This window comes from Drosophila suzukii, chromosome 2L (assembly GCF_043229965.1).
Source record: "Drosophila suzukii chromosome 2L, CBGP_Dsuzu_IsoJpt1.0, whole genome shotgun sequence".
Classification (NCBI taxonomy): domain Eukaryota; kingdom Metazoa; phylum Arthropoda; class Insecta; order Diptera; family Drosophilidae; genus Drosophila; species Drosophila suzukii.
Window position 1 is genome coordinate 15,439,043 of NC_092080.1, and position 129,769 is coordinate 15,568,811.

Genomic DNA, 129,769 nt, shown 5'->3' on the forward strand with positions numbered 1-129,769 from the left:
TTAAAATGATTGCAGTTCGCTTTTAAATTCTCCCATCTCTTCCATTTTCCCCCTTCTTTTTCTCTTTACATGTGGAATGCATTATTTTTGCAATGTTTGTTATAAATATTATCTAACCACGACAAACGTCTGGCGACCTCGATGGCAAACCGATGGGTGAATGGTGCTGCTGCTGCTGTTCCTGGCTGCAGTACCGCCGGATATCCTAGATTATCCTACGAGCACGGACATGGTCGTTCGCGAGGGCAGTAACGTGACGCTCAAATGCGCCGCTACCGGTTCGCCAGAGCCGACAATTACATGGCGACGTGAAAGTGGAGTGCCCATCGAGCTGGCCAGCGGAGAAGAGGGTAAGTCGAGGCCCATATTGTGCTGTAAGAGTGCAGCACACTGCCAACAATTTATGTGTACTCTTTAGAAGGAAACTTTAAATTCTGTTTTATGTTTTCTCTGTAGAAAAATATTTATTTATTCGGTGATTTTTGACTTATTGTCGGATACTCTTCAGAATATCATTTTTTTTATACTTCAGAATTTCATATTTAATTTAATTTAATGAGAAACTAATGGGAATAAAATGTTAGCTTCTTTATTTTATTTCGTTTTTTTCAGTATTCTGGGATAACATTTTTTTTTAATATTTCAGAATTTTTAATTTAACAGGAAGTATCAAAAATTAATGTCAAAATAATACGAAAATAATCGAAAATAAAAATCAAAATACAAAATGTGTTTATTATTAGTGAAGCTAGCAACAATCTTTAAAAATGTAATGTGGTATTACTAAAATTTCCTAGTTCTTACAAATGCAAGGGTATATAAGCTTCGGCTTACCAAAGTTAATTTTCTTTCTTGTTACATATTTATTAACGTATTTAAATAATAAACACAGCCTCGTCATAAAATTAAATGTCATGTAAAATAGAATACTTGAAAGTTGTTTTGCCCCTTTCCTTTTATTAACACAGAAAATGTTGGTAATTGTCTAGATTGGCGGCCTATGCCTCGAAAAACAAATTAGCGTTGAAGTGATGTGCATCTCCTGCATATTACATAGTGTCAATACTGACGTATACTTGCTTTATGTAGAATACTTTGATCAATAGATCATATCTGACGAACATCTGTTTTCCACTGGAAACAAATGTTTGACCGAAATTCTGGACAACAAATCTATTAACTTGTAAGGCTTCAAAAACTTTGTTGAAGCTTAAATATCTTTAGTCCTTATAGCAATCTGATTTTTAATGGCTTTTTGTTTCCTTACATCAACAAATTTAAGTCGGATATTTTTTGAAAATATTTGTTTGTGTAGCCTTTTGTTTCTGATACAGATTTTAATATTTTTGTTTGTTTACCTAGTAGTAGTATACTACTATATAACGTACTGAATGTACATATGCTTGAAATTGCCAAAAATGGTTGAAATCATCGAACGAAGGATTTGCAAAAAAATATTTTATGCTTTTGAAGTTCTGACTCTAAACCTACTTTTAGGTCATATTAGCTCGACCTTTTCAGATAGTTTTTCTGATGGTAAAAATTGCCCTTAGCTTTTTTTCAGTTTCTCCCAGTACAGCAAGGCCACCCCTATTTGCACCCACCCCTCTGATTTGTAAGTACCTTTGCTGTTGCTGTTGTTGCCGACTCCACCGCCTGCATAGGGTTTGCCATCCAACATTTTGGAGTACTTTTACACAAAAAGGCAGCGGCAACCGAGTTGCCCATCAGCAGTTATAGCTGCAGCCTGTCCCTAGGCCGAGTCCTGCCCAAGGCTATCGAGTGGTGGGTGGAAATGGGTTGCAATGGGTGTAGGGTGGACCCAATTCGTGGCCATGGCACATGCACCTGCACCTGCCGACTGCAGTAAGGCCAGCATGCGAGAGCTTGGCCCCCTTCTGTTGCCCAGTTCGCCAGTTTGCCAGTTTGGCTGTTGATGATGATGACGTCTGACTGACAGAATTAGCAAATGGTTTGGGGGCGATCGTTGGTGGTGGCGAGCTGGCGGTCGGAGCAGACCAGATTTACTAATTGGCCTTGAAGTGTTCCCCCAGTCGAGAGGAGTTGCCAATTGGAAGTTCTTAGTTTGGAAAGTTAGCAGGCCCCAAAAACAGGATTCAATATAATTAAAAAGTGGTTTGTTAGTGAAAAAAATAATATTTTTACTAGAAACACAATTGGCTTGGTATATTAAACACAATTTATAATAAAAGTTATTAATTAAGTTAAATCAAAGTTCTTCATTTGGAAAGTTAACAGGTCCCAAAAATTAAAAAGGGGCTTGCTTGTGAACAGCAGAATATATTTACTAGTATTACATATGGTTTAATATCTTAAACAACATTTATAATAAAACCTATTAGTTATGTTAAATTATTAACTATTAATTATGTTAAGTCGAAGTTCTTAAATTGGAAAGTAAGCAGGCCCCAAAAACAGGATTCATTATAACTAAAAAGTGGGTTGTTTAAGAACAGCATTATATTTTTACAAGTAATACATTTGGATTAACATCTTAAGCACAGTTTATAGTAATAACAATTAATTATGTTAAGTCTAAGGTCTTAATTAGGAAAACCAGCAGACCTCATTATCAAGTTGCCCTATAATTAAAAGACGATTTCCCTATAACAAGTATAATCTTTTTTCCGTAATACATTTTAAGCAAAATTTCATATAATAATTATAAACTACATTAATTAACCCAAAGCTGCACAAAACATTAAATCTGTATTCCATTTTTTTGTATAATTTGAAATACAAGGTATTGGGGTAGCAATTTTAAACTTATTTTCCCATGTTATTTATAAAAACCTTTCCAGTAAGCATACATTGACATTATAAAGGAAATAACAAAAATGTACCATGGGCCACAAAAAAGAAGCGAAAGCAAAACATTAACTGGACTCAAATCAAAGGTGCTGCAGAAAAGATCCCCTGAAAACGTAAAAAGCCCCAAAACAGCAAACGTAAAACCGAAAAAAAACTCATACGGCTAAATGAGTGGATGCAAAAAAATCAGCATAAAGAGAACAAAAAGCTGGCAAAATGACCTTTTCGCCGGAGCTTAAATGGCTGCCACCCGATTCAGCCCTTTCTCGGCCAAACGAGTCTGCTTCCTGTCCGGCTAACTGCACTGCCCCTTTCCCATTTCCCCTTTCTCCGGCTCCATTCGTGTGTGTTTGTGTTTGGCAAGTCAGAGGGCTAGACAAGATTGGAAGTCAGGGGGTGCTATAAAGTTTGTCGGTGTTGGAGAGTGTATAATTCGAATACATCCTAGCTTTAAATATTCGTTTGCATTTCATGCGAGCAATTTGGATTAAGATAAGCCTAATACAAACTATTTATCTTGCAATTGTAGTATTTTTTTCATCAACAGTTGTTAAATAACTAACAATAATTTGTTGGAAATATGTAAAATCATCACGGATAAATACTACATAATTTAAATTATATAATTATTTATTTTTTCATTTTAAAAGGATTAAAATTAAATCACAATTATTCGTTGAAATCCTTTCCATGACTGAACAATTTTCAAAAAAAGCCATGTATATATATAAGTTATAATACCATTTAATTTGGTATTCTTAAGTTCCTTCTTAAGTTTTGTTTAAATTTTAAAAATGCTTAGTCTTGTTCTTAATAAAAACAATTTTTAGAATTTTTAAGCCAAAGAGTATTTCCCATTCCTTTTGCACTTTACCCTATTGTTTTCAGCCCCTTTTGGCTTTCCTGACCAAAGTTTGTTTCATTTGAAATTTGATTATTTCGTTCCGTGTTCGTCGCTGCTGTGAAATAAAATGAAATCGGGTGAACAGAAGTAAAGTTTTATGCCATGGCGGGGCTCAAACAAAATTACACGTATTTCGTGGCTATTACGTTTAATGACCGCACTGTGAACCGTCGGAACCGCAGAGGAAAAAAAAAACTCCGTTTGGGGGTTCGGCTAATAAGCGACTGGGTTGGACTAAAAATGGACCCTGGCTTAAAGGACCAAATCAATAAACGAAAAATCAGCATATTATTATGTGCCACAATTTTACCTAACCATATCAAGCGCAAACTAGCCAGAACTTCCGGTTCCGGTGCACCCAAACAGCAGTCTGTGTCGTCTGTGGTGTTGCCGGCTTAAACCAGCCTCAATGTCGTTTATATAATGCAAACATCGGTTCGACTATGATAACAGGATGTTTTTGTTGGGAACACAAAAATGTCGAGCAGTGCCATAAAAAGTCACCAGCGTTTAGTACATATATATTTGGTTGTGTTGCACTCAACTTTTGTTGAATGCGCAGCACCAGAGCTCCAGAGCTTAGAAAAATGTTATTACTACTGTAATAATGGAAAAGTTTGGCTCATACTTTTGTTGTTAGGAGGTAATTACAACAGAGTATTTCCGTTTATCCAACAAATAACTTTTTAAGAGGGTATAACTGCCAATGAACAAAATGCAACACGAATCTTTTTTATATATCCTGCATTTAGCGAAAACCTTATAACTGAAAATATTAAGTTTTTGTAGGGACTTAACAGGATGAGAAGCTTACTTAGGGCAAAGTTTATATATAATTAAATTTCTATAAATTATTTCACTTGTTTATTTATAAACCGATAATAAAATATTACCCTCTGTGAGTTCGATTGAGTTATAAAACGAATGTGTACTGTACTTTCATATAACACTTAAAACAAGTTATTGCTAAAATTTAAAGTATATAATTTATTTTTGCTTTTATAAGCACATAGTACAGCTTAAAAATACCCTTCATTTATATTTTCAGTCATGAGCATCGAAGGCACTGATCTAATAATACCGAACGTAAGACGTCACCATATGGGGGCCTACCTCTGTATAGCTTCTAATGGAGTTCCGCCCTCGGTGAGCAAAAGGATAACGCTTATTGTGCACTGTAAGTTTTAGCAATTCTTGTAAATAAATATATTTTTTATATATAAACATACATACATACATTTCTTTGTATCCCATTAAAGTCCCACCGATGATCACTGTACAAAACCAACTGATTGGAGCTGTAGAGGGAAAGGGCGTTACTTTGGACTGCGAATCTGAGGCCTTTCCCAAGTCGATTAATTACTGGACCAGGGAACGCGGAGAAATTGTGCCACCAGGTGAGAAGTTTGCCAGCTACTAATAAGTATTCAGAAAGTAAGCAATAAGAAAAGATCTTAACTTTTAGATAGTTAGGTGGTTAAGTAGGTGAAAAATCCTGATCAAAAGTTTCTTGACAATGGTCTTATCCCAACTATTTTTTTTGCGTATTTTATCAATCGGTCAGAAAAAATTATACATCTTGAATTCATATGCAATGTGACCTTAAAATAAATTTTAATTTTAATTATATTTTACAATTGTAGCATTTGGGATAATTTTGTTTTAATTAAAACGATTGTTAAATGTTGGAATCCAAACGTAAAATGCTTTTTTTATACGATTTAAAATGACCTCGCTACAGTGTATTCAAAAAGATACTTAAAAGTCTTTATCTTTTTACTTCAAAAATTATACCTCTACATAAACGTATCTAAAGATATGCATTGAGCATTTTAAGTATTTAATATCACTTTGTTTCAATAAAAGGAGATTAAAATGGTGAAATCTAAGCGTAAAGTTTTCTTTATATAGCTTCAGTTAGACATGCTACAGCATACTAGAAAAGATACTCAACTGTCTATTTAGTTGTAAAGTTAAAATGATCTCTTAGCATAAACTAAACTACATGTTTGTATTGAGTAGCGTCATTTTATTACCCGACACTCAGTGAGTGCTGGGGGACATTTAAAAGGTCGTAAACCGTGACGAGCACATTAGCACATTAGCACTAAGCCCGAAGCCAAATCAGACTTGCGAGCCATCCCTTGGAGGAAAAGTTCGCAGCTTTCCCAGCGGAGCATGCGACTCTAGCTAACAAACTGATGACCGCCGAGTGCCAGACACACCGAAAAAAGTTGTTAATTAGCTGATTTAGTCGCGCTGGCACTAACTAACACGGAGATCCTTGCCTGGCAGGACCACAGTCCTGCGGTTTCCCGAATGTCGGCAGGAGAGGTTATGGCAACGGCGATGGCAATGGCAATGCAATGGCTTGAAGTTGGGGATGTGCTGTATGCGCAGCCGTTGTCATAACGTGGAAATTAAATTAATTTACAATTTTGTTTCTGGCAGATTTTAATTGACACCAGAAAAACCGAATCAGCCAACCCACTCGGGCCTCCGGTGTGACATGAGTTCGTGCATAAATTTATGCCTGTCAGCAACATTGTTGAAACTTTTGCCCGCCCGTACTTACGGTCGATGTGCGCGTGACATGCATTTAATTATTAAATAACGCAAAATTTCAATTAAATATTAATTAGTTTATTATTTTAATGAAATATTAACTCAGAAATCAAACCCACCCCTCCCATTCCCTTGCTGCGGGCACATTTCAGGTGGCAAATACTCTGCAAATGTCACGGAAATTGGTGGATATCGCAATTCAATGCGGCTTCACATAAATCCCCTTACACAGGCCGAATTCGGGGCTTATCGGTGCGTGGCAAAGAATTCCCTTGGCGATACGGATGGCACAATTAAGCTGTATAGTAAGTATTTCTAAGAACCCCTTATAGTTGAGTTGCGAATTCAGTTGGGTTTCATCGCCAACAGGAATACCCCCAAATGCGGTCAACTATGTGGAGAACTTTGAGGCCAGGCACAAAGGTGAGTTAAAGAACTGTAATAACATTTGGGCATTACTTAGCTTTTAGAAAAATAACTAGGGTTGCCAAAATAAACGATAGCACTATCGATTTTTTCGATTGTTTTAAAATTTATCAAATATCTATGGCTTGGTTCATCTGTCGGTCAGAAAATAATAAAGGTGTGGTATTTTTTTTAAAAACATATATTAATATTTGAGTATTAAGCTTAAATTATACAAATATTTTAGGTTTCTTACTTTTTATCATATGTCATTTATATTCTTAGATGTTAAACAATTTTCGATAGCACCGATAACATCAATGGTGCCCATTATCGAAGTTTTCCCAACTCTAGTAAAATATTTTCTTAAGATGTTAGAAATTTCACACTTCAAATACCCTTCTTTCGAACCTGTTTTTAAAAATGGGGTTACCCAACACCAAAACGTAGGATAAGCGAGACAGAGCGCGAGAAAAGCAAAATTTAATAGCCACTTGGCATAAATTTAAGATGAGCTGGAAATACTCAACTTGGCGGGGCAGGATTCATGGGAAATATAAAGCTGGGCGAAAAAGTAGAAGGCGAGAAAAAAACGCATAAATAATTCATATGCCATGCAAATCCGTTTCAAATCGTCAACGCCACGGATCAGGATTCACCTGGCAGGCAGACGAGTGGAATGGGAAGTGGAAGCTGCTGTGGTTGAGGTCAAAGCTAAAAGTTTGGATGGGGGTACGGAACTGAAAGGCAGCAAACAGCGACAGGTCTATTATGAATATGCATCACGGCGATGCGAATCCTTTTTGGGCAGTAATTTAAAGATACTCAAATACTCAGCTTCTGTGGTGGCGAGGCCCTAATAAACTTAACCACAATTCAATAATTTCTCGTTGCACAGGCAAGAAGCGAACGAAAGGCTCGGAGTCCCATCATCCGGCGAGGGCCCAGGAGCACAGTGGCGAGGATACGGAAAATCCGGGAAAAAGAAAAGGTAAGAGACCGGTAGCAAAAGGAAAGCCGAGAAAGAGAGAAAGTGCGGCGAGTGCGGCGTGCCGATTAGGGTTATGGGCCATATTTCAAGCATTTGCCCTGCGGTTTGGGTCCAGCTTAACAGGCCACTTGAGACGGGACGAATGCCATAAAAAAGGGGACCCAGCTACCCCACTGTTTAACAGATTTTCACACTAATTTGCAAAAGGGAGAAAGGAAAGACCCCCGAAAAAGTGAGGAGTGACGGCCCACTGAGCAAAGAGGGAAATCGTAGCATACTTTTTGGGGCCAGATAGCAGGTAAAAGTTTTCTTTATTCTCCCTGAGTCTCAGGCAATAATTGTATATCAATAAACACGCTCGGCTTGGCTTTATGGCAATTTAATGATTTGTAAATACTTGGCCACAATCAAATAAATGTTTTCCTGGTCGTTGGTGGCCGAAAGTTGAAATCCCCGTGCTTTGCTTTTTTATCGATTAAATAAGTGGCGGGAGAAGAACTTTATTTTGAAGCTCAATAAATTAGGACCAACAAGGATCGTTGCAATGCTCCATTAAATCTTTAAGGCACTATTTTGATATAACTTTAAATACGATTATGGGGAATTAAATAGTTTTGAAAGTAAAGAAATTTAGTGTATTATTTTAACTTAAGATTTAAATATGGATTAAAATGTAATATTTCAAAACTCAATAGTTAGGAAAAGTTGGGAATTAAGTGTAAAATTATTTCAAATAAATTCAATATTTTTTTTTTAAATCATAGTAAAAATAATTGCCTTAACATTTTAATGATTTTTTTATGAATCATAGAAAAAAAAAATTGCCTTTAACGTTGATTAAATATATTATTTATATGGCACTAAGACCATATGACACCTCTTTAAGTTTTGACTGACTGGAATTATACTAAAAAGTCATGGCAACACTTTATAAATTAATTTACAGATAATAGTAGGTTTATAAATAATTATTTAGAAAACAATCTAGTCAGTTAGTCAAAATTTAAGGACTTTCACTTCGATTAGGTCCCAACTGTCCATTTTATTAAACCGACTGCTATCGCGAGTATAAGAATTCTTTATATCGTCTATTGTTATCAATAACTCAAAACGGAGTCATGGGTCTTAAGGTATTAAAAAAATGTTTACGAACCTAACATTGAAAATTGGAAAGTGCCTGTAGTTCTGGACTCATACCCACCGCAGGGCGGGCTCTTTCCCCCACCGACTAAACCATAGCCCCGACCTGGCCAGCTAATCAGTTCACTCAAAAGCCTTATCCAATTTCCGCTGGTGCCCCAACCATCCCATTAACATACGAGTGTCTCCGTCTCCATCTCCTCCTCTACCCACAGCCGATTTGAGTCTGAGTGCGGAGAGTATCGACAGCATTTACGGATCCTCCGCAGCAGGGACTCGGCGGCAGGACCTCGGCGGTCTGCTCGTCCTGCTCCTGCCAATGGCAGTGGCCCTAACCATGGTACTTGCGACGGGAGGAGTGATGAGGAAAACTCAGATGACACTGCCGCCACAAACACTGACGCATGTTTGACACAGACGCCGAGTTGACATGGACATGGAGTCGACGCTAAATCTGAACTTGCAGCCGGATCTGGAGCTCCAGTTGGAGCAGAATCTGCAGTCTGTGGCAGCACAATGATGATTGAGTTTGTCAATGCCAAACGCTGCTTGGCGCTGATTTATGGCTCGTTGCGGCTGCTTTTAGTTAAAGTTTGTCAACGCGGCATTACATATATCAATGCCATGGTTCAGTGCGCATCTGTAGCCAGTAAGCTAACTAGGCTTCCTAATTCCCAATCGCTGTTGGATTCTAGTTAAGGTTCTAGTTTCGGGCTTCAGTGCAAACCTTGTAAAATATCGCAGATTGCAAATGTACATAGACGTATTGCAAGGTTTTTGTATAACTCTAGGATGTAAAGAAATGGCAGTTGGCATGGGGTTATGTATTATATAGAGTTTGTAAAAACCAGCTGTGCGCATAAGGAGTTATATTATAATACCTTTTCATTTATGTTTATTTAGTTCTCAAAGTCTTCGAAAAAGAAATAAAATATACTTTAAAAAATATTAAGGTAAAAACTACCTTATACGGTATACGTAGCTATATCGCAAAACTGCAAACCGAAATAAATATCCGCCAAAAGCTTAACAGCTTTAATGTATAAACACAATGTATGTATTAATTAGCTCAGCAAATGGCTGTGTTTCTCGAAAACTTTAACCTTTAAAAATGCTAAATTTAATGTTCTTTACCTCGCTTCATTGCTCCTGAAATTTAAAATGTTTAACAATGTTTAACTCTTTTTACCAATTTAATCACCGTTCTAAAATTAAAATAAATTTAATGCGATTTCTTTTTGGTTTCATTTCAACAAACAATCAATATTAATAAACAACAACAAAAAAAACAACAACGGAAATCCATTTCAGTTATTTAAAGGTAATATAAAAAGTACTATACAGGCAGTAAATTTAATGCGAAAATTAATCTCACGATTAAGTGCGAATAAAGCTCTATTTAATATAGCTAAATGTATATTTCCAGACAAAATTGAATTGTTACAAAAGCAAATTATATCAGTTATGTTTACATTGCTATTATAAACACATACATACATTTGTCAAATATCAATATTAATGAATATTTGTAAGCATCACATGTACATGACAGTGTAAGCGAATTGCCGAATCGACAGGAATATTTATAAAATAAATAAAAGTTTAACATTAAAGTGTTAAGTAAAAAAATGTCTTTAAATTTTTGGATCTTGGGTAACAATATGGTAAGGCAATAAATTTTAATATTAAAAAAATATATTTTTTTAATTTCAATCAAGATGAACCAATATAAAACGATATACACAAGTAGTATGCTTAAAATTTAGTTCTACGGCTTTTATACACCTTATTCGTAGAGTAAAAGGTTGTACTAGATTACGCAAAAAGTATGTAACAGGTAGAAGAAAGCGTTTCCGACTCTATAAAGTATATAAATTCTTGATCAGGATGACTCGCCGACTGAGTCGAACTAGTATGAACGCGAAGATCTCGGAAACTATATAAGCTAGAAAGTTTATTTCAGCAGGGTGCTACGCCCACTCTAACGCCCATAACGCTATAATATTTTTAATATTTTGTAAAGGTGTAAATCGGAATTTGTTCTGATTATCCTTAGCTATATACATCCCAAAAATTGCTGAAATTGGAACATTCAATTAAAAGTTCTTAACAAATAAAGTGTGTCATCTCGGAAACAGCCGATTTGTTGCATGCATATCTCCATCTCCCTCGCACTACCTTTAGCTGAGTAACGGATATTTTACAGTCGAGGCCGTCAACTATAGCATTCCTTCATGTTCTAATGCTTGAGTTGTGTAGCAACCATACCTATGTGATTTTAAAGTTATTTTGAAACATCAAAAAGTCTTAGGGAGAGCATAAATTACAAATACAGCTAACTGGGCACTAAAAAACCAAATTAAAAGCAGCTACAAATTTCAAATAAAACAAAAAATTGCTTTCATTAAGAAATCTTTAAGTGCTGGCTAGCACGCAAAACCGAACCATCAAAGCAAAGCCAAAATTAGAAAATACTACTCGGAAAACTCTTCAAAAAGCCCAGGCTAATAAAAGCCCTTTCCAGTCGGTGTGAGTGTAAGTCTGAGTGTGTGTGTGTGAGTGTAAGGACTCGCCGGCTTGTGTGTGTGTGTGCGTGTGTATTACGGCTAGTTTTTATTACATTTGTTTCCAGGAATTTTCAGACATGCCAAAACAGGTGCAACCGCAGCACCATTCGGCTTACGTGAGTTGCTATTTGCTCCTTTTTTAGTGCATTTTCATGGATTTTTCTCTCACATGGTGTTTTTCCTGCCCGAGTGGCGGAGTGCCATGACCCATGGGTATATCTGACAGACATTTTTGCATATAATCCATATAAATCTCAAGGTTAAAGTGTTGTAAATATGCATTTACCCGACGGGCGATTGGGTAACGTTAACCGAAGCCATTGCCCAAATGACCTAAATATTTTCGATTTTAATAATGTCAAAATGTTTCTGGGGTATTATGTGGCCGACCGGCCTGGTGCAGTTGAACGTTGGCTGCTTGCTAAAAAAAATGTGATCAAAATTTAATTCTTTTGCATGGCAGGCATTCAACGATATTGGACAGCTCCCAACAGCTCTTTAAATTTAAAGATTGGTTGACGTAAGTATTAAAAGAGAAAAAATTCAGAAGGTTGCTGTTGCCAAAACCAATATATTAAATTGACCCAAATAGCCATCATGATATACATCATCACATACATCGTGATATACTTTTTTTTTCAAAATATTTAGGGCACGTTAACAAGGGAAAACTAAATTTAAATTCTTTTAATGAGCAGAATCTTTAACTGATTGCCCAGTATTTTTTAAGGGAATACTTTAATATGTACAGATAGAGCGGCATCCAATGCGATACTCTTGGGTTTTTTATATTTCTGATAAGTTTTAAAGATAGTAAAACTTTGATTTGATTTCAGATCAACCGCGGCACTTATTTTTTTTATGGGAAGCAACAACTTTATTTGGTAGAGGAGATTCTACGCAAAATACAAAAAAACTTAGTTTAATGTGTAATAAGAAATTTGTCAGCCAATTTTACCGAATTTAAGCAATGAAGATGAAAGTGTCAATTTTTTATTTAAGTGATGCCTAAGACTTTATGCCCTTATGAAAAAAAAAAGTTGCATAATTTTTAACAAATGGCGGATACAAGTATTTTTTTATTTTGATAGTGTCAAAATACAAAAACTCGCATTAAATAAAATATCTATTTCACGAAAATGTTCAAATGTTTTGTTGCAGCGGTCCTTATAATATTATTGTTTTATGACTTGAAGTAAAAAATAATTATTAATTTTTATATTATTTTAATTTTTGGATATAAGTAATTTTTCAAACCGATTTTCGCTCGATTTGGTTCTTAAATTACAAATGTATCAACGCCTCCTCCTAATACCTGGCTTGCTCACCTTCATTCTGTGAAATTCAATTAACAGTAAGCAATTACACAAGTTTAGATACGCTACCCGGAGCAAACTTATATATTAGCATAATTACAAGTATTTTGCGAGGAAGGGCGAGAGAAATTCAAGCGGTGGCGCCAGTTGTCGACAGAAAATGGCATCTGGCAGCTCAGAGTACAATTAACATTACTTAAATACACATTAAGGTTAAAGACGCGCAATTTCTTCATGTTTTGCGGCTATTTTTTCAGCGTTGAGTTGTTTATCAACCGAGGGGGTCCAAAAAATTGCGTGACGCACAAAAGGAAAGCATTTCAACACACAAAGTGTAGAGGGTGGGAAAATGCCGGGAAAGCAGGGACTCAACGTTGAATGCTGAACAGGAAGGGCAATGAAAATAAACACAGTAATTAAGTTAATGAGCATTTTGAGATTTATTATTAATTTTCTTTTGTTCTCCCCGAATCGTGGTGCAAAAAATCATTTCGAAACAATTTCTGTGGTTATTTATTATAATTATCGGCAAGCTTTCGCTTTCGTCCTACTTTTTTTTTTGCCGCCTTTGATTTGCATTTAAAACAAAACCGAATGGACAAAATGCGCTAATCCGCATTCTGTATTTTGTTTTACAATAATTGTTTTATATTATTTGTGGCTACGTGCGTGCTCTTAATTGTTATTTAAATGCTTTGCAAACATTTTTAAATATTTGCAGGCAAGAAACATACTCCGAAAGCTTTTGTCGAAAATGGTTTGTTAATTTATGGGCAGTCGTAAAAATCAGTGCGGCATCAACATTTTGTCATTGTGCCAGCCATGATTACGCCATCCTCATATGAGAAGGTCCCCATTTAGCAATTGTCCCTAAATTTTACGATTTCGTATTAAAGTTTATGGCTTTGTAAGAAAAGTTGCACAGCAGTTGGGGGACAAGGAAGCATTCGTGACCTGGACAAAGTTGCCTACATATGAGTAATCCAACTGAATACAAAGCCACTATGGAAAAAAATATACATAAATAAATACAAGGGGTAATTGAAATAGACAAGCCTCAAAAGATCCCAATTTATTTATCATCATTACCATACAATTAACCAAACAAGTCTCATCAAAGGAACATATCTCAGGACAAGACATTTTGAATTGAGACCATTATCTGAGGCCCACAAAATAATGATAGTGCTAATGACGAGAGGCCTGAAAGCGATTAGAGGAGCTCACAAAACGTGTAAACAAATTGCCAGCTAACTAAAAGGACTAATCACCTGAAAGACCCTACCTTCGCACACACACACACACCATCCCAAAGCCCATAAGCCCCTTTTCTTGGACCCTGCCAGATAGACCACATAATCATGTCCGACTCGCTCCCATCGTGTAAACAAAACTACAATTAATCAAAGATTTTTACCTAACGGGACCATATTACACGAGGCTTTGGTTAATTGCATAAATAAAACTCAGACGACCAGGGTGGATAGGAAAAAAAAAAGCTTAATTAAGCCTGCTCCACCACCTAGCGACTCCCCATGGACCTGGCAAATAAATAATAAAAACACAAATTGACACAAACGCACACAATAATGGGGAGATGGGTAATGAAACAAACACGGCAATGGTCCACAAAACACAAGGACAGCAAAGGCAGCCAGGAAGTGCAGTGTCCTCAGACTCTGGGATTGGGGAGGGTGAGGTTATATCCCTCATAACAGCCCCAGGCCAAAGGTTATCGTTTTAAGTTTCTTCCGTGGGACGCATTGAGCACGGCTTTTATTAACCTTCTCGCAGTGTGTACGTTAAGTGGAGCCACATGGCACCATTCGTGGTTGCCGCTTAAACTATTTTAATTGCCATATTTGGGTCTGTGAGAAATACACTTCAATGCAAAATACACACAAATGCTAAAATGTTATGTTCAAGTATACATATAGAGTTTAAACAGGATCTTTTGGAATGTATAATGCGCTTTTCTTAATCTACACGCCTATCAAAATCAAATCGTTCTTATTTAATACTAAGCAAAATCAAGATTACTTTTTTACAATTTAATCTTCCTTGGAAAAGAGGTTTAAAAGTGATAAATAATGCTAATTATGTATAGGAAGGCAAGCTAATCAAGGGTCGGTAATTCTTTCGTGGATCTGTAATAAACAAATACAACATACTCGTATAATTAAAGGTGCTGATAATGTTTATTGGTCAACTTGCGAAGCTAAAATAATGTGGGATCCACCGCCACGATCCGAAAAACAAATATATAGTAGGTTAATAATTAATTGGTTGGCCCAGCAACCCTAGCGATATCATCCAGACTTACTAAACCAGTTTCATCTTGAATGGGCGATGGTGTAACGAACTTATGAATGTCCCAATCCTCATCCACCCTAACGACTCCGTCCAGAGTCCTGCGGATCAATGTTGGACACCCACTGAACGGGATTGATGTAGATATTGGAGATGGTACCGCGCAGGGTATCGAATCCCTGGTTGAGGGGCACCGGCTTAGCCCGCTTGTCCACCTGCTTCATCCAGTTCTTCCAGGCGCCCTGGGAGCGCTCCCTGCGCTCCTCCTCCAGCTTCTGTTTGTTGTCCTGCAGCCTCTTCTGACGCTCCCTTTCGATCTGCTGTTGCTCTGCCTTGATGCGCCCCCACTCCTTGATCCTCTTCTTGGTGACCTCCGGCGGCACCTTCTTCACAGGACCAGCACTTGACCCCAGACCGGAACTGGATCCGAAGGCATGACCAGATCCGCAACCGGAAATTAAGCTTGAGGCTGAAGAGTTGCCCGAGCTCGACTGGCTGGAGGTCGTAGTCTTCTTGCGGAGAATCTGCATTTGCTGCTGCTGCTGCTTCTGTTGCTTTTGGTGCTGCTCCTCCTTGCGGCGACACCACTCCTGGAAGCGTTCCTGGGACAGTTTCTGGCGGAGAGCCGCCTCCGCCTCCCGCTTCTCCTGCTCCTTCTTGGCGGCCATCAGGGTCTTCTGCTTCTGGGCCGCCTTCCGCGCCTTCCAATCCTCGAAAGCCGCCTGTCCCTGGCGCTCCTTGTTCTCCTCCAGACTCTTGAAGTAGGTCGAAGTGTCAGAGGTGGCACTGGCCAGGCTCAGCGAGGGCACAATGTTGCTCCGCCCATCGGCGGGCTGGAGGGCACCGCCGTACATCTCCGACCAGCTGCAGGTGGACAGGGAGGATCCATCATGGAGGCGATTGCTGCCCCGATTACTGCCCCGATTGCTGCCCCTTGTGCTCCCTCCATTGCTTAGATTGTAGGTGCGACTGGATAGCTGATCCGGTTCGAGGTCCACAGGTGATCGCTGCCTTTTATCCTTTAAGGCAGACTTGTAGGAGGTCTTCCCGCTGAGGCCATCCAGTTTGTCCTGCTTGAAGAAGGTCTTGCTGCTGATGTTGTCCTCCATCACGTCCTGCTTGAAAAAGGTCTTGGCGCTAAGATTATCCAGATCCTCTGGACGCTGTGTCACTGTTGGCGTGCAGCTGTCAAAGGAGCTCAAACTCAGCACATCCTGGTCGAAGTTCATCACGGTCTCCGTGTCCGTGACAGTCGCATCTTCCCCCTTGCCCATGCTCTTCTGATACTCTACATCTTCAGCATCCACATCATCATCAACGGGATCGTCTTCCAGATCCTCGTCTGTATAGTTAATCATACCACTGCGCCTGGCATCGTTGGCCTCCTCCTCCTCCAGTTGATGACAAAAGCTGAGAATCGAATCCGTTTCACTGCCCGAAACGTCGGCTGGATCTTCCAAAGAGTCCTCAAATTGTAGGTCCGCATCTTCGTTATGATCCTCAGTCAATTCTTTGGATTCGGTATCCATTCCGCTTTCCATATAATTATCGTTCTCACCCTGTCCCACGTACCGCACGGTGGGAGCCCCGTAAGTGCGGTTCGTATAGCCCAGCACCGATTCCGAATCCTCGTCACTAATATCCGACAGGGACAAAGGACGCAGGGTGCTCCTTCCAGAGACCTGCTGACGATCCACCACCGAGCCATCGCTGCTCCGACGCGCTACGAAGGCCATTCCGGAGGTCTGCGAATGATCGACAAGAGTAATGGTATGTGGGGATGAATTCAGAACGGATTTCTCTCGATATGTCGAGACGATTTGTTGTGTGGGCCGAGTGTCTGTAGACTGATGATAGATCAATCCTAAGCACAACCGAGATGAGGTTCTAAGCACAGATTACTTGTGCGGGATAAAGAAAACGACATTTGAGAGATATGCGGCGGATACCAAACTATACCTACTTATCGATTATTCAGCTAAATAAAATGATACGAACTATATAAAAAAAGTAAAAACAGTTTAATTCAAAATAGGTTTATAATATTATTCGCCCGCACGATTTAATGAACCTATTTTATGAAATGATAGTTAATAACCACGTAAATATTTAGTTTTTCGAATAACTTAAGAAAATATATAAAACGTATAATTTTATAACTTTAAAGTATTTAAAAATTTTGTGATAGTTGTAGGGGAAAAAATGGGATTAAAGAAAATCTTAGACGCTAACTGATTTGCTCTAAAACTTACTAACTCGTTCACTGATCTCTCTCGGGCTACCACGAAAGCAAAGCTAGAACATGTTGGGAATTATAGTGTCGAAGAATGGTTTTTAAGTAGTAATATCAGGAAAGCTTTTACTGTATCAAAATTAGTATTAATGAAAACCGACATTAACAAAATATTAATTGTGATTACAATTTTTATCCTGAATTTTAACCAATTTCACATTTTTTCTGCCTGTGCCAAATGAACTCGTTTGTCCATACCGAGTCCATCGAGTACGAAGCAAAATGAAAACATTTTAACTAATGACAAACAATTACTTAAACAACGAGTCGAACGACAGCGAGAAGGGTGAAACCGAAGGTAATTAAAACCATACACCACACACATCCAAACTTGTTGTGGGTGGGTTTTTGGGTGTTTGAGCGTAAAGTCGACGGCTCAAAAATCGTTTGTTTTCCCATGTGGGCCGGCGTGTTGGTTTATTCCCGTTTCTGCTCTCGGCCAGGTAATGAGCCTCTCTTTCGTTTTTAATGAGTCTCGGCACACACAGATATATACCTATAGATAGTACGGGGCCCACATGCGGGCACCACTCAGGTGTAATAAAAAAACTTATCGCCCTTGGCTTTTAGGCGCTTTCGGTCGGTCGCAACGTTTGACAAACACAATGAAATGATTTTGTACCTCGTTAATTGTTGTATCGTCGTTTACCATCGTCTTGGCTCTCTAAAATTAAATCCAAAAGGTGGGTGACACAATTAAGTTGGCCTTTTTTCAACGAGCTGCCAAATGACTTGTCAAAATGTGGGCGTGGCTGGGTGTGGGGATTGCGTGTGTGTGCCTTCTATTAAAGGCTCACCGTTCTATTTCGAGAATCAGGCCAAATGATAATGTTTTTAAAAGCCATCAGTGAGAGTAGTGAAAGGGATTTTACTTGGAAACTAACAAGTATGAACTTTGAACCAAATCTGTCGAACCATTATAAAATCAAACCAGCTCAAACTGATTTAAAATTTATTTCTAAAGTCTCTCGAACTATTTTATTTGTTAGGCCACGTATTAATTATTTTTGAAAGATATACAGTGTCAATAAAACCAATTTTAGTTAATTTTAAAAAATTTACTTAATGTAGTTATATTAATATTCTTCAAAAGACTTAAATATAACATTGGCAAAAAATAATTACCCTTTTAAAGTTACGTATATTTTAGCTTGAGCTGTCAATCAATGGAAAAAGAAATATATTTAAGTATGGCACTTAAATACCATGTTTTCTTTAAATAACAAATACAGCAATAAGTTGGTTTATACAAGCTTAAATTTTTAATTAGCAACAGATATACAGGTGGTGGAAAACAATTTTATTAAAATGTTTTTAATTAGCGACGAACTCAATTGTTGCATAGAATGTGGAGATTCCAACAAGTGGTTACACCACAATGATATGTTTCAGTTACACATTTCAGGCACGCACCCAATAAAACTTTTATTTATAATTATAATTATATTTTTACCCATTTTATTGTCACGGAGCAGGTCATTGATTATTGGACGATTGTTTGCTGGTTGTTGGGCTTTGGGCGCCCGTTTAATTAAAAACGTGACAATTTTACCTGTGGCCAAAGCGTCGCATATTTCATACGCCATGTGTGACCACTGACCGACTCGCCGACTGACGTTGTTGCAGCCAGGAGCCTCTACTTCCATTTAAAAACACATATACATATATAAAATATTGTTTACATTCATAACAAACATTTCACGTTTCGCCGGCGAATGTCGTTACATTTCACTTTCGCCAGCCACAAATTTAATTAAGTGTATGAATATGACGACGATGGTCGATGGGGCCACAGGGGGTTATTTTTCAATCAATGGAGCGTCAAATTGAACTGATTAATATTGCCTGGTTTCCAAGTTAACCTGTTTATTTTTCATTTTTTTGTTCGCGAGTTTATGCAAAGGTTTTAAAATAAACGGATTTACGACACTATGGGTTTAAAAAACAAATGAAATTGCGATAGAGCCATAAAGGACTTACCAAAAATCCAGCTGATTTCTATAATGTAGAAGCCACCTCTCTTCTTTTCGAAAAGAAAATATAATTATTTCTTTGTATTTTGGAGAATTGTAAGAGTAAATTTGTGTGTTGAATCTGACAGCTCCAAAAAGCCACGGCCCACTGTGATTTGTGGCGATTTTACCTAATTAAAACGAGTGAAGCTGCCAGACAGAATTAAAAAGTCAATGACAATCTTGCCACCCCATCTGGGTCTCTTCATTGACGTCTTCAATTCTTTGGCAGCTCACGCACAACACAACCGCAAACAAATCAGATAAGTAAGTCCCCAAAACGAAAAGAAAAACCTCTGAGGAGGAGGTATAAAATACGACTACCTTTGGCAGACGAACTTTGTGGGCCAATTTACTTAAGTGACTTGGCCCGGCGAGCCAGGTTCAATAAGTTAAATCTTTTAATGTGCTTCGTCATTTGCGAAGAATCTGCTTAATATCCAATAAATTATTGGAGACAATATTTTGGTTTTATAAAAGATAACTAGAACAAAAACTATTTAAATAAAAAATGTAGTAATAAGACTTTGGATTGCATGGGAAATAACTTTTTATACCTCCGATTTTCAAAGCTCCTTGAATGGTTGCATATTATTTGTATAAAACCAGAATGGGAGAATGGTATTATATAGAATTATATAGATTCTATGAAAAAATGTGTAACCACGAAATTGGAACTTCCACACATATTTAATCCCACTTTTAATAATAAACCTCCTATTCACTGATATTATTCTTAAACATTTTCTGGGACATTTAAAATTAAAGAAACTCATGGACTGTATACAAGAAATGAAATTCAGGTACAATTTTGTTTTATTTTCTGTTTTAAAAAACTTTCGCTAGTTTAGAGGTTTTTTAACTCGATTTAACACCAAGAAAATTGCATTTTTACTGACATTTTGCGCCCTAGATGTCAAAAACAGCAGCGTTGGCAGTTCGCAACTTCAATTAGCAGTGGCCTGGGTGAGCTGATTGGCTGCCAGGTATATCATATTTAATTAAGAAACTTTTGAACAATCGCTGCTACAAGAATGGCCAACGACTTTTCAGCGGTAGTTGAGCCAAAAAATAGAGTTACCCATCACGAAAGCATACTAGTGAAAATTTGAGTGTGGCATAAAATCCCATTTGACATAGTTTTTGGAGGGAATATCGGTCTGGAAGCAGACGTCGAGCAGACACAGTTAACCGCAGAGCACACACCCACATTCACACTCACACTCACACACCCAAAGGATGAAGGATAAAGGACGAGATGGGGCGAGGAAGATGGCGGCGAGACAGCCGTTGCAGTTTCAGTTTCCCCTAAGCCGTAATTGGTTGCGTCACTGCATAAGTCACGAGTTCGCCTCTAGTCAGTCCTACGAGTCCTTCGAGTCCTTGTCGTCGCCATGACGACACCAATACAATCACTAACACAACACACTCACACACACTGAGGCACACGGCATGCAGCAGTCGGAAAGTATGCTATATTTAAATAAGATAAACGCAAGCGCCCACTAATTGAATTGCTGACAAGATTTACCAAGCACCGACCACCCACAACCTGGTAAAACCCATCCAGATTGTTGTCGTCGTCCCATGGAATTTCGGTAATTAATAATTTCAAGTAAGCGGAAATGTGAAACAAGCATGGAGACCGTATCACAAGGATCAGAAGGAGCAGCTGGCATCGGAACAGGAGCAAGTTTGCTCAACGAGCTCCATCTGATTGTTGTCGGGCCAAAATTGAGTCTCGGACTGTGTGCCAGTGGTTTTAAGTTTATAGTGGTTGCAAGTTTGTTCAGCCATCAGCAGTTCATGAGCGGAAAAGTGAGTGGGTGAGTTTCGCTGAAATATGGATATGACAAGTGCAGTGGAAATGGATATGCTATGACAATTTGGGCTCAAAACGAAGAAAACTAAAAAAATATTTCGATATTTTTTTCCTTTGAAATATAATGGTGTAGGAACTTTCAAAGAAATCTATAAGGCACACTTAAGTTTTTTAATTTTTCTAACTAAGCGGTAAAAAGTTTCGTACTTTTCTTCCCTTTTCTGAAGAATTCGCGAGACAATAAACATACCAGCTATAATATTTTCAAGTAGGTTTCTAGGAACTTTCAAAGAAATCTATAAAGCACATTTAAGTTCTTTAACTTTTTTTAATGTAGCGGTAAAAAGTTCATAACTTTCTTCTCCTTTTCTGAAGAATTCGCGAAACATTGTAGATACCAGTTGTAATATTTTTAAGTAGGTCTCAAGAAATCGAGGTTAAATAGGGCCCAAGCTTTACTAAGCATTGTATGACACTAATCTAATAGCTTTCTTTAAATAATTTGTGTATATATAATAACAAATTCTTCCATTTTGATTTATACAGAAAGAACCTAAGTTAAGGGTAACATAAACCCCATATCGTTATAAGTAGTCTATCCACCAACAGTTTAGGACTTTAGGAATATTTAGTATTTTTAATTCTAATATAAACAACCCCAAACAGACAGGCAGTCTGATGATAACCCTAGTGTAGTGGGGAGAGTACCCTATGCCAGACGGCCCCGGAATGGGCTAAAAGCCTTAACCCCTCTGACGAACACTTTTAACTCCACTCCCTCCCTGAATTCTTTATTTGTGGGCCTTGTTCCGCAACTCTGGGCGGGGAATGGTGAAGAAAAAAAGAGGAAATAAGCTAAAATAAAACTGATTTCATTACCTTGATTAGTTGGTCTCTTCAAGTCTTCCCCTGCTATTTGTCCGTTTGTTTGCCTGACTTTTTCTGCACACACATTTTGAAATCCCACGATTCGCTTATGATGGGATGCCAGCCAGCGGAAAGATGGTGGTAAGGATAGGGAGGTCAGGACCTGATGTCGAGGTTGGGCTTTTGCCCAGCATCGCTTTGCATTCGCCGTTTTTTGGGTTCAATGCAAACATTAACCTCATTAGCATTCCGCTCTGAATGGATACGTTTACCCCGGTGGATGGTACCTGCAAATGCCCCTCCCTCAGTTTCATTTACAATGCCCCTTTTTATTTTTAATGGATTAATTTTAATAGTTTAAACCGATTTGTTTGTTTTCAATTGGTCTGTAAGTGGTATTCCAGGGAATCGTGTTAACAGTTTTTTTTTTTCAACTAATTAAATAAAAGCGCTTGACGGAAAATGAGATAATGACAGCTGAGAAAATGCATTAATAATGTAGCCTTCAACCAAAGTAGAATTTATTCAGCGTTTATGACATTATATATATATTATATTATATATTTTAAGTCTTTTTCTATTCAATTATTAAGCTATACTTTTTTGGTAATAATAATGTTTAACATCTTAAAAGAAGTTCCCAAAATCAAACTCATCCTTCTGTGCATTTTCACCACTCAGAAGTCTCATAAACTTCAAGAGCTCCACTTGTAGCTCCACTTACTCCTTTCTTTTCCGCAGTTTAAGCAGAGGCACTCTTTTAATCCTCACCTGGCCAACATTTTTTCCAGCATCGAAGTTGCGAAACGGAGGAGAAAGCAGCTTAATTAAGCATAATATGGCTCTCATTTCGCCTGCAGCATTCCGAAAAGTTGTGCAGTTTTTTATCCAACCTAAGTAGCTGTTGGTAATTTTTCTAAGCCACACTCACAGACCAACACTTCGCCGGGATGCCGTGAACCTTGCACAATTTTAATTGCATTTCCGCTATTTTTGATGCCCCTTGAATTTATAATTCCATCGGACTGGCTGTGCTTTTTGCTTCTACGCCGTTTCCTTCATCCACTGAAGGACACGTCCTGAGAAAAATAATTCAATTAATTACAAAGCGGACAGGTGCAAGGCAGCTACGCTTAATATTAATCATACGCACTGTGAAACATCGCGGGAGAAAAAGGCTATGGGAATCGTGGCCGTAAAAAAGCAAGGACCTCTGACTCGCATTTGTATCTCTAATAAACATGTTTATTTCATTAGAGCTACACATGCGGCTATTTCATCTCACCCCCCTCCCCTGCCACGCCCCCAAGGGATATCATTTGCCCTAGACCCAACGATTCCGACATGAAAAATGCGTTCGCGAAAAGTTGCCACGAGTCCGCTCACTTTATGATTGGGGATTTTTCGTGGCGCCACTAATGTGCCATAGCGGCCTTACGTTTTCCTTTTCCTTCCCCAATTTTTTTTTGCTTTTTTACCCACCTACTTGAACAGCATTTCCCCGCCATCGTTGGCTTTTCCCAGAGAGGCTCTGCTGTCGACATCATTACAAATAAATTGAGCGTGAAAGATACATTTCGCCAACATTGACATGCAGCAATGATAGGCACATTTGCCTCCACTCTCTAGGGGTTTGCCATGGGCACTGAGTCAGAGCTTCTGACTGGTCTTATTTTACTTTAAAATAACCTGAGTTCTTCCAAGAAAGTAGTTCACAAGTGTGCCTACTGCCTAAGAAATTCTTCGTGAGAATATATCAGCATATTATTTAAATGTAAAAAATGGCTGTTTTTCAGTAAAATGGCACACGAGGGATCTACATTGATTGTTTTAATACCATTAAATAATTTTATTTAATGAAAAACGGAAAAAAGTACTTCACAGGGGTAAGAGAAAACAGAATGATCCTACAAAACAGAATGAACTTAAGGTTGTTACAATGTCTGCAGCACTGATTTTTTTATTTTTGGATTGAACAATATTTTTTTCAGCAGCATTTGAAAATTTAATAAAAGCTTACCGCCAATGTTGAAAAATTGTACTTAATAAGATATACATTTTAATTAATTTAATTCCCAATTGAATCGCGTTTCCATTCTAATAATTTATAATTTAAGCTTGCCAGATTGCTCATTTGTTTGCTTTAAAAAACACAATATAAGCCCCAAAGTGAAAGTCCTAATAAGCTTTCTTGTTATGATTAGCCTTAAAGGATTTGAAATGTCGTAAAATGATTTAATTATATAGTGTGTGTAAAGAAATACGAGCACCTCAATATAAATTCAAATTTTACAATGCCTTCCTGCGACGCACTCAAGATGCAAAATATATATATGTATGTATTTATTATGTACGAGTTTATGGGTTTCATGTGCGAAAATTTCAAAATGCGAATACAAAAGTCAATTTGTTGGAAGCTGAAAGCGAGAGGGGAAATGTAAGAGAGAGACAGAGAGAGTGAGATGGCTGCCAGAAATGTAAGCATATAAACATAACCATGAAAGATATTTGTTATAATAACATACGTGACCGCATTTACAAATTTCAAATCAAATCTTAGCAGCTGAAGGATAAGGGGGGACCATTGTCTGTCTATTGCCATGCATGTAAAATGAATTCCAAGCTGAAAGCCAAGAGTGTCCAGAGGGGGGGGGGATGGGTTTTCCCTCCCCCAGTTAAGTGTGCTTGGCATTCTGGGAAATTTGTTAACATTTATGCATTATCATTTGGGCTTACGACATTTAATGATAACTTAGATATGCAGCAACATATTAGGAGGATGTGGAATGTGTGAAGGCTATCCTCCCCATATCACGGTCTATCAAAATCCCTTTAAACAGGGATTCATTCATTAATTTAATGTGATTTTTCCTATCGAAACCAATTTTTTGTCATGCCATATCAAAAAAAACTTTTCCAAATCATCTAAAATACATTCGTTTTCAGGTTTAAATCAACAAAGAGCTGTTTCTTTTAAATTCGCTTTCAATTAGCTTTAATTAAACATCAACTACAGTTTAGCTGAATAGATAAATCTGTCGTTTTCCGTTTCTCGACATCTAAAATTTAACTAAATGAAAAGCAGTAACATAATACGTCTGTTGCAATGAGCTTTGTTCCTTATTTTAGCCTGAATTGTAATTAAATATTTAAATACAAAAAATTAAGGACAAAAACTAAATTTGTAATGATAGTGTACATTAAAGCGCTGTATCTTTACTCTTAATTTGTATTGTGTTTTAGGCGCCCAAAGTCCTTTTCTCTCTGTATAAAAACAAATGGAGGAAAAATAATACTCTCATTATTACCAAAAAAAAAACATTTATTACCCAAACTGGAACACATGAATATTAGTTGCCACACTCCATCCATAATCTGCACACTACGGTGAAAAATTAGTTGGCTCAGTGTCGGCCCGATGCTATAAGCCCAATTAAGTTTGTGGTTTTCGCAATGTCATATTTTTGAATTTACTCGTTTACCTTTTTTTGACAGTTGCCTGGAGAGGAATGGGCCTTTTCGCAGAATATTCGATATGGCGTTGTGAAGCTTGTGAAGGAGTGTGATGGCTGGCAGCGCGGCGTATAATTAACAATAATGAAGTCGTAAAACCGCAATGCAATCAGCGATGCGCAAAACACACAACTGCACCATAACACCGGGAACACCCAAACAAACAGTCAAAAGGCCGAATTGCATACAATGCACACTCTGCCGAGGGGGATTGGCATTCCGGTTTCAGGTATGCAGTATCAGTATGTACTATATGTGTCTGAATTCCTGGGCCCAAACACATACCCCCCAGTACTCAATGTCCCCCCAAAAACCACCCAACTGGAAGTCAGGGTCACGCGGGCATTATAAAATATTTATAAACCATTTGCACGCATAATTAGTCTGTCATTACATTTTGAGATTTTCGGCGTTCGGTGTTCAGAGCTTCGCATGTTGGTTTGCCAATGTGTCAGTTGGCTCAATTGTGCATGCATACGAGTCTGTTTGGCCTTGCACTTAAATTCATGACGGTGCTGCATCTCATCCTTCGAAAAATATGACCTGCTGCACTTACCTACATAAAGTTAAGAATACCTTAATCTTAACCAGATATTAACGTAGATTTGATTAATTTTGGTTAAAACTTAAGGTTACAACATTATTGTATTACATTTGATGCCTTTAATGCAATATTATATATTAGGTATTATTATTATTAATTTGTTACTATCAAAAAGGTTTGATTAAAATAAATAACTTTAAAGACACACTTAAAAATCAAACAAAGTCTTCGATTTGAAGTAATATCATAACTTTGAATACGAAATTTATAAGGTGTTTTTTTTATTATCTTAACAAACTTTAGAAAAGACCCATAAATTTATCCTATTGTTCGTTCCCATGCTAGCCTAAAATTTGACTTAAGCTGAAAACTTAATCTTCATAAAATCGATATTATCAGTAAGGATATGTTTCGATTCTTTTGCTGAGAATAGACTTTTAAGCTTTAGATGCTGGGAAAGTATTAAATAGATTTCATAATATAGGAGACATAAATGGAGGTCTTCTAGACGCTCCATAAGACTATAATAACTATAAACATACGTTAAAATAAATGCAAAATAATGTCGGTCCCCTTTTTTGTCAATAAATATGATATAACTCATTCTTCCTATGTTACGAATTTGTTTTTACAAAAATATTTTTTACCCAACTACAAATGTATTAGTTATGTTGTGTAACATTGTAATAGGTCCCCAAAATGTGTAGTTTGGTCTGATTGAGTGACGGAGAACCCCCGCTCTAAGCCGTTTTGGTACTTTTTAATAACCTTTTTCATACCCCAACACCGGAAATGTTTAGTGAAAGATAGATAAGAATAGATTTTACTCTGCAGAGTGTCCTTCAACGCAGTGTGTGCATGATCCCTGAACTCTTTATAGATTGTGCGAAATGTCAACGCGTCGCTCTCCCCAGACCCGATGAAATGGGCGAGGTAAACAGGACTGATGGAACCATTTATAAGTATTAAATTTTTTTGCAGGTCGAAAGTAATACGAGTATCATTACAAAGTAATTATACCCTTCGCAAAATGAAACCCACGACCTGGGCCCAGACTCGCTTGATGGCCAGAATCCAGAGGCGTGGCAGGGGGCTATATGTATGAGTGTGTGTGTGGGGGGGGGTGGGAGTTGGGCGCCAAAATGTCATGTCATGTTGCGACAGGCGTCGGAGCGTTATGCACTGCACTACGCCCGTGGAAGCGAAGGACCGTGTACATGTGTTCGGCCATAAAGTAATCAGCGGAAATGTCAATGGGCCGCCGCCATTTACTGATGTGTCGGCAACTGAGGTTTACACCACCGTCGACCTCAACGTCATCGCCAAGGCACGTGTATTCTTTATACTCGCTAGTTCCGCGTTGTTATTGTTCTTGTTTCCCGGCCATTGTAATTAAAATTTTCCGCTGCATATGGAAGTGCAATTGGTCGAGCTGCAGGTTTAATTGCGCGGCTCTCTGTTCAGTGTGACAAGCATTTTGACGGGACCTTTATTGGGGGGACGGGATGGAGGAACATATCGGAAAACCTGCTGACAGCTGAACATTTGCGTAGGCATCGCTTTTTAGTTACAAGTTGGAACCTTGACAATCAGGTTGAAAAGTTTAAAAACCAAAAAATTATTTCGTTCAATACTAGCTTCACTGCCTCTTCGTTCAACAGGCTTACACACTTCCGTAAACCCAACGTTTTGAAATGGCATTCTGTGGTCGCATAAACCCTTCTGGAGAATTCATCTTCAGGGACGAGATCTTCAGCAGCAGTACTCGCATTAGACGATCCTCGTCGTCCAACGAGTCGCCCAAATCGATTTCGTCACCGGATTCCCTTCCCCAAAACACCAGCACTCGCACTTACGCTATTACGGATTATCCTTCGCCTAATTCTACTAGTAAATGGTCTACCATCTATGAGGGACTCAAGCGATCCGAGAGCCAGAACAACTTGGTGCCCCCGCTGTGTCTCAATTCCCCGGAGAGCTCCCTCAACTATCTTAGGCACATACAAGGAATTAAGGTAGGATTTACGAAATTTTAAAGCTTCTAAACTTCTCTCTTCTTTAAAATCGATATTAAACAAGTGGGAAAATGCATGAGCGTTCCATAGAAATCACTTTGGTTTTTAAACGCATATTAAGGTGTCTTAAAGTATGCAACAATATTTGATTTATTCAGAAGGATTTATTTAAGAGACAATAAACTGCATACTTTTAGGCAAATATCTAAATGGTTTCAAAACACAGGTGTAGAATCGTTTGCTTAAAGAGAAAATCACCGGTAGATGATAATAATTTTGTACCCTGAATGTTTCATGCTCCGGATTTTATAAAAATCGGACGACAATTAAGAACATTTTGACTTAAGCTATTGACCATGTGTTACATTTTTATCCTTGTGATAATTCCGTATCCAGGTGGATCGCGAGCCAGAGGCGGCCTACGAGAACTGGTACTCGGCCAAGCAGCGGCAGCTCCTCCAAAGGCAGCGGCGGCTCAAGGAGGAGCGAGAGTCCCAGCAGCAGCGATTGGAGGAGCGCAAGAAGCTGGCCAGGATGTGCTACGACCAGTGGCTGAAGGACAAGGCTCGCCAGGCGACAAACCTGCAAGTGGAGACTCATCTCCAGACCGCGGCCATGAAGGCCGGCTTGGCGCTCAGCAAGGATCCCCTGGTGTCCGCATCCAGCACATTGTGCCCAACTGGCTCGTCAAACTCTTCGGCGGTGACGGCCAACAGGACTATTCGTAAGGTGTCCAAGGACGAGATCCGCAAGGTCGTCGAGGATTGGTGGCTGAAGAAGCAGCGGCAACAGCAGGCGCAGCGCGAGGAGAAACGTAGGGCCATGGTGTCCAAGGCGCTGGAGGAGAAGCGGCGCAAGCGACTCGCCCAGGTTGCCTGGGAGAAGTGGATGAGCAACGTGGACGCGAAGCCCAAGCCGGTGCCCCTCAATCAGGGCCTGGACTCCCTGCGAGGCACCGTCTCGCAGCTCTACGTCAATCCCACACCATGGATGGGTCCTCTAAAGCCACCGCAGAAGTAACCCGGTCTATCGGCCGCTCCATTCAGATTCCATTCGTCGAAGCAAACTTTATCAGTGATTCAAATTGTCCACAAATTGTTAAAATATAGATACATTCTCGTTTAGATTTTGGGAAAATCATACAGAATTTGTTAAAAACTCTTTACCTACACAGGACAAAAACCCCTGTAAACTTGATATTGAGAAATAATCTCTCTTGCATTTCCTCTCTTTAAGATTTCTCTCAAATCGAAAAATCATAAAAATTATTATGAATATTTTTCTGTGTTACTAACTATATCAAGCGATTCAAAAGTCAATTTAAGCAATTGCCCCAATACACAGTTTAACCAATTTTGTAAACCAATAAGATGGGAAGGGCAAGGACAATTGCACTGGGGCACTTACGATAGCAAATAACAATTTGCCAGAAAAACACAAAAGAAGAGAGGTAAGCAAAAATCGAAACTGAAACTGCCGAGGACAGGACACTCAATAAGATTTCAATTGTTGTGGGGGACAAGATACATTTTCGTACAGGCCTTAAGCCAAAGAAGTAGATGAAACCGAGGAAATGGTGTAAATCCTCCACCCATTTTCATTAGATTTTCATGGCTGGCCGACTGACTGTTGTGTCTGTCTGTCTGATCCTGTGCGTCGGAAAAGTTACAAAATTATATTGTTCCAAAATAAAATAAAGCATGTTTTAGGTAGCATCAAGTGGGAAACAGAGAGCCCGGGGAGCTGGGTGTGGGAAACCGAAATACAAACAAACAAAGCCAAAGGCCTAAAGTTCATTTGCACAATTTCCCAGCTCGGGAGCTCGGCTTGCTCGGAGCTCCCCTTGCAGCAAAGTCAAAGGCCAGCCGGCCGGTCCAGGCAAACAAAAAGACCAAAAAGACGTTGAAAATCCTTTTGATGAGGTCAACGTTGGTTCGGTTTCCAGTTCACACACGCATGAGTCCGCACACACTGGTCTGCGAAGTGCACTGTGATCAAAGTAATGACAAAAGTATGCGAAATTCCTTGCCAGCTAACCGTGGGTTAGATTCCATTTAGTTTTTAACATAACCATGTGTACATAATTTTTTCAAATTAGCTTTATTTTTTCTATTATTTTCTATTAAGCTTTCTACTTAATATTTTATCGACTTCTTTTGTAGTTCGGAACAAATCTACCAAAAAAAAACAAAAAAAATTTATAATTTTTACTCAAGTACAACATTTAAAATGTTTACCAGAATCATAAGAATAGTAAAAATTACCCCTTTAGTTTATATATTTTTTACTATTATTTTTTATTTATTTTATTTATTAAATTAATGCCTAAAACTATGAAGATGGTAAAAACAACCAAAAATATTCGTTCTTTTTGATTTTAAGGTAAATAATGCTCATTGGTGACACCATATCATCATTACAGAGCTGTCATTAAGCAAGGTGACAACTCTGGCTGTTGAATTGCAGAAATCTCCGAAAACTAATTTATTATGGAACAGCTGATTACCAGCTGACCAAAATTCAACAAGGAATACCCTAAATGTTAAATAATACAAAAAGCTTAAGCTAATATGCACAAAATTATATTTTAATTACCTAAACATTTTCTGACCGTAGTGTTATCATGTGACAGATGACTTTACTTGACGTAATATAATTCAATTCCCAAAATTCGACACTGCTTCAACGCTTTTAGGCCTCGTTTAAGTTGGCTCTTTTGACAGTGTGCACTTGGGCAGGTCGATGCCTACTCATGCAGGTTCGCATGTTTGTTCGAAATTCTGGGATATAATGGGGAAACAGGGTTGCTTCGGAAGGGGGTAAGTCCGAATAGCGAGCATTGGCAGGATTAAATTTGGAAGGTATTGAAGCATGTTATTCGTCATCAATGTTGTTTGCACTAACTAGTTTGTGTTGTCCTGATGCTTTTGTTGTTAATGTTGTTGTTGTTGACGTTGTTGTTGTTCTTGCTAGTGCTGTTTGTTTTCATCATCCCAATGTTGGTGTTGTTGCAGAAGACGCTTTTGTTGCCATTGCATGGCAGGTTGGCCAGGGAGTCAAGGGTAGAGCTTAGAGTCAAGTCGTTTCCAGGTTGTTTGCATTGTGTACGCACTTTCGCTTTGATATTATTGCAGTGTGCATTTCAGCTTGATAGCCACCTGACCGAGGTAATGGCCAGATTGAGCAACCTCCTCCAGGACCACAAGCAACCCCAGGGGGTGCCCGACGCCTTTTTGGCGATTGGAGAAATCGGATTTAAAAGACAATAAGGAGCTCACAAAATAGCCAGTACTTCATAAATCACATAGATTGGTTATAAACAATAGATCAAGCAAAGAATACGAGTATTTATTAAGAATTTGTTACGTTTCACTAGGATTTACTTCTATGTTGTATGGATATTTTTTTTATATTTTCTATGCCATGTAAAAAAACTTGATAGTTGAAATCCTGTTCAAAAACTAATATTTAATATTTTCTTTTTTCTCTTTTAAGCTTAGTCAGTAGCTTACCTTATATTACACGACATATCATTAAGATGCTATAAAACAATCTTTCAACTTAACCCACAATACTTGAATATTTATTAAATAATTTTTTGTTATACTTTCTATCTGTTTTAAAAAAAAAAACTGACTACCGATTTTTGCGCCCAAAATACTTTAAATGTATTTTTCCAATTTCTTTAAACCTTTTTACTTGTTTTAGAGCCTTGTGAAATTACTCATTACCCTTATAAAACACGTATACCTTGTATTTTAATTAAAGTGTCACAGAACATGCAAGCAAATCTACAAAAGGGCACCTAAGCTATTTATTGCCATAGGTCCCAATAAAATGGAGTACCCACTATTGCATCTCAAGGCAAAACATTCATATGCCTGCACCAAAAGCACAGTTTTTTCAGGATTATTTTAAATCAAACTCCCTGAAATATATATTTTCTAGTCTCCTATACAATTGTTTATTTGCTGTCTTCCATATCTTATTTTCTCTTGCTTCGTAGCCCTTGTTTTCAGCCTCAAACATCACTCATAATCGCCTCCTTTGGAGGCTGCCCTTCTATGCCGCCCACATTATTGATCACACGACATCAGTTTGATAAATATCTGGTCCATTGTCTGAGCATAAAACCTCGGCATCGACGGATCCGCTGACCTCCCCCAGTTTTCCTTTATTTTGCACCTGGCTTTGTCGAACACTCAATGGCCGGACGGACTTGACTCCCCTTTTTTCCATTGCATTATTTATGGGCACAGCGAGCAGTCCACCTTTGTGCAGTGGTAAGAAAGGTGGGGGCTTCATTGTTTTAACCACTAAACACGTGGCAATATATCTTTTTTTCTGCCACTGAGACTCGAGTTAATCTATGGACAGGCGCTTTTTTTACACAGCCTTTTCTTGGTGAAAGGCCATGAAAGATTGGGCTTTTCTTATGCAAAATTGGTCATGCTATTCAACGGTAGCTTAGTATGTATATATTTTTTTGTATGGAACGATCACCTCTATTTAATCAACGTTTGCTGGTTCCCAAAAATTTAAAGAAAACACTGTCTGCGTTTGTTTTCAGATCGTCTTAAACATGCCCATAGAATTGATTTCCCATATCTTTGTATATATTAATGAAATAATTTGTTCATTGGTTACTAATTTCGAATAAAATCATGGTTTCTTTCAAATTTAATCCAAATATGGATTTATTAAAAAAAATTGCCAACTACTTTTTAGTAGTAATTGCGAGAGGACAGGTGATTAAAAAATGATTTCACATATAATTCGACGTAAAAGTACCTAATGAGCTAATGATTTTCATAAAGTAAATATTTCATATTCAGAAAAAATAAAGTTTCACATAAATCGTATTTAACAAAAAAATATCTAATTTACTTATGAATGTTAAAGCTTTTATATATCACAAAGCAATTTGTAATTACTGCTTTGAACATGTGCAAAGAAGTGTTGTAATTTCCGTACTCAGGCAGTTATTAAGTCAATAAAAAACTTTAAACAGAACTTTTAAGCTGGCTTACGACTGCGTTGGTTTGTTCTCATTGCACGCAAAGAATTTTAAATCAACAATTAATTAAGAGCCAAATTGAAATTCATGACTGGCGCTAATCAGGCCCACATTTACATGAAACCGATAGTCAGCGAACGGTGAAAAAACTATTAAAGGACAGAAGCAAAAAACCAGGAAAATTATGTCAGCAATTAGGCAAACTATGACACTCCAAAGAGACACACTGCAAAGGGGGGAAAAAATAGGGAAAAAATAGAGGAAAAATCGAGGGCTGTAGAGGATTTGAATGTAGCCGGCAAACGTGGACATCATTAAAAACTCATTTACATGCAGGCTGGGCTGCGTCGCAGGACATTTAGCCGGGAAAACGGGGTTGGGGTGAAGGATACGGCTAACTCACGGCCGTACTTGGTGGCCCGTTGACTCGGTGACTCGCTGACTAACTCGGGCAGTTTGTTAATTTTAGATTTGAGACACGTTTCCAACTCAATTTTATCGCATGTTACGCCCTGCTGCCTTTTCGCTTTACGTTCCAATGTCGACAGTCTGTGGACATTTTCCAGCGATTTTCCCCCATCACCCATCCACCCGCATCGTGAATTTTGATTTCAAGTGTCGCCTTCGCCGTGGTCGTTTGACGTTGTCGTCATTTCCATGCAAAGACTGGTCCAATTAGGGGCCAAGGTATAATTTATGCGCCTCAAGAACCTCTCTACAAATTGGCCATTGTTGCCATTGCTATTGATAGCTCCCCATTTTCCATTTCCCATTCCCCCATATTTAAGGACTGTAAGTGTAGTCCTACGTAGTCCTTCCACACACACACTGGCCTTTCTCACAATATATAAAGTTGTACAATAGCAGCGTACACAAAGTTTTAATATAATTTTTTGCATAATATTTTCTCAGTGAAGGAAAAGTTTTTCGGACTAGGCCGGGCAGCACCTGACTGACCGCACGCATGGGAATTTCGACAGGTGCTTCGCAGCAAACTCATAAAGCTAATTAAGAAATGTGCCAAAGTTGCTCTACAAAGTTGTGTGGCTTACTTCAGGGCCCATCTACTCTCTGGAAATGAGGTAAATTTATTAAAAGCCGGCAAACAAAGTTTAAATGTATGGCCAAGTGGTCCGTTTTAATTCAATCAAGTATTTTGACTTGCATAATAAGTCCAGTGTTGGTGTGAAATTTTGTCAGGAGAGTTACAGATATCCTTGCAGTTCAGTGGTACACTTAGAAAAATCAAGTATAGAAAAGGCAGCGTCGAATGTTCTCAATTTGAGAATACGTCCTCTCACTTTTTTGAGACAAATAGAATCTCAAAATCAAGACAAAAGTTCTTGCAAAAACCAAGAATAGAAAAGCCAACCTCGAATGTTCTCAATTTGAGAACCCGTCACAAATAGGTTCTCAAAATAAAGACGAATTTTGTTTTTCGAAAAGAACCGCTCTTGATAGAGATGATATTAGTCATGATTTTGAATTTTGACAGAAAAGTAATCTCGAAAGCCCAGAACACTTCATCTTATTTGTATAAATTAAGACCTTATCTTGCCTCACTGTTAAGATCGTAAAACGACTTTGAGAACATGTTTTTTCCTGAATGTAATGGAGCTTCTTGTGACATTTATGCACAACATCAAAAGTCGTATCGTATGTAAGTTCACTGTTTCCTCATACATATTTTCTACACTTAGAAAAATTATGCAAGAAGTTTTGTCTACATTAGATAGTGCATTTACAAATACTCATGTCAAACAATTATTCCTTACTGCATTCCAAATTCGCAACTAAAATGCAAGGGTATTAAAACCCAAAAGTTAGACAAGTAGTTCTCGGCGTAAAGTGTTCGAGATGAAAAGTCAAGAACAATTCCCGAGATGGAATAAACACTTCTTAGATAACAATTTTGCATATTTGCTTATACAATATGAATATCTTCCCATGCACAACTAAGCTCAACTTCTTCTCAGGCCTTTATTTAATCAGGCATAGTTTAAAAGTTGTGAGCACAAACTTTTGGCCCTGCAATTGTTTTCCTCAAATGCCTTTGACGTTTTGTTTTTCTCTGTCCTCGTTGGGACACGAGATGCGAATATTTGTCGCAATCAAATAAAAACTTTGCAGGATTATAAAAAATAAAGGGAAAAGAAACACGAGAATCCCCAGAGGAAATCGTAGGCAGAATGTTGGAACGGAAACGCAATAAGCCTGCCTAGCCACTTTGGGTTGAAAAATCTAATAACTGTTAAATCACCTTGCAAAATGTTCATTTCACAGCGCTATAAACACGCATCGAGCCTCGTCCTTGGCCGGCAGGACCCCTCTTGTCGACTTAAACACTTACAAGGACTTAACCACCTTTTGTTATTTTGCCTGCGTAGCCCTGTCTGTCACTTTAATCTGCCTGCCACACGCAGAAAAGCCGGCAAGGAAGCAAAATCACATGAAGGACACTCACATGAGCGAAGTTTGCATGCCTGGCAAGGCTTGCAAAGTTATTAACACGCGGCTCCGACTTAAATAAGTCATATTCTAGCCGCCTTTCGGGCTCACTTTACTGCCTCACTGACTGACTTCTTGTCTCGAGTTGCGAGGTTGGGTTGGAGGATATAAATGGGGTTTTCCCATTAATTGCACGACTGGCCTGAAAGTGAAAGCTATGAGCGGGAAAAGTTGAAGGCTGAGGGATCTGCTCCATAATTTCAGTTTAAGGAAAGCATTTTCAGGATTTATTAGCGTTATCTTATAGTGAAAATAGCAAGAGGACCAGGAAACCACCTTACAAAAGATATAAGGCTACATTTTCTTTAGGAGATATGATATTATTTGAAAAGAATGTAACAGATCTCACTTTCTTTCCGACACTTTAACGTATACACTCTTGGAATCTCAAATCCTAGTTATGTATGATGGACTCGACTCTTCACAGTCAAGTTTTTGAAGCTTTTACCATTTTAAAATCAACCTCAGTTGTATTCTAATATAAGCTTTATTTGAAACTATTTCTTTGATAATATGTTCTTAATTTAAATTACAAAAAAGGGGTCTGCGGAACCTCCCACCTTACGTTTTTGGTTTTATCCGTTCCCCTATGCACTATAAAATTATTGACATTGTTCATTCCTTCCATTAAAATTCAAAAAGAACTCAAACCAAATTATGCGTTGCAAATAATTTTACCTTGGGGGAATAATTTCGATTTCTATCAATGAAAGTTTTGTGAAATACATTCATAGCTAATGGAATTTCGTGTTTCGAGGACTTAGGGGTAGAGGCGACTGCCATCTGTGTCTACCGTCGATAAAGGCCAATCTTGTTGCAGACGTCGCTAAAGCCGTGCGACTTGTTTGTAAATTATAAAATAATGCCGGTTGCATTGCCAACGACGTCTGGTGCTTCTGGTTCTACTGTTGCCCTTTTTCCACTTTTCCGCCTTTTTTGTTTTTGGATGTGGTTGGGGGGCATAAGGGACGTGGAGGTATTGCTCGGCAATTTTTATGCCGCTCGCCTAAGTGGCACATTTTTGGCTTAGCTTTTAAACATCGCGAATAGAAAACATTGAGCTGTACCAGAGACGGAGGCTTGCAAAATTTTGGGAGGGGCTACAGATGGGATATGTACCGTGTGTACTCATCCAAGCAAAACCAAGTACGTATATTGAAAATTTACCCTTCTGAGACTCTATAATTCCCAAACAGTTATATTTGGGCAGAAATGATATTCTGCCCAATCTTGATCTCTTTAAAGTGAAAGCGTTGGAATAAGAAGCCTTCGGCTAAACTTATAAATGTTTGCTTCTGCGACTTTATAATTCCCAACTAGTTCTAGCTGCGCAGTGCTAATTGAGAATCACTTCTTGTTACCGTACTTTTAAAAAAATATATATATATCTCTTTTAAGAGTAAGGAAGCCTGCATTAGAAGCTTTAAACCAAACCTTAAAAGATCAATTGTGATAAAATAAATCATTTTGGATTTCGAAGCCCCTGTCAACCCCCTAGACCCCCGCCACTGGGCTCAACTGCCGATGTGGCGAGACGTTTGCGGCTGTTGCAGCAAGGCAGTATGGCAGTATGGCCCGCATGCATGTCTGCCCCGCCATCGTACTCCACTGTCGGCGCTGTCAAATAACTGACATTACCCCGCCGCCACGACTGCACCACTGCACCACTTTCCCCTGACCTGCTGAACCGCTGCACCACCGCAGACGACGCCGTGCTGTCGTCATCGCTCCAGCGTCGCACTCTTCCGTGACTGTAAACAATAAAAATTTCGATTAGAATGTAAGAGCAACAACCGTTCGCGGCAACTTCAGCTGCATCGGCAACGGCAATCAAGTTGTGCGAGGCCCGATCGGTGTTTTAGTGGACGGGGAGGGCGGTGGCACAGACGTAGAATTATAATGGGAAAAAATAGCTAAATTGTATATTAATAGAAAATAGAAAATGAAATCCAAAAGCCGAAATTTGCGGGTCAGCCATTTTGTGGCATTTTACGGGCTGAGGTAGGAGTTAAAAGGATTTGCCAAAAATTAGTAGGACATGTCCATTCAATCTAGGGTATGTTGCATCCATTTAAAAGTTCATGCTGAAATCGAAATATTTAAAATTGTGTAAATAGATATTAGCTGTTTGCTTAGCCCCCCTCATATTTATCTTGCTTCCTGCTAAACCAAATGTGCAAAATGTGTTGGCTTTCACACAATTTCATTTTGTTCAGAACATTTTAAATCAGATATCGTTGATAAGTGATATGTGATAAATTTTGTTAAGTAAAACAAAATTAGTTTTAATGTTCCATAACCAGAAGTAAACTCCGTATCAATCCGTTCAAATGATATTAGTATTTGTGATTCTGTTCAATATTTCTTTACTATTTTAATAACTTTATATGATCTTGGCGTTATTTGAGACTTATGTCAACGTCTTAAACAAGTTTATTGTTTGGTATTCCCTCACACAAACTTAAACACTTTCCATATACTGCAAAGTTGACTACAAGGTGTTCCATAAATCGTCCCAGACGACGTATTGAAGTTGAATATTGGATACACAAGAAGGTGGGTACATATGACCAATAATCCTATTTAGCCTAGCTCACTTAAGGACCCTTAGAAACTTAAAAGCTCTGCGAAATGGCGTTTCTTGGACGGGTCAACAATCAGGGAACCTTTATCGACTGTGAGGTATTCTGTGGCCATCAGCAGGATTCAACCGGCTCCTTGAGAGAAGACGAGGCGAGTGTACTGCTCCCGAGGACGAAGGGCTCCAGGACCTACATCAAGACCTACGACAAGGAAAGCCTGCTGCGGACCATGGGAAGCCCAAGCACGGTGCGCTATGTGGGCAGCTCCGTGTCGTCCAGTGAAGTCAACTCGTTGGACGAGACGGAGACCTCCACCCTGCGCTGCTGCTCGGATGTGTCCTTGGGGCACCACGATGGTGTACTGGGAGATGGAGAGGATCTCGCCCTGCAGACCGAGTCGGAGACCCTCTGCCTGGATCTGGACAGTCCCAGCAGTAGTCAGAGCAGCGGCAGTAGCAGAACCCCCTCCTCCACATCCTGCTCTTCCTCCGCCTCCTACGACAAGGATTCGACTACCTCCATGTGCAGCTGGGAGGAGGCCATGTCCAGGGGCGAGAGCATGCTGCCCCCGGGAGAGACGCCACAGGACCTCAGCCTGCCTTCGCTCCATCTGGGATCCAATGGGTTCGGCGGATCGCCACCGCTCACCTACACCCGCCGCCTCGATCCTATCCGGGTGCAGCGTTCCGCCGGCGAGGCCTACGAGAACTGGCTGTCCGGGAAGAGACGCCAGTGTCAATACAGGCTCCAAGCGGAGCAGGCCGCGAGGGAGGAGCAGCGGGAGCGAATCGCGCTACGCCAACGGCTGGCCAAGGAGAAGTACGAGCAGTGGTGCCAACAGAAGGCGCAAAAGGCCAACTCAAGTTCGTCCAAGTCCAACCAGATCCCCACCCCCATCCCGGCCAGAAAAAATCCCACTTCAGTTCAACACCACCTGCAGGAGTGGGAGCTCCAGAAGTTGAGACTGGTCGAACAGCGACGTCAGGAACTGCGAAATGCCGAGAGACGGCGTGAGCAGGAGAGGATCATCCGCCGGGAGCAGGCGGAACAGGCATTCAATCGATGGATGAGCAACGTGGCCCAGAGACCCAAGCCGGTGCCCTCCAACCAGGGAATCCAGTCGCTGCGCGGCACCGTTTCCAACATCTTTATAAATCCCAATCAGTGGGTAGATTGAGTAGCCATAGCTGGCTTGTCGGAAAAGTTCTTCGCCCAGACGGGATCCTCAAAAGGTGAGAGATAGCTCGCCCAGTGAAACCAAAGTTTTAAGCAAGTGAATCCATATTTATCCATTTCACACTATTAAATACCCATGAAATCAGAAGCGTTTTATTTAACTTTGCTCAATGACTTACTCAAGGCCGATTTCTCTATGACATGCTAGTGCTCCTGTTATTTATCTGTCAAAAAAAAGTTAATATGAAGTTGAATTGTGTCGATGGACAAATTCGTTTTCTCTATGTGAAGTTAATTTTATAAACGATAAATCTTTACGAGATTTTTTTCTGACAAACATGAATAAGAAGAGTAGGCAATCCTTTTATTTTAAATTTAATTAGTATGTACATCGGATAGTTCAGGAGGAAATATTAAGTACGATACGTTAAATTTACTACAATTGATTATGATAGTTCATTAGGGAATACGGCTTTTAAAATGGATATTTATAATATGGATGATATTTACACTTACATGCTTAATTCTACCGCTCTGTATCCCCTACCTTAAAGCGTTTTGGAAATACCCCTCCAACTGACAATCGCTTTCTCATTAGTGGTAATCAAAGCTCAGCAAGGGTCAAAGGCATTTTGAATTTACACCTAACCGAATGTGCATCGCCAGTCCGGAAGGCTCAGACGTATTCCATTAATGACCTGCACTAAGCTAAAGCCACAAAGGAGTTGTAGCAGTCTACTTGGTATTACATCACATGAACTCATCATCCCACACCGACAAACTCCAGAAATCAAAACACTATAAATTCATACTGGCTTCTCATCGGTATTTCCATTTTGCTGCCAGCCACAGGCTATCGGAATATCCATCCTACACTTTTGAACTTTTAATTTGCTTTGATATAGTACTTTAGCAAACCCTTCCTTTTACTTGATTCCAAGCTGCAGACGTATCTTTATGATTAGCTTACTTTTAAACTACATATGAGCATCAGCAAATGCGCTTTCAGTATATCTTCCACTTATTATATCCTTGCAAAAGGTATATTGATTTCAGTCAGAAGTTTGCAACGCAGTAAACGTCCCTAAAAAGTATATAAAATTTGCATTACTATACGATTCGTTTGTTCGTTTGTCCTCAGTTCTAAGGCTATGAATGATGAAAACTGCCCAAAAATCATCTTTCTATTCCAGATAGTTAAGTTGCCGGATCTGAAAACTATACCATAAAGCTCTCCTACTACTCTATCCCCTTCTATTCTAAGGCACAGACTTACCGAAGCTAACTTTCATTCTTGATTATAAATATGACGCAAAGCATAACATATTTATTATTTTAAAATGTACAAATTTTTGATCAAAAAAATATTTAAATCAAATTACTTATTCCTTAAGTGTACTATTATAGTCAGGTTGGGTAACTCCGTTTAAGGCTTCCCAGTTGTCAAATTGCTTATGATTCTGATTTACATAATAGGTTTAAATTGGTTTGAGCACCAAAGAAAAGTGGTACTATTAAGTAACTAAGAGTTAGAACACACAAATTGTTAAATTTTATAAGTTGGAACTTAAACCTAAAACAGAACGAGGCGAACTTTTATTTATAAATTTTGTTGGCCATTAAAAAAGCTATAACTAATGCTTCCATTTAAATCTTTGATTAAAAATATTCAATATTTTTGATTTTTATTTTAGTATTTATTATTATTTCGAGCTTTAAATGATTACGGTCCGTACCATCTAAAAATTGGCAGTCAGTTATTTAAATGAAACTGCAGTTCGGAAAACATTTTCTTTTCTAATATTATGTTAGAGTTTATCTGACTTGAAATTGGGAAATGCTTTTGTATAATTTTGCAAACTAAGAATTTGTTATGCCGCAATTATTTCGCTTCCCAATCAAATGGACTTTCGAGTGAATTTTCCGACTCCGTGCGAAAATTCAATGAAAAAAGAGTGCACACAAGCAGCAATAAAACGCGAAAAGAAAACAAAATAGGCGGCCGCAAATTATTTTTTCGCCACAAATCACGCGAATAATCGAAAATTAGATAGCACCTGATGAACTGATGAACTGCTGACCTGCAGCTGCTGCTATTCGCGATTGTTTTTAATGCAGCTGCATCGAAAAACAATAGTCAGAGAGATGCCCGGAAAGCTGTTATCCCATGATTGCGGTGAGTTTTGGGGCGGCTTTGCTTAGGCCTCGTCGGTCGTTACGCAGTTGCCGGTCATGAAACAATAATGTCCGCAAATTGACGCCACAAGCTGTTGGTTCGACGAGGGGTCCACTCCTACCGCCCACCGCCCATTTCCACACACATGCCACTGCGTCTGTGGCACTTCCTCTGTGCCGCCATATTGAATTCGAGCCTCCACAGGCTCCATCGGCTCCATCCACATTCCCTCCCATCTTTCCCCATTTCCGCTGACCATGGCTTTCGAGACCCACTCGGGGCTCTTTGGCGCTCCTCCTGCTGTTTGGTACTGTTTTTATTTGCCAGCTTGCTTTCTGCTGGTTAGCTGGTTGAATTTCCCGAATTTTCCACCTCCCAGGCACTCTCTGGCTCAACGTCATCGTCACTCGTGTTTCCATCTAAAATACAAGGCCAATAGGTCTGGCCAATCCCCCCTCATTCTCTGCAATACTCATCGTTCTCGGTGCTCCGGTAACATGTTGTTTTCAAATGCATTGTTAGTTAATTAATGGTTATGAAATCTGAAAAATAAAAATTATGCACATTCCCAATTGTAGGTTCACTAATTGGTTAAAAAAGAGGCGCACACGCAAATTGAGTGAAAAATTCAGCTCGGAATTATTGTTCATAAATATTTTTCAAAGACCATTGAAAATGTATATAAATATGGAATTGAAAAATAATCAAGAGATACGGAAAATGCTTTTGAATAATAAAAATGTGGCGCATACGGTAATTGAATAAAAAATGCAGTTTGAAATTATTATTCATTATAAGACAAAAACGAATAGACTATCAAACAGACCACATTGGCAAATGATCCTGATCATTAACCTGTTAAAAAATTTGTAACGATTTAAAACTAACATATTTTTTTAAGTTAACAGTTAAAAAAAACAAAAAAAAAACTAAATAGATTGTAATGGAATTGAAGAACAAATTGGGCAACTAGTCCAAAGTTTAAAGTATGGTGGCATAACATTCGAGATCTATTCAGTTTTATTTTGTCCTCAATTGAAGGTACCTACCTTAACTGTTAACGAAAACAACCTTAATTCTAGTCTATACGCCACACATTTCGACCAACAAGTAGACTAGATTAGAAATAGATAAATAAGTTTGTGGAAAAAATTCCATTTGTCATTTTTAAGAAATCATTGAGACCAATTTTTAGTTTCCAAATATAATTGTTGCACACAAAAACACCCGATTCTATCTTTTGACCATCCTAATGTACATAATAATGTTTCTTCTGTGCTGATAACAATAATCCTGGTTTACAAGTTCCAAAGCAAAAGACCTTCAGTAATTCAATATTTTTCCCTGTCAATCTAAAAATTCCGACGAGAAGCATTTGCAATGTCTCTAGACTCCATTTGAAATACCCAGAGAATTACATTTTCTAACGAACTTGATTGAATATTGACATTCCCAGGAGATGAGTCTGGTTTAAGGTCAGTATGTTGCTAGCAGATTGATTTGATTTTTAAATCATGTCCAACGAGTGTTTTAACTTGAAAGTTCTAGAAGTATGCAATTTTTGGAGACCACAATATAGACCAAAGTGACAGTTCTGAGAATTGAGCTACGAATGACAACAATCATTCATTTTAAATTAATTTTTCCATTTCGTCCAATACAGTTGTCCTTCCCTTTTTGACATTGCAACTTTGAACTTGGTTTTAGGTTCCACTTTTCCTCACCGCTTGCCAATATTTTCCAATTATTTCCTTACTCAAATAAAATTGCCTTATCCACCTTTGTCATTTGTGGTTTTAAATCAATTAAAATGTTTACCATTTTGATTTTGTATTCACTCTAACGACAAAGATTTTACAAATTACTACTTTTATTAACAACTAGATAGTCTCATATTTACATGAAAGAAAATACCAATTAGTTTTTGCATATCAAATTAAAATGTATGGTTGCCGATTTTCTACACTGTGCATTGAAAATCTGCGGTTACGACTTTGCAGTAAAAACTTTATTTTTAAACCAAAGTGTACAAACAAAAAAGTCTGTTTAAATTATAATTAATTTAATTAATGCGTAATTAATTTGTGAAGTAACTATTAGTCATAGTTTGTCTGTAACAGCACTGGTTCCAGTTTTGTGCTCCAATTTAGGCATTTCATTGAAAGGGATTTTTTCGCTCCTGAAAATATCCTCGTGGGAAACTGAATAGGTGTGGTGAATTAGTCAAAGTTGAAATAGCTGAGCTGGGGCTTTATTAAAACGTAAAGCTATCTGAATCTATAAAGAATATGTAGAATGATAAATAAATTTATCTGTTTAAATGTATATATGTTTTAAATAATACAAATATATACAAAAAAATTTTAATTTTTGTATATTATATTTTATATGTATTTTACAATTTACAATTTGGAAGAAAGTTGTCCAAATTCCGTTGCATATTAATACATTTGTAATATATATTACCAAATAAAAAGCAGTGGGTAACGTTAAGTCTTTTAAAAATGTTAACAAATCAAACTGAAGACAGTTGTCAAGGTTCTCAAACGAAAATATAGGATACACAGACTACACGGAGATAAATGAATTTACAAAAAGAGAAAATAAAGTAAAGAAACTTAGGGATACGTTCCATGAACCCAGTACAAATATATTTTAAAATGGAAATTATACTCACGTGGACATGCAATAGGCTTTTTTAGATGAGTAATAATAAAACAAATAACACTATTTTATAACAAACATCGCAATGTAAAGACGCTGATAAGTAGGCTACATAAACTGTGATTGTGAAAAGTAAATATTTGACATGACCTATAAGAATGCGAAGAGTCACTACTCTCACTGATAAGTAGTATCTATTTTTGAAGGAAAATCTGCACATATCTGTTTAGTTTTTTTTGAAGTGCTACATACAATTTGATACAATGAATTAGGCTTCAATTAACTGAATTCATCTCCCTCTAAGACAGAAAAGAACTTGACACTCATGTGTAGAAAATGTTTAGAGTGAAAATATTCGATTTGCAACCCCACTTACCCGCAATCCATATACCGTCAATATTCCGTCCATATTGCGTTGCAGCTCGCTATTATGCTGCCGTGTATTATTAACTTGGTTGTAATACTCGCAAAGTGCATGCTTTTGACTTTGCTGCATTCGTTTCAAAGTCATTAAGCGGCTCACTCGCAAAACAGATGCTAACCCAATGCATACATGGGTGGCCCTATGGACTCCGGACTACGGATTGTTTACTCCGGATTGTGGACTGCGGACCGAACCGTGGTCATTATGCGGCTGGATATTTTCCACGTTTCGTGGCTCAAGTGCCTATTTGAACACGGCCAGGGGCCTCGACCGAGAGCACCTCTAACTAACAGTTCGAGTTTCAGTTTGCTTTCCGTCTTTCCGCTTTTTTTTTATTTTTGCTACCTCGACCATTTCAAAAGAAGCACTTAAAAATCGACACGGTATGCAGTTATTTGTTATTTACTGTTGGCGAAAATTGCTTACTTGGCGTCTCGGCAACCCCCTCAAGCCCATCATCAGACCCCACAGAACAGCCTTATATCTACGGTTTTCAATCAGCCTAATGACAGAGACGGTCAAAATTTGCTTTTTAATTAAAAGAAAATACCATTCAACATTGTCGAAGAGCAGACACTCGAAAAACTCAACTACTCGCAACACAGAAACTTTGGGCAAAAGAAAAACCTGACTCAGATAAAAAGAGGAGACGAGTCATAATAACAATAATAAACAAGTTTGCCACTTCATTTTGAATGGTCCGGCGACGTTCTGATAGCTACTTAGTGCCCATATTAAAATCCAACCACAAAGCCAATGCAATACCAACTTTCTGTTCAAATAGATACACAGCAGTGGGAAGCCAGCATCAGCAACATAAATAAAAACAACAGTGGAGATGCTGCAAAATGCAAGTTAATCAGCATTTATGGTGGGTTTTTCAAACTATTTCGGCTCTATGCGAAACTAAATAGGTGAACGGGTACCTCCGAAATTCGGATAAGGATATTTACTTCCAAAATATTTAAGAAAGGGTATCTCCAATAAGCGATGTTGGTAATTACATTAAAGTAACGGACATAATCTTAATAAATTTTTGTAAGCTTTTATAAGAATGCTAGTAAAAATATAAAAAATCACTATTTAACCAATTTTTCAATGTCACGTTAAAGTTCTAGTTAGCTATCTGTCAGAAAATTTAACACGAAGATAAATAAATAAAGATACACATTTTAGAAACGATAGTTTTAGACCGACAAATATAACAAGAATGAGAAAAATTAACAAAGCATTGAGTAATCTACCCGTAGAACTGTATTATTTTCTTTAAACAGAAAAAAGGGTCTTCATCTTTCGGTTAAATTTATCACTATTTCTGTTTCGTATTCCAGTCCGTTTTTTAGAAGCTAATAATTTCATATTTTTATGCTGGAGCGCTTATTTGCTCAACTTACAGACGGCTGGTTGTTTGGCTGTTGGGTTGTAATCTGCTAAATGTAACAGCCGAATGTAGGTCCCAAGTCCAAGGCATCCAAGCCCTCGCCACTCGAGCTAATGACACTTTATGTGGCCGAGGCTGAAGAGCCTGGGAACGGAACTGCGGGAAGTCGACCAACCAGTCTGCTACCAGCTCGCCAGTCAACCTGCTGCCTCAGTTTGGTGTCCGGGTAATGTGCTTCATGCCTCTTGTCTGTGGTAAGTTTTCAAACCAAAGGCGTAATCTCCAAAAGCGCTTAGCTTTGAAATGGCCCTCGAGAGTTCCGTTTTTTGTTTCCTTTTTATGGTTGTATAAGTTGGTACTCATCGTTTATATGCCAATATTGATGAACTCAGGAGTGAATTTTGTTTTTGCCTCTATCGTGTAGGGTTGGGAAAACATCGATATTAAGCACCATAGATAGTTTGGCTATCGATAGTGGCCTTTATCGATATTATCGATACTGTCGAAAATCGTATACAATAAATAAAGAAATATAACTGAAATTTGTTTCTAGAAAATATTAACTTACAGAGAAAAATTGTAATCTTAATCTTAACGCAACTAAAATGAATAAATATTTATTTATTTATATGAAATTAAATCGTTTTGCTGAGCGATACTATCGATATTGGCGATATTTTTTACCAATTTTAAAACCATAGTGCTATAGATAGTGCTATCGATCTGTTTACCAACCCTACTACCGATTGTTGCTGCTGCTTAAAGTAATTTCCTAACTATAACCATATTAAAGTTGATTCTTGGTCTACCGCCACACAAGCCCCATTTAGGCCTATCATTTGCATCTAAGTATCTCCATTGAAGTGGGTGAGGCGTGTCCGGGCTTTACAATTTTAAACACTTCCGCCGCACAATGAAAGCAGAGAATAAATAAAAAAAATCTTTATTCCAACCACTGTTGTCCGCACATGAAACTTTCCCATTCGGGTTGTCTGTCTGGGCAATAAACAGAAAAATTTACGCGCTGCTAACATGCAACTTGTGGCTTGATCCTTGAGTCAAGGTTTTCCCCCGGGCGAAACGGCAAGGGGTCAACCCGAGGGGTTAATGCAATTTCCCCACTGAAGCTTGCATATAACTTGCAGCTGGAATTTTCCCCCGAGCAATTTCATATTAGAGTTCCACTCGAGCAACTTTGTAATTGAAATCAAAGTGTGTAAAGTGAGCTCGAAATCAAAACCTAATGCAACACACATGAACACTTTCAATCGCAAGTCGAACCCTTCCATCAGCTTCGCCCTCAATTGAATTGGGAGACAAAGGACATTGGAGAATTCGGAGAACTTGGCCATTTATTTTGATTAAAGTTGCCCAACAATTAAACAATCTGTAAATGGAAACAGTTTCGAGAATTGCCGACAAGTGTTTGCCAATTGTTTGCATTCACCTCGACTTGGCTCAAATTTCACGTGATTGGGTTTCTTATTCGGGAAAAGTTAAACAAAGACGAAGGAATCTTGAATGCGGTTGGAGGCTGCTTTCCAATCGCTACTTTTCTATTGTATCCCGAACTTCCCCACTACATTCAACTTTATAGTCATGCAAATTCTATTTCAACCAGTAACGCATCCCCGCTTTGGTAAGATTTTTAAAAAACATTTTGGGGCTTATCATAAGTAGCCCTTACTTGTTACGAACTGGTGAAAATCTCATCTTTATTATTAATCCGTTTATATCGATTTGGCATACCATTGAGCTTATTACGTAATTAATTCTTAAAATTATAAATTGCATTCACAAAATGTCATGACTTCTTGTCATTGAATTTTGGGCATTAATTAGTTTCGTATTCATTACAAAATCTATAATTTATATGAAAATAATTTGAGCAACAGCATGCAAAATGCATGGAAATCATCTTAATAGTAAATCTCAAATCAATTTGCCAAATCCCCAGCACACCTATACAGATGCAGCTACTCCCACACACATGCACACACACAAATGCACACAAACACGTGCAATCGAGCAACTATAATCACAGGAATTTATCTAAAGTAGGCAGCATGCGAGGAATCAGGACGACGTCATCGAGGTAACGACGACGGCATTTACATAAACTTGGTGGACATTCGGGCCAACAGACTAAATGCACTGAAAAAAAAATGTTTTGGTTGAATAAACCACTTTAAAATTAAGTTTACTCTAAATTTAGGCACTTTTTACAACTTTTACAGTAAAACTTACCACAAAAGCTGTAACTTTTACGTACTACATTATAGTATATATATAGTTTATATAAATTTATATAGTTATATAAATTCTCTTACTGTAACTGACGGTAAAAAAACTCCAAGCATTGTAACTGCAATTTTTCATCCGTCTTATGTACTTATGATTCCCAACTGGTACTATCCCTTTTTCCTGCAAAACCAACAATATACAAACATTTAGATGGAACCTTTTTAGGCTGTAACTTTTAAGTATATTACTATAATAGTATTTTTGACTACTTACTTTAACGTAGTATTTGCTTACTGTAACTGACGGTAAGATAACTGCCAGCATTGTAGCTGCAATTTTTCATCCGGCCGATGTATTTATGATTCCCAACTGGTACTAGCTCTTTTTCCTCCAAAACCAACAATGTACCAAAATTTTACCTTACAGAATTCTTTGATTTTACTACGATTTTTTTTCTGTGTGGATAAATGCAGCTGGAAATGCAACTGCAACTGCAACTGTGTAGGAGATGCAACCCGCAGATAGGCAGGATCTGCAATTGAAGACATTTATCATGCCCATGACGGGCCGAGGACGATGACGGGCGGCCTAGGCAACTTGGTTAATTATAATGGGTGTGGCTTTTGGGGAGTGCAGTGATTAAGGACCGATAGAATCCGGGAGGGGGTGGTGTCCTGTGGAGGACGCTGGCAAATTGCAATTCCAAGAGAGACGACGACCGGAAGGAAGTGTAAAATTCAAATATGACAAATGACATGAACTTAAGCGGCTCCTGCGTTGAGACAAAGACAGAGGTTGGGGCAGATTGACTGGTGGAGGATAGGGGGAAGATGGCTCACTCAAAGACCAAACTCCGTAAGATTTATTGTGTGCCGGTATATGGAAATTATTAATATCGTAATGTCTTGCCATTATTTTGCGCACAACGGCATGCCGTACACACACACAGCCACCAGGAGTCTTAATTAGCAATTTCGTAAATTGTCATTCTGCATGCTGGTCAGGCGCAAAACGCAAATATTTTGATGACCTTACGACCCAAAGGAATTGGTGGTAAATTGAAAATATAGAATGGGGGTTGAGGCAAGGTGGCGACAAAAGAAGATTGCCCTGATTAATATTTGATTTTCAATGACCATGGGGCAATGACGAATCATTGCATAATTTAAGACGTCAGATTGGCTTGTGCAAGATTTTAAGCTGTGTAAGCCACTTGTGGTTAAATCATAATAAGGGAAAGCTAGGAAAAATAATGGATTATTGAATTCCAAACAAAGGTTATGCTGGCCCTAATTAGCAGTAATATTTAACTAAAATGAGTTTGCATGCTAATTGGCCACTACATTCTTGATCTGCAAGTAATTATTAAGCTTTAAGCAATTTCAGAGTCAAATTAGCTTCCTTCTCACTTGTCATTTAATTGTCTTGCTAAAACAAATATGTTTACAAAAAAGAAAGAATATTTTAAAATTAAAAAAGCTTTATATAATAATAGTATTTTATTTTTGTACTAAGAATTAAAGTATGCAGAATTTTTTCAGTTTCTCGAAAACAAGGCACCAAATTAATAAAAAGTAGAATATAATATAAAAAGTTTAGAAAAACTAATACCACACTTTCAAACGGAAAAAATAAAGAAATAATTTAGGGATCCGTACTTTATATTCCAACATAAAGGTTATTTATAGCATTGCAGTTGTATTAATGAGTCTTTAAAAAATGCAAGAACAAAGACATAATTTAATCAATAAAAGGAAGTTTTTGATGAGGTCCGAATCGTTCCCTTTAATTAATTTAAATACATAAGTCAATTATTTTTCACCTGCTTTAATATTTTGTCACTACTGAAACTATCAAACAACCTCTGAGTCAGATTGCTGTAATCGAAGAGCTTTAATTGCCAGCCAAGTCAACAGTTTCCTTTCCTTCAAACCCTTAATCATGCCTCAAGATGCTTCCAATCAGATTCCAATACTCGAACCGACCACAAGCCCTGACAATTGAGATGCCAAATACCAGGAGTGGAGCGTTTGTGCCTTCAGACCCCCAATGACAATCGAGACAGGGGCAGCGCTTCAAGTTGCTTTGAGCATGTTGTGGTTCCACACACGAGCTGTCCTCTCCTGTCCTGTCCTTTTCCACATCCACATCCACATCCACATCGACCTCCAGGAGTAGCGATTGTAATCCCAGGCGCGTCCAGGAGCAGGCAGTGCAGAACCAGGGCAGATTATAGGGCACGGTGCGGAAAAACTGGAAACACGATAACAATAAAAAGTGGCTGGCTGCTGACACAAAAAACTCTGGAACCCGGGACCTCGGGAAGAGCTCTAAAAACAATTTGACATTTGGCCAGCAAATGCAGGGGGGGGCCATCAGCAAAAAGGAACTCCCAACCAGGGGCCGTAAAAAATTAGTGGGTCTGGCTGAAGGACGGGAGCCAGGACTCACGTTATCATCCTACACCATCATCAACCGACCTGACGGACGTTGTCAACACCCAAACACCGACTTGGGCCAGGAGTCAAATGGGCTAGGCCACGGGGTCAAATGCACTCATGCCTATAAGCAGTGAAGTTAAAAAGTGTCTGCGATTTCTCAGCCAAGGTACTTATTTGTACGAATATGTCAGTTCCTCTTGGAATAATCACGATATACTCTGTATAAAGAATTTTTATAATTATACAAACCAATTTATTTAAATCATTTCTGTCGATTCATATACTTTCCAGATCTTAAAGGACTTAAATATAATATATATAACGAAAAATATTAGTCAAATATTATAGAAACTTACCTAAATAAATATTGGTTATATCATTATTGAGCCATTCAAATCCTATGGAATTAAATTAAATAAACGGATATAACTAGATCATTGTTTCATTTAAGATAGTATTTCATGATTATATAAATACTGGTATTGATGTAACAAAATGGTATTAATCATTTGATCATCAAAGGAATTACAACATATGGTAGAAATTGGTAACCTTAAATAAATATATAGAGTGGAACAAATGGGGACCCTAGTTAGTACCTTGCCAGCAAGGTTGTACCTCTACCATCACTGCCTATAACTTGGTAAACGAAATCAAGTTCTGGCAGGGCGACAAAGCTTTGTGGCCATAATAATACGTGACCTGTCTGTTTCTGGCTCGGGTCTCGCCCTGACTGACTGGTTTCGGTTTCTTAAAGTCAGCAATTTGGTTAAACAAAAAACTAGCCAAAAGTAGGGAAAACCCGAATCGCGGGTGTAAGTCCGTGTGGGTTGCTTACAAATTGATGTGAATTTTTTCACATGTTCACGTGAAACTAACACACGCAAACCATTCATCATCATCGGGAGCAGTGGGGGGGAGGTAGGGCTGAAAATATTCTATTTTTCCATGGATTGCCCACCACAAGGCTCTCACATTTCGGTCTAAGAAGCAAATGGGATAAAAGATACATTCATCTATAAGAGTGGGTATGCATGAATATGTGTGGGTTCTTGTGTGAAAATAAGTTTACAAGTTGCAGCCTACGGCTATTTGCCTTGGATAAACTTTTCGGCTGGCGAAAAAGAAATGCAAAGCCAGCACAGTGGGTCGAAAAATATTTTTAATGATATTTATCAGAGAAAACTTTATATACATCCCAAAACTTTATTAAATATCTTTTAGAAATATTTAAACAGAGCTTCAAAAAGCTTTTGCAACCAATGGACCTTGAAGGTTTTCTGACGAAGTCAACAAACCAACTCTTTTATTTAGTTTTATAAATCAAAAATCATTGATGGGTTCACTAATATCTGTTGCTTTTTACTTATACATTGTTTCCACATACATTTGAATTAGATTACTGTTTTAATTAAATAAACATAATATCCAAAAGTGATTGCAATATCGTTGACTTTTTGCTTATCTTATTTCATCAGAACTGCATAAAAATTCATTAAAAAATGTATGAAACCTAATAAAATATCGCTTGTTTTAGTTTTAGCGACATTCAATCCGGTTGTTTTTAATTAAACAAATGTCGGATTTTGACGGAAAATAATATCCTTCCTAAATTTGTATATGATAACAAATTGAACTGTAAAAAGCCCAACAATAAATATGATATTTTAAAACCGCCCTGATATTATAGAACGATATTGAACTAGTGTGCATTTTCGTTTGGTATGGCAAGCTAGCCCAGACTTATGACTATCATAATACGGCATGAATGGCAGCGCACAAATTTGCTTCCTTAAAATATTGTCTAAGTGAAAAAGTTTTCACATATATGATTTATTTACTTGATAACTTCCCCACTTGGGTGCCAGCAAATTATGAAGATGGCTATCGCTTCCCGGCGATTAGTAATTTGATCAGAGTCCAGTGATTGATGGTCAGGTAGGCTGTTCGCGTGAATCTAATATGGAAAATGCCAAGGGAACTCTCTTAAATAATGGATTCCATTATATAATGATCAAATTTGCAACCTGTTGGGACCGGAGAAGAAAACTCCCGAAAGTTTTGCAACATTATGCAGGGTGGTGTGTGTAACTTGATTTAAAGTCATGACACTCCCACAAAGCTGACAAATTTTATTTCCGCTAAAGTCACGCACCAGGGAACTGAACCACACAGACCCACATTCAAAACAAAAACCGGTGGTGGCGGGGTTTTTGGGGCCGACTCGTTTCAGCAACATTTATACGAATTGTCTTTTGCGCGCTTCATTTCGCATAAACAAATCTCGACCGTTATGTATTTATACCGGAAACGTGCAAATATCGCCCCAGGGACTAGGCGAAGTCGAGTTCCCCAACGTTCCATATTGTCAGCATTGTTGTGGCCACCGCCACCACTCACTGCCACCTGCGTCGCTCAGATTTTTGTTCTGCTATGTTTTTCGTCCTTACCGGTTTTTTTCCTAGGCTTTTTCATCAACTAACTACGTGGAGCTGGAAAAAAATTACTTGACGTTTCCGTTGCAGTAAAAACACATGGGCAAAATACAAATAAACAAACAAGAATGGCAATGAAGGGAAATGCGGCTCAACTCGAAGTTTGGATACTGTTAAGTCGCCATATTTAATAAAATATAATTTGATTTTTTTTTTATACATAAAAAAAAAAAAATATTGCTTTTCTTATTTATTGTTAGGTATTTTAAAAATTATTTAGTTTTCGTGCATTCATTTAATTGCTATATAATATCATAGTTAGACTCATAGCAACAATTCACTGTAAATTTTGTTGTATTAGGTAGTCTATTTTTAGGGTTTTAATTTTTCACAAAAAACGATCGGAATAGAAGCATCTTAAAACTTTAAACATACAAAACATTTAATTACATTTTATAATTTATTTTAAAGAAGTTAAGATCACTTTTTACCTCTCGTTACTTAAAAGTGTGCAGACACCATTTTTCCGGCAATAACTCGTCGGTTGTGGGGCGTGTTTTCGGTAATCATCTAACCCCTTCAAAATAACCAAAATTATTCTCAAAAGGAACTGATTAAAGTGAAAGAGTTCATCTAGCTTATCTTTCTTCTAATGTTTTTCAATATTCTTCCTGGGAAAGTGTACAAACCAGTCGAATAGCTGGCATTTTATAGTCCACTTTTCGGCTTTCCGCGCCTTTGTGGGCCCCAGTGTCTCTGTGTGAGTGCGATGGGACTCTGAACGGTGGCTTAGTGCGGTTGGTTGGATGGTTGGCTGGTGGCTTGGGTTGGCTTTTGTGTGCACCTATTGTCAAATTGAATTGTAATAGACACGTTTTCGCAAAAGCCAAGTGTGAGTGCCTGTTTGCATGAGTGTGTGTTTGAGGGAATCGGTGCGATGTTGGTTTCCGTGACACTTTATATTTACAGCTGGGCTCGCCGGGCTCCCGACCAAAACTCGCAGGACGAGTCCATAGGCCGCCGTGACAGTTGTGACTGTAGCCGAGACTTAATTTTATACAAACGAAACGTATGCGTCTTCATTCGAGCGCATAAAAAATATTATTGCATACATTTGGCCAGGAGCTGCCGTCTACGTTCCTTCGCCGTCGTCCTCGTCCTCGCATTTGCATTTTCTTATTTAAATGTCGACTTCTAAATGACGACAAATTGTTTTGACGTTGTGTCGCTTTTTGATTTTAAAAATGCTAAGAGACAACAAGTTGAAAAGCCCCATATGAGTCTGCCTGGGAATGGGGATGAGCATGTGTCGGCATAAGAATGTGTAGCCAGGGAAAAATGCTTTTTCTGTACTCGCTTAAAGGCTTAAAAGCAGTCCTGCAGTCCCTTCTTGGACAGAGAAAATTGTAAGAGAAATACTTGGCAAAAAAAAAAGTTTCACAAAAAATGTTTGGAATTTTCCTAGAAACAAACATTTTAATGTAATTGATTTGAAATAAATGTAGCAAACAAATTCAACAAAGTTATCTCGACGCTCACTGATTCAGATTATCTGAATTGTAAACAATTTTTTTTATCACAAAATAAAAGATAGTGCCTTTTGTGCTGATTGATTTAGCCATACAAATGTTTACTAACGCTTACTTAAAACACCAAAGGAAAAGTAAATATGCTACACACAGAAAAAGAAAATGCTTTTGATTTTAATCCACTGACCTGAGCTTAATTTCATTTGGACTGCAATAACGCCAATTTTAGTCTCTGTTTCTTATAGTCAATTTCTTTTCCTGAGTGTAATTATTAAAAACTTTGCGTCTGACTTATGCACTTAAAACTCACAACTTTCTTTTCTATCGCTGACATATTTTCTATCCTTAATAAAAATATCAAAAAGTTTGGTTACAAGTATGCAAAAGCTGAATGCTGCACTTGGTCATATTTTTAAAGAATTTTCCGGCTTAATCCGGCATAAAGCAAAAACGTTGTTAAAAATTCGAGTTGTTTATCTCCGTCCCAAAAACATAGTGTAACTTAAATTTATTAAGAGGTCAAATCAGATATTTAATGCCTTACTCGAAGAGGCTACAAAGTAATCCGCGTTGAACAAAATTCGGCGCCTATGGCTGATTTATGTTTAATTAAATGGCCAAAAGTTGTCCAGTACCCACAGAGCTTCTCGAGAGTAGGTAGCTCAGGTTCTGAGAACTTTCCCACCTGTCGCTTAGGTGAAACAATAAAAACGGAAGGCAGGCAGAGGTGAAGAGCTGGACGGGCAGGAAATAAATTCAAAGTTGTTTAATATGAAAATGGCGTGCAGGAAGAAATGTTGGTGCTGCTGTTAGCCACAGGGATACTTGGCCCTAAAGCAGTTCTCTTTTTTCCAGCCATATTTCAGACTTGCAAGTTTGATTGGTCTCGAGATGAAAATTGACAGAAGAGGTCGACCACATATATATATATATATGTGTTTCACCGCAAGTGATGATATAATTATTCATTGCTCAAAAGCAACTCGCGGCCAATTTAAATGTTAATCAAATTAAGGTACCCACCCGCTCCAATTAACCTGAAGCCCTGCTACCGGGGCTCCATCCGTGGTATTTCCGTATATCCGTATTTTCGCATCTCGATTTTTCCGTTTGCGTGCCAGGCCATTTTTTAATAATTTAATCCACTGCAATTGAGCGTCATGGCATGTATTTCAAGCCTAGACAGATTTATCGAAAACACAAACAAAGAGTACACATGCACCGGGTATGAAAGCTAAGAGTGTGGAAAAAAGGAGATGCAAATATTTTTGCGCAAACATTGATTGGCAATCGCAGTGAAAGGAGATAGGGCAAAAATGGGGTGGCTGGATGATGGGGTACTTCGCCAAACGGCATGTTAACACACACCCAGATATTTGTAAGCTTCCACACAACCCATCCCGCCCACACTCCACAATGCAGTCATGATTAACTACTGATGCACAATGGGGTCTTACGGTTACTTTTACTATTGCAAATAAGTTTCGATACCTAATTCTTAGTTTATAAGCACTCTATATTTTCATTTATTCCAAGATCATAGAAAAGTACGTAATTTTTATGCACTTGGAACATAATAACGACAAAGATGATTTCTAGAGTTAAAAAATAAATATATTGTATATTTTCATCGGAGCGCCGAGATAGTGAAAGATAAAGATTTTCTTTAAACGGATCCGTATAACAATACATAAAAAGTTCCTAAATTCAAGTTAATATTTCTCAGTTTAGTTAGTTCCTTTAGAACAATGGTTAGTTCACCTGACCTTAAAGATAAGTGAATTTTGTATGATTCCAAAAATTAACGAAATTTGACTAATATAAAAGGGAAGGCTATAGATAAAAGCCTCCATTTAAATTAAGTTTTCCCATGTTAGGTTTTCATGGTAAGGTAATATTTTTAGTGGTTGTAGTGAATCCGTATGATTCCAATCTTACCTTGAAACCCTTTGAAATATTTTGAGTCTATATATAAGTTCCTTACATTTACGCTTCAAGGTAGGCTACATTTTTTCCATGTTCAAATTTTGGTCAAACATATCTATCCCAATGAAGAAAACCATTCCAATACTGATACTTCCATCATGATGGTGAATGAATTCGATAATTTCGTTTCGTCTATAGGTCCCATTGTACAACGCACGCTTTTCGAGTGTGTGTCTTCAGCTCAATGGGAAAAAAAAACAGAAAAGATATACAAAAGAGGTGAAAGGTGAGTGGAGTATGGGGAGTGAAAAGTGGAAGGCAGAGAGACTTGTTTTATAAATGAAAATTCATTGAAAACTGATAGCGTGTGAAAAATAAACGAATCGAAAAGTCGGTATAAAAATGAAGTGTCACTGGTGGAACATATCGAATGACACAGATGCGCTGCCAAAAATTATAGATACCAAGCAGTAAGTCAAAAAGTTCATCATTATACCAAATTCGTAATTATATTTTCAAATGAATTCCTATATTTATTTAGCTGTAATGGTCGAAATAAACATGAATTGTTAAATTGAATATTATTATAAAACGTAATACGATACTTTCAAATGTTGATACAACATGAAAAGGCATTTTACAAATGTAATTACTAAATAAACAGGTCGAAGGGTATTTAAAATCTAACAAAATATTCAATTTATCGTGGAAGCCTCTTTGATGGCACTTTTATCAGCGAATATATGTCAACTAGTGTTTGGCAAACTTTTCATTCCGCCAGGCTTTTTGTGTCACACAATTTGTCCTGGGGCAATTAGCAGCAGAAGCCAAAGCTCGATTTGTTTGCCATCCGTAAACCGGAAAGACACTAATTAAAACAAATTGACGGATTTACAAGCAACGCTGAATAGAAACCATTCATATATTTTTTCATCTTTATACATATGAAAACAAGAAAAAAGGTTTTTTGGCAATAATCTTATGGTTTAGATTTTTTTGCATAGTATCGTATTTTTAAGTAAAGGCTGCTAAAAAATTCAACAGATCTCAAGTTCTCCTTAAAAATTTAAAAGTTTGTATTCCCTGGTGCTTTGTATGGTAACGAAACCGATTTTTTTGAAATTAAATTCCTTTTTTAAGATAGCAATAAACTATAAATTTAATTTTTGGGTGTTTTTGACTTTTGCACGATTACTATACCCCTGCAAAGGATACTATATTTTTAATACTTATTTTCTGATCATGATCAGCATCACTCTAAATGTCTAATTTTACAACACTTCTTTAAAATTAAAAAATTTACATAAGTGAGCATTTATTGGCTGATCGATTTTGTTCACATTTTTTATTTGCAACTAATTGCTAGCCTGGGCTATAAACTGGCCCTTCAACATTTTTAGAGCGCATACGGGCTGATAATTTAAATTTATTTATGCATTATTCCCGCGAACCACCATTTTGCGGAAAATAATAATTTAATTAGCTCGAAAACCGACGCATGGAGGGGTTTCGGGAAAAGAAGGACGAATATCATAGTCCTCTGGCCAACATTTTGTATGCATATCAGAAATACCAATTACTATATGGCAACATTTTACTGTCCCCAATATCCCGCTCAAACCCCCATTTGGATTCCATCTTCATGCGATGGCCGTACCACCAGTCGAGTGTGTGGCTCTGTGGGCTGGCAATTTCAATGGTGCTCAGGCATTAACGTTCAAAAGTCAATTAGTGGTTTTTATAAATGTGATTAAATTAAGTGACAGTGTTGTTTACTGTTTTCCGCTTTTTGGCTATTAGCTTCATTTTAATTGGGCTAACATTGATCTGAAAATTGGCTTACAGGGTACAGGGGTAATATTGAACATTAATTGGGCAAGGTAAATTGGAAAATGTCTCTATCAGAGACTCTTTTTAACCTGCATATAAATCACGGTGCACGGAAATTCACTTAGTGACAAAGAGCAGCGTTTGAAAGGCAACTGAATACTAAATTTGGAATTTCTGCAAAATTAGAAACAACTTTTTGTAAAAAAGGAGTTCCAAAACAATTTTTGGCAGTTCCAAAATACAATGTAGTGAAGAAAGAGAAATGAAATTTATTATTAAGTCAGCCCGTGAGGGCCTTAAAAAATTGCCTTAGTGTAGAAGATCGTAGATCCTCACACTAGGCGAGTTATTGGTTTTAGTTTTCAACTAGCAAAAATCGCAGCTCAGTTGGAGCTTCATAGCTTGCGATATTGCCACTGCACAAGGTTGGTGATAAATTGAATGCAAATTTTAAGAACCCCTAGATGAATATCGCCTGAAGAGCTTGGGAATTATAAGTGCACATCCAACGAAAGGGGGTGTGTCGAAGAAGATTACCTCTGCCCGAAACCAGTTGCCAATCTGTCACCCCTTCAATTAAATGACCAACTTCAATCGCAGCGCTCCTGAGTGTTGGTGAATATTGAAATCTCTGACAATAGCTTAAACTGGTTTCCCCAGCCATTGCATTTTTATGACCTTCGAAAGCATTTTGCCCTATTTCCCAGGCACTTCGATGAAGAGCATTGCCCGCATCGAATCCCCAACTCAAAAACCCCTCGGGACCAACATAAAAACGAATAGAATGGAAATGGTAGCTGCAGTGAAGGGGTCAAGTGTTTGCCTGCGTTCGGGTCAGATACTTGGATTATGTGAGTTAAGCCGCTTGCCCGCAAACTGCCCAAATTGTGAGCTTTAAGGCTGGCATCTACCGAGTTCGCCTTAAAGTTAAGAGCCACTCAACACAACAACGCTTCACCTCCGACAGTCCTGCATCTCTTTCCGATCCTGAATCCTGGATCCAGGACCAAACCGAAAGCCGACGATTTACAAACGACTCCTTTGGCCCGCGAAATGGCCGAGCATTGCGCTTTGTAATTTAAATGGCTCTTTTATGGTGGCGCCCATAAAATGTACAAATAAGGGTTAATTATGCCCCGGTAGTTGACGCCAAGCATGCCAACATAAGATGCCCAAATTTGTGGGGGGCAATTGGGTCACGAGAATTGTTTAAATAAGTGGGAGCTTAAACGAATTGTATGGTTGACTCTGCTTAACATTAAAGAAGGTTCAGGAGGACAGAAATATATTGGTGTTTTTCACGATTTGCAAGAAAAAATACAAAAGATACATGGGCTTTATAATTAGGTATGTATGGTTCTTTCTGAAAAGTTCAGATTTTCAAAATATGTAGATATGAAGTAGGTTTATACCAAAAACATTAGTAAATATTCGCCAATTATTTTAATCTCCGATTTTTGAATCAATAAAAATTTGTAACAATTATTGAAAAATTACATATAAAAAATATCTCAAATTTTTAAAAGGTAGCTTTGGCTTTTAAGTGGCGCTACAATTTTGATCTATTGAAAAGGTATTAAAGTATATTTATATCAAAAACATTTAGTAAATACTCGGCATTTTTTTAATCAACGATTTTTTATAATTACTATTACTTTAGCGGTTGCAGAAAATTATAAATATATAAAAATTACTAAAAAATTACATACAACAAATCCAGAACTTTTAAAAAGGTAACTATGGCTTTTAAGTGGCGAGAAGATATATAAGAATATTTATATCAAAAACATTTTTAATCTCCAACTTTGTATCATTGCTATTACTTAAGCGGATGGAGAAATTTAAAAATATGTAACAATTATTGAAAAATTACATATAAAAAATATACCAAATTTTTGAAAAGGTAGCTATGGCGTTTAAGTGGCTCTACAATTTTGATCTATTGAGATAACAACCAAGAAACAACCTCATTTTGTAGGCCTTGTCTAAAGTGTAGCCCCTCATTATATTGGGTTTACAACAAGAGCTGCCGACAAATCATTTAACACACAACTTTCTCAGCTTCTGTCGAAAGTGACAGGCCCCCCAGCTTATTAACCCTTGTCAGCCAACGCCCCCGGTAACAATTCACTAAACGGATGTTGGCTGTGTATACACGGCCAGGGCAACAACTACAACATGGCGAACAAAAGCTTCCCCCTAAAAAAAAAAGTCCGCCATAAAAAACAGACTCACTCGATTGCCTCATCGACGAACCGGAAACAATTGACTCGATTACCCGGCAAACAAAAACAACTTGCCAACATAAACATGACAGACCAATAAAAGTAACAAAAAAAAGGGCAGCAAAACAAAAAAATGCCACACAAAAACATTGTGGCAAGTGCAAAGAGTGCGTGTGAATGGATGTCGAACGGTCGGGAACATGGGTTAAGTGTGGGACGACCTCTGTTTAGTTTCCGGAGTCCTTAACACTAGATTTCGCCCATTGCTCTAAGGACTTTTTTTTGACAGGATTCTCTGTGTGTTTTGATTTGAATAAATGTTTTTGATGCCCCATCCCTTTTTTAGCCTTTATTGGCCGAATTATTTACGCTGTTGCGAATGCTTTAACCGCATTCTACTATTTGTGTTATTGTTATTTATGCCACAATTCACTTTTTTGCGAGTTTCGAAAAACGTTTCTAAAAAAAACCGCAAATCGTTTTATTGTATGTGTATTTTTTATTGCGAATGAAATATTAATTGGCATTTATGAACTGGCATGCACTCTTTGCACACAAAACATATGGCAATGTCACGTTACCTGAAAATAAATATTACAAATATTTTCAAAAAAATTTTAAACGTAAGAACAGGTAAGAAAATATACATATTTCAAAATTAACTTTTTGGGCCTTTGATTTTAAAATTATTTAATAAACTAAATTTTTTCAAGAAATGTACAATGTCCACAGCGTAGAGAACTTCTAATTTTCATTTAGTACTTTTACTATTGTAGATAATTTATTAATTATTGTAGATACATATGTTCATATTGATCAACAAATTTTCTTTAATGCTTAGAACTAAAAACTTCTTAAACAACAATGAGAAATGGAAAAATGGAGCTGAGCACCGCTGATTTAAAATATTCCTATTCTAGGCTAAATAATATTTCACTGAATGTACGCAAGATTTTCACTCTCTTAGTCCGCAATCCTCTTGGTTTTTTTTTTCTTCTTAGCACTCGATACACTCGAAATTTGCTCCAGAGATGAATAGCCCGTCGACGTTGAATCACGACTCTCTCGATAGGTGTGAAGGGGCTTTTTGGTCAACCAGAATCGAATGAGAAAGTTAAACTCAGCCTTTAGAGCAAGCATGGGTGGTATCTAAAATGCATTTCTTTCTTAATTAAATTGTTTTTCATAAGGGAAAAAGTAAACTTACCCTCTCCTTTACCGCAATACGCTGTACATGCCACAAAAACTCGGCGACGCCAATCACGAATGCAACAATTACGCCTAGGATCAGGACCACAAATAGACCCCCAACCGAATCCATATCAAACTGGTCGCCTTCGATGGTCGAGGCAGCCAGGTCACAGGTGCTTTCATTGTTGTTAAACCATTTGTTGCGCAGTCTATAAAGCACGCCCTTCTCGCTGAGCTTGAGAATTCCCACGCTGAGATTGGAACGGAAGTTGGCATCTGTTGGAAAATTTTGGAAAGTCAAAAAGAGATTAAAGTTTTTATCATTGGTATGTAGAACCAGAATGAACTCTATACTTCAGATTCCGAATATTAGATACCCATTACATTTTAGCTTTTTTTACAATTTTACAATCAAAATTTTTTACACATCTGATCTGTTTCCGAGACTAAAATTAAAAAGTTTAACCAATAGCTGTTAAAAAAAAAATTTGTATAAAAATAAAATTACAATTTACCTATTGTATCCCTAACATAATACCATTATTATTTTGTTCAATACATATTCATAATTATTTATTGAAAAGTCATATCAACCACAACCACAACCTTGATAAATATTGATATTCTTAACTTAAACGTTACTTTCTGTAGATAGCACTTCTTTGGGACTTAAGAGCCCTTATTGACTTACTCAGTGGAACTGCAATCCCGTAGTGCTTCTCTCCAAAACTCGGCCCTGTCTGGGTGAGCTCGCAGTTTCGCTGAACGTAGTACTGAAGATTGGTGGTCTCCATGAGGAATGCGTAGGCTCCTTTGCTCAGCTTCACACGGTCCACGCCCTCTTCGTTGTTCTTCGTGAAGGCATCAGGCTTGAAGGACAACATCTTGTTCCAAGCCATTCTGTTTTCAGTGTCGTTTGATTCCGAGAAATAAACCGAGGTTGCCCCTCCACGAACAGTGCCAAATTGCACCTTGTTCTGATCAACAAGATCGTGCATGGAGGCTATGTCGCCAGCAATTTTCGAAGAGGTAATAAATGAAGCTAACTTGGCTATGTAGGTCTGTGAGATAAGCAGGGCAAAGATCCACCAGAAGGCAGTCAACAAACGCATGGGCAGTCCCCTGTATAAAAGATTAAAATGTTTGTTTATTAGAAAACTACATGCAATGGAAATAAAACTTTTGGGAAGGTTTCATCCCGCTAGCTTTAAAACTGGGAGTCTAGTTTCTGTAGAAACGGACAGACAGATGGACGAACGGACAAACGGGCAATATATATACTTTATGGGGTCGGAAACGTCACCTTCACTGTTTTGAAAGGATTTTTCTGGTATATTACCACTTTCAAACTGAACACTTGCCAAAATGTATCAGTTTTAAAAACATCGCAAACAAGGTATCAAATACCTTTCGAACTTTAATAACTTTCATCAAAACTGATGTCTGCTTGAAGATTTTTTTAATGTTATTATTATAATTTTTACTTGCCTGGGCAAAATATCGCAGCCCTGATTGAGTATAGAGCCCAACACCAGCCACATAGCGTTATGCAGATGCCAGATATTCTCCCGTTCCAGTTCGTGATCCACATTTTCCACTGGCTGCTCCCACTCATATTGATCTAAGCGGCCGGTAAGAATCAAGGCATAAGCCGTGATAAGCATCGCAATCATGACATATAACCAAACTACAACTCCGTACGGATTGAGAAAGGCGTACATATCTGCTTTCGGTGGTGGCTCCTTATATGACAGAATACTTATTCCCAGTTGCATAAAGGGAACAGTAAAATCCACTACAGAGCGACGTGCCTGAGTAATGGTCAAGTCACAGATTCCAATTTGTGCATTCTATCGTAAAATAAAACAGAATCAGGTAATAAATCTTTTAATCAAGACTCATCATAAGGAAATATGAGCATTCCCAGGCTAGATTGACTGATATATTTTTTTCTAACTGGTAAAGATCAATCTAAAAAGTTAAATCTATAATATTTTATATAGCATCTGACTATTTGTTTAGTTTACCCTAACTGTTTTTGAAAGACTTATATTTAAATTTAATATTTAAGTTTTTTCGTTTCTCAATAATGATTAAAAATATTTAATGTTTGAAAATTACTAGTAAAGAATGAAAATTATTTATAATTTAAGATTTCAATAAATCAAACTATTTTTGTAATATAATAATACTTACATTATCAATCAATTGTCGAATAATACCATCCCATTCATCTGTGGCAGCATCGTAACTCCCATACTTATTATCCCTGACTGGTTCGAAGTTGAAATCAAATTTGCATTCCTCTGCCAATTTGTAAATTAAATCCACTGCGTATCCCTCGAAACGTTCATTTCCCTCATAGTGAACTCCTTCAGGTTCCTTACTAGAAGAATTCATTTAATTAGAGATTAACTTTGTAACACCATTTTCGTTGTGAACTAACCGCCAGCTAAAGTACGGTTTGCCAACCCGGGTAGCAACTGTATAACGAACTGGCTTTTGGGAGAAATCCTCTTTGTCCTTAAGTCTTCTCTGCTTCACGGCTTGAGTTGAGTTCTCCCTTAATGTTTCATAGTCCACAAGATGAAATTCCTTGTTCCATACGTGAGTTACACGATCGATGAGTGGGTTGTAAACTTCGAGATTAAAGTCTTCGCGCTGTCCATCAGAATTTATCTGTAGCCGTTGAGTTTTATAGGGAGGCTTCGCATTCTTTGGGGAAATCTGAAAAACAACAGAATATTAGAAAGGGATCAGGTTTTAAATTGCTTGCTTGTTAGGTATCATCTTAAGAACTTTTATAATAACTTACCATTTTCATTTGTTCTACCAGTCGTGGTCCTGGCTGCCAAAAGCCACGCCCACAGCTAAACTGAGGAATGTAAAATGCAGATCGTTGACTTATTTCCAAAAGAGCATTGTAGAAAAGTACGACCGAGTCATAGACAAGCTGTGTTCCAAGTGAATCGAACTATAAAATAGGAACTAGTATGAGTCAATGATTTGATAAGTAAGATTCTGCAATCCTACCCTGGTATCAACGAAGTTGTCGAATACATCAATCTCATCGTGAACTGGCGGGGGAATATAGGATCGTATCCTGGCAGCCGCCACGGAAACTGTAAATTCCCTGGAATAGAATCGTTCAATGCCACTGACATGTGTATCCAAGTTCGTTAGAAATAAGTGCTGCACAAAATAAAAAATAATTATAAACAATATAGTAAGCCTCGAGTAAACAAAAGCATTTTAATACTCACATTAAAAGGCCCAGTCATATTGAATCCAATGGAAGCATTTATTACGTCCACCAAAATATCAGAGGGACAATCAAGAAGAACAAACTTTTCACGAGCATTGTTTATTCGCTTCCAGAGAACTCGGTAGTCGCCTCCTCTTTCGAATTCCTGCATCTTAATCCCTGTTTTATGGAGCTGTTTCCAAGCTAAGATGTGCTGCAGGCGATTGAGGTCTTTTGGGGAAGGGATTTGTTAGGATATCATAGGAAAGGTCAATAGGTATACAACAAACTACTTCAGAATTGAGATTTAGATGATAGGTAGAACATAGAAAATGAAAAATAAATTATTATAACTGTCTGCTTTTACTAAATTATTAAATTTAGGGTATATATTAACTGAATTGAAAAAAGTTTCGAAAAAGGGGTCGCGACTTTTATACTCAGAGTAACTTGAGGTTAAAAATGCAACGCTTTAGGTATAAAATTACAGTTATTAATAAAAAGAAAAAAAATTGTAGGCCAATACTGATTATACAAATTGAATTATTGATGTACATATACATACGAGCACTTTTCTCGTAGGCTATGGTAAAGGACTTCCAGTCGAAGCTCTTGCTAGCCAAGATATCCAAAAAGGCGGAAGACAGGTAAAGTTCCATTGGGGCCACATTCACGGTGAGTTGGCTGTTGATACGCTCCCTTCCCGACTGCTGAGGATGCCAATCGAACTGCAGATGCGGTATACCCGTCATGTTACACAGAACTTCGACGATATCTAAGGGTAAACAAGAGAAAGATTTGGAAAGTGAGCGAGATTGTTTATCCCTAGACTTGTATATTTTTGTTTAGAAAGAACCGGGGAACTACCGAATCTCAGAAACGAAAGTGGTGATCACAACACAAAGAGCACAACAGAAACAAATGTGGTGGGGATTTTTCTTGGCAACCGTTCAAATTGTCCCCAACCACCGGACGCTTTATTTACTGCAAAAATATTTGGATCCAATGCTTTGTAGCCCAATTTTACGGCAACATGTGTGAGAGTGTGTTTTGGATATTTTGAAGAATCATTAACGAGGTTGACGAGCCTTTAGAAGTTCTCTCTAGACTCGCCGCTCTTTCTCTTTTTTCTTTTATGGATTTGTATATGTAGATATATGCAGCTAGACATTATTTTATGACGCCAAACCATATGATTCGTTTTAAAAATAATTTAACTAAGGGGAGAATATACAAAGAAAAACGAAACTTACCGCTGTTTGTCTTTGAACTTGGTCCGAATATAGCAGCCACCCCATTTCCAATCAATTCACAAGCTAATGGAGTAATAACATAATGCATACTTGAGCAGTAATCGTATAATAAGCTGACTTACAAAGATCTTGCAGGACTATGCTGTCGTCAATGGTCAGATAGCGTTTAACGGCTTCCAGTCTCAGAGCGGGGTTTACGGCATTCACTTCCTCTACGGCCACACTGAAAGCCTCGGCCAACTTCATTTCGGTGTCGAAAAAAATGGCACCTATACAAAATCAGTGCATATATTATGAAAATCAGTCCATATATTTTGAAAGCCAGTCCATATATTTTGAAAGTGTTCCTAAAACACTTTGGCTATTAACTAACCAATTTTCACCACTAAAGTTTCTTCATTGGCGCCGCTGGATAAAATTAATGCGGCAAGTACTAAAAACTGTATAGCAGACATGCTGGCATCTATAGGAAGTCTCGTTTTCCTTCCCCCGAAAATCACTTTGAGTACCCCTCAAACAAAAATGAACACAGTTTTTTAATCGCGCCAACACAGTAATTCCGACAAAAGATTTCGGCCAGATCCGGGGGACTGCTCGAAGAGCACTGAGAAGGCTTCTCAAAAAATGGAATTTTCGAACCTCTGCCTTGGTGGATCTATGCGAGACTTACTGCGTCATCGAGAATAAAAAATATTATAAGTTCTCTGGATTTCCTACTCTCAAAAGAAGAGCAACACATCAAATGTCTAGACCATGCAGACACGAGCATAACCATTTGCTGGAAATGGACCAATAAATGAAAACTAAATGTGCTCTAAAATTAGGCAAGCCGGACGCCCCCGCAACTAGCTAAACAGACGGAAAGTGTGCGGGAGATGACAAAATGTTAGTCTAAAGATCCGAGAATTTCATACACAGAAACATAAATATTATAATTTAAGAAGAAATAATATTTTAAGTCTAAGGGGGCAATAAAATATTCGTATTATATTCAAGGTTTTCAGAAAGAGCTACCGAAAGATAACTTTTCTTTTTTTTTTTTCTTTATAAAGTATACTTATGTTAATTAGAAACTTCATTTTACATAGGAAGTATATATTCTGTAATTTTGTAGCCCAAGGAAAAGAAATACAAAGATATTTGTAAAGATAACCATTTATTAAGAACTTTTAAGTCGTTAGAGGCAACAGAAAATATATATTTAAAAGTTGTTCAGAGAATATCACAAAAAGTGTTTCAACAAGGTAATTTAAATAATGCACGATTATTTTATTATCTAAATTTCTTTTGCTCTGACAGACTGGCACTTTATTACCCTTTGAAATTCTCCAGCTCGTCGAACATACCCAAGTGCGCTTTCTGTGTTCTAAAGTAATTTTATAAATATAGCTCAATATATGTGTGCACATATCAAACGGACCATGGATTGCCCCATTTCTTAGACGACTCTTTATTGAAATGCCAAAGTAAAATATGTTTCACAGCTCCTAACTGAGCGTCTTGCTGCGGGTCTTCTCCTTGGAACTTCGCCTGGAACCGGACGATCGTCGGGACGAAGATTTGTCGCTGCTGCCGGAGATTCTCATCGGCTTCTTGCGGACCCAGAACTTGAGGGCAAAGACCAGTTCCGCTTTAAAAGCCTGCCAGGGGGTTACTCGTTCCTCCACCGCCACGTTTTGCACGTTCCATAGAAACTCAAAGATGCCCAGGATCACGCCGGTTAGGACTCCACCGGCCAGTACAAGGAATACGCCGCCCAGCTCAATAATGGACAACTCATCGCCATCCACCTCGTGAAAGGCTTCGCAGGTGACATTGTGTTTCTTCCACCACTTGTTTTTCATCCTATACAGCTCGCCCTTTTCACTCAGCTGGAGAATGGAGACGCTAAGGTTGGTTCGGTAATCAGCTCCTATTAAAAGGATAAAAGAAATATCATATAAATCATGTTTCCATATTCATTACTTACCCAATGGAACAGCCAGTCCGTAGTGCTTCTCACCAATCTGTTCGCCAATCTGGGTAAGATCGCAATTCCTTTCAATGTTGTATGTCAGACTGGTCGTCTCCATAAGGAACGCATAATCGCCCTTCTCCTTGCGCACTCGTGCCACGCCCTCTTTATTGGTGCTAGTAAAGGCGGATGGGTTGAAGTCCTTCATCTGGTTCCAGGCCCGCTGGTAATCAGTGTCATTGGACTCGGAGAAGAACAACGAGGTGCTACCACCTCGCATGCTCCCAAAGGCAACCTCGTCCTGTTCGATGAGGTCCTGCAGACTCTTTATGCTGCTCTGCCACTTGTTGCTGGTTAAGAAGGCAGCCAAGTTTGCCGTGTAGGTACTGAGCATCATCAAAGCGAAGAACCACCACATTCCCGTGAGAATACGCATGTGGGGACCTCTGTAAATGTTATACGTAGAATGAAAATTTAGCAATTTGGAATACTTCTTAAACCGAATATAAATAAAGTTTTAAATAAAACAAAATTAACGTCGATAGAAAAAAAATCCGTTCTCTCGAAATCCCAATCAGAAATTTCAATAATGTAGATGAAATGTTTTTCGGTTGCAAAACTATTTCCATTAAAAAACAAAATACAGACAACTCCCATCTCTATTTCAAGATCGGTTTATCAAATCTACTATCATCAACAAGCTTGGTAATACTTTTATCTTGAATTTAAGAATGTTTCTCCTCAAACAAGAGAAAAGATTTCTCAATTTTGATATGGGTTAAATATGTGAACTCTTTGATAGCCTTGTTTAAATGATTTTACCGAATAAAAATATTAAGAAGACTATTATAATTTCCTTATATCATGGTGATAATATAAGTAGTAAATTTGTTTAACAAAGAATCTCCGACCTAGGTAGAATATCACAACCCTGTTGCATAATAGAGCCCACCATCAGCCATGTCGAGTTGTTGACATTCCATATATTCTCCAATTCATCTGGATCCTGAATAGCGGGATTCGGTGGCAACCATTCGCGATAAGAAAGCCTGCAAAAAATATATTAGGCACCTTCAACACCGAATTAGTTTAGAGAGACCGCAAACCTGGCGATAAAGACAAATGCCAGAGTCATGATCAACTGAGCAAAGATCATATAAATCCAGACCTCCTTAGCAAAGGGTTCCAAAAAGGCAAACTGATTCTTTGGTTCCGGAGGGCTCTTGTAGTGCAGAATACTAATGCCCAACTGCATAAAGGGCACCGTAAAGTCCACTACAGAACGTCGAAGTTGGGTGATTGTCAGGTCGCAGACGCCAATTTGGGCATGCTGAGGGATATTTAAAATAATAATTTAACATTGGAGTAATTTTTCAGAGGGGGAACCTACGTGGTCTATAAGTTTTCGTATAATCCCATCCCACTGTTTTGTCTCTGGGTTATATTTTCCATTGCCATTGACTATCATGAACTCGTAATCGAAATCCAATAGCTCAGACAGTTTTCTTATGAGATCCACCGCATAGCCCTCGTATTTTTCTCTTCCTCTAAAGTTCTCGTGATCCTCTCTAGTGGGAAGGAAGAAGTACTATAATCTGCAGGGTATTGACTATATGATCCAAACTAACTTCATCATAAAGTAGGGCTCCTCGTAGTGCGTTACCACAGTGTAAACCTTGCGCTGCACTGAGAAATCCTGGGTAGTGCCGCCACTATCTAGTTCCAGGCTGAGGCGACGTGTCTTTATCCCATTGTCAGGCGTCCAGATCATCATGGGTTCGTTCACGGTCGGCTTGTAGATCTCGAGATTGAAGTTGGTTCGCTGCCCGTTTTCGTTCAGTCCCATATTCTCGGTCTTAAAGCGCGGTTCCACATCATCCTCGGAAATCGTCTTCATTTCGTTGACGATAAATGGTCCCAGCATCCAGGGTGAAGAACTGCCACAATGCCGATTGGGTGGATGAAAGGGCTGCATGGCAGCAATAACATTTCGGGCTGAGCTGGCAAATAGGACCACAGCATCGAAGATGAGAATGGGCAACATAGTTTGGTTTCCCAAAATTTGCTAAGGAATACACCAAATTAGTTTTAAGTCTTTGAGAATTTGGTATCTTACTTACATCCACCATGGTAATGCGGGTCTTCTTTCTTTCAAATGGGTTCGGGTCAACTGTTTTTATTCTCACTGAGGTTATGTTAGCCTTGAAGTCTTCATTATAAATATCCCTCAGTCCCGAACTGTGCGTGTCCAGATGTGTGAGAAACCAGTTCTGAAAATGGATTTTTTGATAAATTCTTATTGTTCTTAATTCTTTGTTCAAATAACCTACCCTAAATGGTCCTTGCAGCTTGAAATCCATGGAAATCTTTAGTAGCTCCTTTAAAGTTTTCGGCTCACAGTCCAGAATAATGCGCTGCTCATGGAAGGTCTCATCTGCTTCCTTCCACAAAACCCTGTAGTCACCTGCATAGTCTGCCAGATTTCTGAGCTTGACATAGTCACTGTTGAGAGCTTGAATGTTCATCAGATCCTGAAGACGTGCGAGACCTAACAGATATAGAAAATTTTAACCGTAATTTTATACATAATATGACAACTAAAGTTCCAATATTTTCGATACGATTCAGTTATAGCTAATGGATTCTACTTATGACATTTTTTAGCTGACTATTCATAAAAAATATTAATCGTATTTTCTAAATTTACTAAACACGATCTTTTTAAAATAGTATTACCCATCCTTCTTTGACTTTCTTAAATTTCTGTTTTCTTTTAAAAGTACACACATTTTAAATAAAGCATTTCTTCCTCGGATATTTCGGATATCGGATATTTCTAGACTAGAGATCAAACATACATATAGTTCTTATAGATTTTCCCATTTAATTAAGGTATTTCCTTGGACTTCCGATGTAACTGCTCTACACATAAGTATATATCTTATACCATATCTTAGATCTTCTATTACGTACCCTCTGGCGTCTCATAGATCAACGTGAAGGTACGCCATTCGTAGTTGGTTTTGATGATCTCGAAGTAGGCTCTTGATAAGACGGACAGTGAGGGTGCCACATTGACGGACATCTGGTGGTTGAGGTGCTCCTGCCGAGTAGCCTCCAACTTTAAATCGTACTCTATGTGGGGAATGCCGGTCGTGTTTGCGATTTGCGCAACAATATCTGTGATATAAAGGGAAGCATCGTCACATCGCGAACATATGTTCCTAGCCATACCCTCTCTCTTTCATGAGCGTTGCGTACCACTAGCTGCCTTTGAACTTGGTCCGAAAATAGCCGCAACGCCATTGGAAATCAGCTCACACGCTACACACGGAAGATGAATTTCTCAAAACTTTGTTTTTGAAAAAACTGAGGATATTTACTTACTAATCTGCTGCAGAAGAAAACTATCGTTGGTGGGCATAAATCGCTTGATGGTTACGAATCGCAACTCGGCGAACTTTAAATTGTTGACCTCCCGAAAGGCCTGATCGAAGCTGAGTTCGATATCCTTTTCATTTTCATAGAAAATAGCACCTTAGATAGCAAAATATTGAGCATATAGCTATTACTGATTATCAAGTAAAACCTACCCACTGTGATTTCATTGCGACCATCACCGTCAATGGCGCGAATAGCATCGAAAAAGGCAATTATAATTATGAATGCATAAATGCGGACTGGACCGAAATGCATTTTTCTTTCCTTTAAATACTTGTTTACCTCAAAACACTCGAAACTAATTGAATTTTCTAAATGCAGCAGCCATTTCGTATTCACTTCTGAACTGCATATGTACAAATCTATATCTATATCTACAAAAGCCACACACACACAGAAACGGGCACGAAGAAAAATCAAGTTAAATACAAAGTGGTGTGTTCTTGAGAATTTATTTATTCACGCAACGGAAGCACCCAGTCTTGGAGCGCTATGCACGCCTACTGACTGCCGGATAGACTAGTACTGAACCCAGCCGGGGGATCTCTCTCCAGTCTTTGAAGACTGACGGAGAGTGAGTCCATCCCACTCCTCGTATACGCAACGTGCTCTGGCTCTTTTCCACATTTCGTATACGCAACGTTCTCTCGCGGTATTCTTTATGGCGCCTGTCCATGACGTCGACGGCATCAGTCAGTCTGGCCGGCCATTAGGCACTTCCTCAAGATTTTCCTCTCAATTGTTTTTCCTCTTTGCGATTTCGTGCCAACTATTTGATGATCGTGATATTGTTTTGGTTTCTGAAATGTTTTTTTCGTCTTCCTCTTGAAGTGTTTTTGTGTACCATTATATGTGGAACTGTAGGGTATTTGGGTTCTGCCTGAAAATATGATACAATTTACCTTAGCGGTGAGTCCATGGTAAAACCCTTTCATATTTCAAATATAATCTGTTATGACTGGCAATAAAAAATTCACTTTGAATTTGTTATATATCAATCATAAGTCACATCTTCCGACGTATACGATGATCGTATATGACAGCTGATCCATGTTTCGGCGAGTCTATAAATGTGCATAATGAATGCTCTTCGGTTATATACTTTTCTATAGTGAGTATAGAGCCATCGCCCTTGTATAAAAAACTCAAGCCCTTGACAGCATCTGGGATAATTTTGTAGTTATCCGAGTCATTGTAAAAAACCTTGCCATTGTTCCACGAGATGAAGCTCAGATCCTGTTGATCTGGTTCGAGGCGACGGTGACCTGCGAATATTTCTGCCCAGGGGTGACTTTTGACCCCAACGGTCTTAAAACTACGTAAACTCTGCTCCAAGTCGATGTAGCCAGACACGCTAAAACCTTTCGAGTCACGTGTGCTCACGAAGATTATGGTCTAAAATAAAAGGTATAAATGTTAACTAGTAGTCTATATTCGGAAAAGTACTAAATGACCTCAGGGTGATTCTTTTATTTTATTACTAAAAATGTATTACTAAACATTGGTGTCTAAAAAATATGACCTTTTTATAAAATGAACAAAGCACACGTTGTAAATTTAGAAACGGGGACCATAAACTAAAATTGGTCAGAAAACAAGAACCAAATTTAAAAATGATTTACTTTTAATGGTTTCTCCCCCAGCATTTGATATCATATATGTATATTGTATTTCAAAGATACGATCGATATTTGTGCCTCGCTATATTTTCGCTCAATTATTATACAAATAAAGGCACTGTATTATACGTCAAATATATCTTACCGAAAGTGTTTTAAATGCATTTGGCTTTTCGCGCTCGGCAAGAGCTATGGTCAACGGGTCGTTAGCTATATTTTGCTCGCTGAAATAGAAGAACGATCCCAGAGGAGAAAAGTGGGCATCCTTGAACTGGGAGGGTGTCATCACAATAGTTCCCACTGTGGACCTCAAGCGAACTAGTTGCTGAATTGCCCTATCGTTGGGAAGATACCGTCTGTCCTCCATTTTAATGAACGAATTTAGATAGTTATCGTAGGCTCTACAACGTATTACATCCATAGCATTTCTCTTTTTCCCATCCTTCCCAGTTTGAATCATCCTTGTACCTTGGGATTTCATCTGCGAGTCGCCAAGGCGCAGTCCCTTTTCCTCCATTCTTGCTGTAGTTTATTTTCTAGTGTAATGTATGACAGTCAAACAAAATGTAAATAAATATCAAAAACACATACATACACAAAACAATAACACTCTGTAAATAAAACACTCATATTTCGGGTGCATTTTCCCCTTTTCACACAAAGAGCTAGACATCGCTCTTGGCTGAAGTCCATCCACACACCACTCCACATCACATCCACATTAAGATGGCCACACAGGGAAAAAACGTAGACTTCAGCGTTTTGGAGTTCGACAACTACAATGATTACATTACCTCGTTTGCCAACGTTAAGGACTACAGATATCTGAGCAATCAGAACACGATCAAGACCATCGTTCAGCTGGGCTACCGCACCACAAAGATCCCCTATACCTCAGAGGAATATGTGAAGAGGGTGGATATAGCTTTGGAGGCTATAAGGCCAAAGACAGCTCATGTGGGCCTATTCAGCGATCTTATGGCGCCAACAAACCAAGACCCAGTGCTACTGGAGTTCAAATCCCGAGAACTGCTCAACTTGAACAAGATTCTTTCGGTGAGTTCTATAATATATATAATATAACATAATATTATATAATATTATATCAGACCATTGTCTTTACCTCATACATCCATATCGACGGTTCTGAGATCTCCGGCTACATAGATCTGGACATGAGTTGGCGTAACTGCTACCGCGAGGCCATGAAACATACCGATTGGCGGGGAGTATTTACAGGTCGATCCCGTCTAAAGCCCATGCCACACCATCTTAGCTATTCGAACCCTCGCTATAACCTGGTTAAGTACACCAATAGCGATAACTACCAGGTAATGCACGATCACCACTATGGACTGATGTTTATGCATCGGGGCGATCACAAAATGATATCGGTGGGCGGGCAGTTTAACAGGTACTCAAGCAATGCCAAGCGTTCGATGGTCTACTCTCCAAAATTCGGCTATGTTGTGTTCTACGATCACTTTGTGCGCAAGAAGGTGTAGATCTTGAAGTCAAGATACCCTGTATCAAAATTATGTCGGCGGTTTGCAATTTTAAAGTGTCAATAGAATTTAAATAAAGCCAAAAAACCAATCGTTTCAAAGAAATATAATTCTAAAATGTTGGACTAAGGATCCTCAACCATGCCAATCATAACATTGGCCTTTAAAAACAACGAAATCTTAACTAATGTTAGGAATTACTAATTCTTTCTAGTTTCACAATACATCATTTTATTCTGTTTGTTGATATTAAAGAAAACATTTTAATGCTTTCTACTCTTCAAAAAAGGTGTTTGTAGGTTAAGTTAATCTACTAAATTAAAGAAAAGTTTTATAAAACGTAAAAAATATAGTAAAGATCGATAACCAATTTTTTTAATTGAAAAGATGAACGTGTTGGACCATTACAAGATTTTTAAGAGTATATTATGCGCTATAAAACTTATAATAAATCATAATATTAAGGGCACATCATTATATCTGAAAGGTGTAGAATCTTAAGAAGCTCTAAGATTTTAAATACGATGAAATTTAAAATTTGTACTTTGTCATAAATCATAGTGGAAGAACCCACTCTATTGGCACCGTTTCAAGTGAGAGCAAAAAAATGCTGCCTATTGCTCTATGAACAATTAATATTGTTTAGAATATGCTAAGCAAAACAAACTGCATTGGACCCTCTCTCGGGATCTTTTTCGCTCGTGCGTCTTTAAAATTAGCATAGCTCTTCGATTGTGTTCTCATTTCACATGTCGCCATTCCGTAGCTCATTGCATTGTAGACCTCCGAACATCACAGTTGAAACAGTAGAAAGTGGGCGAAAATTGTATTCGGGAGCTTTACATCATCAGAAAAACCAGCCAATTTGGACAGTTTCTTTTAATGGATATATCCTAGTTATAAAATGCAAAATGTATTTGGTATTCGTTGCGCATATCCTAATGATTGTGTCCCCAGCAATCGCTGATAGAAATCAGTTTATGGTGGGTAAGTGCTTTAAAATTAGGTCACTGTCTCGACTGCGGACATTCGGATGCAATTTTCGCACATTTTCTAGGTAGCATCTTTACATCAGACAAAGATGAATCGGAAATTGCATTCCGAACCGCCGTGGACCGTGCAAATATATTGGAGCGGAGCATAGAACTTGTTCCAATTGTTATGTACGCCAACACGGATGATAGTTTCATCATGGAAAAAATGGGTGAGAACAAGAAAAGTACCTTTAAAGATCTTTAAACCATTTATAAAATTCTATTTTAGTTTGCAATTTGATTTCTCAAGGAGTAATTGCCATTTTCGGTCCCAGTACGGGCAGCAGTTCTGGTAAATATTAACTAATGAAAACAAATGTATTAAAATATTATAGTCCCTTTACTTTTAACAGACATAATTGCCTCCATATGTGACACTCTTGATATACCACACATAGTATATGACTGGATACCCAATGAATCCATACCAGATCGAGAGCACTCTTCGATGACCCTTAATGTTCATCCCGATAACCTCTTGTTATCGCAGGGACTTGCGGAGATTGTGCAGAGCTTTGGCTGGCGTAGTTTTACGGTTGTCTATGAGTCTGATAGAGGTAAGTTCTAAAATAAAAATCCCCGATGAAAATTCTAATTTGGTTCACATCTAGAGCTTCAACAACTTCAGGATATTTTGCAAGTCGGTGAGCCGAGCAGCAATCCAACTACAGTAAAACAACTGGGACCAGATGACGATCACAGGCCTTTTCTAAAGGAAATCAAACTATCCACCGATAACTGCCTGATTCTGCACTGTGCTCCAGATAATCTATTGAAAATATTGGAACAAGCTAATGAACTGAAAATGTTGGGCGAGTATCAGGTTTGTATTTAACATAAATGAAAGAAAAAATATAATTTTTCACACCACCTTTTCTAGAGCGTTTTCATACCGCATCTGGATACACATTCAATTGATTTTGGCGATCTTTCTGGTGTCGATGCCAACATCACCGTGGTGCGAATAATGGATCCTACCGATTTCCATGTCAAAAACGTTGTGCACGACTGGGAGGAGCGGGAGAAACGAGAGGGGCGGTACTTTAAAGTCGAGTCAGATCGGGTAAAAACTCAGATGATACTGATCAACGATGCCGTTTGGCTGTTCTCCAAGGGACTTACTGAGCTGGGAATTTTTGAGGAGCTCACAGCCCCTGAACTAGAATGCAGGCGAAAGAAACCCTGGCCATTTGGAAAACGCATTATTGAATTTATGAAAGCGGTAAGTTATTTTACCAATTTCGATTATCTCTATCTATCTTACAGCTATTGATCAATTACATTTTTTAGCGCTCCGAGGAGACTTCCACGGGAAGGATTGACTTCAATGAGAATGGTCAGAGAAGCTTCTTCACGCTGCGATTCATGGAATTAAATGCTGGCGGCTTTTTGGATTTAGCCACTTGGGATCCGGTGAACGGATTAGATGTGCTCGGTGACGAAGAAGAGAGCGAAAAAAGAGTGGGCCAAAAGCTGTCCAATAAAACCTTTATAGTGTCCTCCCGCTTGGGAGCCCCATTTCTAACGCTTCGAGAAGCGGAAGAAGGGGAAATCCTAAGGGGAAACGCCCGATACGAAGGCTACTCCATAGACTTGATCGATGAAATTGCAAAAATGCTGAATTTCAAGTACGAATTTCGAATGTCTCCGGACGGCAAGTACGGAGCTCTCAACAAGGTGACCCAGACTTGGGATGGTATTGTAAGGCAACTTATTGATGGGGTAGGTAAAGTAGCAAGTTTTAAGATTTCTCTTTCTTGAAGCTTAATAAAAGATTACATGTAAATAGATATAGATATTGTGCATGGAACAATACGGTACTCTTAGAAAAAACCAAACTTCTAACTGATATTACTAAAACCTTCTCAAATGATCTTTTCTACTTCTTCCTGTTCTTTAGAATGCTGATCTTGGAATCTGCGACTTGACGATGACATCTTCCCGACGCCAGGCCGTTGACTTTACACCTCCTTTCATGACCCTGGGAATCAGTATATTGTTTTCTAAACCTCCCACACCACCCACCGATCTTTTCTCATTTTTGTCTCCATTTTCCTTGGATGTATGGATCTACATGGGATCTGCTTATCTGTTCATTTCTTCGCTGCTTTTCGCACTGGCTCGAATGGCGCCTGACGATTGGGAAAATCCACATCCCTGCAAGGAGCCCGAAGAGGTGGAGAATATATGGTCTATTATGAACACCACATGGCTTTCGATCGGCTCATTGATGGGACAGGGCTGTGACATCCTGCCAAAGTAAGAGGAGGTTCCCAAACCAGCGAGTTCTTTATTCTAAAAAATCATTATTTTTCAGGGCTGCTTCAACCAGATTGGTCACCGGAATGTGGTGGTTCTTCGCTCTGATGATGCTAAACTCCTACACAGCCAACTTGGCTGCCTTTCTAACCAATTCCCGTCAGGGGAATTCCATCAGCAGTGCCGAGGATCTGGCTGCCCAGAACAAAATAAAATACGGTGCCATGGCCGGTGGTTCCACAATGGGTTTCTTTCGGGACTCGAACTTTAGCACTTACCAAAAGATGTGGACCGCCATGGAAAGCGCTAGTCCCTCGGTTTTCACAAAAACCAACGATGAGGGAGTTGAGAGGGTTCAGAAGGGCAAGAATCTGTACGCCTTCATGATGGAGTCTACCACCTTGGAGTACAATGTGGAGCGCAAGTGCGATCTGGTACAGATCGGTGGATGGCTGGACTACAAGAGCTACGGCATCGCTATGCCCTTTAGTGAGTATTGACTGAAATTTAAGTTCCGCGAAGAATTTCTCAAAAAGGATTGTGTTTCCTTATGTGTTATATAACCGTCGGATTTTAAGGGAGTATAGTTTATATAGTTTATAGTTTTCTTAACATGCAATTTTCAGCAACATTTGATTGGTGAAAAAAGGTTTTCTTAAAATCATAATAAGATATAAGCCTGATATTATTGTGGTTGTTTAATTAGTAATTCGTAGCCAATCTGGGATGACTGAAAATCTCATTTAAAACAAACAATTTCTTAAAAAATTCTAGTAATATTTATAATATAATATGATATTATATTTATATCTTTTTAGATTCCCCATATCGCAAACAGATCAGTGGGGCAGTATTAAAATTGGGTGAACTGGGGCAGCTGGCGGAACTAAAAAGAAAGTGGTGGAAGGAGATGCACGGCGGTGGAAACTGCGAGAAAAGCGACGATGAAGGCGGAGACACGCCCGAACTGGGATTGGAGAACGTGGGTGGTGTCTTCCTGGTGCTGGGACTCGGTTTGTTTGCAGCCATGGTCCTTGGATGTACGGAGTTCCTGTGGAACGTGAAAACTGTAGCTATCGAAGAAAAGGTAGTTTATGCTAAGGCTAAACCGCATCAGGGGCTTACAATTTTATATTCAAACCTTTTTTTTATATTTTTTATATTTTAAACTCGTTTCTTGGATCAAAAATGGTCTTGTATGTTGTTTAATGGTATAAAACTCACAGATTTTAAAGACTATTGTTAAAAACTAAAGCCTTATGACCCTTGCTTGATTTTTGACTTACTAATTTGTTTGAAAAGGTGCTGGCATGATTTAATATATAATTAACTTCTTTACAGATCTCGCTAAAAGATGCTTTTAAATCAGAGGCAATGTTTGCGGCCCAAATTTGGATAACTACAAAGCCAGTATATGCAAGTTCTGGCTCGGGCAGCTCATCTTCGTCCAGTTCAAGTTCAAGTCGCACCAAGCATTCTTCAAAGTCGCACGGCTTGTCTATGAAAAGTCTCAAGAGCTCTGGGGATCATGACGTAGAGGCATCGGTTCACAGTAAATTGAAGAAAATCGGTTCTATGTTCTCACTAAAATCACAGAAGACAACCACTCCGCCGCCACCAGAGATCGGCTGGAAAATCGACAAGTCAACGCAAATGGATGAAGATGAAGTACCAACTCCTGAAGCGGAACCCGAATTGATCCCGGAGGAAGAGCCAGAGCAACCGCAACATCGGCATCATCACCACCATCATCATCATCGCCATCATCACCATCATCAGCAAGCAGATCAGGAGCATGACGATGAAGAATAATAACGTTTGCCCCAAATTAAAACCAACAACCACCTTTGTTAAGCGAAAAAAAATAGAACATTTTTCGTTATATAAGCATGGTTTCGATTTCCACTATACCTAACATAACCTCATTCATTTGAAATTCACAGAGTTCAGCATTTAACGCAAATTGTTTAAAGTATATTATGCTATCCGAAAATTCTTCAACCATATGTATTGCATATTTTAGCGGCTCCCCAGCTCAACCCATTTTCGTAAATTCCTAATAAGTTTCTGAATAATGTAACACTTTTTATCCGACGTTGTTAATAAATTTTAAACATTTAAAATAAAGTTTTATTTTAAAAATCCAAAAACATATATAATGATTATTATAAAACGGATTTAAATGGATTTGTATATTATTAAACCCTTATAGAGATAGAATACTTTTGATCAAAAGTTTGTAAAGCAATGTCGTAACGTTTCCGACCCTATATATGATATGATGTTCTTGTCTCGATGGAATAGCCACAGGACCCAGTAGAGTCGACTACTGAGAAAAATTCTCGATAACGGCGATGGATAAGGTGATTCGTTGAAAACGGGTGATATTTCAATTGGTGTACACAAAGCCGATCTGCAGCCGGATGAGATGATGACCCCCAAGAATAACTTTTTTGTGCCCAAGGTATAGGTGTCATATTTGTGTCGCAGTCAACTTAAATAACAAGTCATAGTTGATGGTCAATAAGTGTTCAATCATATTCTCCATCTGTAAAAATAAAAACAAAAAGTCATTATTGATAGTAAATCACAACAATTTTTAAGGTAAAATTAAAACTATATTCTCAAATTAATCACTTTTAACATATCTCATGAATTAAATGAACTGTATGGGTCCCTATGGGAATCTCAAACCATTTTCAAAATCCGCCCAATAAAGAATTTTTTAACTTTGATTTTGCTTTTAACGTTAGATTTGATTCTTGTTACATTATAATAGCATAATTGTCAAATATTGAAAATGGATGCGGTGTTTAGGGTATAGATGTGACTTTTTCTATGAAATCACCTCTATTAAAAAAACTGACATTAAAATCAAGCGTTGCCAATGTATTAATGGTTTTACTACTGTATTTTCAAACCCTAGCTCCCACTTTTCTTGCGTAAAAAATATACTTTAAAACAAAAACGATTACTTTGAGGGCTTTTTAATTTTTATTTGATTTTATTTTTTATGGTTTTTTGGTTGTTTTTTGTTTTTTTTTTGTTTTTGTTAAATTATTTTTTTTATTATTTTTACGTACATACATAATTTAAACATATTGCTAGGTATTTTCGAAAAGTTTTTGAATTTAAATTCCTCTAGTAATTAAGTTGTCCTATTTAAATCATATTTAAAAATATTTCATAAGAATACTTAAAGTTTCCACTTCTACTTTTTTTTGCTTTAAATATTTATAATATTTACGATATTTTTCCATAATATTATTAATTTTTTTTGCAAAGCTAATTGAATACGTTTGTTATTTCTCTCCACTTTAAGGTACATTATTTGTTGCTTTTCTTCGTTTCCGTTCTTTGTTTGTTTTTTTTTTTTTAGCGTCTTTCGCAATTTTTATACATTTTTTTATTCTTAACTATTATTATATATGTACTTATGCCTAAATTGGTATAATACAAAAATACAGAGTTTGAGTAATTGCATAGGATATAATCCAGTTAGACATTAGGACAAAAATAAATTATCAGGATGAGAAAAATAATTGTTATTGTTTCAGATACTTTCTTTCATATATACAGCTTTGGAAAAAAATTAAAAGTAATTATTCTTATATTATATTAATTGAAATACTTTTTTTTAAAGTATTTTTGCTTCCATTTCGAACTTAGGGTACATATGTCATAATTTTTCTTTAAGGGTATTTTTCTAAGGTAGTGTCCTTGGGGAATTTACTAAAATAGCTAATGTATCTGGTGTTTATCAACTATGACCATATCAATGTGGCTGCGACGGCGTAGTCAATCCTTGGCGGCAATGGCCACGGGCGGAAACTGTCGCTCATCGTAGAGCTTCGTTGGAGTGTCGATGGCATCGCAGAGCTTCCGAAACTTGGCAGAATCTAAAAGTGATAAGTTTTTAAAGGGTTTTCCTTGGACATAACTATCTGTATAAGCTCACCTGACATGGCATCTGCCTGGTCACCTTTCAAAATGCTCGCATAGCTGTTGTCCTGCATCGGATCCGGATTCTCGATGAGCACACTGGCCGCACAGCTCTTCAGCATCGTCAGCGAGGGCTGCGTCATAATCGTGGGATTCGTCGACTTGATCTGTGACCTCAGCACGCTTTCGCTCAACTGCAACTCAATGATGTCCTCCAGGGCACCGCGCAAATCGTGGACAGACAACAGTTTGCAGGCCCCACCTCGATCCGCCAGGAACTCGTGGACATAGAGGAAGCCATCCTCGCAGGCAATCAGCAGACGCAGCTCCTTCTGGACGCGGGTCAGGGCGCAAATGTGCTTCAGGCCACCCTGGGCCAGCTGAACTGTGGCAAAGGATCGATCTTGGGCCAACACTTCGCTGACTTGGGTGGGCAACAGCAGCGAGGACACCGCCTTGGAAAAGATGCCGCCCCAGCTGGCTACAGGCGCAGGCTCCTCCGCAGCTGCTGTGGCAGCCACTGATTCCTTGGCGGAGCCTTCAGACTTGGCTGCCACATCCGCTGCAATGAGAAAGTATCTTTTAGTCTACAAGTACCAGGAATCCTTAAGATGTATCTCACCTATCGCCTTCAGCTCGGCTGCCTCCACTGCCCGCCCATCGATCTTGAAGACATGGACCGTCTCCGTGTTGGAGGAGGCGCACAGGAAGTCCCCGCTGGCCGAGAAGACCAAGGAGGCGATGCGGACGCAGCTGACGCCCCGGCGGAACTCCTGCACCCTTTGGCCATTCTTGACGCAAAAGACCCGGATGACAGTGCCCCGCTCGGAGGCGGTGGCCAGCAGGGAGCCGCTTGGCGAAAAGGCCAGGGCGGAGAGGGGCGTGTCATGGGCCCTGATGGTCATGCCCGTTCGCAGCTTGCTGGCATTGAAGATGCGCAGCTCACCGCTGGTTTGGCAGACGGGAAAGGCCAAGTGGGAGTTAAGGGAGAGGGCACACAGGCCCTGCTCATTTGGCGCAATGTTCTCGATGGAGTGCAGGATCTTCATGTCGCGGATGTCGTGGATGTGTATGCTCTCCGCCAGGCAGACGATCAGCCGTTGCCGGTTCATGCGGACGCACAGGATCTCCGAGGGGTAGAAGCAGTTGCAGATGTCCTGCTTCTTCTTGAAGTGCAGCATCTTGAGGCAGTTGGGCTTCTGGGCGGTGACCAGCACCACCAGCGAGCTGTTGAACAGCCGCTCCACTATCCGGATCTGCTCCGTGTTGTCCTTGGCGAAGATCTCCTCCACCTTGTCCTGGCTGGCAATCGAGTACAGGCGCAGGCCAGTGGGACTCAGAACGGAGAGGGAGCTGTGGGAAAAAATAAATTATAAGCCAGAGTTTAGATTAATTACAGTTCATAACATATGTTGTCAGGCAATGTCCCAAAAACCTCTATAAGTTTGGTAAACCTTTTTAAATTTGTATTCGAATACTAATATATTTTCCACTTTTCTAACCAAACTGTGGTCGTTAAATTCTTCTATAAGTAAAGGTAAGGTTAGGTTACTACATCCTAACCAACTTTTTACCCACTTTACCAACAACTTTTTACCAACTTTTTGCCAATAACCCTTTTTTAAAGATCTATGTATAACAATATTTCTCGCCATATTAATTTAAAAACCAATACATTTCCCACTTTTCTAAATTATCAATGGCTTGTAAATTTTTTTAAAAAAAAGGGACTTTTAAGGTACATTTTAATGACTTTTTAAGTCAATTCCATTTGGTTTGGATTTATTTTATAATTTATCAGACTTTATTTTAAAATGCATTTAAATTTATTTTGTTAGCCATTTTGTTTAAATAAAGGTTTATTACTTTTCCTAAGTCTCTAAGTTTAGTGAATGTGTATACTTCGTGGACAAGAGTCTTATTTCTGACGGTGAAAATATTGATCAGAGTTTTAAAGAAATGATTCAAGAAACTCCTTTTACACTCCTTGCTCTGCCTAATAATATTATTCAAACCAGCAGTTAAGATCTATGGATCCACTATTGGTCGTAGTAGAACTCCTTGATTTCAACCAGTTTTTGGATCTAATACCTTCCCTAATTACTACTAAATCGTCATATTTATTATTGAATTAGCCCTCTCGGGCTTCCAAAAATTGCCGTAGTGGACGGTATTTCACGTCCCCATGGCGGGGTATTGGTTAAAGTTTTCAACTAGCAATAACCGCACCTCAGTAGAACTTCATCGGTTACGGTATTGCCACTGCGCAAAGATAACCGTACACCGACATTCGACCACCGCTCCATGCTGGCGGCGCTAGAAGCAGTTGGGAATTATATGCGCACACGCACGCGAAAATATCTCAAGCAACGAGTTTGCAGCTGGCCAAAAGGTGCAGCATGCTTTTAGGCCCCTATGTTCTTGTAGTTGTGATTTCAGCTGTGTTTGAACTGCTGCCGATGCACAAATTTATTTGGGGATGTTTCTTAAGGGTGGATTTCCTTGCAGGCGAGTTGAAGGTCACCCAAAGGGGCGCAACTGGACATTGCACAATCGTATTAGGAACATTTCGTCAGTATTCCATATTTTGATTTATAAATTCGCTAGGTTACAACTGATTTATTTTGTGTTTAGCCTTTAAAATAAAAATTATTGAAACGGCATTTAAAGGAGATATGCAACCACTTGTTGCAGTAGCAACAATGAATGGTCTTACAAAAAGGGAAAACAACTTTCGTTTCAAGCCCAATGTACCTCTTAAAATAAAATTCTACGCTTTTTAACGAAGAATGGGGGTGCCAACCTTATATGGCCTTAAATAATTTTAATATTAGGACTGTCTTTTGGTTTCTCTTTAAACAATTTTAGTTAATATTTCAATTGAACTATTACAAAAGTTCGCAAATTTCGATTTAAGATAATTGAGAAAAAGTATTTATTGATGCAAACATTAAAACAAACCAGAGAAATTTCTGTACCGTATAGCAAGCTTTTATTTATTTTTCTACAAAAATTAAATTCCTTTAAAATCAAATAAATCTTATATAAATACAAGATTGTATAAGTTCCAGAAATGACTGGTTTCGCAGGAACGAAAATAATTATTGTTAAAATAAATGTGCACATATTTAAGACTAGTCGCCAAAAATTGTAGTGACGTTTCGTTAAAAATAAATATTTCAAAGTTTCAGTTTCAAGCTTAGAAATGCAAATTAATTTACAACTATTTTGCAGTTGAACTTTGCATTTGAAATACCCTATTATTATGATCTCATCATCTCATCTCTACCTCATTTCCTACTAAAAACAATCTTGAGATCAAGCTTTGAACATATTCGAATTGCGCCACTGCACTTTGTACTTGGTGCCAATTGCCAGGTTGTAGTTCATCCCACTTCGATTCCTTTATTATAAGAGGTCGCTAGGCGACAGCTGGGATTCTCCCTCCGCCAGATAGATGTGCATAGCCTTGAGGAGCAGTGCGATGCCCAGTTGCTTCTTCTGTTTCATCGTCCACGACTGGGCGGGCCCGTAGTAATCCCCACGCTTCAGGTTGGTGAGGTGCGTCAGGCCCAAAGCGTCTATAATAGCGGCCTCGCGGGTATACGCATCAATGGGCAAGATGTTGTGGAAGACGTGCAGACATACCACTCCACTGCCGTGCTGCCAAATGTCCAGGATGCGCTCCAGCTTTCGGCTTCCCATTTTGCCATCACTCGGTGGCGGCGAGCGGAAAACATCTGGTTGAAGGGTGCGAAATCCACCGCCACGATCCTTGTTCTTCTTGTCCTTATCCCGCTTCTGGTGGAGTCGAGTGTGCTGGCGCATGGCATCGTAGAGATGAGCATATGGCCGTGAGGACTTGCCCTTGCCCACATAAAAAATGGAGTCAAGGAATCGCTGCCACACACCGAACTTTTCGAGAAAAGCGCTCTCGCCGGGCAGATTCCGGGAGATCCGCGGATCAATCAGCATGTAGATGAAGCTCTGCTTGAGGTGGCCCTCCCTCAGGTTCTTCTTCGGTACGCCGGACTTGGCGAAATGTGCTGCCGAGGCTGCCTCGTGCGGCAAGTATTCGCTGATCCTGGCAAAGTCCTCCGGTGATCGGAGAGTGCGATGCAGCTCCACCGAGTAGCGGATTTGCGCCTCCTGGGCGTGCTTCTGGGCGGCCAGTAGCGCCTCCGTATTCCGCTTGTACTTTATCAGCTGCTTGATGTACAACCGCTTGGTTGTCTTCGTAATGGGGCCAACCGGAGCACCCATTTGGGTCAACTCTCGGCGCAGGGCATCCGTTTCGTAGTCCAGGGGCAGGGTATGATTTGTGCTCACGGTGCTGTCCAAATCAGGCTTCTTCTCCTTGATAGCTTGGTCAGCCGGCTCCCGCTTCTCGGCATTCTGTAGGAACTTGGCCTCGTAGAAGACTAAACCATTTTCGTCGTCGGTGTGAACGTAGGCCTCCTTGATTTGCAGAAAGTACTCATCTTGGCGGGGGGAGTTATCCGAGGCGGCAGCCTCCTCCTCACCATGGGCTGTGAAGAAGCTATGCTCTGGCTCCGGCTCCACGACCGCCTGGGCGACCTGCTCCACCAGCAGCTCAAAGACCTGGCGACCCGAGCAAGGGGCATCCTCACCCTGATCCTTGGGATTATCTTCGCCGCGCAGCTGCTGTTGCAGGTGCTGCTCGTAGCTGAAGTCCTCCTGCCCGAGGGCCTCGTCCACCAGCGCCTCCACATGCTCGTCGTACTGATGGAGCAGGGATTGTCGGGCACGCGACCTTTCCACCTTCTCGCGCCAGCTCTCGATGAGGGTGCGCCGCTTTGGCTGATCGGGATCCTCCGGCTGGTTTTCACGTTGGCTCTGTATGAGCTGCGTGAGATGGGCCTCGGTCAGGGCGAACAGGTTCACCGACTCCTCATCTGGCAGTGGGGGAATCTGTGTGCCTTCGAACTCCTCCTCGGGTTCCGGGAACTTTGGCTGCGGCCGATGCCGCCTGTGGGTGATATTGATGTAGTAGGGGGAAGTGACATCGTGGTTGTACCTCGGCTGATTGGGGGTCAGAGCGTCGACACGCTGTTGCTGCTTTTGCTTCTTCTGGCGCTGCTTCTCGCGGAAGATGTGATCCCGCAGCAGTTGCAGCACCTCGAAGTGGCACTCCTCGATGGCATAGTGCACGGGCAGCTTGTTCTCCTCGTCGGCCAGATCCGCACGAGCCCCACGCTCCAGCAGCATCCTCACCAGCTCCGCCCGTCCATAGATGCTGGCGATGTGCAGCGCCGTCGTCTGGCCATCGCACAGGGCATCCACGTCGAGATCGGGGCACTCGAGGAACCGCTCCAGGATCCTCTGGGCAAGCTCCCCGTTCCGCATGCCGCACACATAGTGCAGCGGGGCCAAACCGCGATCGCAGGGCACTATGCCAGCATTTATGCTATTCCTCTCCAGCATCGACATGATGTCCGACTCATTTTCGTCCTCCAGGGCGTCCAGGAGGGTCAGGGCCAGGAAGTTGGCGCGCTGCTCCATCGCTGCTGCTCCGCGTATTGATTTTTACCCATTCACTCACTCGCTTGCTCCAATTGCAAACTGCAATCAATTACCAATTAAATCTATTCTCGCCTTTTCAATGTCAGCGCATTGGAAAGTGGGGTTTCCAATGTATTTTGTGATGTGAATACCAATGCTTAGCGGAGATTAGCTGGCCTTCTCCTTATTGCACACCCCAAATTGGCTTGAAAACTATTTATATTTGTTTAAATTTTAATTTAATTCAAAAATATAAATAGGTTTCGATAACAAGAGGCGTTCTTCGATAGTTCGATGGTTTCCAGTGCATTTTCCAGCGCTGCCACTTGCAATGACTTTGCAGTGCTGCCAGAAGCTTGGAATTCCACTTGGTATTTTTTGGTGGCCTGTATTTTTTGAGCACCACATTTAAAACCGGTTTTAATGTATGTCTTCCCATTCGTATTTTGGCACATAATTGACTTACGAGCACGCTCTATGCGATAAAGCTTGCGCAGTAGCTTGATCTGTGTGAGCGCAACACGTGTTGTTGCTGTTTTCTGATTTTGCCATTGGTTCTCTTGAAATTGAAACCGAAACAAGTTCCCGCCAAAGGCTGAAATAATGGGGCCCAAGGTCACTAGGCCCCTTGTTTTGTTATGCGATAGCGCGTTGAGGTCTCTAGTTTGTTGTTGTCCATTTTGAGTTATTATTGTTTTCGCGTTGTTAGTAAACAAACGCAGTGACTAACAAAAATAAGCGCTTACAATCGCAATTTTTTTTTTATATTACATCGGGCATCGAGAATGAACCATACCATTTTGCACGGCAGTCAAAAGTGCATTTACGGTCGTTTGCATTAAAAAATTTACGCTGAATGAGCAATTGCAGGTTATCAAATGAAAAACAACAAATACAAAAAACAATGGTGACTCGCAAAAACAACCTTTATCAGATCACTTACAAAAAATAAAGAAAATAAATAACACCTGTTAACAGAGCTGAGAAATTAAAAACAGAACATCATTTGCTTCCAGGATTGAAACCCGTCTGTAGGTTGACTTATTACCCAGTCCAGATATTAGATAGTATGTACGAAAAAGGTGGTAAAATAAGTAAATAGTGGGTAAAGGTTATAAGCAATAATGGCAAGATAGATATAGAGAATATAGACTTTCCATTTTGTTGTAATTTAAAACATCCTTTAAAAATTGATTAATAATTTTTTTCAATTTCTTATAGATGCCTCGTAGTTAATTACTTTTCCGGCACAACAAAAACCAAAGGAAATGCCCTGAATGATTATGATAACATAATATTTTACGTCCATTCACCCATTCTGATTAGAAATTTCTCTGTTTTTTTTCGCCCCAACGCAATTTTAGCTCTCTATTCAAGTTTCTTTGTTCTCTTTTGGTCTATGACGCGCACCGATCAGCTGCCGATTTCATTGGATTGTTTATGTGTTTACTTTTTTCGATTTTCACCATAGGGTGTCATATTGGCTGTTTTTGTTGCTTTCTTTCCTGTTTTTTACACAATGAATAAAACAAAAAACTGGAAAAAAACGGTAGATTTGCACTTTTACCTATACCTTATTTTTAAAATTTAAATGACATCAGCATCAGCTGAGCGAAAATAAACGTAACTGTGCAATAGCAGAACAGGTTAATTAAGCCTGGGATTAAAGATTGTTCTTCTACACAGAAACAAAATGTCACGAGTTGCACGTTTAATTTTTGCCATTTCGGATATGGTTTTTTTCACTTTCTCGCTTTTGAAAATATTCCTAAGTCCAAGAAGTGAAAATAGCATGAGGACGGCTTAAGCTACTGTTAGTAAGAACGAGAAGGTCATGTTGTAACTACTTTATTTCGACCTGATACGAAATTGTATCATTTTGTTTGTATTACTTCTTATCAATATATTTTATCAAAGTAGTTAGTAGAAGCAAACACTATATTAGTAGTTCCCATTCATTACAAAATCTTTTCCTTTGCTTATACGAAATTGTATCAAATATATGTATATTGTTTCTTATCAATATATTTATCAGAGGAGCTACACTGCTCTCTAAAATGAGTAAAGACTTTATACTAAATTAGTGCATTTTGATCAAGCTGTTAAGAAATTGTATCAAAAAAAGTATTTACTAGAGTAGCTACAGTGTTCTCTAAAATGAGTAAAGACTTTATTTTAAATCTTTCCGTTCAATAAATACATTTTTTTGTTAATTTTTTTTTTTTTTTTAATTTTTTTGTAAAGAAAACAAGCTTTTACTCATTTTAGAGAACGCTGTAGCTACTCTTCTTACCAGCTTGATGAATGATTAAAAAAAAATTTTTATTTGTTTATTGATCGTAGTAATTACTGTATGAATTTCCATTTTTTCCAGTGCACTTATTCTGACCGCAGATTTAACATGCATAGAGTATCGCGACATCAGCTGTTGCACATAAAGCCCGCGATTGGTGCCATTTTCGCAAGTGTGGGTTGAGAGGCTCACAAAGTGACCATCAGAATACTGCATTTAATGGGCCAGTGTTGGTAAGCGAGGTTAGGCCGCCTATATTATATTCAACCCCAAGTCTTGTTGGGCAGTGTATTAAAAATTCCCTCCCCCGTGAAATTCTCAACGGGAACGGAATATTTCGTTATAGATGACTGCATGTCATTGTAATTGGGAACTGCTTGTTTGCATGTTCTAATAAACTAACAAACACACAAACAAATAAATGACGCCAATCCACGCTCACCCACAAACGGTTACAGCCCCCTTTCCACCCCCACAGCAGCTGTTTTCGCCTTGTTTATCCGTCTCATTTGTCGATTTTTGTATCTCAATTGTTAGCAGTGGTTTTGCCACTTTTTTTTCGCTATTTTGCTTTGATGACCTTCCTGGCTTGGAACCAAGGATTTTAGCACTATTGTTGCTACTTACGTAAAGTCCTGGTTGAAGTTCATCTGATATGTGGTCATTGTTGCTGGATTTTTTCTTCGTTTTTTTTGCTGATTGTATCTATTTATCTCGTTACACTTTCACTGGCCTTTAGATATTTTTGTATTTTTTTTTCGCTGTATCTAAATGTTGTGTTCCACCGCTGGAGCACACAAAAAATACAAATCTACGCAGGCTGATGAGCAATGCGAATCGATTTGATTGGATTTCGTAAAGTTAAATTCGTTTGGTTTGCGTCGTCTTTGTTGTTTTGCTGCGAATGTTTTTCTCGTTCTATCTCAACAAATTACACACACAGAAATAAACAAATGGCTCATTGGAACTGGTTTCGGGAACTGAACTAGCTTTGGTTTCAAAAATACCAAATAAACCGTTAAGACGTTTGTATAACAGATATAGTTAGAAAAGTTAGTTTTCCACTACCACTAAAAAACCGTTAGAAATTATAATAGATCTTTGTATAATTATATCGATAGGAAGGAAGACGTTTAAAACCGTTAGAAATGTTAGTTCGTGTTTAATTATGTCAATAGGAAGAAACCGTATAGCTTTAACGTAACAGAAAAATTCGTCGAAGCTTGAGAAAAAATATTGTTTTTAATTTTTTTAATTCATTTTTTTAAGCTTAAAGCTCAGGGAAAAGCTGAGATATATAATCATCAATCATTCGATTTTTATTTACATCAAGGTCTGTAACGATTGCATAATAACAGTTTTGTACAATGAAATATTGGCAAAATGGCATCATGGTTTCTTTGCTCCATTGTGAAATTTCAAAATAAAACTTACGAAATTAATTGTTTTCAGATTCTGTGTGATGTTTTGCAAATTTCCTTGGTAGTCAGACAAATAAGTAATTACAAGTTTTATTTTAGAAAATATCTATAATGATCGTAATAGTATTACTCTTTGAAACTTATGAAAACATTTTTAAATGTTCAATCTCCGAAAGCCAGTAAAGATATATAGAAAGGTCAACTCAATCCCATGATATTTAAAAAATCCTTTTCCGAGGAAAAACTGGTATGTCCTTACTTGTCCTTACATTCAAAATGTGAAATTGCAGTGGACATGGACCAGAAAAAAAGTACTGCCAACTAGTTCGCATAGGCCAGAATAGTACCACTAACTGGTTCTTCACTGCAGTATTTTCGGGCAACGCGGACGCGGTCACACTGCAACTCGCAACAAAAAATAAAGGCTTTTCTTTTGCTTTAAAATAGGATATTTGCCTGTAAAAGCGCAGTTTTGCGTCCAGAAATATGAGCTCTCGACGCCTCGAAGTGCCGTGCAACCAGAGTGCTTGAACTTGGGCCAAATGCCTCGCGTTTTCAGTGCCTATTGTGCGGTTTAGCCAGTGTAGTATACAGCCCACGAACATTTTCACCCGTTCTCGGGACGCATGAAAAATGGCGGCGTCCTCAGCTGCTGCTGCTGCTGCTGCGGCTGCGGCGACCACCAATCCGATCCCGATTCCCATTCCGGCGGAGGCGATATCCGAGGAGTGCAAGGACGACGACGTCCTCACCTCCACGCTGCACACGTGCGCCAACGATCCGGATTTCGCCGTCATTTGCGCCTTCCTGCAGAAGTTCGCCAAGGATTTGGGCCTCAATTTGCCGAATTTCAAGCATTTGCAGGAGTGGTTGACAAACAACAACGAAGGTGAGTCGGCATGCGTGTGTGTGTGTTTGGCGAGAGAGTGGAAGAGCCACAGAGAGAGTGGGGAAATTGAGGCAGAGATTTGCCAAATTAAGTTATGCCAGGTTGAATTATTGAAAACCCAGGAATTAGTGTTTTTAAATTGGTCTTCTGCGGAGGGTAACCCATTCTCTTTTAGTTTCACTTGGAGAGAGCGCTCGTTTGGCTTTGTGGTAGTAAAAAGAGAGTAAGAGAGAATGCAATCACAGAGAGAGAGAGAGAGAGAACACCTCAGTTTGTTTTCTTCTCCATCAACAAAAACAAATCGAGAGAGAAGTTAACATATCGTATTAGTATCTCTTGTTTTCAAAGGATCCTCTATAAGTCTGTCAGTAACTTCAAAATATTTTGGAAATTGTTTTTACTTTTTTCTCTTCCTAAGACTAAAGTTTCAAATTAACTTTTCCATCTCATAATAATATAATTAAAAATATAATTTGACAATTTTGTTTAAAAACTGTTAATTCCAAAAGTTCTTGAAATTTCTATGAATAATTTGTTTGTTTTACAGTGAATTCATATGTTTGAAGTTTCGAGTATATTTTTTTGAAAAAGTTTTAAAAAACAATTGGTACCTAAAATTTCTTTGTATCCTATTTCCACCATAAAAAAATCATAGGAATTAAATTTATTGTTTTTTAAAGTTGAATAGATTTTGCAATTATTGTAAGAAAGAAATATTAAAAAAGTAAAAAATTCCATTTAATAATTGTTACCTAAAATTTCATTTAACCCTATTTCCCCCATGAAAAAAATATAATATGATTTCCCAATAATTAATAATAACTTATCATTGCAGTTCCCGAACTGAAGGACTTGCACATTAAGCTGCTGCGGAAAACCCGTAAGACGGTCCACGAGAAGAGTTGGGAATCGGCCCTCAGCAAATTCTGCTTCGGTTATTCAATACAAGATGCCTGGGAAATTGAGCGATTCGGTTACAAGAACTCCAGCTTGAAAGTCAAGCTAAGAATATTTAGGGTAAGATACAAATGTCAGACTATGAACTACCATTAATCAACTAACAACTATCCTTACAGGAACTCCTCGAAAGTCAGTTCGAGCGCAATGTTAAATTCCGAAGCCACGTCCTTACTTTAAATGCGAACACCCTGCGCTCGGAGCCGATTGGGCGGGATCGATTGGGTCACGCCTACTGGCTGACCCAGGATGCGGACTGCAACCTGCGTGTCTATCAGGAGCATCTGGACGAGGAGATCTGGCAGGTGGTGGCCACGAATCGGGAAGAGTTCGTCAACCTCATTGCCAGGCTGCGGGGCAATGAGGTGGTGCTTCCCTCGAAGGACATTGGCGAGGCTGACGAGGACACTAGCAGCAGCAACAGTTGTCCCGCCAAGCCACCGCCCCCAGAGGAAAGGGAAGAGGAGGATGAGGAGGAAGAGGGAGGGGAAGACGAAGAGGAACCCGTGAAAACGGTGCCCAATCTGAAGATTAAACTCCGCTCTCCCGAGCAAGAGGAGCCAAAGTCCAAAAGGGTCAAGGTGTGTATCCACAAATTCAATCAATCAAGCGTTCGATAAAAGTATCAATTTTTGCTCTTTCAGCCACTGCTCATCAGCCAAACCAAGCTTGGGGGCAATGCTTCTCCATCCCCAGCTAAAAAGCGTTCCATCGAGGACGTGGACAGCAGCCCCACAGCTTCCCAGGATGAGCAGCAGAAAAAGCACCGGCCCACACTGCTGGATACCAAGCGCATTAAGAAGCCGAGTCGCTACGAGAGCACCAAGGACGAAAACGAAGGAGAGTCCGGAGAGGAGGAAGGGGAGGAGGAGGAAGAAGAGGAAGATGACGAGGAGGATTCTGAACTGGACGAAGGCGAAGAGGAGGAGGACATCGACAGTGCGGCGGCGGATATTGAGGAAGATGACGACGAGGATGAAGTTGGGGAGCCCATCGAGGATCCAACGATAGAGGTGCGTGGCGAAGGATCAGGACGCGACAATGAGGCCATTCCCCAAAATTTTATGGGCGACTATCTTGGCAGCTTCGACTACGAGGACGACCTGGAGCTCAGTGAAGCCATTGCCGATCCGGTGCTCAGTGTGATGGGCGAAGGTTGTGGATCCGATTGTCTCGTGGGGAATGGAAAAACCGAAGCTACGGTAGAGGAGACTACTGCGAAGTCATCGGAGCCAAAGGCCACCTTTTTCTTTGGCGAGCCGGGATGTCTCAAGCTGAGTCCCATGAAGCAAACACCAAAGCCGGAGACGAAGCGTAGCATTTTCGACAGCTTGAGCGAGGAGAAAACGAATGGAGAGACCGAAAAGTGCAGGGAGAGCACCCCGCCACGAAATGGCAGCGAGCTCAAAGATACGTCACCAGATGCTGATGAAACTACAGCATCTGTAGCTGCAACCGAAGAGACTAACAAAAGCCAAGAAGCTGAAAAAAATACAATCTCACAAGAACAAATCAAAGAGGAAGAACGCGAGCCAGTAGCTAAACAGGAATTTAAAATAAAAGTGATCGCAACGAATGAAAAAATCTCCAAAGGGCAAGATGAAACTGAAGGAGTAGAAGATGAAGTCTCTTTATCAGAAAATCAGAAAGAAGAAGTTTCAGATCCACAAAACCACTCAGATGAAGGTGAACCATCCTCATTTAAGAAGGAGGATCTGGGTAAAGTTGTAGAAAAAGAAGGCGATGCCAAGGAACGTGTGACAGAAGCGATCACCAGGGAAAATGGTCCTGTCAAAATAGAAAATGAAGTGTCCCAAAAGGATCAGAAGAACTCTAATAATGCAGTTGGTGCATGCAATGACAAAGTTTCAAGAGAAACTACACCTGAAGTTACACCTACACCTAATCAAAATGAAACGAGAACAAAAACTGAACCGGACACGATAACAAATACTAAGGAAACAACTTCTAGCCCATCCACAAGTGAAATGGAAATTCAATCTGCCCAAGTCACTAATAAATCTAAATCTTCAATCGATGATGTCAATCTTCTGAAAGAGAATAAGGTTAGGCCTGAGGGGGAAACAAAAAGCTTCGAAAGGGCACCAGAAACGCTTCCGCCTGGCAATAATTCCTCCGATCTACCTAAAAATCGGTTAGGATCTAGTAGCGATGCAATCATAATCTGTAACGAGACCATTAAAGTCAATAGCTCCTCCCCCGCAGAAGACAAATTGAAGGAACAAGTACAAAAGGAAATGCAAGGTACTTCCAAAAACCCAAAACCCGAAGAAATTAAAAAACCGATAGATAGTGCTGAGAAGCACAAGCCAGATGAAGAGCCACTTCTAGCCAGGGAGAAAATTTCAGTACCTAAGCCCTCTACACTTTTAAATCGGAAGAGGCGTCTTAATGACTCTCAGCCCGCTCTCAGAAACTCCACCTCCGAAAGCGAAGTGCAGGAGGAGGAACCGCATGAAGATGATCCTACCGCAGATGATCTAGATGTGGGCGGCAAGCGCATTAAGATGCGACCGAAGACCACCAATGTGGAGGCCAGGCGTAAAGTAGAGGCGCAAAAGACGCAGATCGAGGAAACTACTTCGTCCAGCGGCGAGGAGGATGCGCGTAGCCGGCGCAAGATTATAGTTCCTCAGACTAAGCAAAAACCCACTTTAGAGGAAATTATTGAAAAGAAGCTAAAGAAAACGGCAGAAAGGGACTTGCCCGAGAAGAACGACAAGGAGAAGACGCCTGAAAAGATCGCGGAGAAGACTCTGCCACCACCACAGTCAGTTAGAGAAGCTACACCCCCTACCAGCTCCTTTAGTCCCCCAAAGAAATCGCCGATTACCAAGCCGCTAAAGAAAAATCTCCTAACTCAACTGCGTCAGGAGGAGAGTGAGGAGGAAGCCATCCCCAGAAAACGGACGAACAGTGAGACCATCGTGCCTGCCGTTCCTGCAGTTCCCGTTCCCAATGCTACCCTCAGTCACCCGGAGGAACGTCATCGCAAGCGTCGTAGCAGCGAAGATGCCAAGGAGTCCTTTTCCAAGGAATCCTCGCCCAGCGAACCACCTCCGTCAGCCGAGAAACTAAAGCGCAATAACGAGCAGGACATCGAAGAGGAGTTTGAGGATCCACTTGCATCGCCAGTCAGGGATTCTCCGCCTCCTGTTAAGGAGCAATCTCCTCCACCGGAGGGATCTGCTCGCCGTTCTGGTCGCCGAGGTGGTGCTGCTGTCGTTCACTCCGAGCTACCTCAGCCAAAAAGGACGCGAGGTGGAGCCAGGGATAAAGCCCAGTCAGAGGTAAAAGCGGAGGTCAAGCAGGAGTCCGAAGATGAGGATGAAGAAACTGCTAAAGTGTCAGCTAAATTAAAATCGGAGGTCAAAGAGGATCCGGTCAAGGAAACACCATCAAAAGAGAAGTCTTCAGACAAGGATGACATTAAGGAGGAACCTAAAGAGGAGCCCAAAGAGAAGCCAAAGGTGGGTCGGGGACGTGGGCCGCGAAAGAAGCGAGAGGTGGATACCACCAATATCATCGAGGCCAACGACTCGGAGACTCCAGTCCGTCAATCTCGGCGTATTGCCCAGCAGAAGATCAAAGAGGAGGCGGAGCGACGGAAGCAAGAGGAGGTGGCCCTACGAAGCATGAAGCAGGAGCTTAAGAAAAAAAAGAAGGCCGAGAAGGAGGCAGATCCCACAGTGCTGGAGCCCTCGGGCGAGGAATCCGAGTCGGAGGCCAGCGAGGCGGAAGAGGAGGCGCGCAGTAAAAAGAAAAAGAAGTTCCCCGGCAAGGATGGCGCCTGGTCCTCCGATTCAGAAGAGCAACCGGAGAGTGAGGAGGAAGAGGAGGAGCCACCGCACTACGAAACGGATCCCGGCTCGCCGCTCTTCCGCTCCGACCACGAATTCTCGCCAGAATCTGAGCTTGAAGATGAATCCCAGGCGGTGCCTATGAAGCGGGCGCGCACAGTGCGGAAGGAGAACGCTGAGGATCAGGAAGAGGTAAGGATCTTATTTTGGTTAAAAAAAAACAAATTTAATTAAAATTTTGAACAGGAGGATGCAGAGGAAGCGTGCCAAAAGTGCGGGAAGTCTGACCATCCCGAGTGGATTCTGCTTTGCGACACGCCCGCCTGCAACAAGGGCTACCACTGCTCCTGCCTCTCGCCAGTGCTCTTCTACATTCCCGAGGGCGACTGGCACTGTCCTCCCTGTCAGCAGGAGCAGCTCATAACGGCCTTGGAGCGCCAACTGCTACAGTTCGACACACTGGTGGCCCAGAAGCAACAGGAACGGATCTTGGCCGAAGAACAGGCTGAGCTAGCACGGCAGGCGGCCACACTGGCGGCGGAGGACGAAAACTTAAAGAGGGAGAAGGATGAGGACGACGACGAAGATGAGAAGGATGATGAGGTGGTCAGCAAGGCGGAAAAGGTAAAGAGGCGTCGTGGCGATGGACGCAGTAATAGGCGCGCTGCCAAGCGTGGCACCAGACGACGCCGTGGCAACGATTCCGACTCCAGCAATGGCAAATCCGGAGGCAGTGGCTCTGGATCCGGCTCTGGATCTGGTTCCGGCTCAAGCAGCGACAACACCAGCAGCTTCTCGGACTCGGACGACGAACCCATATACAAGTTGCGCAAGCGTCGGCAGATCAACGTGAGCTATCGGCTCAACGAGTATGACGATCTTATCAACTCGGCCTTGAAGAAGGAGATGGACGAGGTAGCGGGAGCAGGGAATCTGGGTCGCGGCAAGGACATATCCACCATTATTGAGGCGGACAAGGATAAGACACAACGAGATGATGAGCCTGCCGAGGGAGAGGTGGATGAGAAGAAAAATGATGAGAAAGCGGAGGAGAAGGCGAAATCTAGCGGCAGTAGCCAGTCGTCGTCTGAGGACGAGGTACCCCTCAAGCGCAACAACAAGTTCAAGCAACCTCCTGCCAAGAAGAAGCCTCGCAAGCTAACCACTTTAGATGTGAGCAGCGAGGAAGATCATGGCAGCGATGAGGATTTCAAGACCTCCAGTTACTCGGACGAGGATACTTCGCAGTCCGGATCCGGGGACTCCGACTCCAGTTTGGAGGTGTACAGGCGACCGGGTCGAGGAAAAAAGCAGAGGAAGGCTGCCAGGAGAGCGGCGCGTGAGAGGCGCAAGGATAGGAAGTTTGTGGTCGAAGGGAGTGACGAGAGTGAAGAGGAGGATCAAAAGCGACGCACTACAAAGTCCAAGAAAAAGAAGAAGGAGGATTCGGACTACACGGAAACCGAAACCGAAGATGACGACGATAATGAGTTGTCCGAAAACGTAGACAGTGCCGATTTGTGCGACGACACCACTTCCGAGAGTGAGGATGGCGCCTGGAATCCTTCGTCCAAGAAGAAAAAGGCGGCGGCCGCTAAAAAGTCAAGTTCGGCAGTTGGCATCGCCAGGAAGTCACCCAAGTTGAAGAAGCCAGTCACCCAACCTGCAAAGAAAGTGAAGCGACTGGAGTACTCCGACGACGACATCAGCGAGAGCGATCTTGGCGAGGAGGAGGATGAGGACGACGAGGATGGCGAGGGTGCACCCTTGTCGGGCAAGGGATCTGGCAAGCAGCCCCGTTCCCAGCCTCTGAAATCGAGTGCATCCGCATCGCAGGCAGGCAAGGGAAAGGGAAAAGGCAAGGCCAAGAAGAAAAAGCCGGCGTCCTCCGAGGAAGAGGATGGCGCAGCTTCCGATGATCGTACTCGCACCCGTGGACGCCGATACGCCTACATCGAGGATGGTAAGTACTTAATGTGATAACTTTTATCATCTACTTTAATTATATTTTCAATCCAGACGACGACAGCTCTGATGGCGGCATCAAACCCGGCGTCCATCGGCCAGACACGCCACCTGAGGAGCGACAAAAGTTCATCCAGCGACAGGAGGAGATCAAGCGTATGCTGGCAGAGAAGAATGCAGAAGGTGCCAAACTGGCGGCTACACCACGTCTCACACCCATTAAGTCGGGCGCCACGGTGCCGGAGAAACGCACACCGGGCAAGACAGCTGGCGGGGATTCGCTCTCAACGGTACCGCTCTCAGTGATTCGGCAGGCCAAGGTGCTGGACATCGATTACCTGCAACGCAAGGGAGAGACAATTGGCGATCTGGACGACGTAGACGAGTCGGAGCTGGATGACGCTGAGCTGCCCGACGACTTGCCGGAGGACATGGAAGACGCCATTGCCCGAATGGTTGAGGAGGAAGAGCAGTTCAGCGCGGCGGTGGCCGCTCGCGAGTTACCTGGAGCAGAGGAAGTTCTGCGCACTACACCCTCCAAGTCCAAGCAATCCAGCAAGCCAACGCCCGAGGCGACGCCAGCATCGAATCCTACTCCCGTACACAGTGCATCTGGTTTGCAGGAGCCACACCGAAAGCGTCTTCCCATGCCCACCATGCATCCGCCGCTTTTGCGCCATCCGTTCCCCGGCCATGGGCATCCTTCCGCGTCCCTGCTGCCCCCACACCCTCCTCACGGAATGCACCCAATGCTACAGCGCCATCTGTCGCAGACTGTTCCCCCACCACAGGCCATGCATCTGCTGCAGAACGCCCTCTCCGCTCCTCTTGGTCAGCCGCTGGGCTGTGGCAATTATCCTACCGGCCCCGGAGCTGCCCAGCACCTGCCTCTGGTAATGTCCATGCCATCTGCCGCGGCGGCGGCGGCCGCTGCTCATCTTATGCAATCGTCGGCCGCCTCGGCTGCAGTACGTCCACCCGAGACAGCAGCGGGTAACACGGCACCTGATTCCAAGCCAAGAGGCAGACGGAAAAAGGTGACACCACTCAGGGATCAGTTGCAGAAGCAGCAAACGGCGGCGGCTGTTACGGCGGCCACATCCTCATCAACTCCGGGACCAGTTGCTCCGGAAAAGGGCAAGGGACAGCCACTCTTCAAGCCGCACGAGGATGCTGCCGCCAGTCCGCCCAATCCGCAAGCCTCTGTGATCACCCGGATGCCGGCGCACCTCCCTCCGCCACATGGAAGAAGTCACGGACCCCCCGGTGGCATGTATCCCAGCAGCGCAGAACTGGCTCGATTCTACAGCCAAGTGGCTAGCCAGCAACCTAGCCCTGGCTCCCGTTCCCCCTCATCGCCGTCTGGACCGCCTAGACATCTCCTGCGACCACAGATGCCGCCTGGTTTGCCTCCAGCCCACGCATCCCTGCGACCCACCTATGGACCGCCGCCGCCACTGCGGGGATCGGTGCCACCCACATCCACGGCAAGCGGCGGAGCGTCCAATTCAAGGCCGCCTTACCTTCACGGAGCCGAGCTTCACGGTGGACCTCCTGGCCCACCCTTGGGAGGAGTCTTCGGCTCGGGACCGCCACCAGCTAGGCATGCATCGTCTCATCTGAACCCCTACAGGTAAGCTGGATTGTTTTTGTAATTGTCAAATCGATTTAACAACTGATTTTTCCACAGGGCACCCCCCATTTATGGCAATCCCAACTACTCGCCTCGTATCGGCGGACCTCCAGGTCCTGGTGGTATGCGCCCAGGATCTGTTGACTACGCGGCCGGAGCACGTAAGCATCTTAGTGAAATTGTTTTATAGTCGGTAGCGTCCCATTAAGCGGGCATAGGGAATAGTACTGCTTAGCCTCTGCCGTCACAGCACAGCGGTTGGCACACACACGTCGATTAAGAAACAATATCGACCGCTGCTTGTACCGCTGTACACTGTACGCGTGGCGGCATAGAAGGAGGAGAACTATTCCGTATCCTCGCTTAATGGGAGGTAGCCTATTGCTGCGTTTACAAATGTTCAGAAATATGCACTCATTAATTTTATTAAATTTATATGTTACAGGTGGATATTCCCCATATGGCTACTATCCGCCGCCCCCACCGCTGACCACTCCTTCTGCCCATGCGGCGCCAAGTTCGGTGATTGTAAGTGCTCCGCCTGCGGTGACGCCAACGAATCACTCGGTCACCACTCTGACGCACGGAAAGACCCTGCCCCCAGCACCTCCAACACCGACGGCTGGTCCACCACCCGCCGCAGCACCTCCAGCAGCAATACCCAGCGAAGCCGGTAGCCACAAGCCATCAGTGACCTCTGTGATAACCAGCAAAAAGCTGACCACCCTGGAGGCGTACCCCATTAGGAAATCACCGATCGCTGCAGTGGGTGAGGTGACGATTCCGGCGGAATCCACAAGTTCACCGGCTGCCATCGCCGAGGATGACTCGGGATCGGCCCATGACACCAGAGCTCCACCATCCGCAGCGGGAGCACCTGCCGTGGGCGAGTTTAGTGGTTTGGTTAGCTACTTTAGCTCGCAACAGGATGATTATGACACATAACAAACGCCGCCGGGCGCATAAAAGAATTTGTATATATTGATTTTTAGAGTTACAAATTAAATTACATAATAGACGTAGCAACCCTGGCAATAATTTATCCTTAAAAGCTTTGTGTTTAATTCGTACTTCTGCAAAAGAAACCTGATCCAAATTCTCTTAAAAGTTGTCCAAAGATACTTTTTATGCCGCGTTTGGCAATCACTTTATGTTTTACTAAAATGTATTACAAAACTTTAAATTTGTATGTTCGTTTGATTTTACTTTCACTCTCAGCAGCTTTCTTTTTAATTAATTTAGTTCCCTTGTTTGTGCTCTTACTGTTTAGCTGACATCAAGCATCAACTACTTTTAGTATTCTGTACATTTTTTGAACTCTAAAAAAATATGCGTAAGTTATTATGACACATACCATTAATATTATATGAACATAAAAGAAACTAATGATCATAAATAAATATAGTCAATAAATATAAACTTAATACAATGCAAAAGCTTGTCTGCGTAGACCTGTACACAAATTATAGTTTGAGTTAATTAAATAATTAAGCAATTGAAACGATAATGCAGTGCATAATTCAAAAATTAAACATACGTAACCATTATAATATAACGCAAATGGTATACTAAAATCAAAGATGGACAAGAACCTAATGTTCATAATAAAACTATATATCATTAGTTGCAACCATTAAAAAACGTCGTTTTTAATGTAATCATGAGCTATTTCGGCACACGTTTCTGGTGATCATTTCATAATGAAAGAACGAGTTCCGGAATGTATTTATTTCCGACTGGGTAGGAATACATCTATAAGTATATATGAATATTCTGAATCAGCTTTTATCTGCCTGACAGTTTTTAGGCGATTACTCTCATAGTTGCAGAGCTACGATGACGAAATGTTCACCTTTTGAAGTTTAAAAAAGGGAAGTTTTGGTCAGCCTTGTAAATATTTTCATATCTTAAAGCTGCCCAAAGAAGCGTAAAGAATATATAGGGATATATTTGTTTCTGTTTTGATTATAATTTCATTTATATATTTTATAGCGAGCTGCCCAAGAGAACTTGTCGGAATTAAGGAGTTTCTATTTTATTTTATTTTTTTTTATATTTTGGGAACAGCGAATTTTTCAGGAGGTGTTTATGGTTTTTTGTTTTAAAGCTCTCTAACCGGTTCCGCTCCAAGTACACTAATCCATCAAGCAGCGCCAAGAGTGCGCTTTCACACAATCCTCAGTTGAAGACACGCTCCACCGACGCTTAGTCCTGATACATCTAATTAACTATACCCAACCGTTTCTTTCGTGGATTTTTTGATGACGAAACTCGAATTCTGGATATGTTATAGTGGGGAATACAATGTGATGTACTTGAAAACGCCGTCAATTTCGATGTGGCAGCGACTCATGGGGAGCAGAGCAAGAGGAAGTAGAGTATCTGGCCATCTGCGACATCTATTCGGGAATTCGATGGAGAAGTCGACGATGAGGCCGCCACGACTGATGGAGCAGTCCCACGCCCACGTCGGCGACTTGGGGTTCGTTCTTCGGGACAAGCCTCACCCGATCTTCCGCCGGGAGGGGTGCGATCTACGCTACACAGATCTGATTTCGCTGAAGCAGGCGTTGTGCGATACCCTCCTGGAAGTGCCGACGCTCTTGGGGGAGCTGATGCATCTGTCCACCCAGAGTGAGGTGATCAGCGCGGACTCCACGCACCGCTTCCCGGGACAGGGACTGTCCCATCCGATAAACGGCTCGTGCCGCGGCGACCTCATCGTAAACTTTCTGATTGAGATTACGAAAACGATGTCACAGAAGGGCAGTTCCCCACTCTAATTCCTCTTGCCCTGCACCCCATAAGCTTGTAGTCTTATGGGGAGCAGGGCAAGATTAACTAGAGCGAGGATCTGGCCCACTCTGACATCGTTTTCGGAAACTCGATCGGGAAGTCGACGATGAGGTCGCCGCGCACGGGCCTTTTGGGGCATTCCCAGACCCGAGAAGCGGCGCGTCGAGTCCGTACTGATCACCTCATCATGGGTGAAGAGATGCAGCGGCTCGCCCAGGAGCATCGGCACTTGCAGGAAAGTATCACACAGCGCCTGCTTCAGCGAGATCAGGCCCGTGAAGCGGAAATCACACCACTACCGACGGAAAATCGGGTGTGGCTTGGCGCACAGTAGGGCACCACGTCGCCCTCCTTTGGAAAGATGATACTGGTGTCCCCTTCCAGCCCGGAGATATCGCGATGTTCAGTGGCTTCTCCCGTTGAATCACACGGCCGCTTGATGGCGAGATGGTTTTTTCCTCCAGTGTCACAAAAAGGTCATATTCTTTCGCCGGAGTCTTTGGCAGTCAACCGCTGTCGTCGTTGTCGGAGAACTCGGAGCACATGGTTCTGATGGATTTCTAATTAATGGCCTAAGAATTTAAAATAAGATGCACTTTTTAAAATACCTTGAAAATATGTTGTACGATTAGATCCAAAGGCACAATTTGGTTAAACAGAAATGTCTACGGTGACTATGCCTATAGCTTGTCACAAGAAATTTAAAATAAAATAATTTAAAATAAGATGCACTTTTTAAAATACCTTGAAAATATGTTGTACGATTAGATCCAAAGGCACAAATTGGTTAAACAGAAATGTCTAAGGTGTCTATGGCTATAGCTTGTCACAAAAAATTTAAAATAAAAAAATTTAAAATAAAATAATTTAAAATAAGATGCACTTCTTAAAATACCTTGAAAATATGTTGTACGATTAGATCCAAAGGCACAAATTGGTTAAACAGAAATGTCTAAGGTGTCTATGGCTATAGCTTGTCACAAAAAATTTAAAATAAAAAAATTTAAAATAAAATAATTTAAAATAAGATGCACTTCTTAAAATACCTTGAAAATATGTTGTACGATTAGATCCAAAGGCACAAATTGGTTAAACAGAAATGTCTAAGGTGTCTATGACTGTAGCTTGTCAAAGGGACTAACTTCGATTAATTTTCGACTTAAGACAAGTCAAGACTTCATTTTTAGCACATTATACCCTCTGCACACAGCCGCTTAAAATTGCAACAGCAATTCTTGTTAACATAGAAAATCGCTGAAGCGAAGAGCAGATCGGCAAAGGCAAACACAAGGGAGTTTTCGCATCAGCGACCGAATTCCCCTGGGGGGATTTATCCCTCCATAAGAAATATACTTGTAGGAAAGAGACGGAAAAAGGCGCTATAACTCGCTGCAGCGGAAAATGGGACCGCACACACAAGTCGATTTAGTATTCCACTGATTTATTCAGTATTTTTTAAAGAAGGAAATGCATTGGAACTGCAATGGCGCCGTTAGGAGAAAATTGTTGTTGGTGCAGGCCCAAGGAGCCTCAGGAATCCACTTAAAAGTGCAACAGCGATTCTTAAGCGGCTGTGTGCAGAGGGTAATAGATCCTTAAGCCTAGTACTCACATCGACGAAAATCACGAGCTAACCATAGGAGTGAGGTCAGTTTTTCAGCGCGGTACTCAGATGATCTACGGAAATAGCAGAAAAAATACCAGATTTAGCAAGAGAATTTCGATGAACGCCGTTTGCCGCGGCCCAAAGAATGGCGGTGTTTGTGCAAAACCATTGTGGAAACAAAAGATTAAAAACGGAAGAAAAACCCCAAAACCCCTGCAGAATGTCAGTGCAGATAAAAAAGGACGCCTAATCCAAGCTCTTGCTTATTACTGTGGGACTTCATCGACAGGAAGCAATACCACAACAGGGAAAATCCGCAGAATAGTTGAAGTGATGGAGGAGATCCACTAGAGAATCCCAGGGGGAAGAAACACAGGGAGTGGGACTTCGCCCCCTACATGAACATCTTGCCGGGCGTGTCCTCGCAAATCAAGTATCTTTTAAGCAGAACGATCTCCGACAAGCTCTCCATTGGGAAACCACATGACCCTACCTCCACCAGCTTTTTGGCAGCTAAAGCGGATGCGGCGTGTCCTCAGCCGGCTTTTATAGGGAGGAGGGCGTCCGCTAAGGTACAGCTGAAGAAGCCATTGCCAGGATGCTGACCGACTTCCTGCAGCATCAGGAGAAAAAAACCCCGTTCCCAATCCGGCTCTCACTTTCTCAAGGTCCAATATGGGACTCGGAGCTGGACTATAGATGGCGCGGGAAAGATAGCGAAGCATCCGTGGGACGAGAAGGAAGCCCTAAACTTCTAACTTACATACTTTCGTTTAACATTCCGTATATTTTTATTTTAATTTCTTTGTGCACCAACGAACTCTTATTTTTTAAATTGCTCCAGTTGATTTGTTTTCCGTTTAGCAACAAGCCCAGCTGCTTGACAGTAAGATCATGCCACATGCATTGCGGGTGAACTTTAAAAACTTCGGTCACAATACAAAAAATAAGATTTTTCGACTAGTGAATCTCTTAGCCGATCTGAGTAGCTTTAACTAAGCTAAGCAATTTGCATATCCTTGGATAACTTATTAGGGCAATGCCTACTAATACGGGCAAAAAGTATTTTTTTGATATTTTTTTCGGTGTATTTTAAAGTTGACTTAAAACTATTTATTTTAAGCTAAGATTAAATAGAAACTAACTTACAAAACTTAAAAAAAAAAAACATGTTTTTTTAGCTTCAAAGTGTAGGACTGCCGCGTACGGTTGTAGAGAACTAAACATACTTTTGAATACTCGGGAATTATGATTTTTAAAAGTAAAAAAAACGCTCGATCTTATCCACAAAGTATGAAATGTTTTCTACTTTATGGGTGAACTTTGATTTCGGAACAAATACCTAAACAGTATGTTAAACTTCATTTAAAAATGGTTTTCGTTTTTAAAAAAGTTTAAAGTGAGGATTTTAGGGAATTGATAACAAATAATTTTACTTGGAAAACCGTTACTTATAGCTCTGTTATTTGAAACTCTTTTATCCCACAAAATATTACTGAACATTACGGAACATATTTCAAATGGAATACTCTCCTCTGAAAAGTGGCAGGCTCAGTAGCAGCTCTTCGAAGGGTGGCAACGTTGGCCACACATCGATAGCAGATATTCAGGAAAACCGATAGACCCTTGTCGATTTCAGGATTCGTTAACAAGTCAAGCGGGTCTAGCCACAAAGCCCATCTGCTGGAGATGAATGTTATTGGTCATTGCCAGAATAACCGTCTCCCAAGTCTATAACTCTACTACACGGTCAGACTTTGGGCCATTGAGTCTTTTTCGTTAGAAATGGCCAAGTTTATTTTTTTATTCAATAAACTTTAGTAATAACATTAAAAATTTTATCATCATTTTATCTTACAGCGAAATTTGTAATAATCTAATCTAATATTTAGCTTCTATTATAATTAAATTTTTCAATTATTTAAGACCAAAAATATTAAAAAACGCTTACTTCATAATAGTTCCCTGGCCTGGGAAGCTGTGCGTTGAGTCCATGCTGATCACCTCACCCTTGGAGCGTCGGCACTTCCAGGTGGGTACCGCACTGCGCCTGATATCAGGGCCGTGCAGCGTAGATCGCACCCCTCCCGGCACGCGGATTATTAAGGACGTATTAGACGGCACTTTTCAAATATAATTAAATGTTCGGCTGGTGTAACATGCATGCTCGTATTTTGAATATGTTATTGAGGGAAATACAATGGTATTACAAGCTTATGTATTTAAAAACGCCGTCAATTGCGATGTGGCAGCGACTCATGGGGACCAGGGCAAGAGGAAATAGAGCGAGGATCTGGCCTTCTTTTGGGAAGTCGGGGAAAAAAGGTGACGATAAGGTCGCCGAGACTGATGGAGCAGTCCCAGGCAAACGTCACCGACGTGGTGTTCGTCCTTAGGGAGAAGCCACACCCATTCTTCCGCCGGGAGGGGTGCGATCTACGCTGCACGGCCCTGATATCACTGAAGCAGGCGCAGTGCGGTACCCACCTGGAAGTGCCGACGCTCCTGGGCGAGCCGCTAAACCTATGCACCAAGGGTGAGGTGATCAGCATGGACTCAACGCACCGCATCTCATTTTAGGGAACTATTATGAAGTAAGCGTTTTTTAATATTTTTGGTCTTAAATAATTGAAAAATTTAATTATAATAGAAGCTAAATATTAGATTAGATTATTACAAATTTCGCTGTAAGATAAAATGATGATAAAATTTTTAATGTTATTACTAAAGTTTATTGAATAAAAAAATAAACTTGGCCATTTCTAACGAAAAAGACTCAATGGCCCAAAGTCTGACCGTGTAGTAGAGTTATAGACTTGGGAGACGGTTATTCTGGCAATGACCAATAACATTCATCTCCAGCAGATGGGCTTTGTGGCTAGACCCGCTTGACTTGTTAACGAATCCTGAAATCGACAAGGGTCTATCGGTTTTCCTGAATATCTGCTATCGATGTGTGGCCAACGTTGCCACCCTTCGAAGAGCTGCTACTGAGCCTGCCACTTTTCAGAGGGGAGTATTCCATTTGAAATATGTTCTGTAATGTTCAGTAATATTTTGTGGGATAAAAGAGTTTCAAATAACAGAGCTATAAGTAACGGTTTTCCAAGAAAATTATTTGTTATCAGTTCCCTAAAATCCTCACTTAAAACTTTTTCAAAAACGAAAACCATTTTTAAATGAAGTTTAACATACTGTTTAGGTATTTTTTACGAAATCAAATTTCACCCATAAAGTAGAAAACATTTCATACTTTGTGAATAAGATCGAGCGTTTTTTTTACTTTTAAATCCATAATTCCCGAGTAAGTAGTATGTTAAGTTCTCAACAATCGTACGCGGCAGTCCTACACTTTGAAGCTAAAAAAAACATGTTTCTTTTTTTTAAGTTTTGTAAGTTAGTTTCTATTTAATCTTAGCTTAAAATGAATAGTTTTAAGTCAACTTTAAAATACACCGAAAAAAATATCAAAAAAATACTTTTTGCCCGTATTAGTAGGCATTGCCCTAATAAGTTATCCAAGGATATGCAAATTGCTTAGCTTAGTTAAAGCTACTCAGATCGGCTAAGAGATTCACTAGTCGAAAAATCTTATTTTATGTGGCATGATCTTACTGTCAAGCAGCTGGGCTTGTTGCTAAACGGAAAACAAATCAACTGGAGCAATTTAAAAAATAAGAGTTTGTTGCTGCACACAGAAATTAAAATAAAAATATACGGAATCGTATCGTCCCACGGATGCTTCGAAATCTTTCCCGCGCCATCTATAGTCCAGCTCCGAGTCCCATATTGGACCTTGAGTAAGTGAGAGCCGGATTGGGAACGGGGTTTTTTTCTCCTGATGCTGCAAAAAGTCGGTCCTCCTCCCTATAAAAGCCGGCTGAGGACACGCCGCATCCGCTTTAGCTGCCAAAAAGCTGGTGGAGGTAGGGTCATGTGGTTTCCCAATGGAGAGCTTGTCGGAGATCGTTCTGCTTAAAAGATACTTGATTTGCGAGGACACGCCCGGCAAGATGTTCATGTAGGGGGCGAAGTCCCACTCCCTGTGTTTCTTCCCCCTGGGATTCTCTAGTGGATCTCCTCCATCACTTCAACTATTCTGCGGATTTTCCCTGTTGTGGTATTGCTTCCTGTCGATGAAGTCCCACAGTAATAAGCAAGAGCTTGGATTAGGCGTCCTTTTTTATCTGCACTGACATTCTGCAGGGGTTTTGGGGTTTTTCTTCCGTTTTTAATCTTTTGTTTCCACAATGGTTTTGCACAAACACCGCCATTCTTTGGGCCGCGGCTAACGGCGTTCATCGAAATTCTCTTGCTAAATCTGGTATTTTTTCTGGTATTTCCGTAGATAATCTGAGTACCGCGCTGAAAAACTGACCTCACTCCTATGGTTAGCTCGTGACTTTCGTCGATGTGAGTACTAGGCTTAAGGATCTATTACCCTCTGCACACAGCCGCTTAAGAATAGCTGTTGCACTTTTAAGTGGATTCCTGAGGCTCCTTGGGCCTGCACCAACAACAATTTTCTCCTAACGGCGCCATTGCAGTTCCAATGCATTTCCTTCTTTAAAAAATACTGAATAAATCAGTGGAATACTAAATCGACTTGTGTGTGCGGTCCCATTTTCCGCTGCAGCGAGTTATAGCGCCTTTTTCCGTCTCTTTCCTACAAGTATATTTCTTATGGAGGGATAAATCCCCCCAGGGGAATTCGGTCGCTGATGCGAAAACTCCCTTGTGTTTGCCTTTGCCGATCTGCTCTTCGCTTCAGCGATTTTCTATGTTAACAAGAATTGCTGTTGCAATTTTAAGCGGCTGTGTGCAGAGGGTATAATGTGCTAAAAATGAAGTCTTGACTTGTCTTAAGTCGAAAATTAATCGAAGTTAGTCCCTTTGACAAGCTACAGTCATAGACACCTTAGACATTTCTGTTTAACCAATTTGTGCCTTTGGATCTAATCGTACAACATATTTTCAAGGTATTTTAAGAAGTGCATCTTATTTTAAATTATTTTATTTTAAATTTTTTTATTTTAAATTTTTTTGTGACAAGCTATAGCCATAGACACCTTAGACATTTCTGTTTAACCAATTTGTGCCTTTGGATCTAATCGTACAACATATTTTCAAGGTATTTTAAGAAGTGCATCTTATTTTAAATTATTTTATTTTAAATTTTTTTATTTTAAATTTTTTGTGACAAGCTATAGCCATAGACACCTTAGACATTTCTGTTTAACCAATTTGTGCCTTTGGATCTAATCGTACAACATATTTTCAAGGTATTTTAAGAAGTGCATCTTATTTTAAATTATTTTATTTTAAATTTTTTTATTTTAAATTTTTTGTGACAAGCTATAGCCATAGACACCTTAGACATTTCTGTTTAACCAATTTGTGCCTTTGGATCTAATCGTACAACATATTTTCAAGGTATTTTAAAAAGTGCATCTTATTTTAAATTATTTTATTTTAAATTTCTTGTGACAAGCTATAGGCATAGTCACCGTAGACATTTCTGTTTAACCAAATTGTGCCTTTGGATCTAATCGTACAACATATTTTAAAAAGTGCATCTTATTTTAAATTCTTAGGCCATTAATTAGAAATCCATCAGAACCATGTGCTCCGAGTTCTCCGACAACGACGACAGCGGTTGACTGCCAAAGACTCCGGCGAAAGAATATGACCTTTTTGTGACACTGGAGGAAAAAACCATCTCGCCATCAAGCGGCCGTGTGATTCAACGGGAGAAGCCACTGAACATCGCGATATCTCCGGGCTGGAAGGGGACACCAGTATCATCTTTCCAAAGGAGGGCGACGTGGTGCCCTACTGTGCGCCAAGCCACACCCGATTTTCCGTCGGTAGTGGTGTGATTTCCGCTTCACGGGCCTGATCTCGCTGAAGCAGGCGCTGTGTGATACTTTCCTGCAAGTGCCGATGCTCCTGGGCGAGCCGCTGCATCTCTTCACCCATGATGAGGTGATCAGTACGGACTCGACGCGCCGCTTCTCGGGTCTGGGAATGCCCCAAAAGGCCCGTGCGCGGCGACCTCATCGTCGACTTCCCGATCGAGTTTCCGAAAACGATGTCAGAGTGGGCCAGATCCTCGCTCTAGTTAATCTTGCCCTGCTCCCCATAAGACTACAAGCTTATGGGGTGCAGGGCAAGAGGAATTAGAGTGGGGAACTGCCCTTCTGTGACATCGTTTTCGTAATCTCAATCAGAAAGTTTACGATGAGGTCGCCGCGGCACGAGCCGTTTATCGGATGGGACAGTCCCTGTCCCGGGAAGCGGTGCGTGGAGTCCGCGCTGATCACCTCACTCTGGGTGGACAGATGCATCAGCTCCCCCAAGAGCGTCGGCACTTCCAGGAGGGTATCGCACAACGCCTGCTTCAGCGAAATCAGATCTGTGTAGCGTAGATCGCACCCCTCCCGGCGGAAGATCGGGTGAGGCTTGTCCCGAAGAACGAACCCCAAGTCGCCGACGTGGGCGTGGGACTGCTCCATCAGTCGTGGCGGCCTCATCGTCGACTTCTCCATCGAATTCCCGAATAGATGTCGCAGATGGCCAGATACTCTACTTCCTCTTGCTCTGCTCCCCATGAGTCGCTGCCACATCGAAATTGACGGCGTTTTCAAGTACATCACATTGTATTCCCCACTATAACATATCCAGAATTCGAGTTTCGTCATCAAAAAATCCACGAAAGAAACGGTTGGGTATAGTTAATTAGATGTATCAGGACTAAGCGTCGGTGGAGCGTGTCTTCAACTGAGGATTGTGTGAAAGCGCACTCTTGGCGCTGCTTGATGGATTAGTGTACTTGGAGCGGAACCGGTTAGAGAGCTTTAAAACAAAAAACCATAAACACCTCCTGAAAAATTCGCTGTTCCCAAAATATAAAAAAAAATAAAATAAAATAGAAACTCCTTAATTCCGACAAGTTCTCTTGGGCAGCTCGCTATAAAATATATAAATGAAATTATAATCAAAACAGAAACAAATATATCCCTATATATTCTTTACGCTTCTTTGGGCAGCTTTAAGATATGAAAATATTTACAAGGCTGACCAAAACTTACCTTTTTTAAACTTCAAAAGGTGAACATTTCGTCATCGTAGCTCTGCAACTATGAGAGTAATCGCCTAAAAACTGTCAGGCAGATAAAAGCTGATTCAGAATATTCATATATACTTATAGATGTATTCCTACCCAGTCGGAAATAAATACATTCCGGAACTCGTTCTTTCATTATGAAATGATCACCAGAAACGTGTGCCGAAATAGCTCATGATTACATTAAAAACGACGTTTTTTAATGGTTGCAACTAATGATATATAGTTTTATTATGAACATTAGGTTCTTGTCCATCTTTGATTTTAGTATACCATTTGCGTTATATTATAATGGTTACGTATGTTTAATTTTTGAATTATGCACTGCATTATCGTTTCAATTGCTTAATTATTTAATTAACTCAAACTATAATTTGTGTACAGGTCTACGCAGACAAGCTTTTGCATTGTATTAAGTTTATATTTATTGACTATATTTATTAATGATCATTAGTTTCTTTTATGTTCATATAATATTAATGGTATGTGTCATAATAACTTACGCATATTTTTTTAGAGTTCAAAAAATGTACAGAATACTAAAAGTAGTTGATGCTTGATGTCAGCTAAACAGTAAGAGCACAAACAAGGGAACTAAATTAATTAAAAAGAAAGCTGCTGAGAGTGAAAGTAAAATCAAACGAACATACAAATTTAAAGTTTTGTAATACATTTTAGTAAAACATAAAGTGATTGCCAAACGCGGCATAAAAAGTATCTTTGGACAACTTTTAAGAGAATTTGGATCAGGTTTCTTTTGCAGAAGTACGAATTAAACACAAAGCTTTTAAGGATAAATTATTGCCAGGGTTGCTACGTCTATTATGTAATTTAATTTGTAACTCTAAAAATCAATATATACAAATTCTTTTATGCGCCCGGCGGCGTTTGTTATGTGTCATAATCATCCTGTTGCGAGCTAAAGTAGCTAACCAAACCACTAAACTCGCCCACGGCAGGTGCTCCCGCTGCGGATGGTGGAGCTCTGGTGTCATGGGCCGATCCCGAGTCATCCTCGGCGATGGCAGCCGGTGAACTTGTGGATTCCGCCGGAATCGTCACCTCACCCACTGCAGCGATCGGTGATTTCCTAATGGGGTACGCCTCCAGGGTGGTCAGCTTTTTGCTGGTTATCACAGAGGTCACTGATGGCTTGTGGCTACCGGCTTCGCTGGGTATTGCTGCTGGAGGTGCTGCGGCGGGTGGTGGACCAGCCGTCGGTGTTGGAGGTGCTGGGGGCAGGGTCTTTCCGTGCGTCAGAGTGGTGACCGAGTGATTCGTTGGCGTCACCGCAGGCGGAGCACTTACAATCACCGAACTTGGCGCCGCATGGGCAGAAGGAGTGGTCAGCGGTGGGGGCGGCGGATAGTAGCCATATGGGGAATATCCACCTGTAACATATAAATTTAATAAAATTAATGAGTGCATATTTCTGAACATTTGTAAACGCAGCAATAGGCTACCTCCCATTAAGCGAGGATACGGAATAGTTCTCCTCCTTCTATGCCGCCACGCGTACAGTGTACAGCGGTACAAGCAGCGGTCGATATTGTTTCTTAATCGACGTGTGTGTGCCAACCGCTGTGCTGTGACGGCAGAGGCTAAGCAGTACTATTCCCTATGCCCGCTTAATGGGACGCTACCGACTATAAAACAATTTCACTAAGATGCTTACGTGCTCCGGCCGCGTAGTCAACAGATCCTGGGCGCATACCACCAGGACCTGGAGGTCCGCCGATACGAGGCGAGTAGTTGGGATTGCCATAAATGGGGGGTGCCCTGTGGAAAAATCAGTTGTTAAATCGATTTGACAATTACAAAAACAATCCAGCTCACCTGTAGGGGTTCAGATGAGACGATGCATGCCTAGCTGGTGGCGGTCCCGAGCCGAAGACTCCTCCCAAGGGTGGGCCAGGAGGTCCACCGTGATGCTCGGCTCCGTGAAGATAAGGCGGCCTTGAATTGGACGCTCCGCCGCTTGCCGTGGATGTGGGTGGCACCGATCCCCGCAGTGGCGGCGGCGGTCCATAGGTGGGTCGCAGGGATGCGTGGGCTGGAGGCAAACCAGGCGGCATCTGTGGTCGCAGGAGATGTCTAGGCGGTCCAGACGGCGATGAGGGGGAACGGGAGCCAGGGCTAGGTTGCTGGCTAGCCACTTGGCTGTAGAATCGAGCCAGTTCTGCGCTGCTGGGATACATGCCACCGGGGGGTCCGTGACTTCTTCCATGTGGCGGAGGGAGGTGCGCCGGCATCCGGGTGATCACAGAGGCTTGCGGATTGGGCGGACTGGCGGCAGCATCCTCGTGCGGCTTGAAGAGTGGCTGTCCCTTGCCCTTTTCCGGAGCAACTGGTCCCGGAGTTGATGAGGATGTGGCCGCCGTAACAGCCGCCGCCGTTTGCTGCTTCTGCAACTGATCCCTGAGTGGTGTCACCTTTTTCCGTCTGCCTCTTGGCTTGGAATCAGGTGCCGTGTTACCCGCTGCTGTCTCGGGTGGACGTACTGCAGCCGAGGCGGCCGACGATTGCATAAGATGAGCAGCGGCCGCCGCCGCCGCGGCAGATGGCATGGACATTACCAGAGGCAGGTGCTGGGCAGCTCCGGGGCCGGTAGGATAATTGCCACAGCCCAGCGGCTGACCAAGAGGAGCGGAGAGGGCGTTCTGCAGCAGATGCATGGCCTGTGGTGGGGGAACAGTCTGCGACAGATGGCGCTGTAGCATTGGGTGTGGGGGCAGCAGGGACGCGGAAGGATGCCCATGGCCGGGGAACGGATGGCGCAAAAGCGGCGGATGCATGGTGGGCATGGGAAGACGCTTTCGGTGTGGCTCCTGCAAACCAGATGCACTGTGTACGGGAGTAGGATTCGATGCTGGCGTCGCCTCGGGCGTTGGCTTGCTGGATTGCTTGGACTTGGAGGGTGTAGTGCGCAGAACTTCCTCTGCTCCAGGTAACTCGCGAGCGGCCACCGCCGCGCTGAACTGCTCTTCCTCCTCAACCATTCGGGCAATGGCGTCTTCCATGTCCTCCGGCAAGTCGTCGGGCAGCTCAGCGTCGTCCAGCTCCGACTCGTCTACGTCGTCCAGATCGCCAATTGTCTCTCCCTTGCGTTGCAGGTAATCGATGTCCAGCACCTTGGCCTGCCGAATCACTGAGAGCGGTACCGTTGAGAGCGAATCCCCGCCAGCTGTCTTGCCCGGTGTGCGTTTCTCCGGCACCGTGGCGCCCGACTTAATGGGTTTGAGACGTGGTGTAGCCGCCAGTTTGGCACCTTCTGCATTCTTCTCTGCCAGCATACGCTTGATCTCCTCCTGTCGCTGGATGAACTTTTGTCGCTCCTCAGGTGGCGTGTCTGGCCGATGGACGCCGGGTTTGATGCCGCCATCAGAGCTGTCGTCGTCTGGATTGAAAATATAATTAAAGTAGATGATAAAAGTTATCACATTAAGTACTTACCATCCTCGATGTAGGCGTATCGGCGTCCACGGGTGCGAGTACGATCATCGGAAGCTGCGCCATCCTCTTCCTCGGAGGACGCCGGCTTTTTCTTCTTGGCCTTGCCTTTTCCCTTTCCCTTGCCTGCCTGCGATGCGGATGCACTCGATTTCAGAGGCTGGGAACGGGGCTGCTTGCCAGATCCCTTGCCCGACAAGGGTGCACCCTCGCCATCCTCGTCGTCCTCATCCTCCTCCTCGCCAAGATCGCTCTCGCTGATGTCGTCGTCGGAGTACTCCAGTCGCTTCACTTTCTTCGCAGGTTGGGTGACTGGCTTCTTCAACTTGGGTGACTTCCTGGCGATGCCAACTGCCGAACTTGACTTTTTAGCGGCCGCCGCCTTTTTCTTCTTGGACGAAGGATTCCAGGTGCCATCCTCACTCTCGGAAGTGTTGTCGTCGCACAAATCGGCACTGTCTACGTTTTCGGACAACTCATTATCGTCGTCATCTTCGGTTTTGGTTTCCGTGTAGTCCGAATCCTCCTTCTTCTTTTTCTTGGACTTTGTAATGCGTCGCTATATTTTGAAAACCGTGAATTTTTCAGGAGGTATATATAGTTTTTTGTTTTAAAACTCTCTATCCGTTCCCGCTCCATGTACATTCGTCCATCAAGCAGCGCCAAGATGGCGCTTTCACGCAATTCTCAGTTGAAGACACAGTCCACCGACGCTCAATCCTGATACATCTAATTAACTATAACCACCAACCGTTTCTTTCGTGGATTTTTTGATTGCGAAACTCGAATCCTGGATATGTTATCGTGGGGAATACAATGTTATATACTTGAAAACGCCGTCGATGTGGCAGCGACTCATGGGGAGCAGAGCAAGGGGAAGTAGAGTATCTGGCCATCTGCGACATCTATTCGGGAATTCGATGGAGAAGTCGACGATGAGGCCGCCGCGACTGATGGAGCAGTCCCACGCCCACGTCGGCGACTTGGGGTTCGTTCTTCGGGACAAGCCTCACCCGATCTTTCGCCGGGAGGGGTGCGATCTACGCTACACAGATCTGATTTCGCTGAAGCAGGCGTTGTGCGATACCCTCCTGGAAGTGCCGACGCTCTTGGGGGAGCTGATGCATCTGTCCACCCAGAGTGAGGTGATCAGCGCGGACTCCACGCACCGCTTCCCGGGACAGGGACTGTCCCATCCGATAAACGGCTCGTGCCGCGGCGACCTCATCGTAAACTTTCTGATTGAGATTACGAAAACGATGTCACAGAAGGGCAGTTCCCCACTCTAATTCCTCTTGCCCTGCACCCCATAAGCTTGTAGTCTTATGGGGAGCAGGGCAAGATTAACTAGAGCGAGGATCTGGCCCACTCTGACATCGTTTTCGGAAACTCGATCGGGAAGTCGACGATGAGGTCGCCGCGCACGGGCCTTTTGGGGCATTCCCAGACCCGAGAAGCGGCGCGTCGAGTCCGTACTGATCACCTCATCATGGGTGAAGAGATGCAGCGGCTCGCCCAGGAGCATCGGCACTTGCAGGAAAGTATCACACAGCGCCTGCTTCAGCGAGATCAGGCCCGTGAAGCGGAAATCACACCACTACCGACGGAAAATCGGGTGTGGCTTGGCGCACAGTAGGGCACCACGTCGCCCTCCTTTGGAAAGATGATACTGGTGTCCCCTTCCAGCCCGGAGATATCGCGATGTTCAGTGGCTTCTCCCGTTGAATCACACGGCCGCTTGATGGCGAGATGGTTTTTTCCTCCAGTGTCACAAAAAGGTCATATTCTTTCGCCGGAGTCTTTGGCAGTCAACCGCTGTCGTCGTTGTCGGAGAACTCGGAGCACATGGTTCTGATGGATTTCTAATTAATGGCCTAAGAATTTAAAATAAGATGCACTTTTTAAAATACCTTGAAAATATGTTGTACGATTAGATCCAAAGGCACAATTTGGTTAAACAGAAATGTCTACGGTGACTATGCCTATAGCTTGTCACAAGAAATTTAAAATAAAATAATTTAAAATAAGATGCACTTTTTAAAATACCTTGAAAATATGTTGTACGATTAGATCCAAAGGCACAAATTGGTTAAACAGAAATGTCTAAGGTGTCTATGGCTATAACTTGTCACAAAAAATTTAAAATAAAAAAATTTAAAATAAAATAATTTAAAATAAGATGCACTTCTTAAAATACCTTGAAAATATGTTGTACGATTAGATCCAAAGGCACAAATTGGTTAAACAGAAATGTCTAAGGTGTCTATGGCTATAGCTTGTCACAAAAAATTTAAAATAAAAAAATTTAAAATAAAATAATTTAAAATAAGATGCACTTCTTAAAATACCTTGAAAATATGTTGTACGATTAGATCCAAAGGCACAAATTGGTTAAACAGAAATGTCTAAGGTGTCTATGACTGTAGCTTGTCAAAGGGACTAACTTCGATTAATTTTCGACTTAAGACAAGTCAAGACTTCATTTTTAGCACATTATACCCTCTGCACACAGCCGCTTAAAATTGCAACAGCAATTCTTGTTAACATAGAAAATCGCTGAAGCGAAGAGCAGATCGGCAAAGGCAAACACAAGGGAGTTTTCGCATCAGCGACCGAATTCCCCTGGGGGGATTTATCCCTCCATAAGAAATATACTTGTAGGAAAGAGACGGAAAAAGGCGCTATAACTCGCTGCAGCGGAAAATGGGACCGCACACACAAGTCGATTTAGTATTCCACTGATTTATTCAGTATTTTTTAAAGAAGGAAATGCATTGGAACTGCAATGGCGCCGTTAGGAGAAAATTGTTGTTGGTGCAGGCCCAAGGAGCCTCAGGAATCCACTTAAAAGTGCAACAGCGATTCTTAAGCGGCTGTGTGCAGAGGGTAATAGATCCTTAAGCCTAGTACTCACATCGACGAAAATCACGAGCTAACCATAGGAGTGAGGTCAGTTTTTCAGCGCGGTACTCAGATGATCTACGGAAATAGCAGAAAAAATACCAGATTTAGCAAGAGAATTTCGATGAACGCCGTTTGCCGCGGCCCAAAGAATGGCGGTGTTTGTGCAAAACCATTGTGGAAACAAAAGATTAAAAACGGAAGAAAAACCCCAAAACCCCTGCAGAATGTCAGTGCAGATAAAAAAGGACGCCTAATCCAAGCTCTTGCTTATTACTGTGGGACTTCATCGACAGGAAGCAATACCACAACAGGGAAAATCCGCAGAATAGTTGAAGTGATGGAGGAGATCCACTAGAGAATCCCAGGGGGAAGAAACACAGGGAGTGGGACTTCGCCCCCTACATGAACATCTTGCCGGGCGTGTCCTCGCAAATCAAGTATCTTTTAAGCAGAACGATCTCCGACAAGCTCTCCATTGGGAAACCACATGACCCTACCTCCACCAGCTTTTTGGCAGCTAAAGCGGATGCGGCGTGTCCTCAGCCGGCTTTTATAGGGAGGAGGGCGTCCGCTAAGGTACAGCTGAAGAAGCCATTGCCAGGATGCTGACCGACTTCCTGCAGCATCAGGAGAAAAAAACCCCGTTCCCAATCCGGCTCTCACTTTCTCAAGGTCCAATATGGGACTCGGAGCTGGACTATAGATGGCGCGGGAAAGATAGCGAAGCATCCGTGGGACGAGAAGGAAGCCCTAAACTTCTAACTTACATACTTTCGTTTAACATTCCGTATATTTTTATTTTAATTTCTTTGTGCACCAACGAACTCTTATTTTTTAAATTGCTCCAGTTGATTTGTTTTCCGTTTAGCAACAAGCCCAGCTGCTTGACAGTAAGATCATGCCACATGCATTGCGGGTGAACTTTAAAAACTTCGGTCACAATACAAAAAATAAGATTTTTCGACTAGTGAATCTCTTAGCCGATCTGAGTAGCTTTAACTAAGCTAAGCAATTTGCATATCCTTGGATAACTTATTAGGGCAATGCCTACTAATACGGGCAAAAAGTATTTTTTTGATATTTTTTTCGGTGTATTTTAAAGTTGACTTAAAACTATTTATTTTAAGCTAAGATTAAATAGAAACTAACTTACAAAACTTAAAAAAAAAAAACATGTTTTTTTAGCTTCAAAGTGTAGGACTGCCGCGTACGGTTGTAGAGAACTAAACATACTTTTGAATACTCGGGAATTATGATTTTTAAAAGTAAAAAAAACGCTCGATCTTATCCACAAAGTATGAAATGTTTTCTACTTTATGGGTGAACTTTGATTTCGGAACAAATACCTAAACAGTATGTTAAACTTCATTTAAAAATGGTTTTCGTTTTTGAAAAAGTTTAAAGTGAGGATTTTAGGGAATTGATAACAAATAATTTTACTTGGAAAACCGTTACTTATAAGGCGCTCAGTAGCACCCACTGCATATGAGAATGGCTGATCAGCATATTATATGTCTCACTAACTCACCGTCTCACCGACTCAACGGCACACTGACCGGCCAATGCAGTCAGCACATTTTGCAGTGTCTGCCGAGCTAACCACACAAACTGCTACCATAATCAAAACTCCCTGACCTACCTACCTACTTTAGAATATAGCGCACTTCACTAATCATTCCACTAAACTTCCGTGTTCCAAGTAGTATATAAGCAGGTATCAAATGAAGAATAAATCAGTTATCAACACACCTCTTAACTCCGCGGTTCTACTTCCTACATCTGGGAATAGGGCTCGTAATACACTATCTCAACTAACAGCTAACCACGTTAGCTCACCCTCAGCGCAGCTTTAGCATCGCCTGTGGTCCGGCATCATAGTAACCATCGTTACCATTGCCGCGACGCGATCGTCCTGCCATCAAAGCGTCCCCGTGCCAGCGACAAGTGCTCATTACCCCCTTGTCCCGCGGTGTGACCCGGAAGTGTCTGCTTCGGTTAGGCACAAACATTGGTGACCCCGACGTGATCCTTTAACAACAAAGGATCACACTCAAGCAACCCCCTTCCCACTGAAGGACTCACAGCTTTATCCAGCTTCACAGGATACGCTTCTTCTTCCAGCGTCACAGGAACTTCAGCTTAAACCAGCTTCACAGGATTCGCTTCTTCTTCCAGCGTCACAGGAACTTCAGCTTAATCCAGCTTCACAGGATACGCTTCGTCTTCCAGCGTCACAGGAACTTCAGCTTAATCCAGCTTCACAGGATACGCTTCGTCTTCCAGCGTCACAGGAACTTCAGCTTCATCCAGCTTCACAGGACTCGCTTCTTCTTCCAGCGTCACAGGAACTTCAGCTTCATCCAGCTTCACAGGATTCGCTTCTTCTTCCAGCGTCACAGGAACTTCAGCTTAATCCAGCTTCACAGGATACGCTTCGTCTTCCAGCGTCACAGGAACTTCAGCTTAATCCAGCTTCACAGGATACGCTTCGTCTTCCAGCGTCACAGGAACTTCAGCTTAATCCAGCTTCACAGGATACGCTTCGTCTTCCAGCGTCACAGGAACTTCAGCTTAATCCAGCTTCACAGGATTCGCTTCTTCTTCCAGCGTCACAGGAACTTCAGCTTCATCCAGCTTCACAGGATACGCTTCTTCTTCCAGCGTCACAGGAACTTCAGCTACATCCAGCTTCACAGGATACTCAGCTTCATCCAGCTTCACAAGATTCTTTGTTTCCAAGACACACAATATGTCTACTTCATTCATTGAGGAAACAAGTCACACAAGAATCGATTTACACAATCGATTACTAGACACACAAAACGAGCTGCAAGGGAAAATCCAACAGCTCATTAAGAATTATGGCAAGGATTCTGCCGACCGACGCCACCGAGACGGCTATTATTCTGGTAAGCTAAATCAGTTAAACGATCTCTGGCGGCAGTTTTGCGACCTAGATGAAGAAGTCCAGCAAGCGGCACTACCCACTGGAAGTGAGTACTCTTCACGACTAGTAGCACTTAAAGAGCTGGTCGAAAAATATCAGAATATCTTTCTGGACAACATGCCGACTGGAAGCGGGCTTCCGAAGGCCCCCAGACGAACTTCGGCCAACATTAAGCTCACAACAAGAGATCAAGTCAAAGGAGATTCCGCAATTGACACGGTGATCCGACAGTTGCAGAGAAGATGCAACGAATTAGAGTCATCATTAACATTAGCCTCGAACGCCCCAACTGTCACCCCAGCCCTACAAAGGCACCTGGATCTCCATTGGGCGTTACTGAGGCAAGCCCACGACGAATTGGATAGCACACCTGGGGCCGCAGCTCTGGCAGAAGCAGAGCTAGCCCAATTCCACACATTATACGAGGAATGAGCCTAAACTTGGCACTTCCGCCAATTAGCATTCCGGAGTTCAACGGCGAGTATCTAGACTGGCCACGTTTCCATGATCTCTTTGTGGAATTGGTACATAACAAAGCATATTCGGCCAGTCAAAAGCTACATATTCTACAGAGTTCGCTTCGTGGTGAAGCGAGGAACGTCTTGACAGACACAGCCTTCTCACAGGGTGGCTAAGACGACACCTGGTTGCGGTTGAAGGCCAGGTACCAGAACGGCAAAATACTAGTATTCGCCGCCATAGCAAAAATTATTGACCATAGGCTTATAGACGGCTCATCGCGCCAACTAAGGGCCTTACATGACACTATAAAAAACTCAATGAGTACTCTTAAAAACCTCGATATCAGCACAAAATCCTGGGATCCAATCCTGTGTTTTCTTATCAGAAGAAAACTAGACCACCAGTCTCTAGCTGCTCTAGAAAATTCAGCGGATGCACCAACGGAAATTCCAACGTTATGGAGTGTACTGACGTTTATTGAGCGGCGCGCTTGCATGCTGGAGACGATAAGCGCTCAACCTACAGCAACACTCCGCCATCAGTCAGTCCCCAACGAAGAGAGCTGTAAGATTTGTCACCTAGGACAATATAATCTTAGAGCATGTAGCCGTATCCAGCAAATGGACCCCAAAGCACGGCGTCAAGCCATTGTTCAAGTAGGAGCATGCACAAATTGTTTGTCTACAGCTCATAAGGTTGAAAACTGTGGATCACCGACCACTTGTCGAGTCTGCCAGCAACGGCATCATTCACTGTTACACCAAGGACCGACTAGCAATCCAGTGGCCGGCGCAGTAACCATTGCAGGCTACGACCACGTAGGAGGATATACTATGCTCGCGACCGCCAAGGTCTCATTACAAGGGCCAAACGGTCAATTACAAACATGTCGCGCTGTAATAGATTGTGGATCACAGGTGAATCTTATCTCAAGGAGAATGGCAGATCTGCTATCTCTTAAGGAAAGGTCACCGATTGAAATATCTGGAATCGGAGGAAAAATATCAACAGCAATTAGATCAACACTAAAGCTCTCATCAGTTACATCAGGGTTTGAAAGACTAATAGAGGTATTTATTATTCCCACAGTCATTCCAGACCAACCGTCAGTATCGATTGATAACGATCTTAATATTCCCGGGGGACTGCCATTAGCAGATCCTGACTTTCGGCAACCTGGACCCATTGACCTAACCTTAGGGTCTGAGGTGTATTCTCGTGTAATAACCGGTGAACTTCTTGAACTAGGACCTAATAAAACTTTGGCACAAGGCACTAGGCTTGGTTATGTAATCACAGGTTATCTCAATAAAGAAACCTCATCTGATACGGAAATCAACCCTATTCTGGTAGAAGGCAGAGGTGATTTTGCAGGACCGAACGCTGCTTCTGAGCCAACTAAAGATAAAAATCCGATGAATATAGAACCGACTTCTCATCAATTTAAAACCGACAAGAAGGCTGACTTTGGTTCAACATGTCCACACCTAACCAAGAAATATCTTAGTTTTATTGCAGAATGTCCACATACCATAGACGTGCCAAATGATCAAGTTCTACGAGAGCACAATTTCAGTCCCCACGGTAATGTCAATTTTATCGCAAAGGAGAGTGTTACGCAGCATCAAGAAGATGTGAAGGACCTGAATCACAAACCGCAGTTGAAGGAAAGATCCACCTTGGTCAATGATTTGTTAGGTTCTTCCGATACAATTCGGTCAAGGGCTGACCGACATCACGACCTAATTGAGGGTACCCCTCAATGGGGGGGAGAATGTTCGTACCCAAAGGTACTCAACATGACCACACCCAACAAATCAAGCAGTAGCCAAGTTGGGAACAGTACCAGGCGCTCAGTAGCACCCACTGCATATGAGAATGGCTGATCAGCATATTATATGTCTCACTAACTCACCGTCTCACCGACTCAACGGCACACTGACCGGCCAATGCAGTCAGCACATTTTGCAGTGTCTGCCGAGCTAACCACACAAACTGCTACCATAATCAAAACTCCCTGACCTACCTACCTACTTTAGAATATAGCGCACTTCACTAATCATTCCACTAAACTTCCGTGTTCCAAGTAGTATATAAGCAGGTATCAAATGAAGAATAAATCAGTTATCAACAAACCTCTTAACTCCGCGGTTCTACTTCCTACATCTGGGAATAGGGCTCGTAATACACTATCTCAACTAACAGCTAACCACGTTAGCTCACCCTCAGCGCAGCTTTAGCATCGCCTGTGGTCCGGCATCATAGTAACCATCGTTACCATTGCCGCGACGCGATCGTCCTGCCATCAAAGCGTCCCCGTGCCAGCGACAAGTGCTCATTACCCCCTTGTCCCGCGGTGTGACCCGGAAGTGTCTGCTTCGGTTAGGCACAAACAGCTCTGTTATTTGAAACTCTTTTATCCCACAAAATATTACTGAACATTACAGAACATATTTCAAATGGAATACTCCCCTCTGAAAAGTGGCAGGCTCAGTAGCAGCTCTTCGAAGGGTGGCAACGTTGGCCACACATCGATAGCAGATATTCAGGAAAACCGATAGACCCTTGTCGATTTCAGGATTCGTTAACAAGTCAAGCGCGTCTAGCCACAAACTTTCCATCTGCTGGAGATGAATGTTATTGGTCATTGCCAGAATAACCGTCTCCCAAGTCTATAACTCTACTACACGGTCAGACTTTGGGCCATTGAGTCTTTTTCGTTAGAAATGGCCAAGTTTATTTTTTTATTCAATAAACTTTAGTAATAACATTAAAAATTTTATCATCATTTTATCTTACAGCGAAATTTGTAATAATCTAATCAAATATTTAGCTTCTATTATAATTACATTTTTCAATTATTTAAGACCAAAAATATATAAAAACGCTTACTTCATAATAGTTCCCTAAAATGAGATGCGGTGCGTTGAGTCCATGCTGATCACCTCACCCTTGGTGCATAGGTTTAGCGGCTCGCCCAGGAGCGTCGGCACTTCCAGGTGGGTACCGCACTGCGCCTGCTTCAGTGAGATCAGGGCCGTGCAGCGTAGGTCGCACCCCTCCCGGCGGAAGAATGGGTGTGGCTTCTCCCTAAGGACGAACACCACGTCGGTGACGTTTGCCTGGGACTGCTCCACCAGTCTCGGCGACCTTATCGTCACCTTTTTTCCCCGACTTCCCAAAAGAAGACCAGATCCTCGCTCTACTTCCTCTTGCCCTGGTCCCCATGAGTCGCTGCCACATCGCAATTGACGGCGTTTTTAAATACATAAGCTTGTAATACCATTGTATTTCCCTCAATAGCATATTCAAAATACGAGCATGCAGCATGTTACACCAGCCGAACATTTAATTATATTTGAAAAGTGCCGTCCAATACGTCCTTAATAATCCGCCTGCGCAGAATCCGCCTGCGCAGCCACTGTGGTATCCTGCGCAGGGGTGGCATCCTGCGCAGGGATATGTGGCGCCACCGCCACAGTGGCATCCTGCGCAGGGGTGGCATCCTGCGCAAGGATATATGGCGCTACCGCCACAGCAGCCTCCTACCGAGGCGCCAGCAGGAGCCGCCGGCAACAGCGCCACCTGCGCAGGCTGCTCCCTCGTTGCCACCCCCACCTGTGCCGCTGCCATCAGCAGGGCGCAGGCGTCCTGTCGCTCCTCAGGTGCGACCAGGACGCCCATATTCAGCATTGGTTACTACAAAAAAATTTAATCAACACCTCGCTACACAACTACAAAAAAAACAACACCTCACCTGAAACATTCCAAAAACTTTTCAATGAAACAAGAGAAAAGTACAAAAACCATACATTTATATACACGGACGGATCCCAACAAAATTCAAACACAGCCTTTGCTATAACCACCGAAATAGAAACACTGCACTACGGAAACCTGCCACCTTATTCATCGATCCTAACAGCAGAGATAATTGGAATCCTCGAAGCCATTAAAATTGCAATTAGTAGGAGAGGAAAATTTGTAATCTGCTCTGACTCCTTAGGAGCGATCGAAGCAATCCGCAATCCACAAAACCTCAACAAATACCCAGCACACATCAGATCACAAATACAATCAAAACAACCTAAAATAAAACTTTTAAGGACCCCAGGACACTCCAACATCAAAGGAAACGAACTCGCAGACAAAACGGCCAAAGAAGCAACGAAAATGCCACTTATATATACGAAAAACTAAAATATAAAAGACATAAACAAACTTCTAAAAAGTCACCTAACGCAAGAAAAAGAAACCCTTATAAACAAATGCAACACATGGTACAAAAATATTAACACAAACAACACCCCCATATCAACACTCTCTAACATAATTCAAGAAGAAATTACCAGAGTTGACCAAATCAAATTTATAAGACTCCGCCTTGGACATTCAATCATAACACACAAACACCTTCTCGATCCAAACACCTCTCGCAACTGCCCTTTCTGCCAATCAACTCCAGTTAACATGGAACACATTTTAGATTCATGCCCAGCAATAACCCAGGACAAGCAACTACTTTTTAAAAATCTCAAAGCCACCGACTACCTCATGCACTCAACAGCAGAAAATGTAACTACTATCATAAATTTTCTAAAAAAAAACAAACCTATATTAAATTAATCTAAAACCAAAATTTAAAATATTCTTAAATTAAGTTCACTTACTAAAAATTACGTAGTCAAGGCCCCGCAGCTAGTACTACAACCCCCTATGTTAGTTTTAGTTTTGTAAACTTTTCTAACATCTTTAATAAATAAAAATAAATAAATAAACATTAGGCAAACGTTTATATTATTTTTTTTTTGCACAAATGCGGCCGTAAGGAATCTACACTGGTCGGCATAAGTATAAGTGAAAAAAAAACAATTTTTCAAAAATCATTTTGCTTATATTTTCTATGATTTTTGAGGTGACCATGTCGGAAAAATACAAAATGACCTACAAAATATAAGCAAAATGATTTTTGAAAAATTGTTTTTTTTTCACTTATATTTATGCCGACCAGTGTATGTACTTATTCCAAATTTAGCAATTCAGGTAGTGGTGGCAACGGTGGCTGCTGGTATGGCGGCCGGCCAGTACGCCACGCAGAATCCGCGTATTATTTTTTTATGTTTATTATTTATGTTTTTATAATTCCAGATCCAAATGGAAGCGTCAGACAACAGTGGTGTGTACCGCTGGTCTAACATAATAATCTAGCGGGTGGTGTGTATTCAAGAACTATGAAGTATGGTGGACTACTTTTGGCTAAAGTTGAAGTTTAAAATTTTTGTATAAATAGAAACACATAAAATAAAATCAACGCATAGACATTGGGCCTGGGAGCCGCCGCTCTGAAATCCTGCGCAGGGATACGTGGCGCCACAGCCACAGTTCCAGGCGCCGCCTCCTGCTCCGACGCCCCACCAGCAGCAGCCTCCTGCGTGGGTGCCCCACCAGCAGCAGCCTCCTGCTCCGACGCCACAGGAGCAGCTGCCTCCTACTCCGGTGTCACAGGAGCAGCCGGAGGAGGACCCGGAAGAGGAGCCGGCAGAGCAGGAGCAGTTCGATTTGAGGACCACTTCGTCCTGTTGCTCCTCAGGAGCGGCCAGGGCGCCCATATCCAGCACGGATAGGGCCTTGTCTATCATTGCCTCCCAATGCTGCAGTGACTCAATGGCCGCAGATGCCAACGATGCATCCGCAGAGTCACTTCGACGGCAATGGGACGATGCCTTATCAGTGCTGGATGTGCTGGCAAATATGCCGTCATGCTTCTAAAGCCAGGCGCCACAACTGCTTGGCCACGTCCCGCACATACTCGTGCCCCTACTGCCCATTTACCTCTGTGGTAAAAAACCCGAGCGGGCATAGGGTTAAGTGCGAAGCGGACGGGGTCACGGCGTACTTGCCATCCTGCGGCGACATTGGGCGGGGCTAAACAACGGGGAGGTGCAGCAGCCTTCGAGGGAGTCCTCAATGTCCCCCATGTCGCGGGAGCTTAGCGAGGGGCTAAATGCCTTGTTAAAATTTGATTTGATTTTAAACTTTAATTATAATTTTAATATTATTTTCAGATCCCCTCCTGTAGGCTGAAGGGCATTGAGGCTCCTGAGCGGTCACGCCGGACTGCGTGCGGCTGCGGGTAAGATAAGCATACGCTAGACGGCCATAGTGGCTAACCACCGCTGCATTGGGCATCTGCGGAAAATCCAACTTTTTGTTTAAGAATTTGTCAATTTTTAAGTAGCTAATTATTTTTATTTTGATAAAACTTTTAATGTTATTACTAAAATTTATTGATTAAAAAAATAAACTTGGCCATTTCTAACGAAAAAGACTCAATGGCCCAAAGTCTGACCGTGTAGTTGGAGTTACAGACAGAGTTGGAGTTACAGGAGACGGTTATTCTGGCAATGACCAATAACATTCATCTCCAGCAGATGGAAAGCTTGTGGCTAGACGCGCTCGCCGAGACTGATGGAGCAGTCCCAGGCAAACGTCACCGACGTGGTGTTCGTCCTTCGGGAGAAGCCACACCCATTCTTCCGCCGGGAGGGGTGCGATCTACGCTGCACGGCCTTGATATCACTGAAGCAGGCGCAGTGCGGTACCCACCTGGAAGTGCCGACGCTCCAAGGGAGACGTGATCAGCATGGACTCAACGCACAGCTTCCCAGGCCAGGGAACTATTATGAAGTAAGCGTTTTTTAATATTTTTGGTCTTAAATAATTGAAAAATTTAATTATAATAGAAGCTAAATATTAGATTAGATTATTACAAATTTCGCTGTGAGAATAGGACATGTCCTGGCGAAAAATGTTGGCTTGTAAATGCGAATAGAACAAAATTTTCATAAAGCAGGAAACGGCACATGGACGGCAGGAATTTTAGGGGTAAATTTAAAAGAATTTTATTTCTTTGATTTTAAGACTAGGAAAATGTTTAATTCTTAGCTGCTCCCAGTTTCCCCACCTTAATATCCTAGCCCATTTCCATTCCCTATAGACAACGCCGCCGTATCAATGCTGGATGTGCTGGACAAAATGCAGTGATTCATTTAAGTCCAGGCGCCACAACTGCTTGGCCACGTCCCGCACATACTCGTGCCCCTACTGCCCCTTTACTTCGGCATCTTCAGCTTGGTAGAACAAATGATTCAGCAGGTCTCGAGCGTTTGTACACCGCTGCATTGGGCATCTGCGGAAAATCCAACTTTTTGTTTAAGAATTTGTCAATTTTTAAGTAGATAATTATTTTTATTTTGATAAAATTTTTAATGTTATTACCAAAATTTATTGAATAAAAAAATAAACTTGGCCATTTCTAACGAGAAAGACTCAATGGCCCAAAGTCTGACCGTGTAGCTAGAGTTACGGACTTGGGAGACGGTTATTCTGGCAATGACCAATAACATTCATCTCCAGCAGATGGAAAGTTTGTGGCTAGACGCGCTTGACTTGTTAACGAATCCTGAAATCGACAAGGGTCTATCGGTTTTCCTGAATATCTGCTATCGATGTGTGGCCAACGTTGCCACCCTTCGAAGAGCTGCTACTGAGCCTGCCACTTTTCAGAGGGGAGTATTCCATTTGAAATATGTTCTGATAGCAGTAATATTTTGTGGACTGAGCGAAAAAGAAAATTATTTGTTATCAGTTCCCCGAATTTCTCACTTCAAACATTTCCAAAAACGAAAACCATTTTTAAAGTAAACCTACTCTTTCGTCTTGTTTACAGATACTTTTGCGAAATCAAAGTTTACCCATAGAGTAGAACCCTATGTACAGGCACCATTTGCTTTGCGGAAATTGATCAATTTTTTACTCAAGCATTAACATGGCTTTGTTTCCTTTCCAACTTTTCTGATTGCTTGGTACTTTGTGGATAA

General features: G+C 40.8%; 14 protein-coding genes, 2 long non-coding RNA genes and 2 other non-coding genes across 25 annotated transcripts in view; 7 read left to right on the forward strand and 11 right to left on the reverse strand.

The window, feature by feature from the left end:
- The window catches only part of DIP-eta (Dpr-interacting protein eta), a 22,007-nt gene extending 12,081 nt beyond the window's left edge, over positions 1 to 9,926 (forward strand). Inside the window, exons 6-12 of the mRNA XM_070996670.1 lie at positions 192 to 350; positions 4,785 to 4,913; positions 4,996 to 5,133; positions 6,454 to 6,606; positions 6,671 to 6,724; positions 7,605 to 7,697; positions 9,053 to 9,926. Coding sequence (XP_070852771.1) covers positions 192 to 350; positions 4,785 to 4,913; positions 4,996 to 5,133; positions 6,454 to 6,606; positions 6,671 to 6,724; positions 7,605 to 7,697; positions 9,053 to 9,249 — 923 coding nt within the window. The 3' untranslated portion in view covers positions 9,250 to 9,926. The remainder of the gene's footprint in view (positions 1 to 191; positions 351 to 4,784; positions 4,914 to 4,995; positions 5,134 to 6,453; positions 6,607 to 6,670; positions 6,725 to 7,604; positions 7,698 to 9,052) is intronic.
- A 4,968-nt stretch (positions 9,927 to 14,894) lies between these two features.
- LOC108008686 (putative RNA exonuclease pqe-1) lies at positions 14,895 to 19,454 on the reverse strand. The gene is made up of 2 exons (XM_017072583.4): positions 19,304 to 19,454; positions 14,895 to 16,775 (listed from the first exon to the last, which is right to left on the reverse strand). Exon 2 carries the CDS (start codon positions 16,764 to 16,766, stop codon positions 15,111 to 15,113), a length of 1,656 nt encoding a protein of 551 aa, XP_016928072.3. The 5' UTR covers positions 16,767 to 16,775; positions 19,304 to 19,454; the 3' UTR covers positions 14,895 to 15,110.
- Positions 19,455 to 27,636: 8,182 nt separating this feature from the next.
- LOC108010240 (protein maph-9) lies at positions 27,637 to 29,220 on the forward strand. The gene is made up of 2 exons (XM_017075096.4): positions 27,637 to 28,096; positions 28,493 to 29,220. Exons 1-2 carry the CDS (start codon positions 27,776 to 27,778, stop codon positions 29,114 to 29,116), a joined length of 945 nt encoding a protein of 314 aa, XP_016930585.3. The 5' UTR covers positions 27,637 to 27,775; the 3' UTR covers positions 29,117 to 29,220.
- An 8,818-nt stretch (positions 29,221 to 38,038) lies between these two features.
- Positions 38,039 to 39,527, forward strand: LOC108009887 (chromatin assembly factor 1 subunit A-B). 2 transcript variants are annotated; one of them, XM_017074604.4, is made up of 2 exons: positions 38,039 to 38,177; positions 38,233 to 39,527. In XM_017074604.4, the coding sequence occupies exon 2, from the start codon at positions 38,253 to 38,255 to the stop codon at positions 39,378 to 39,380; it is 1,128 nt and encodes a 375-aa protein (XP_016930093.3). In that variant the 5' UTR covers positions 38,039 to 38,177; positions 38,233 to 38,252; the 3' UTR covers positions 39,381 to 39,527. The 2 variants fall into 2 exon arrangements, with proteins under 2 accessions (XP_016930093.3, XP_065721584.2); XM_065865512.2 differs by having other exon boundaries at positions 38,042 to 38,177; positions 38,244 to 39,527.
- Positions 39,528 to 58,712: 19,185 nt separating this feature from the next.
- Positions 58,713 to 58,857, reverse strand: LOC118876841 (U4 spliceosomal RNA). The gene has a single exon (XR_005013780.3). It is a non-coding gene; the product is annotated as a U4 spliceosomal RNA (small nuclear RNA).
- A 2,584-nt stretch (positions 58,858 to 61,441) lies between these two features.
- On the reverse strand, positions 61,442 to 66,951 carry GluRIIB (Glutamate receptor IIB). The gene is made up of 13 exons (XM_017080376.4): positions 66,716 to 66,951; positions 66,465 to 66,611; positions 66,343 to 66,405; positions 65,655 to 65,864; positions 65,109 to 65,320; positions 64,879 to 65,037; positions 64,661 to 64,819; positions 64,292 to 64,572; positions 64,042 to 64,231; positions 63,334 to 63,695; positions 62,537 to 62,967; positions 61,862 to 62,121; positions 61,442 to 61,803 (listed from the first exon to the last, which is right to left on the reverse strand). The coding sequence occupies exons 1-13, from the start codon at positions 66,795 to 66,797 to the stop codon at positions 61,618 to 61,620; spliced, it is 2,742 nt and encodes a 913-aa protein (XP_016935865.3). The 5' UTR covers positions 66,798 to 66,951; the 3' UTR covers positions 61,442 to 61,617.
- An 825-nt stretch (positions 66,952 to 67,776) lies between these two features.
- Positions 67,777 to 72,252, reverse strand: GluRIIA (Glutamate receptor IIA). Of its 2 annotated transcripts, XM_017090548.4 has the most exons (12): positions 71,890 to 72,251; positions 71,684 to 71,833; positions 71,558 to 71,620; positions 71,270 to 71,476; positions 70,627 to 70,844; positions 70,417 to 70,566; positions 69,925 to 70,361; positions 69,687 to 69,864; positions 69,403 to 69,626; positions 69,208 to 69,345; positions 68,312 to 68,742; positions 67,777 to 68,254 (listed from the first exon to the last, which is right to left on the reverse strand). In XM_017090548.4, exons 1-12 carry the CDS (start codon positions 71,990 to 71,992, stop codon positions 67,830 to 67,832), a joined length of 2,724 nt encoding a protein of 907 aa, XP_016946037.3. In that variant the 5' UTR covers positions 71,993 to 72,251; the 3' UTR covers positions 67,777 to 67,829. The 2 variants fall into 2 exon arrangements, with proteins under 2 accessions (XP_016946037.3, XP_016946038.3); XM_017090549.4 differs by lacking the exon at positions 67,777 to 68,254 and having other exon boundaries at positions 68,425 to 68,742; positions 69,249 to 69,345; positions 71,890 to 72,252.
- LOC108021714 (cilia- and flagella-associated protein 299) lies at positions 72,176 to 73,873 on the reverse strand. The gene is made up of 2 exons (XM_017090550.4): positions 73,502 to 73,873; positions 72,176 to 73,132 (listed from the first exon to the last, which is right to left on the reverse strand). The coding sequence occupies exons 1-2, from the start codon at positions 73,871 to 73,873 to the stop codon at positions 72,743 to 72,745; spliced, it is 762 nt and encodes a 253-aa protein (XP_016946039.3). The 3' UTR covers positions 72,176 to 72,742.
- Positions 73,874 to 74,082: 209 nt separating this feature from the next.
- LOC108021715 (cilia- and flagella-associated protein 299) lies at positions 74,083 to 74,943 on the forward strand. Its single transcript, XM_017090551.4, has 2 exons — positions 74,083 to 74,412; positions 74,466 to 74,943. Exons 1-2 carry the CDS (start codon positions 74,083 to 74,085, stop codon positions 74,859 to 74,861), a joined length of 726 nt encoding a protein of 241 aa, XP_016946040.2. The 3' UTR covers positions 74,862 to 74,943.
- A 689-nt stretch (positions 74,944 to 75,632) lies between these two features.
- Positions 75,633 to 80,222, forward strand: clumsy. Its single transcript, XM_017090555.4, has 11 exons — positions 75,633 to 75,848; positions 75,919 to 76,065; positions 76,125 to 76,187; positions 76,249 to 76,452; positions 76,507 to 76,718; positions 76,776 to 77,117; positions 77,186 to 77,617; positions 77,796 to 78,154; positions 78,213 to 78,643; positions 78,973 to 79,241; positions 79,496 to 80,222. Exons 1-11 carry the CDS (start codon positions 75,773 to 75,775, stop codon positions 79,964 to 79,966), a joined length of 3,006 nt encoding a protein of 1,001 aa, XP_016946044.3. The 5' UTR covers positions 75,633 to 75,772; the 3' UTR covers positions 79,967 to 80,222.
- Positions 80,223 to 80,270: 48 nt separating this feature from the next.
- On the reverse strand, positions 80,271 to 90,852 carry Atg18b (Autophagy-related 18b). 2 transcript variants are annotated; one of them, XR_011604356.1, is made up of 5 exons: positions 90,540 to 90,852; positions 82,719 to 83,449; positions 82,113 to 82,658; positions 80,849 to 82,053; positions 80,271 to 80,702 (listed from the first exon to the last, which is right to left on the reverse strand). XR_011604356.1 is itself a non-coding variant. In XM_017089749.4 (4 exons), the coding sequence occupies exons 1-4, from the start codon at positions 90,575 to 90,577 to the stop codon at positions 81,953 to 81,955; spliced, it is 1,416 nt and encodes a 471-aa protein (XP_016945238.1). In that variant the 5' UTR covers positions 90,578 to 90,852; the 3' UTR covers positions 80,271 to 81,952. The 2 variants fall into 2 exon arrangements, 1 of the variants encoding a protein (XP_016945238.1); XM_017089749.4 differs by having other exon boundaries at positions 80,271 to 82,053.
- Positions 84,216 to 88,378, reverse strand: LOC108021166 (ankyrin repeat and LEM domain-containing protein 1). The gene is made up of 2 exons (XM_065868239.2): positions 87,772 to 88,378; positions 84,216 to 87,679 (listed from the first exon to the last, which is right to left on the reverse strand). Exon 2 carries the CDS (start codon positions 87,617 to 87,619, stop codon positions 85,505 to 85,507), a length of 2,115 nt encoding a protein of 704 aa, XP_065724311.2. The 5' UTR covers positions 87,620 to 87,679; positions 87,772 to 88,378; the 3' UTR covers positions 84,216 to 85,504.
- LOC118876839 (U4 spliceosomal RNA) lies at positions 84,231 to 84,370 on the reverse strand. Its single transcript, XR_005013778.1, has one exon. It is a non-coding gene; the product is annotated as a U4 spliceosomal RNA (small nuclear RNA).
- An 867-nt stretch (positions 90,853 to 91,719) lies between the features above and the next one.
- On the forward strand, positions 91,720 to 101,649 carry LOC108012202 (microtubule-associated protein futsch). The gene is made up of 8 exons (XM_036822785.3): positions 91,720 to 92,222; positions 93,058 to 93,239; positions 93,299 to 93,760; positions 93,824 to 97,192; positions 97,247 to 98,963; positions 99,020 to 100,598; positions 100,656 to 100,759; positions 101,044 to 101,649. Exons 1-8 carry the CDS (start codon positions 91,967 to 91,969, stop codon positions 101,541 to 101,543), a joined length of 8,169 nt encoding a protein of 2,722 aa, XP_036678680.3. The 5' UTR covers positions 91,720 to 91,966; the 3' UTR covers positions 101,544 to 101,649.
- A 2,252-nt stretch (positions 101,650 to 103,901) lies between these two features.
- LOC118879785 (uncharacterized) lies at positions 103,902 to 104,905 on the reverse strand. Of its 3 annotated transcripts, XR_011604360.1 has the most exons (5): positions 104,441 to 104,905; positions 104,290 to 104,367; positions 104,139 to 104,216; positions 104,003 to 104,074; positions 103,902 to 103,943 (listed from the first exon to the last, which is right to left on the reverse strand). It is a non-coding gene; the product is annotated as an uncharacterized lncRNA (long non-coding RNA). The 3 variants fall into 3 exon arrangements; XR_011604359.1 differs by lacking the exon at positions 104,003 to 104,074 and having other exon boundaries at positions 103,902 to 103,966; positions 104,441 to 104,885; XR_010655442.2 differs by lacking the exons at positions 104,290 to 104,367; positions 104,441 to 104,905 and having other exon boundaries at positions 104,003 to 104,080; positions 104,139 to 104,281.
- A 4,765-nt stretch (positions 104,906 to 109,670) lies between these two features.
- Positions 109,671 to 112,013, forward strand: LOC136117859 (uncharacterized). 3 transcript variants are annotated; one of them, XR_011604369.1, is made up of 4 exons: positions 109,671 to 109,979; positions 110,054 to 110,131; positions 110,205 to 110,433; positions 110,595 to 112,013. It is a non-coding gene; the product is annotated as an uncharacterized lncRNA (long non-coding RNA). The 3 variants fall into 3 exon arrangements; XR_011604368.1 differs by having other exon boundaries at positions 109,783 to 109,979; positions 110,060 to 110,131; positions 110,618 to 112,013; XR_011604367.1 differs by having other exon boundaries at positions 109,789 to 109,979; positions 110,618 to 112,013.
- An 898-nt stretch (positions 112,014 to 112,911) lies between these two features.
- LOC136117857 (uncharacterized) lies at positions 112,912 to 117,409 on the reverse strand. The gene is made up of 4 exons (XM_065868979.2): positions 115,580 to 117,409; positions 113,963 to 115,523; positions 113,802 to 113,905; positions 112,912 to 113,517 (listed from the first exon to the last, which is right to left on the reverse strand). The coding sequence occupies exons 2-4, from the start codon at positions 115,417 to 115,419 to the stop codon at positions 113,018 to 113,020; spliced, it is 2,061 nt and encodes a 686-aa protein (XP_065725051.2). The 5' UTR covers positions 115,420 to 115,523; positions 115,580 to 117,409; the 3' UTR covers positions 112,912 to 113,017.
- On the reverse strand, positions 115,563 to 116,481 carry LOC139353314 (myb-like protein V). The gene is made up of 2 exons (XM_070997169.1): positions 116,404 to 116,481; positions 115,563 to 116,135 (listed from the first exon to the last, which is right to left on the reverse strand). The coding sequence occupies exons 1-2, from the start codon at positions 116,479 to 116,481 to the stop codon at positions 115,563 to 115,565; spliced, it is 651 nt and encodes a 216-aa protein (XP_070853270.1).
- Positions 117,410 to 129,769: the final 12,360 nt, after the last annotated feature.

Coding starts and splice junctions, on each gene's coding strand:
- LOC139353314 (XM_070997169.1), bottom strand. CDS start 116,481: ATGTCGCAGATGGCCAGATACTCTACTTCCCCTTGCTCTGCTCCCCAT. Junction 116,136..116,403: donor CACATCGACGGCGTTTTCAA/GTATATAACATT, acceptor TTCAAAATATAG/CGACGCATTACAAAGTCCAA.
- GluRIIA (XM_017090548.4), bottom strand. CDS start 71,992: ATGCATTTCGGTCCAGTCCGCATTTATGCATTCATAATTATAATTGCC. Junction 71,477..71,557: donor AAGTTCAAAGGCAGCTAGTG/GTACGCAACGCT, acceptor TTTATATCACAG/ATATTGTTGCGCAAATCGCA. Junction 68,255..68,311: donor CGGACTGGCTGTTCCATTGG/GTAAGTAATGAA, acceptor TCCTTTTAATAG/GAGCTGATTACCGAACCAAC.
- LOC136117857 (XM_065868979.2), bottom strand. CDS start 115,419: ATGCTGGCAGAGAAGAATGCAGAAGGTGCCAAACTGGCGGCTACACCA. Junction 113,906..113,962: donor TCTCATCTGAACCCCTACAG/GTGAGCTGGATT, acceptor ATTTTTCCACAG/GGCACCCCCCATTTATGGCA. Junction 113,518..113,801: donor TGACTACGCGGCCGGAGCAC/GTAAGCATCTTA, acceptor TATATGTTACAG/GTGGATATTCCCCATATGGC.
- GluRIIB (XM_017080376.4), bottom strand. CDS start 66,797: ATGTCTGCTATACAGTTTTTAGTACTTGCCGCATTAATTTTATCCAGC. Junction 66,612..66,715: donor AACTTTAGTGGTGAAAATTG/GTTAGTTAATAG, acceptor GATTTTGTATAG/GTGCCATTTTTTTCGACACC. Junction 65,321..65,654: donor AGCCTACGAGAAAAGTGCTC/GTATGTATATGT, acceptor CTTCCCCAAAAG/ACCTCAATCGCCTGCAGCAC.
- LOC108009887 (XM_017074604.4), top strand. CDS start 38,253: ATGGCGTTTCTTGGACGGGTCAACAATCAGGGAACCTTTATCGACTGT.
- LOC108021715 (XM_017090551.4), top strand. CDS start 74,083: ATGGCCACACAGGGAAAAAACGTAGACTTCAGCGTTTTGGAGTTCGAC. Junction 74,413..74,465: donor ACTTGAACAAGATTCTTTCG/GTGAGTTCTATA, acceptor ATATTATATCAG/ACCATTGTCTTTACCTCATA.
- LOC108012202 (XM_036822785.3), top strand. CDS start 91,967: ATGGCGGCGTCCTCAGCTGCTGCTGCTGCTGCTGCGGCTGCGGCGACC. Junction 93,761..93,823: donor CAAAGTCCAAAAGGGTCAAG/GTGTGTATCCAC, acceptor TTGCTCTTTCAG/CCACTGCTCATCAGCCAAAC. Junction 100,760..101,043: donor TGACTACGCGGCCGGAGCAC/GTAAGCATCTTA, acceptor TATATGTTACAG/GTGGATATTCCCCATATGGC.
- LOC108008686 (XM_017072583.4), bottom strand. CDS start 16,766: ATGGCCTTCGTAGCGCGTCGGAGCAGCGATGGCTCGGTGGTGGATCGT.
- clumsy (XM_017090555.4), top strand. CDS start 75,773: ATGTATTTGGTATTCGTTGCGCATATCCTAATGATTGTGTCCCCAGCA. Junction 78,155..78,212: donor GGCTGTGACATCCTGCCAAA/GTAAGAGGAGGT, acceptor ATTATTTTTCAG/GGCTGCTTCAACCAGATTGG. Junction 79,242..79,495: donor CTGTAGCTATCGAAGAAAAG/GTAGTTTATGCT, acceptor ACTTCTTTACAG/ATCTCGCTAAAAGATGCTTT.
- Atg18b (XM_017089749.4), bottom strand. CDS start 90,577: ATGACCACATATCAGATGAACTTCAACCAGGACTTTAC. Junction 82,659..82,718: donor AGCCGAGCTGAAGGCGATAG/GTGAGATACATC, acceptor TTCTCATTGCAG/CGGATGTGGCAGCCAAGTCT. Junction 82,054..82,112: donor CCAGGCAGATGCCATGTCAG/GTGAGCTTATAC, acceptor TATCACTTTTAG/ATTCTGCCAAGTTTCGGAAG.
- LOC108021166 (XM_065868239.2), bottom strand. CDS start 87,619: ATGGAGCAGCGCGCCAACTTCCTGGCCCTGACCCTCCTGGACGCCCTG.
- LOC108010240 (XM_017075096.4), top strand. CDS start 27,776: ATGGCATTCTGTGGTCGCATAAACCCTTCTGGAGAATTCATCTTCAGG. Junction 28,097..28,492: donor GGCACATACAAGGAATTAAG/GTAGGATTTACG, acceptor TTCCGTATCCAG/GTGGATCGCGAGCCAGAGGC.
- LOC108021714 (XM_017090550.4), bottom strand. CDS start 73,873: ATGGAGGAAAAGGGACTGCGCCTTGGCGACTCGCAGATGAAATCCCAA. Junction 73,133..73,501: donor ATGCATTTAAAACACTTTCG/GTAAGATATATT, acceptor CTTTTATTTTAG/ACCATAATCTTCGTGAGCAC.